Genomic DNA, 107,002 nt, shown 5'->3' with positions numbered 1-107,002 from the left:
ACCATGGTAAGTTGTAAGGGAATAACATCATCATTTCACTATTTGCATATTCATAATGACTTTTCCAGAACTCTTCCTTGAAATATTAGCAAAACTTCTAAATGTCAGAACTTCCCTATTTTTTGGTATGAGTTTGATCAAATTCTCATTGTTGTGCTCAGAAAATGTTATTCCCTATACATATATATATATATATATATATATATATATATATATATATATATATATATATATATATATATATATATATATATATATATATATTATATATATATATACATATATATATATATATATATATATATATATACAGTATATATATATATAGATATATATATATATATAATTATATATATATATATATATATATATATATATATATATATATATATATATATATATATACATACAAAATGTCAAATGTTCAGGAGAGCCAAAAAACAGCGGAAAAAGCACTATAGCGAATGGGATAACCTCTCCTTGGACATGCCGTGGTGGCTTCATTTTTGGGGTAAGACAATTAGGATTTGGACAGGACATCACTTAATTGATTATTTGACCATTAATTTAAAAGAAAAGTCATTTTCACCAAAATTGCAGATACAAGGTCTTGTCATCCAAGCGACGATATATATATATATATATATATATATATATATCATATATTTTATTTTATTTTTTTTAACCTGAATTTTTACTTTGTTGTAAAGGAAAATTCTGCTATACAGTACGTACATGTAACTGTGTTTGTTAAAATGTGAATGCACTGTATGTACAGTGTACCTCCAATCAAACTCCAGCCATATCTTCAGGACAGATATAGAGGGAGCCCTTCCTCTGTCCGCAAATCAGCATCAACCGCAGCAACACTTTGAATCCCAAAACTGAAACAGTGACAAATTTTTGCAAGAGTACACTTAATGGTAAATTAAAGTTCCAATAGGCTTACACTAAATTGCAGCACTCTGAGACACCAGATCCACAGTTAACACATCGAGGAGGTTACCTTACATAGTAAACATCAGCTTTTATTACAAAATTGTTTAGGTCATATATATACATTGTACTATACAAATGTTATGGATACTTTATTTTCAATGTAAGAAATTATTTCTATAGAAGTACCTTGGTATTGAAAACTTGAACTGAAATTTTGAGCACGCTTTCCAAAATATATATGCACCATATATTTAGCGAGTCTAATTTTTGTGTGTGTGAATCAAGACTTCTCGACAATTTTTGCAAGTGGTTAAAGGACGAGTTCACCTTCATAGACATGTGGGTTTTGTGAATGCAGCAATATTAGAACACATCAGTGAGAGTTTGAGGAAAATCGGACAATCTGTTCAAAAGTTACGATTTTTTGAAGTTTCTGCTCAGTCACTGCTGGATGAGAAGACTTCTGTACTATATCTTGTGATGTCACATGTGTACAACGATCAAAAGAATAAAGAAAATTCAAGACATTTTCACTTTTCTCGCATAACAATAGAACACTTTACATCTCTCTTTCAGAAAACAGGGGGAATAATATTACCCCTAACATATGTCAGTAAAAAGCTGAAGAAATGTGCACTTTATTCAAAAAGTAATGTTTTGTGAAATTCTCTTTTTATTTCCCTCATATCGTTGTATGCATGTGACATCATACACTGTAGTAGTCTTCTCATCCAGCAGTGACTGTGCAGATACTTAAAAAATTAATAACTTTTGAACGGATTGTCCGATTTTCCCGAACTTTCACTGATATGTTCTACCAATATTCTACCAATTCACTCAATCCACATGTATATGAAGGTGGACTTGTCCTTTAAATTCGCGATTGTGGAGAACAGTACTGAACAAAGAAACGTATGTGTGTAAGTCACATTCATGTTGGGATCAGTGTTTATATTTTTGCATATTTTTAAATTCGCAAATACCACCCAACTTGTGAATTTGTGAAAATAAAAACCTCACGAAATATTTGGTGTATGCAGTACCAAAAACAGTTCCAATGAATATAACATAACATACATAACATGAATTTAAATCAACTAGAAATGTCCCTATGACTGATATGCCTTTGATGTGTTGCATTATTCTCCCAACAGATCCACAATACATACATGCATAATATAATGCTGAGAGTTATATGTATAATTCCTCAAACCAGATTTCATTAAATAACAAATTTCAAATATACATGTATATACATTACAGGACAGGGGACAGGTACAATCTTTTGCACTATATTAATTAGATACAGAGACAGATAGATACTGGTATACAGAATGAAGTGATCTGGTGGACTCATCTAAACTAAAAAGAAATGATATCACTTTATAAAGGAAGAACTCAACATGTCCACTATCTCAGGCTGAAAGTCTGGAATTCAGAGAATGTTAAAAAAAAAGAGAAAATTAAATGTGTTGTTACATGGTTTTTCTTGACATTTTCACCAGCATGTTTAATTATATCCCGTCCTGTATACCATGGCAACATACAGACTTTGAAATGATGTCTTACAAAAAACACTTCTCTTAAAGTGCCGAAGTGCTTGAAAGGTTGCGAAAAATGAACATACATGTCTAGCATTCATTTTTTATATATATTTTGAGTTACATTTGTATTCCCTAACAAAAATGAAATAAAATGTAATGTAATATAAGCAGCTTTCTTACCCAGCTTTTTATCTTACTTTCATTACTTAGACACATAGTAATGAAGCCTTCATGTTTAAATTAACTGTTCTAAGAAATAATCATGATGTTCATCTTGTCATGTCAGTAGTATTCTTGACTGTGCCATACACCAGAAAAAGAAAATTAAAGGGATGATACAGAATTGGTGGAGATGAGAATTGGGCTTTTAGCTTTTTGCGAGATACCAAGAAAACACTTATGATATACATGAAGTACAGAGCATACCATCTTAGAGGAATTCAAAGTTTATTTGATGAAAATTGGGTTTGGACTGACTGAAACATCCAAAAACAAAGTAAAACAAAGCGATTGTAATAAAGTGTGGGTCCCACACTTTATTAGAATCGCTCTTTTTAGGATATCTCAGCCATTTCAAAACCAATTTTCATCAAATAAACGTTGAATTCCTCATAGAATTACATGCTCTTTCATATTTCATCACAGGTTTCTCATTATCTCACAAAAAAATGTTAGAAACCTTAAATTAAGTCTCAGCCTAAACTATACGATCCCTTTAACAAAGTCCTATATAACTAAACATCACAGACACTCTCTGAAAGAATTGCGGGGAGCCCCCCCCCCCCCCCCACACACACACACACACACACACACTCACACACAAAATTTCCTTGCTGCTTAAAATGGGTTAGAGCCAAAAGCAGGGTGGAACTCTATAATTTCCTCTTCTTCTTTTTTTGTACGCAAGAAATGTGAGGTGTGAGTTTTTTTTTTTTTTTTTCAATTTGTATCCCCCTACAAATAAAATTTGTAAGATCGCAACTGCTAATCTATAATTTCAACAAACACATAAAAAAAACAGGAACCAGTGTGAATCGAACCTGTCATCTGCTGCTTTCTTGACAGTGACTCTACTACCAGGCTATCAGGCTATCCCTGGTTGCCAGCAGGGACAGGATGAGAAAGACAAATTAAAGAAAACTCACAGCTCAACCTTAACCCCTCTGCGTAATCTCTTGCTTTCATGAGAAATCTAGTTTTGTTTCCATGACTTCTCTACAAGTGTTCTGTGTAGCCTCTATAGAGTTGGGACTGCATCAGGAAGAGAAGACTGTTTCCATAGCGATCGGTCCACGGCTAGCTGTGCACTTCATCCTCTGAACTCTTTCAAGACTTCCTGTGACACAAAGATAGGACATCAAAAATCTTTAATTTCAACAGTGCCCCACTAATCTGACAACTGCAAAGCATACAAATACAACAATATAATGTGAAGGGCCTTAAATGGCACAATTAGCTCATCAGAATGACTTTGTTTATTGCTATGACATGAGCTTCACTTCAAATTCCACCATCTCATTACACATGTACATGACACAAACTGGTCCTTGATATTGAGCTCTGCTGGCAGTACTGTAAATGAATATGAATTGTAAGAAAATTTATTCACTATCATACACAATTCACATCATCAGCACATTTTTCCTTGTATCTTTTCAGAACAGGTGACTCTGGTTAAAATGAAGTCCTCAGGACTGGCAGTTTTCTTTCATTATATCAACAGGTGAAAAAATGAAATATATACAGACAGATAATAAATTTGAGACCGGAATTTTTGTATGTGGAATCAATTTTGTTGTATCCGTGTTCATTCAAACAGGAGTGCATTGTTCTGTAATTGTGAAAATTTCCCTCCTTTGATTTTACATGCTCCTGTCAAGGGAGGAACTTCAAGAAATTTGTATGTATGTATGTTTTTTGAATTCCACTGACTGTCAGCGTGTTTCAGGTAATGTGGGGAAGACAAAATATGGTAAGCGAAGTACATGTACTCACTAATTTATATATTTCACTTTGGTATCACATTGAGCAAAATGTGGGTAAAAAAACAAAAACAAAACAATCATGGAATGTTCTTCATGCTCTCGGGTTGCTAGTGTATCAATTGTTGTGGGAAATTGAGACGACAAACCTTGGCGACCCTCTGTATGTGGATTGGAGTCACGGCATTCTCTCTGTTCTCTTGGGCTGCCAGATTAGCCTTGATGGCTAACCGACGCAGGAACATCATGTAATTCAGGAAAATCTGTTAGGTATGCACACATATGCAAACACACAGAGAGGATAAAACAGATATCTATGTTGATATCAAACATTCTCAGATCTAGTAACATAACACAGAGGATCTACATCTACTAACACTGAACTGAATAGGTGCATATGGCAATAACAGTACAGTGTACTCCTATTATAACAAACACGATTATAACAAAATTCCGGTTAAAACGAAGTAAAAATTCAGGCTGCAACGTTATCCACTCCATGCTCTTTTATTGTTTATTTGTTCGGTTTTAACGAAATTTTGATATAACGAATGAAAACTGCCGGTCCCAAGGACTTCGTTATAACAGGAGTCCACTGTATAGTCATAAACAATACTCATTGGTGCGTTACACTACAATGTACAACAATGTCATGGCTGCACACTAACCCATATTTCTACTGGTCCGACAGACAGGTCAGACCAGTACATTGTAGACCTGCAAAGTTTTTCCACTTTTTACCGGTTCATTCCTGAAAAAGTTACTGGTCCGACAGTGATTTTTACAAGTCAGGGACCATTGGACCAGTACAAGTGTCAGGGGCGGATCCAGGAATTCCGTAAAGGGAAGGCGCCTTTGCAAAATTAAAGGGGGGGGGCGCGCATGTGCCCCCCACTTTTTTTCTTTTTTCTCTCTTTTGTTTTAACCAAAAATAAAGAGGGGGCGCACACTCGGTGCCCTCCCCCCCCCCCCCCCCCCCCTTCTGGATCCGGCACTGAGTGTGCAGCGTTGACTAGATGTATATTCCATACATGTCTAATTTACAAAAAAAAAAAAGCCCACGGTATTTTGATCCTTAACCAGGCCCCAAGGGCGGGTTCACCCCCATACAATTTCTTAATTATTTGATGTATCATTGCCATATTTGGCACATGGGTAGAGCAGCTCAAACTCTACATGACTCTATCTTTGAACTTTCTCAAGGTCACCCATTGGGGGTGAATATAAAGAAATACATAGACACAAATATGCTAGAATCATGTTTTAAAAACTATGTCTTTATTAAAAGACCAATAACTGTACTTTCATATTTGCCACAAAGGAAAAGCAATTCAAACATCACTACAAATGCCTTTGTTAATGTTACAGCTGAAATTTCTCAAGGACACCACATGAGGGTGCTATTCATTACAATATAAAGACAAATTATTATGTCTTCATATTGTAATGAATTTTATTATAAGAGACCTACCATATGATGTACTGTTTGGGGCAGGTACATGTACATGTATAGAATTGTATAGGCTCTACGTATGTACATTTTGTATATTGCATTTCATAGGGTGTATGTCATTAATATTGAAAATCTTGAGATTGCAGATTGATAATGTATGATAAACTGAATGCAAAACTTGTCTAACAGCTTAAAAAATGATACAAAATGTAAGGGAAGTCTTTGAAAAACATTTTTGTTTTGATACCTTTTTGGCACACAAAAAATAAAGGAAAGAAGTTAAAAAAAAAATCAGGGTCATACTTTGGTCCTTCAACAAATTATAGCCAAGAAAACCCCATTTCAGCCACTATCACATTGTCAACTAAAACTGGAACAAAAAACCAAGCAGAATCTGACTGACATGGTTATCAGTTTATGGTTGACATGGCAACCAGTATTACTGGACATACGTAGCTAGTTTAGAAACATTAAAGTGTCCACAATAAAATTTTCGGAAAAGTCACAAAAATTTGGTTGAAATTGAGTATTGGGGTGTAGGCGTGGCAAATGAAAATATGGTGGGGAGCACAATAATGCCCCCTTGAGCTTTAAAAGGGTTAATCCTCAGGACAATAAAAAAATAGCTGACTGATAAATAAATTAATATTCGGCACAATGTCAATATTGCTGCCTCAGACCCTTGGCTTCCTGAGCATCCACTAACACTGCTTTAATAGAGAAGAGAAAAGCTAACGCAATGCTGCACACTGGCAACTGGTCTAACAGTCTCTGACCAGTAAAAATCACTGTCAGACCAGTAACTTTAATTCAGGGATGGACCAGTCAAATATGGAAAACCTCGACCCTGTATCATTACCTACTGGTCCGACAGACGGGTCAACGGACCAATAGAAAAAAAAAAAAAAAAATGGGTAATTGTGCAGCCCTGATATAATTATTGTATATATGCAGACATGGTATTACCGCACACCTTGGTAATTCTAAAAACGTATCTCTGCATAGTAATGTCAGATGACATCCATACGCACGGAACTACGCAGACCTACGTGTATCTCACTGACTGAGAGTAGTATGGGCCAAAATCACCAAAATGCAACACAAATATGTACAAATGCTAAGTAATTCACATTTTACCTCAGATTTAGAAGAAAATTTAATACACCACTTAAATTGTTCAAAATGTTCATGTTTGACCTTTTACAGCACAATACATCTTCTTTTTCTTCCATGTTCATACTGTCCAACACCCCTATTATTAGTAAAGAAGGGGCCAACCAGATGGGATACGCTGGTGTTTATTGCATGGACAGAGACAGTGGAAGTTTAGAAACTAGTTGCTTTGCTCTTGGATATATACAGAATTTGAGCCTCATTTGCCATTAACTCTCTCCTCCACTCGGTACTAGATGGGCCAGGGATGGTGTACCAGTGAATTGTGGGTACACTATAAATGCATAGTGATTTTTATGCATTACCGGTACTAAGATGTGAAAGACATCTATTCCATTCCCTGACCTTAGTTTCATGAATCTTCACTTCTTTCTCCCATCTCCATGATTTTCCAACCTTCAGCTCCTCCTCGCACCCCCCCCCCCCCTTCCATTTCATCTTTCTCCTCCCAACGATGTCCGAACCCTTTATATTTCTAACGTTACTGATTATCTGATTTTCACTCTATTCTTTATTACGACACTCTCTGGATGGACTCTAGCCCATAGACTCGTGTCTATAAAAATATTGCCTGGGCTACTACATTACATTTAGTATTTACAAGCAATAGACATAACGTCAGGCCTATTGTATGTCGCTTCCCGGGTATTCCCTCCTGCCGCTCCTCAACTCTCCTCTTTCGAGGCTCTTCTTTTGCCAAGCAAGGATCCCTAAAAGGACTTTTTACGTACAAATGGTGTTACCGCGGTATTACTGCAAACTTTTCCTTCTCAAAGTCAAATGTAACGTTAGTTGATTTGCCGCAGCTGCTGCACATGCTGCACTATATGCCGATGCGTGATGTGGCCCTATTACACAGTACTTACAAAATAATCAATGAATGGGACTAAGCAATATCGCACTTTCAACTCAGCAGTGTTTATAACCATGCAACACATCAGCGTTCGATCAGAATTTCTTTATGCAAACAAACCAGTATGTCGGTGTTCTTTCCAAGCCTCAGTTGACTGTGGCGGTTCTTTATAACTGCTCGAATCTTCGAACGAGGGAATTTTCGCTTCATAGTTTACCAGGTTACGCTAAATAATTTTCGAAAAGCCCTCAGTTTTCGACGACAGCGCGCCCCCAACGTTCCATAACCATCTCAACACAAAGGTACCGTGGGTACACTGTGGTTGCTCAGGGCGAAAAAAGGGGTGATCGCTGCATTTTATAGTACAAAATATTTAATGTCCTATTTGGCACACATGTTCCTCGGTACAATTGGAATTTGTTCATCTAAAGAGACAATCTGTATTCATGCAAATAAGCCTTAATTTGCATAATTTATGCAAAAAAAACATATAAAAATTATTGAAAAATATATGTGCATCCAACAGAAATACCTAATCTGGTAGAAGTATTCTATGTGGAAACAATTACTGCAAAAATTTATTTCATACCTATGTAAATAAACATAAAATTTGCATAATTATGTGAATTTCCATAATTATGTGAGTTATGCAAATTGATTTATGAATAATGAAGCCCCCTTAAATCTCATCCTAGATAGATATAACCCGTTAGAAACTCTCTATGAAACAAAATGAGGAAAGAATTTGAATAATTGAATCAGCATTACCAGCCAATTTACATAACGTCTGTTGAGAATGAGAAGGGCGTTAAGTTGTCTCGAACAGTTTATGGGTTTTGTGACAACTTAATTACTAAAGAAAGTAAAGTAAAAACATTATTTTCAAAGTTTTTCTTCAGTCTAAGAACTGCGTTTTATGATGAAAACTACCAAAGTAGTATGCATATCCTATAGTCAAAAGGAAATGGTTTGTAATATCAAAACACTATTTCGCTATGCAAATACCACCTAATTAGCATATTGTGCATAATTATCAGTACCCGAATGTATTAGAAATCAATGGTCAAGGTCGACTTTAGCATAAGAAATTGTATCAGTTTACGTGATAACTCAAGACTGGATTTTAATTTTTACCGAACCTGGTCCAAGGATGACGTGTGATGGGGCAATTAGGCAGTTTTTATGTGAAATCGGCAAGAGGTCAAAGGTCAAAAAGTTCAAGGTCAATGCTAAAATTTCATCATTTCCCCCATATCTATGCAATGTCTGAAGGTATTTTCTTCAACTTAGTGACTGCATACAATGTACTACCAAAATAAGATCCTCCAGAGAGTTTCAGATCAAGAGGTCAAAGGTCAAAGGTCAGGTGAAAATGTTACAATTTCACTTTTTTTTTCTGTATCTCGCAAATGGTTCAAGGTGTCTTCATGGAACTTGGTACTGGCAGGGATTTTCTAGGGAATTTAGGAGTCATTTGTCAAAGGTCAGGGGTCAAAGATCAAGGTCAATTGGGCCCTCAAAATTTCACTATTTCCCTCATATTTTTGCAATGCTTGTAGGATTTTTCTCGAAACTTAATATACATGTATTACCTAATAATGGATATTCTCTGGGGAATTTCCTGCCTTTTTCTTCCATATCTTGAATGTGAATCAAGGTATCATGAAACTTTATACATATTTTTGCATGTTCTACCTGACAGTGATACCCTTGTTGATTATCGAAAAAATGTTAATCCCTCCCCTCTCAAGTGTTTTTGTTTCCTCTTGATAAGTAGGAAAGGACATGGAATTCAGTGACATGGTATAGTCATCACCGTCATTACATTTAATGTGTGGGTTGCGTGGAAGTTAATTGTGATACACACATGTACAGTTTAACCTCTGACATTCTTACCTTTTACATTTTTACCTGTGCATCTTTTTATTTTAACCACTGACATCTTTACACAAAACCAGTTAACATAATAATTATTTTTTTTTTGAAAAAGCTTCAAGATCATGTAGGTTATGATCATCTATACAGTTATTAGCTGATATGTGGTGGAATATAACATTCTTTGGACCGCCAGGGAGTTACATTATCCCAAGGGAAAACAATCACAACCAGGGAGAGTATGACATTTACGATCCTCGTAAACAGTAGTATGTGACGAACTGTTGACAAATCACATCCTAGTAATCGTAAAGGCCATCTGATTTACACTTTTGTAATTATGAACATATTATTTTTGATTTGATTTATGGTTGAAATTGACTGATTTTAAGTCAGAGACTAAGGTTATTTGACTTAAAGTATATATTTCCTACATTGTTCACATGACAATTTTTGCATATTATTGCCTTATCAAAATGTTATTGTGTATAAATTTCCTAGCATAGTTTCCATGCCAAAGCAGCTCATAGTATACTGAGGGAACGTTGTTGGGTTTTTTTTTTTTTCCAGAAACAGACTTTGTTTCTAACTCAAGCTTGTACGTTCTTAATGTGTGCAGATACCCTTGCATCCACATAATTTGCACACGTTTATAATCAGTTTGTTGTGAAGCCTCTTATTCGCTTGGTTGCCTACAAAATACAATGAAAATCAGAATTCACACTATGGTAGTGTTTTTTGTAACGATTTTCTAACCATGACCTCAGTTGTGTACTGTTTGCAAGGGAAAAACAATCCTTTTGTAAGCATTATTGTTCCGATTTGCATCTGTTCATATATATAGGCCCTACTGTTATATTTGCATAATCATATTTAAAGAGTGTCACTATCGGTTATTTTTCCCACCCTGCAAAGCATTTATGTAATGAGGGAAAATCGATAGCAAAAATTATTTCAAAGATCAATATGTTTCGAAATTTCACGTCTTGTATACTTATTTACATAATTTATGCATAAGATGCATAAGTTAATTAGATAATATGGAAACAATTTAAGCAACTGAAAAGTGTTGTTGTGAGAATATTGTCTTATTCTATGAGCTTTTTGGCTATTAAGTTCAAAGCGATTTAAGACGTGAGATTTGTGAGAAAGTGAGATTTATGCTTGTATATTGTGGAAAAAACGAATAAATTTGAACTTGAACTTGAACTTGAACATTGTCACATATTTTTTTTTTTGTGTGTGGTTTGTTCTGATTATCTATGTGTAGGCATTGATATGCATATTATGCAAATAACAGGTTGTTTGCATAGAGACAGTGTTATACAGTTTGTCTCTTTAGATGAATCAGTTGCTTTTGACCCAAGGAACATCCATGCCAGGTTCAAACTTTGTACTACAAGATCCAGTGCTTAATAGATTAGAAATTCTTTTAAAAATGCAGATTTTTACACATAACTTGCGTAATTAAGCAAATTTTATGTTTATTTACATAGGTATGAAATCAATTTTTGCAGGAATTGTTTCCACTTACTCTATAGAATACTTCTACCAAATTAGGTATTTCTGCTGGATGCACATATATTTTTAAATAATTTTTATATGTATTTCTGCATAAATTATGCAAATTAAGGCTTATTTGCATAGATACAGAGTGTCTCTTTAGATGAAAAATTTTTCAATTGCCCTAGGGAACATCTGTGCCAAGTAGGATATTTGTACTAAAAAATGCAGCGTTTACCCCCTTAGCAAGTCTACTAATAGGCCTGCTATTCAAAATCATTTATCTCAGCACACACCGCAGTGGAGTCAGCAGGAAAAAGATAATTATTTGAAACTTATTCAACATGATTTTTAAGCCCATCTTGTTTTGACACCTAAACAACAGGAGAAAGACTCTGAATACCCTGTGTTAGAAGCTGAGATCATACAGAAGAATTTCGGACCAGTTGATGTTGCCCTCTTAAGAAAAGGTACAATTTTACAAGCACACCAGGGAAATTTGGATGTAAATCTCTTAAGAATGAGAAAAATTCTAAAATGGTTCAGATTGTGTAATTTTCAGAAAACAATTCTTGACCACTTATTATGAATATGCAAATAGTCAGTTGATAATGCCATTTTGAAATTCTCTGGACTGTAAAATAAATTTTTAAAAAAATCTCTTACTGTATTCTTGATTTTTTTTTCTGTTTAAGTCCTACTGAGACAGACTTTCTAATTCATCCAAAATAAACTTAAATGTCATCATCTCCAGAAGAATTTGCGCTGAACTAGTTTCTTTATAATCCTTTTCCAATTCCTCAACAGGTTGCACGCATTATACAGTCATGTCATGTTGCTGTGCTTTTGCTTTTTGTTTCTCCTACGTTTTGTTTTTTTTTTCTGTCCTGTCCCCATGTCTCTCAAATCTTGAATTACATTTTTTTTAAGTTTTGAGCTGTATGTTTGTACACAGTATATGCATTAAAAACTCGGACTTTAAGTGTTTCCTCTATTGTTTTTGTTTTTCTTTCCTCAAAGCATGATTGTGTAACGAGTTTGTGTTGAAGCTAGTATACATGTTTTTGATTTGGTGATTACATTTGATTTTCATCGTTAACTCAACTCTTGTCTTGTCAAGATCATTTTCCTCTATAGCACTATATTACCAGCTACTACGGCGTTCGAGGGACGACTTTGGAGTGGTCTAGAGATTACCTTACTGATAGAAGGCAATACTTTTACACGAGTCTACTCTGAAATCGATTTCTTTTGGTTTCCCCATGGTCCTTTGGCGCGCTATTCGTTTTGTACAATTATACATAAACGACCTCGGTCACAGATCCTACCGTTCATTACGTTTTGCTGATGACACATTTTTTCACATTCTAACAGGCTAATAATAATCATCATTATATATAATGTAGGCCTATATGTTAACTCTTTAAAGCCCAAGGGGGGGGGGCACATTGTGCCCCTATCATATTTTCGTTTGCCACTCCTACACCCTTTACCCGATTTCAATCAAATTTGGTGGCTTATCCTAAAACCTTATTGCGAACATTTTGATGTATAATTTAGCTATGTACAATATTGGTGGTTGCCATGGCAACCGTAAACTGACAACCATGTTCGTCAGATTTTGCATGATTTTCTGTTCGAATTTGAGTTAACAATATAATTATGCATGAAATGGGGGTTTTCTTGGCTGTAAAGGAATTTGCTGAAGTAACAAAAGGTATAGTAATAATGGTTGTGAAATACCCTGAAATGGTCTTCTTTTTATTTCTTTTATTTCTTTATATGACCTAGGCATCAAACAATAGATATGATAGAACTAATCGAAAATACACGTACAGCATTTTCCAAAGACTACCCTTTCATTTTTTTTTTTATCTTCACACAAGCTTTGCCTGTAATATCATTTGTTTATCATATTATCAATCTGCAAACTAAAAATTTCAGTAATTTTGAAATATCAAATATAACATCAATAAATGTATCCATATCTAAGCAATACATCATAGGTTTCATATATTTCTTTATATTGTAATGAATAGCGCCCCCATATGTTGGCCTTGAGAAATTTCAACCATAACAAAATCTCTAGTGAAGGTTGACTTGCTTTTCCTTTGTGGTAAATATGAAATGATTGATATGAAATCAAAACATACTGAAGATAAAGAAATGAAAAGAAAAAAACATAATTTTTGCTTATTTCCTATGTATTTCTTTATGTTTTGGTAAATAGCGCCCTCAGTGGATGACCTTGAGAAATTTCAAATATTATGTCATGTAGAGGATGAGTTGCTCTACCCATATGCCAATTATGACGGTCATACATCATGTAATAAAGAAGTTATATGGGGGGGGGGGGCACAATGTGCCCCACCCCCTGGGCCTGGAAGGGTCAAAATAGCTTGGGCTTTATAGGGTTAAACAACGAACTGAAACTTGTTCAGTCCTGGATCTACGCCAATAAGTTATCACTAAACATTGACAAAACACACTGCTGTATAGCAACTCTTTGCAATCTATTCCTGATCATGTCAAAGTCAATGTTATCAATTTATTCAACCCGGGTCGGCAGTACCAAGTATCTATACCACTTCATGCTAATGGAGATTTATCCTGGAAAAAAATCTCATCAACTCTTAATTCTCTCCAGGCATGCCAGGAACACAGGAATTCCAAACAAGCTGAAATGTTATTCCCCTCTTATGCACTGTAAATCATAAGATAATGTATTCAAATTATTCAATTATGATTATACCTTAAGTATGGAATTCCAGCATGGAGTAACTTGTCCAAAGTTTTTACTTGATTTACTTTTAGTTCATTCAAGAAAGTTGTCATTGTTATGCTTACTTCATTGCGACAGGCTGGTAGATCATTCTTAATATTGTTGGTATATCTTTCTTTTTTTTTCTTTTTTTCGTAAAACTTTCCAATCCCATCGTCTCTTCTGAGGATCCAAATGTACAATTTTCTAATTGGCCAATGATCCCATTATTACACTATGCTGTCGACATTGCTGTAGAGCTGTAAAAACAACTGTTAGTCTGCAACACAAGGTTCATTTGTTCTCCTAATCTATATGGGAAGATTTTGCCATGTCCCCGAATAATCTTTTTTCCCCTTTTGTCTTCTCTATTTTGGTTACATTGTATCCGTTCTCCTTATCTTGATTTTTTTATTTTTTTTTTAATCGGTTTCAATACGTGTACTGGGACGTACGCCCAACAAACTTGCTTTCAAATATACCATCGTGTTTCTTAGTAAGTATTTAAACTTGGATTCAAACTTTCATAGAATGGCCATCATGTTCTATATTTTGGAATTATCTATTGTGCATCTTACCTGGATGGCAATATCATTTCATTTTGCTATACTTGAGGCATTTGTCATTGAGAAATATGAAAACAGGGGCCCGTTTCATAAAACTTGTCATTAGTGACAAATTGTCGTAGATGTGACAAGCTACTGAAATCCTTGCATCTGATTGGCTGAGAGCAAATTTGTCATAGAAATGCAGCAGTTGTCACTGATGACAAGTTTTATGAAACGGGCCCCAGAATTGACATGAAATTAAATGAAATTTGTGATTTCCATAATTTGTATACCTTATGTTCTAGTACGAAAAGAATATGAAATAGATTGAATTAAACTGTATTGAACTGAACCGAATTACCTCACAACTTGAATACTATATTTGTACATAAACTCTTGAAAAATACATCAGTTTTTATGTTTAAATACAATTATGCTCCTTCTCAAATCCTGATATTTTATCTGAGTGATTATCATTTTGAAGTTATTCAGCCACGACGGTCGTATAACACTGTATATCTCTTACATGGCAGAGCTAAGAATCTCATCGAGTTTTCTAGGTTTTTTAACGCAATCAATGGAAAATTGTGACGCAATCGTCGTCTTGACATCCAGTCGCAAACCTAAAGCTCCCTGATATCATGAGAGAGTGAAATGACTAACGCGCATATACTCGTGTTTAATGCACAATGAGTGGAAAATTGAAAATTACATTGTCACATTGCTGTAGTATAACCTACACAAAAACTGGCCAAAGCATCTCCGCTCGCCCGATATCTGAGGGGATTCTTACTAGCTCCCTTTAATCTTTTATGTCAGGATAATCCTTCTTCGTCGGATAATCTATACCAGCAACTATATGTTAGCCCACTGTACAAAAAAAAAAAAAAAAAAAAAAAAAAAAAAAAGAGGAGAGAATCCTCCAACCCACGCTGGTCGTACTTCCGCCATACGCAGATATAGTCCTTTTGTTTTCCCTTTCGTATCCATATACGACTGCTATAATACCGCTGTTGTTACTGCTGCTGCTGCTACAACCTATACTACTACTATTATGTACTTGCAAATGTACACGTTATAAGAATAACGTTTCGATGATAAAAGAGACAAAATGTTATTGCATGGTATAATAATCCTTGTAACTCACTAATGTGTTTGTTTCTTTGCTTTTTGAACACAAAGTGGAAATGCAATCAACCCGATCAAATCACTATACTAGTCTGTCATGCATGAACTAAACTTAACCATTCTGCCCCGGAACACGTGACTAAAAATTTCATCGCATGGTGGCAATTTGTGAGTTTGCACATGTCGCGCGGGACTACAAACTGCAAGTAATTTGTCCATTTCCTAAAAAATGAATTCTTCAAAGTTCTTCTGAACACATTCCAAGGGCATGTGCCTTTGCTCATATACACCGAGGATAAAAAATGAATGTGTTCCATAGCTATAGGATTTTGACAATGAAAAAAAAAATAGTTGTATTTAGAAAACAATGCTAATTTATGTAACATGCATGCAGATGAGAGCGATTACCCATATTGAAAACTTTCGCCCTAATTCACGCAGAAAATCCGAGGTAGCAGACGCTGGCGAAAGTGAGTGTGTGTGGGGCGCGTGGCTAGTCGACACGTTAATGGGGGTGGCCTGCAGCACCGTGCGCGGAGGGACATCATGTTCACATAATTTCACGCGTAGTGTGTTGTGTGTGTGTAGGCGACAGAAATCGGGTTAAATCTACAATTGTAGTCTATGACCTTATCATTCCTTTACAACATTATTTCAGTTAATTACCTGTGTACAACACGTGAATACAAGCGCCCGATTGCAGACAGCAGGTGGCAAGCGACCGTTGCAACTACTTACATTATTACCACCTCCGAAGGAAATGCACCAGTCCGACTAGAGCCATCATCGAAAAATGAGACGGAATGTGGAATGTATTTGGTTGTTTTTGCTCCCAAACTTAACAGTTATGTTGTCAATAAGGCTGCTACGTATCTAGATAATGTCTCACATACAACTGTATCTGGATATTGCGTTGAAAATGATATTTGGCGAGAAACAGAAGCTTGAAATCACAGGAATTCACACTGCTGACAACGGCAGACAGTGAAGGTCAACGGCTCAAATTTTCGTTGGTAGTCTCGTCACGTGATAGTTCTGTATGGATTGTACACGTTCCCTATGACAGCAATTGTGAATGGGTAGTCTAGCTTTACTGCAAATTTGCGTCAGGACTGCTCAACCAGTGGACAAGATTTTTATGTCACAAAAATGGGCAGAATCTCTACTTTCTAAAACCGTGCGCCCCAAGTTTGTGCGACCTTCCGTTCTCGAGATATCCCGTCTGGAAGAATTGCAAGACGGCAAAATATGCTCAAATTCGTCAAATTTGGACTGTTCGCCATATACAATTCTACTCATAAGGTACTCTTCTGATCAAATTTGCGTCGCTGCTACAAATGTTACAATAAAGATATATACACATAAATAATCCCTAAAGTGTCCACTTTCAGAATCCGGGCGCCCCAAGTTTGCTCCTTAAATAGTTTAAAAGTTATGGCAGATTTTGTGGAAAAATGCGTCGATTTTTGACCCGTTTTACGTGTTGTAGCGTTCGCGCGGAAGCGCGGCTTCGCAGATGACCGAAAGTTTTCATTATGATACATAATGGCTATGAATAATTACGTGATATTTGAGCTCTAAACAACATTAATAGCAAGATAATTAATCGATTTTTTTTTGAAAATATCTGATATGAATGATCCTCCCAAAACCATTGTTTGTTTTATGTATTTGTTTAGAAGTGTCGGGTTGCCATGTTCTTTCGATTTCGATTTTTACAATAATAAGATAAATAGATATTGTACAAGACAGGCGGAGGATTATAGATTACCCAATTTTAAGTATGGGTTTTCACGATCCACAACAAAATATTTCGGGCCTAAGATGTGGAATAGTCTTCCAATTATCAAGCAGTGTGCTTCTATGTCTTCCTTCAAGACAAAACATAAAGAATGTATTGTAAAATCATATATATATATATGCGATAGTGCCTTCCTGCAATAGACCTGTTATTGGTTAAAATTTCATTTTGTCACGATCAGTTGCGTGTTCTTGATGAGACTTTCGCCTATGCGCATACAGCAGGCGAAAGTCTCATCAAGAACACGTAATTTGTGGAAGTTGTGGACATAAAATGAAAGGAAATGAAATGAAATAATTGCAAAGGTTGGTGATGTTTTTGTAATCATCTTCAGTTTTGTCATCATACACACCCACACCCCCCCCCCACACACACACACCCACACGCTGGATATTATAGAAGGCAATATGAAGTTTCTCTGACATCACGTCTCTGTTATACTCATGTCATTGCTCATCACGACTGACTAGTACTCGTAATATTCTCAGTCAGTATAAAACAAAACATTTTGTTGGTTGTGGTTAGGATTAGGTTAGGTTTTCTATTTTTCTTAGATTCGACAAAGACCACCATCGACCCTTCCATTTTGTCTCAAGGGAAAGATAAGCAGGCTACTACCACGACCACCGGAGGAGGAAGCGGAACAGGGAAGTGCCCAGGTCGGTGATGGAGGTCGATGACGTCAGGGAAGAGGGTAATCGAAATCGTGTGTGTCGCATACACACGTAATTCTACCAGTGAGACTTTGAGAAAATGAATTTCTGATAATTATATCTGTTGAGTAATACTATGCATGTATTCATGTTTCTTGCTCAAAAGAGACGCAAAAAATCCCAGGCTGTACACGTACAATATTAGGGAGTTTTCGATTGGGTGAACGAGAAGGACGTGCCGCCGAGCGCAACCGTACGTCAAGGCGTCACGTCTGTACGTTGACCCGCTGCTAAAACACGTTTCGATTTCGGGCGCCGGCGTCACGTCTCGTGGCGTGTGCAGGAGGCAACCAGGCCCTGTGCCTTGCGTGCATATAAGCGGAATTTGTGACTCGTTTCTGTACTTGTCATATTTATTTTGTCTTTGACTAGATGCGTATCCTGGGAGGAATGATGTGGATTTTAAAACATGATGCATGGTAAGACTACTAGGCAAATGCACTGCTGCACTAGCTAGGCCAAGCACCAAAATCTGTTTGCGTAAAGCATTACGTGTAAATGCATGTGTGGGACTACGGTAGGCAGTTGCAAAGTGCGAAACAGTGAAAACGGGCAAATAAAGTAGGTACCAGAGGCTGTAGTTTGTATGTCAGCGCTGCTGCTGTGACGTATCAAGATCATAAGCTTTCATGCAATTAGAATATAAATATTCTCTCGAAAGAAAAAGGAAAACAGGTGAACTGAGCACGGATTTCCCGAGAGTCATCGTGCCCTTCGCACGATACCCGAGAGGAGTGTGACGTCATAGCAAGGGTGGGTTGAGCGCGGCGCAACCGATTTGGGTGGACGGTGATAACCGGGGTTAACGCGTTCGAAATTTGTGCGATGAGCCGAGGGTCGACACTCGCGCATGCGCAGTACGTAAAAACTACGTCATAACAGGGTGACGCCTGGCTCAACGTGCAAATCGAAAAGTCCCTATTCTCGGCGGAAATTCATTCAAGTATTATACCTGAGCCTCGGTATCAGGTCACGCTACTGATGAAACCCATATCTGATGGCGACAGGCGGCGGAAATGATAATTGATTTTGCAGTGATCTGGTAGGTTGCACATATTAGGTCATGTCGAAGTGTAATACTACTATGAACATTTCTTTAATCTACATTAACATTTGCCTTTGTTTCATCTCTATGTTCCCTTGGACTTTACATGGAAGTTACATATAGGCCTGTACTTAAAGGTCCAGTTTACCTTTCGGAGCAGTGATTTTAAAAATGTTCAAGATATCACATTTGATGCATATGTGTAGGTCTGTTGTATCACAAAACAACCTACCATATAAGATTTTGGCAATAAAGCCTAAAATATAAGGGGATATCAGTATTTTTCTCAATAAACCGTAACTGTAGACGGTTTAATCTGGAAGTATTTTTATTATAACTATTGTTCACAATTTGTGTATCTAACAATACTTCACATCGATTATACAGATTCAGTTTTTGTTTGTTTGTTTGTTTTTTTTTTTGTTTTTTTTTACAGTGGTTGTTTATATCCCTAACTCGCATTTTAGAACTAGTTTAAAGCACTAATGCTGGGTTTTTGTTTCATCTGCAAATGGTAAACTATGCCTTTAAAAAAGGACAGCACGTTGCGACGAGAACCCAAAAATTTTATCATCTATAGATTCTCGGTATACCATCTGTTATGATTTCCTTTCTATGTGTTCAAAGGGACAAAAAATGTGCCAGGGCCATGGGAACTGCCACCGATTGAAGCATTGGAGTGACAATAGACCTATATTCTACAGGCATATCTCTTTATTGCTCATAAGACATTGGCACTGTAGAACGAATAAGCGACCGTCTGCTTGAGAGAATACAGGTGTACAGGAGGCATGGTGACCTGAGTTGAACCTGTCCGATGAAAACACGCCAGCAAGCGTTTTCACTCAAGTTCTCACTCAGACTCTGGTAAAGCGCAAGTTTGATCCCACACTTTTGTTTGAGCGTCGCTGTCATTATTATTGTTCTCTGCTGTTTGCTGGAGGTAAACTGGGCATGCGTGGAACAAGTCCTTCCTGTTAGCCCGCTTTTATTTCATTGGAAGCGATTGATCACGTTAATCTCATCGTCAAACAAATCTCTGCTTCTGCATCGCCGATTATGAGAGACGAGTGACTTCTCGTAGAGTTTACACCGCTCTTAGGTGTAATGGAATACTCCATTTTTGTGGCCTGACGTGCAATTCGCAAAGAAGTCCCCTAAACTGCAACATTACCGAGGTGGATCGAACAATTGCCCGTTTGAGACTTTCCCTGAAGTCGGAGTTCTAGAGCGAGAGGCAAGGGGTCAGGGCAAATACACCATCAGGTTTCTCGCATCTCTTCAAAAGGAGAGAGAGAAAAAAAGAAAAGCTACACGTTACTCGTATAGCGTTTTCTGCCGAGAAATAAGAGTAATAGGAAACTGCCTGTATCAGAGACCAGTCAAAGACACTTTTCTGGTTGATTTTCTGTTGGTATAGGGATTGCATTTTTAAGCGTTTCAAGGTCTCCATTTCTTGAAGAGAGAGAAGTATGGATTCTGGAGGTAGTGAAAAAACTTTTGCGGCGTGGGACTACGTTGTGTTTTCGCTCACACTACTAGTATCTACTGGAATCGGCGTCTACCATGCCTTCAGCGGGGGGAAGCAGAGAACGACGTCGGAGTTCCTGCTAGCCAACCAAGGCATGTCGCCGTTCCCCGTGTCGATGTCCCTCGTAGCCAGCTTCATCTCGGCCATCACGTTCCTGGGCACTCCGGCCGAGAACTACATCCACGGCACGCTGTTCTGGTGGTTCGTCTTGGCTTACGTGTTCACGGGAATCTTGACCTATCGATGTTTCTTACCTCTCTTCTTTAAACTGGGGTGCACGAGTGCGAACGAGGTGAGCTCTTATGTGATCATCATCCCTTGATAGATAATCATTGAGTGATTTTTTTATATTTTTTTTTTTGGGGGGGTGCATTGAGTTGTTCAATTGATATGCTCAGAGAGAGTGAGAGGTGATGTGCAGATGGATGCATCCACGGATTGAATGATTGCTAGATCTATTCATATATTCATCGAGTGCATGGATATGTATAATTATTATTAGGTAAACTTACCAGAAATGAATGAATGGATGAATGAATGAATGTATAACCAATTGAATTATTGCGCTGTTGCTTCATGCCAAATACGCGTCCAGGTTTTCGATATGTTATCCCTGTCCTGCTTCACTGAATGTAAAATATACAGAATCAAGAAAAGATTTCCACAGTACAACGTTCGTCACCCAAATGATATTCAAAATTCAGATGTAGCATATGAAAAACGCAAAATGCAAGACTATCGATCACAAGCCAGAAAGTATTCTGAACGTGACGTCAGAGGGTCACGTGGTACTACAACCTCGTTTGGGAGTTTCTGTTTGCTTTGCATGATTTGGGCAGAGATAAATTCAATATGTATGATTTATAGGTTATGACTTCAATCATTCTTCCACTTTTTTACTTTGGTTGGTGTTTTTTTTGATAGAAAATTAGTCTTGAAGGACATTCGTCTATTGCATTAAAGTCAATTCTAACAGTATTTCATGGGACCTTTAAATGTCCAAGAAAAGACAATGACTGACAGCTGCTCCCTCAGATGTTGGCGTTAACATCTAGCCCGTTGCTATATAGTATATGCAATCTTTATTAGTTACGACATCTTCATCTCAGGCAATGGCCAAACCCAATCTCAGAATCACTCTTGTGACCGGCGTTGATCCAATCTCTCATCTGGAAGGCATAAACCACGACAATAGACAACACGCCCTTTATGCGTAGACATGCACCTGTTAATTGAAGTACACACACAAAGTGTGTTTATTAACACCTTTTTTGTCACTTTGTCCATTGAGCTACTACACCATGTCTCTTCCCACAAGTATTAGAGCGAATACAATGTAAGTACCAGCACTTTGTGCTAACAAAGATGTGTGAGTTCTTACTTATTATCAGATCTATACACATAATAAAGTTACATACCATAGGGTGTATACGCTTATCCCCATATTTTCTGAGTAGCCTAAGCCTCTGAGTCAAGAATACCTAACGGAAACTCGCCATCATGGTGTTCATCTATGGTTCAAACCATTAATCCGTTTGAACTATCCAAGATATGGTACTTTCCAATAGCCTTTTGATCAAAAAAATGATGCTTCTCGTTCTCTCAAGCGTTGGGTTAACACTATATCGACACCATGCAGCAAGTATTTCCATCCCCGATACCTTAGACGGTGACACCACATTTATGTTCCTGCGACAATTGCTCTGGTCTTATTCACTCCAAGGAATAACCAGAGTTAGGGTTACGGTTGTGATAAGGTTTGAGGTTTAGTTTGATGTGACGATTAGGTTTAGGGTTAGGTTTGTTTATGGGTAGCAATTTATGTTTGGTTTAGCGTGCAGATATTTCATGAGAGCAATTGTAGCAGGAGCAAATGTCATGGAATCCTCCAGACTGCCACAAATTTGTATCCACTTGTGGAGAGGAGCATTAAGGATGGCGGAGCAGACAAATAATGAACTATCATTTCAAGAATACACTGTTAGTCTGTTCGATGTGACTTGATATAGAACAGCTATCCAGCTTAGCAAAGACATTGAGTGGAATATATTCCGTATCATATGAATATGATAGAAATAGGACCATGAGCACAGTGGAAACGAGAGTATTGATTTGCCTTACACAACATCATCCGACCATCACTGGAAGTACGGTGATTATTGATGTCATCTTTGAGATGATGACGATGATGATCAGGATGATGATGACGACTATGAAAATGATGACAGTAATGAGGATGATGATCTTGATGATAGATAACGATGATGTCAAGACAACGCATTAGCAGCATCAGTATCATCGTATTTGTCATTAGAAATGTTACACTATTGTAACTAACAAATCCTTATCAGCATCACTACCGTTTCCATGGTAACAATTACAAAAACCATGTCCGCTCAGGGAATGAAATCACTAAATGATATTGTAGAGGAATGCGATTTTGACTGCGGAATTGCGATAGAGATCTTGGTTATTAGCAGTGACAGAATCAGCTGCGGTTATGTCAGTACGAGCTTGAAGACGAACATTAGTGCACACAGTAATGACAAATCATCAAATTGACTTTGATTTACAAAGTTTATTTATACCGAAACGGAAAAATATCTTTTACAAACAGATACTGCGTCAAAATGGGATGTAAGTTGAGTAAGATATGGAATCTCAAAGCGTCACAATGAATTTACCGCATAATGGTAGTGGCTGAAACTATAAACACAAACTTGAGTTGGTGATTCTGCTGCCACGAAACAACTCTCCAAAACTGGTTTGTACACAGATTTATAAACGTTGTTCGTCGATCATTTTCATATACCACGACAATCCCTGCAGGTAATTGTTGCTTATACAGGTTACTACAAAATTACAATGGAATTGGTGTGAAGGATAAAGTTTATTCTTGCTTATTCCATGTGTTCACCCACACCCACCCCACATAGTAAATAATAATGTAGATGTCAATGAGAGACATGTTTGTTGACTACCATTTCACTTCCTGCAATTTGCATTATCAAATTGTGGTAGCAAATTATGATTATGTCTGTTTCTTGAGAAAATGTAAAAATCTAAAATTCTCTAACTTTTCTTTTTTAGATTACAGAATTAACTGTATCTTGAATTCATCTTCGGCTTTTTTTTTCTATTTGGTGTGGCTTTACTCTAAACCTAACTTTAAAGTAGAATATAAAATCTACGGCCAACAACGGAAGCTAGCGTGACAAGCATATAACAGGGCTCGACATTAGAGGTGGCCCGGTGGCCCCAAGGCCCTGTGGCCTGCGGCCACTTAAAGAAAAGAAGAACATGGCATACATCAGTTAATGGGCGGGTAACGTGATTTGCTTTACATACATCAATACATGGACTGGAGGGATATTCATCTATGGGAAATAAGTGAGTTTTCAGAAGTGACTTGAATGATTCTAGGATGGGTCTTCTTGTATATAAATGGGTACTTGATTGGGTAGCAAGTGAGCAAATGAGCGTTCTTACTAGTGTGTTTTGGTGCGAGGTCCGGGAAGCAGTTGAAGATGGACAGTGGCGTGGGAGCGTAGACGTCGAGAAGCAGAAGAAGTTGATGAGGATTAGAGGGAGATTAGGTTCTGTAGGTATGAGGGGGCTTCACTCTGAATAGCTTTGAAGACAAGGGAGACAACGCATTTCTGCATTGGCAACCAATGAAGCGACTGGATGATAAGGGTAATGTGTTCACTTTTTTTTTTTTTTTTTTTTTTGGTATACGTGTGACTAGTCTGGCGGAAGTGTTCTGGATACGTAGAAGGGATGCAATATGGGATTGAGGTTGTCTTGCTACGAGACTATTACAATAATCGAGGTGAGATGACATTAATGCCTCGATAAGCTTTTCTGTGATGGCAGGAACGTCAAGGTATTTGCCGACCCTATAACCAATCCTAGCCTTCCAACACGATGCTAGTTAAAGCATGGAGCTACAAACGAAGTTTCCGAACTGAACGTATATTCACAACTCATTTCCACGTAAACACTTCACATTTTGCACAATGCACCGCTGCACTTTTTTTCTTTTCTCTCCCCCTCATTCCCCCCCCCTCTCTTTATCGCCCCTCAGTGAGTGGTGACTTGTCTGTATTATATTCTTACAATGTCGTATATTGTTTAGACAATCATTTCTGAGGCCATTGTCCTCGTCAAGCGTTTGCTGACGATGGTCTCCTGTATTTCTGTACATCAAGAGCTGCTTAATTTGTCTTTGTCAGATAAACGGGATCCTATGTTCGCATAGATATATGCATAAAATAATGCCTGTTTGTTTTAATTTTGCATTGTGTTAGAAAAAAAAATGTTGGATATTTGAATTAACCATTTATCTGTCAGATTCAAATTATACTGTGCTCAATATTAGTACGTTTAATTGACTTTGTGTTTCATTTATGTATGAAAAATAGATTAAGAAATAAAATCAAAATCAAAATCAAATCAGTCCTGCTTTTGCTCCAGTCGACACTCAAAGCACACAAATGATTAAGATAATCGTTTATTTTATCAAAATGACACAGGATATAATAATCATCATGCGCAATGCCAAACCACATTATACTTTCTTAAACGGAACGAAATTAATCAAACAGAAAGGCAGATGTTTCATCAAAACTGGACACAATTATAGCTGATGTTATAAATGCGCTGTGGAACTTATGAAGCTGACAAACCCATAATTGTCTTATTCTACAATGATATATCTTTTATTCTCTTTTATTTGACTTTTATACTTTTAAAACCAGAGTTGCATTGCGCTTTCAACAACGCAACATCAATCATATCTAAAGTGCATATTTAAATTGGCAAAAACCTAAAACCTAAAACTAGATTGGGATTTTGCTTGATCATGATCGCAACGTTTTATGATAAAGCAAGAAGAGGGCATCTTGCATGGCTCATTGTCACCCCCCCCCCCCCTTGGAAATTGCCTAACAAATCAATGTTGTCCAGTCTCGAGTTCTTTGGCAGCAGTCCAGCGACGAGCAAATCGACACGTACAAACCATAATCATTCACACATCACACTTCTGATACATTTTCTCGAGTCGCTGCGGAAGTTTGTCTAATCATCTACCACTTAGGATACGCCCCGCTGTTTACACATTATTGAAGTGTTTGCGATGTAAAAGACGCGGTAGCGGATTCTGCCCCCATTGCCCATCTCTGGAGATGTTGCCATGGATACGCGAGAGACGGCGGATGCGTCAGAAGGAGATGATGTGCACATTCAAAGATTCAGCAAGAAGGAGGAGGTCCTTTGGGTCTCACTCCATAAGGTGGTTAAAATGTTAGGGCGCCATGATAAAGAAGATCATCGTCTTGGCAACAGGATGGTTATGCAACTTTGAGCGGGAATCAACTCGAATACTGGGGTTTATCGGCTGCCCCAGCAAAAATCAGAGATATTTTACGCGGAAGACTTATGTTTGACGCAGACTTCCAAAAAGAACGCTGGATTGGTTTCACTGTTTTACTTTCGAACTTCTTAGAGCAGTAAAGCCCTACACTGACGTAAGAGCAGATCACCCTTATTAGCGTTAGTTGATAGTCAGATCCTTTACAAAAGAGCAGAGCCATTGTAAACAGAAAAACACTGATAAAAAACAAAAAGATCAGACTATATAGTCCGCCTCACTCTGCTGGTAAGATGGATAACTCTTTCTCCGCGAAGTTTTTGATGTGGGACTATCTGGTCTTTGTTGGACTGCTGCTGGTCTCCGCAATCATCGGGGTTTACCATGGATGCTGCGGCGGGAAGCAACAGACGACCGCCGAGTTCCTGCTCGCTGACGGTCGCATGAGCGCTTTCCCCGTAGCGATGTCGCTGGTGGCGAGCTTTATCTCTGCCGTCACGTTTCTGGGGGCTCCGGTGGAGAGCTACGAGCACGGGACGGTGTACGGATGGTTTTGCCTGGCCTACGTCCTGTCGGGTGTCGTCACCGTTCGCTGTTTCGTCCCCTTCTTCTACACGATGGGATCAACGAGTGCGTACGAGGTGAGATGAATTCTGAGGACCAGGGAAATCTTTGGTGTCTGATTGATCACATTGAAACTGGATATTTATGCTCGCGTGTTTGATAATTATGATGAATAGCTGTATGGACCAATGGCTCACTCATTTTGTGCTAAATGTACTATTGGCATAATGATCTTAGCTTTGCCAGGGTAGTCTTTTCAGTATCAATACGTTGTACTGTTCTTTCAGATGGCCCTGCCATCATTAGCCCAGCATTGTCAGGTATACCCATTTCTACACCTGGGTCGAGAGGGACATTGTGGGTAAAAGTTTCTTGTCCAATTGGGACGTAATCACCTTGTAGGACTCAAACTCGGGCCCTCCGTTTCAAAAGCAACAGTCTCATCCATTATACCACAGTGCCCATAACAAAAACGTCAAGGCTACCACCAAGAGCGGTGAAAATGTTTGACCGCGTGGTATAGTGCAGGGTGGTGATGGGAGGAAGGAGGAAGGGTAAGATCCAAGAACAGGGGTTGGGGATCTGAAATAAATGTCGAAGTCCAGAAAATCTTAGATTTAGGTGTTTTTCATTAGTTGGTTTTATTTTCTTGTGTTTTTCTTTTTTAAGGATAAAACCTAAAATACATTTACTAAAAACTCTTCAGCTGGAACCACGTATATCTTGTACAGTAATGTAAGCGATGTAATTCACTCGTGTATCACAAGCGAGACAATCTAGACGTAGAATCAAAGTTTGCAAGCCTGCAAATAGATAGCAATCTGGAAGAATTTGATTACAGTGTACAATCTTAGAATTCAGAATGGTCACTTGCTGTGTGGCATTACGCTGTTCACTCGTTTAGCTCATCTTTATCTACCCATCTATCTATTCAGGGTCCATGATCTATACAGTCAGAAAAAAAAAAGTGAACATTTTTTCAAGTTCATATTTCTCATTGAATATTGGGCTAATACATTATGTATCATACACCGTAATAAAGCTGGTAGGTCAATAAAAAGTGGACTTTTACGCATGAGTAAACACTTTCGTTTTTCTCTCCCAAGGCACAATTAAATTAAAATTGCAAAAATTAACAAAAAAGTTGTCATTCACAACTCTTCTACGAAATCCAAATTCAAATGATATAGAGAAAAAAGCAATATCAACAAAAATAGTAGAAAAGTTACTTCAAATTAGGGAAATTGAAAACAATATTTGGTTTTTGAATTTGTCTCATTAATTCCACAATTCATAAGTTAAAATAATGAAATGATAAAATTCTGTCCATTTAATTACCTTTTTGGCTTTACTCCCTATGTCATTGATATTGCCAGAAAATTCTTGTTTTACTTAAATTGTTTTGTTTTATTTTAGGCTACAAAGAGATACGAGAAAACGAAAACTTATTTTTGCCATTTAATTCATGTCCCTCATTGTGTCAAATTGGTAATTTGTTATCATTGTTATCCCGAAGGACATTTGTACATGAATGACATGTCTATTTTTGCAATTTTTTGCTTTTCTACCATGGAGGACAAAAACGAATGTGTTCACTCATGCCTAAATTTTCCCTTTGTAACGGCCCAACAGTTTGATTGCCAATAAAATTGCCTCAAAATGGTATATTATAATATATTTATTTTCATCAAAATCTTATATGAAAGATATGAAAGGAAATTGTGTTCACTTTCTTTTCTTCTTGTTTTTGCTGAGTATAATTATGATAGAATAATAGAACCAAATTCAAGAAATGTATCATGTTGTCGATACCAACAGTTTAGATTTGAAGAACCCCCCATTTTTTTTTTTTGGACTTCCTGCCTTTGCCAAGTAATTCTTTTTTGTGTGTCAAGTGACAAAAAACAAAAATGTTTATATTGACAACATGATACATTTCTTGAGCTCTGTTCTACTTTTGATATCATTGCACTATCACGTGGCCTACGAATTACTTTGTAATATATATATATATATATATATATATATATATACATATATAATACGTGTGTGTGTGTGTGTGCGTGTATTTGTGTGTGTGTCTTAAATATCTTTGCAATGTAATTCACCCTCCATTAGATTATCCTCACTTCACTAGCTGAGGATAACAGTGGCAAGAATCGCTCAACAGATCTTAGGGCTCTACGAATTCTGTGTTCTGAAAGAACTTCCACCCCAGACGTGTTGATGTCTTCGTAGAATGAAACAGAATAATATTCCAAAATGATAATCATATTGTTTGACACTCTGAAATATAGAATTAAGCAAAAGTTTGCCCTTTTTCACGATTCATTCTCGGTATCCAATCTTAAGTAATCTACAACTCTATTTCATATAACAATTTCATCATACTCTAATTGCTATAAATGACAATCATTATAGCCCAAACTTCTTTCATATTTAAGCGTAATTTTTCTTTTAATCGAACAAACATTAACAGATTTTGATTATTAAATGTCATTTATTCTCATCATATTGTTTGACACTCTGGACAATTTATTGCTGGAATATAGAATTAAGCAAAAGTTTGCCCCTATTCACGATTCATTCTCGGTATCCATTAAGCTTAAAGGGATGGTACAGTATTGGTGGAGATGAGAATTGGGCTTTTAACTTTTGGCGAGATACCAAGAAAACACTTATGATATAGTACAGAACATACCATTTTAAGAGGAATTCAAAAATTACTTGATGAAAATCGGGTTTGGAATGACTGAAACATCCAAAAACAAAGTAAAACAAAGCGATCATAATAAAGTGTGGGTCCCACACTTTGTGAAAATCGCTCTTGTTTGGATATCTCAGCCATTTCAAAACCAATTTTCATCAAATAAATGTTGAATTCCTGAAAGAATTACATGCTCTTTCATATTTCGTAAGAGTTTCTCATTATCTCACCAAAAATGTTAGAATACTGAAATTAGGTCTCAACCAAATCTATACGATCCCTTTAAAGGGATGGTACAGTATTGGTGGAGATGAGAATTGGGCTTTTAACTTTTTGAAAGATACCAAGAAAACACTTATGATATAGTACAGAGCATACCATTTTAAGAGGACTTCAAAGTTTATTCGATGAGAATCGGGTTTGGAATCACTGAAACATCCAAAAAACAAAGTAAAACAAATCGATAGTAATAAAGTGTGGGTCCCACACCTTATTAGAATTGCTTCTTTTTTTTTTTTTTGATATCTCAGCCATTAATTTTCATAAAATAAATGTTGAATTCCTTATAGAATTACATGCTCTTTCATATTTCATACGAGGTATCTCATTATCTCTCCACAAAATGTTAGAAACCTGAAATTACGTCTCAACCAAAACTATACGACCCCTTTAAGTAATCTGCAACTCTATTTCATATAACAATATAAACATCCTCTATTGCTGTAAATGACAATCATTTTGGCCCCAACTTCTTTCATGTTTAAGGGTAATTTTTCTTTTAATCGAACAAACATTAACATATTTATTAAATGTCATTTATTCTCATCTTTCAACACACACAGAGAAGCATTATATACATAATGATTATTCAATTCATTTCATTTATTTCATTCTCATTTTCTTCCAACAAAACATAACAGAAGGCAAATCAGAAAATCCATCATAAGCATATATACAGTACAAAGTGCGAAGGATAAACGATAGTCAACAAACTAATAGAAATAAATTATGTCTACAGACAGGAAAATACTAAGTTATATTTTGAGGAGAAAAAAAAAAAGAGAACTGAGAGGTCCACTAAAAAGCAGTGTGCTTGTAGATTGTGGACTACTCAATATCTATAGTTTCGAAATATGAAGTTATGTATTTTCCGTAATACAATATAAATTATATCTATGTATCACTCTCTCCGCCACAAGGGTGATGAAACATTATTTAATTTTTTATGTTATCAGCAGAAGGGCATAGTACCACCAAATATCTTTATAACGAGCCAAAGTTTCAATTCTCTTGCCGATTGTCTGCCATTATAGTTTCTTCTCCTTGATATCCTCAAATCTTTATAGGATAAAATGTCCCCGAACGACGTGATATTTTTTGAGTGCAAATTCTGACCGTGCCATCTGCCACAAGAGGCTTGAAACAGACTCGAGCAAGAATCGTCATCGGCGAGAATGCAAAATTGTAACCCCAAATCGGTGATGATTAACGCGTTTTACTCCGAGAAACGACTTCAGAGCGTCCTCGACTGCTCTTCAACTCACAATGATTCATGGCCAATGCGTCGTTTCCCTATACCAAACGCTTTTAAAGAGACTTGGCAGTGCACAATGATATGGATATAGATATAGATATAGATATAGATAAAGACATATATATAGATATAGATATAGATATAGATATAGATATAGATATAGATAGATGTAGATATAGATATAGATAAAGATAGATGTAGATGTAGATGTAGATGTAGATATAGATATAGATATAGATATAGATATAGATATAGATATAGATATAGATATAGATGTAGACATGGACATAGATATAGATGTAGACATAGACATAGATAATAGATATACATATATAGATATAGATACAGGTATAGAAATGTATTTATCACTGTAATAAATATATACATACATACATAATGGCTGACATTACAAATGTAACTTTTATCCTTCGTTCCGTTTGTTTTATTACAGCCCCTCCCCCTCCCCTCCCCCCCCCCCCCACTAAAGATAACCAGTAACCTGCATCATCCCTATCATTTTAACTTCGTCAATACTTAGTCAACGCGATGTATCATTGTGGAGGAGAGAACATGGAAGATGAACAAGATTTAATTCTAATCTCCAATTAAAAAAAAAAACCAACAACAACAAATAAAATAAAACAAAACAAAACCCCTCATGTTATTCATGACATAGACAGACTCTTATATACTAACAATTGCTATGTACTCAAAGCGAACCCTAGCTCCGATACTGAAACAGTTTACAGAAAGAATCGCTTTTTGGACATTATTGTATAGGTACTTTTATCAATATTCATGTTTTCATCACTACCAACCAAAGCACTTTCGTCTTCCTGTCTCATCAGCGTTAACTTCCTCCCTATAGTGCAATGGGATTAAAATCACCTTTTGAATGTACAATGAGACCTTCACTTCACGACGGAATCCACGTGTCTACCCAGCGCCATAATTCGATATGACCGATAACGACTGATCACAGTTGTTTGAGGGCGCCCTTTTCTTATCACCACACAATCAACTGTTACACGTTGATGTGACACGAGACAGATGATTCATGTAGAATATTATATAGATGATGACTGGCGGGGGAGGGAACATACCGAATGTTCCACCCGAAGGGTTAGAAATGCTATTGAGGGAGATTCGTCGAGGGACTTACAGCCTCCCTCAATAGCATTTCAAACCCTGAGGATGGAACGTTTGATACATGTTCCCGACAACAAAAGTCATCATCTGTTAGGCCTATGTTATACTATGGGTTAGTCAAGTACGTCGAATACGTCAACGTCAACCACCAGTACAACGTACTCGATTGCTCGCGCAGAGCCAAATTCACTGTGCGCGGGTCCTTCTGTCATTTGTTACCTGAAAATGTTTTCCCATGGGAGAACATTACAAAAATGCTCTCCCATGGGCGAACATAACCAATGTTCCTCCATCACGTGACTGTGTTTAGCCAATCACTAACGGTATTTGACTAACCCATTTAATATGATATATTCATACATACAACATACATGTAGGCCTACATTTTTAACATTCAAATACAATATATCATACATACAAATTTCATATCAAGATAGATGGGATGATTGACAGGCGGAAATACAGAAAGATGAAATAAAATTATACAGCGGAACAGATATACATCTAGACAAAGAGATTGATAGATGATTAAATATATATGACTGGGTGGAATTTAGATGGGTGGTTAAAATAGTAGGCCACTATTTCAGAAATATCTGTAGATAGGCCAGAGAGATATGATATCACTTTATGAGATAGATGGACTGTCAGAGAGATGAAAAAAAGGATAGTAGATGAGGAGATGAACAACCATGATAAATGGAGATGTTGTTAAAGTATGTGAAACATTAAACACTACTGCCCTACTTTGGCAGAAGGAAGCAAGTGGCATACCATCCGAATTTGAGTTATTGATATTTTCATAATTCACATAATGAGCTCTTCTTCCAGGCCAAATTTCATGCAGAAACACTCATCCTACTAAGTGATATGTTAGATAAGACATCATGATAGTCCATTGACTTCAGTGTAAATGACAGACACATTTTGCTCTTTTACGAGAAATGTCACTTTTGTCACTTGCTTCCTTTAGCAAAAGTAGGGCAGAATACTGAATAAATCGTAGCGACAAATGACTTAGCTATGGGTACACATAAAGATACGAAAAGAGAAAGATCGATAAGAGGGTACATTATAGGCATAAAAGTGGATAATAACACGATAGATGAAGAGAGGAGTAAATTGGTAATAGTACTTCAGGAATAGTTGGATCGATAGACAGCCAGATAAACTGATAGATTGATGAATATATTGTTAAGGAAGAGTTTCATCGAACAACCGATTAGGCACCATCATTTAACAGTTTAAAGTAAAGTCCAAAATCAGATCGAGCAAAGCAAAACCTTCGTAGTGATACCTTGCGTGATACATATCAAGGAATATCTTCAGAGTTATAATTATTTTCTCTGCTTTTTGTCACCTTCAATCACAAATATCTCAAATTAACAAATGTGGAATTACTTCGTTTTGCGATTAAACTCGTCATGACGGATAAATAGATCGATAGACATAGATGGATTCACATAATTATATGTAGATAAATAGATAGGTAGATAGATAGATAGTTAGATAGATGAATCATAGATGACAATAGGTCACGAGATAGAGGGACTACAACACAATTTGTACAGTGGAGATGTTCTGATTGACGCAAGAATTGACAGTTAAACAACAAGGGAGGAGGAATCTTACCCTTTTCTATGGGTTACGAAGCTGACTTAACAGCGGTCACGGTCAACCGCTGATAGGTGCTCTGTACATCTCTCCTGGCTTGTCAGCCCAGCAGAGACCGCCACCAGCTGTTTGTGGTCAGATTTCATCGAAGCGATTCCAGAATACGTCATGTAGAGGAGCGGCGTAAACAACATGTAATCATGACAAAAACGAGTAGGTAATGATATACTATTGAACCTCCAGTGAATATTTTGAACAGTGGTTCTCCAGGGGGACTCTAAGTTCGCTTTTGTTGGTTTGTTTGCTTTGCATGCTGTTTAATTATCATGAAAATCCGTGAAACGCCTAATGACTTTCAGTTCAGGATCACTTGAGCATTCTGCGTCTACTAATCTGAAAGACGACGGATGATCTATATAGCCTATTATCAATAGACAGGCCGAAGATTTTTGGCCTGAGGTTACAGCCTCCTGTGAAAGATTCTACCGATTGGATTGTCAAACGCCCTCTATTGTGTTGAGAAATTTGAGTCTTTGGTGCTGGTGTGTGTTTACCCCATGCGACCACCTGCCAAGTTTAGTCATTTAATGACACGCACGAGCACAAGACATACTCAAAACGTATATACACGCACTTGCACAAACACATACATTCAACTCTGTTCTTCTGTAAATGACGTCGTAGTACGCTTGACCCTAGTTTGCAGGCACAAACCCTTGTTGGTCGTATAGGAGTCTGCATGCGCCAAGACTAATACACGCGCCACTACACTGCAGCCTCTCCCAACTTGTTGGGAGAAGCTTCAACACAGGGCCTATGGGACAGTGCCAAAGTGGTGCAAGTAGTAGTCTTGGCGCAGACTCCTTTACGACCAACAAGGGTTTGTGCCTGCAAACTAGCTTGACCCTTCTAATTGACTATTGACCTTGTAAATGCCGGTCAGTTAATAATCCAGTTCGGGGAAGTTATATGGTTGTCATGGCTACGAAAGTTATTAGGAATTAGGGGCTGATTTCTCCCTTCCTGACACGTCACTTGAATGTACGCCACCTGTTGCTTATTGTTCAAGAGATCCGACCTTCGTTACCTCAATGCAAGGAGGTACCTCCTTTGTTGCCAGAGCTCCTCCATATAGGCTTAAGAAGAAGAAGACAACGTTCAAACAGACAACTTCTTTTTTTCGTGGTATTTTGCTGTCACTGTGAATTTTATCATGAATGAATTCAGTGTATTACAATAGCATGCTCATCAACCTTATATTATAAAAGTCGATTGTTGTTGTTAAAACATGGCGTACAGTGTACCGCATATTCGGTCACTAATAAATTTCATTTTCTTACTTTTCCACGGCTTCATTAATAACCACGAGGAGTACTCGTGCCATGCAGCTCAGATTTTGTCAGATTGGAAACAGGGTAACATAACTTTATGACGGCAATCGCCGCTGTTGCTATGTATACGCTGCCTTTCACTGACACAACACAGATTAGACATAATCATCATTATCATTTCAAAACTTGCCAAAGAAGTCGCGCCAGCAGTTATTGGCTGCGATCCAAATGCACAATCCAATTACCAATGTTTGCACGGGATGCTGGTGCCATTTCAAAGAAGCAATGCTGACTCACAAAGGATGAAAAATATAACGTCTCATCGCACTCTCAACTCAGTTCACGTCTCACGGTCGTGATTATCGATGAAATTACAAAACGCAACCACTCATGTAAAACCATCGATTTCGATAAAATCATTCGTGTAGCAGCAGGATTAATCAGCGATCAGGTGGACAGAAAGGAGGACATAGTTAATTTGATTTCATTTCAACTTTATTTTCATATTTCTCAGTAAAAGCTACATCAGATACAGCAACAACAAAAAAAAAAATGATACTTGATATCCAGTTATGATGCACCAATATGGCCGTCAATCTATAATAGTTGGAGTCTAAGTAGGCCTATATATGCTAAAGATATACGACAACGAAATACTATTAGTGAATGATAATGATGTAATGATAATAAATCAATAAATACCAAAGAAATAACGAAATGGTATGGATACTATAGTACAATGTACTGGTAAAGAGAGAAGAAGTGGTATGAGCGACTGGAAATCAGTGATGCATTGTAGATTATAGGATGTCTTTCTCTCACCATCCTGGTATAATTAATAATTATGTGCTGTAGATATAGTGACTCCTTGGTATAACAAACAAACAAACAAACAAACAAACACACACACACACACACACACACACACAAACGTACACGAAGAAAAAACCTGTCGTGGCATGGTTGCAACAGTGTGTACAACAAAGATGCTTTAGTATAAGAGTAATAATATTGATAATAATATTAAAGCTTATTTACGTATATGGCGCTCTATCTAATGGTAACAAACAGGGGACAATGCACGACAAACAAACAATATAAAACAAACAAACTACTAATATATTTAGTTTAAAGATATGTCATTTTAATTTCACTTTAAATGCAACAATATTGTAAGTTTCCAGAATATCTGGTGGCAATTTATTCCAAAGTGATGAACCCGCATGAACAAAATAATGACCGATCCCCATTTGGTATGAACTTTTGGTACAACATAATATGAAATTGAGTCAGATGACCGCAGTTGCCTAGCTTTGTTGATTCGTATTCATATTCTTGTTTGATAAACAGGTGGTTCTGATTCGGCTACGCATATTTCAGAACATAAGTGTAAACGTATAACCGTGACGTATCTCTGTCGCAGCCTGTAACAACACACACGTTTACACTGAACAGGGAGGTGATGAGACGAGAAAGTGGATCTCACCCTCCCCGGCTGAACTTCGCTCAAATCCAGTGACTCGTGTGTTGAGTAGAAGGGAAGCGTGGCATCAGATAAACCAGGCCGATTGGTCTTCCAGATGTTTTCAAGCAGCTGCTTCATGCGGTCTTTTCGTTTCTCTCTCTTCTTCCTCTTGTAAATATCAGAGGCTGCACATTTCTTATATATTATGACCGGACCAAGGGGGCACAAGGCGAGCAGGAAGTTTTTCCCTTTCAGAAGAAAATGAATAGACATCGAAAGCTGAGGAGTAATTTTTTCCCCTTAGGGCCTACTTTGTGTGACGTAGGAAGGTCTTGACCTCGGCGTTGAGGGCAGATGAAAACTGGGTCACCCGGCGACTCTCTATTTTTTTTTTTCGACGTACTGTACCAATGCAATGACCCCACACTGTTTGTATACTGCATGTATTTCTCGTTCCAACCCAGAGGAATCCGATCTCCTGGCTAGTTGATCATCTGTCCACTGATCGACCAATATTCTACCTGTAACAAAGACTTGAACGCGTGCTACTGAACTGCTGTGCCACTCTTATACGAAATACTAAGCCTACCAACTTTACTTCGGTTGCTCGGTTTTGTCCGAAGATAACGGACCGCTCGATCAATAATCTCCTTTATTCTTTCTCCATCGACCGCTTTTCAGAGGTGTATAAGCTTGTCCTCAAGACAGTTTTCTCTCTTTATGTCCGCACAACAAACTATATGGTCGAGATTTCAGGGTCCGTGTTCTCTCCCCCCTCTACTTTTTTGATTACTTTCTTTTTTCCCCCCTTGTGTATCTCTATTCTCTTTTCCCGTGACTACCAGAGTAAAGTTGGTCTTTGGCAAATGCCCTTTTACAAAATGTTAGCGCCGACGACTGCGGAGCGACGTTGAGTTCGTTAGTTCTTGACTTACAATAAAGAGGGAGAGGGCCTTTAACAAAGGCTAAAGTAAAGTAGCAAGATTAAACATATTAAAGGGAAGGGGAGAAGAGAGTGGAGGCCGTGAGGAGTTGTAGTCTTATTTTTAGACTAATATCGATTGATTCCTCACGTATCTAGGTCATTCGATCAAATCATGAAGCACCCCAGACATTAAACGAGAAACAACTATACATTTATTCATGCTGATTTGGTAACTTTTGAAATTAGGTATAGTATGTCAAAAGTTAATCAGGAGTTGTGTATGTCAATAGAAACAAAGGACCCATAGATTAGACTATACTAATTGATGTTATTGTTAGGTGCAACGCTACCTGCAATGGTGAAGGGAAGCCATACACATCCCGTTTTGTATGTGTTTATGTTTGAGATCTCTCCCACTACAAGATTCATTTTTTTTTTAACTCACAGAGCAAGGAGGTTGTAAGAAACCCTCGGAGTATTAGCTACCTGCTTGTCTATCGGTACGCTGTTCTTTAAAATCGACTGCTCTTCACGGTGTGAAGTTATTGGCAGCCCTCCAACACATCGCGCGATGAGTTGAGGGAAAAATCGCTGTGTTTAGTCAACATCTGGATATGATTCAAAATCTTTGATGGTTAAAGCTGCTTCCGCTCTCATCGTGTAAAGCAAGTACTGTTGTCATCACCTATGAAATTGATGTATATCTGTGAGTTATACGTCGACTTGGAGGGAAGTGCAAATGAATTGTGTACCATTGCTCGTGGATATGTACTTCGCGTTGTAGCCTTAGCGAATGCTTGTTGTATTTGTCTGAGTGCTGCAATATGATTGGTCACTAGCGTAATATGTGACTTTATCCTGACCTTTGTGTCACCGGTAAGCCAAACGTTTCGGTTCGCTCGAAACAAAAAAACCCAAGCGAAGCAGGTTAGTGACTCGCCGGTGTTCACGGCGTAGTAAGAGTATCCCAAACCGACTCTGCATCGCGCTGCAACTCTCTCCGGAAAAAGTTTTCGAAGCTCTTTTCCCACAAACTGCATTTGTAACAGACAACCATATCTGAGTGATCTGCAGAGAAACATCTGCATGCAAGCACCGAACAAACTTTGAAAGCTCGTCACGCGTTGGCAACCCCAGACTCTACAGAAAACAGATAGAACTTGTATCTGTGGCAAAGCGTCAGCTGTATCTTGCCAGACTTCGCCAGAGCCCTGCCCTGCCCTGCCCTGCCCCTGATCGTCCTCTGCTCTGGCGGATTCCACTCCCACTGATTCGGATTATCATTAATCTCTCTGAATATTCCATCGAGCTTCGGTGCCTTGTTCATTTATCACAATGGCTGACGACACCGTTAAAACTTTCTCCGCCGCCGACTATGTCATCTTCGCCGGTATGCTGATCATCTCAGCCAGCATCGGTGTCTATCACGCCCTGACCGGCGGCCGGCAGCGGACCACGCAAGAGTTCCTAATGGCGGATCGGAAGATGAATCCCATTCCGGTCGCTTTCTCGCTCGTAGCCAGCTTTATCTCCGCAATCACGTTCTTGGGCACACCGGCGGAGAACTACGTCCATGGATGCATGTACTGGATGTTCGGCTTTGCTTACATCGGCGTTGGGCTGGCCACGGCCTTTTTCTACCTGCCGATGTTCTATCGTCTCAACCTTACGAGCGCGAACGAGGTAGGGGAATTTACGAGAGGGCAAAAGATATTTTGCCCATTACTCGATCCGGTCACGGCAGTCCGGTGCTGGAGTCACCATAAAAAACAAGTGGCCTCATTTTGATTCAAAATCAGTAAATGAAAGGTTTAATGTAAAAGCTCTCAATTTACAAATCACCGGTAGGGATGTAAACATGTACAGAATCCTTTGATTAATGCTACATCAGTGATGAGTGTTTTATGATGTTAAATGCATTACCCCTCTCTTCCCATTGTTTATGGTGGTGTCACGTCATGAGATGTTACGTGAAATATCAGAGAAAATGGATAAAAAAAAGAAATTCACACGAGAGTGGCGAGCGTCACACGCCCTCCTAATGGGGTAAGGGAAAGAACTACTCAATGCTATGAGTTCAAGATACCAAGCCGTTGGGAGAGTGTCCGTTGGGAGAGTTTGCTATATTCCTTTACAGATACTGGAACCATGTGAGAACATAATTACATTTGATATAGAAGGCGTGAATGCATTTTCAGTCTCGGCATTTTCCCTAAACGGCTAGTTTGACCAAGGAGCTACGGTTTGACATGTGAGGGATAGCCTCTGCAATAATATTTAATGGGCCGTGTCGATAAGTATACTTCTCGTATTGCAGCTAAAAACGATTGAAATCCGACAGCTTCTGTAGGAATCTAACAAAGTAGGCCTATATTATGTTGACGCCCCCAAACTCCGACAACTTTTTCGAACGGACAAGAAAACGAAGTCAGACCATGTATTGAGGTCTCAGGTGGTAGCAAAGCCTTTCAATGCAGTCCTTCCAGGGAGGTGGGACTCTCCCACCTCCCTTTAGCTCCATTCTGAGGTCCAATCCCCACTCAAAGTTACTGTAATTTTCCAAGGGGTTATCAGACTCTAACTTCTTGATTTTTTTTTTAACATTTAGCAAACCTGTAAGGGCCTATATAACACCATGCACTCCTGCAAGGTGAGCAACATATATATATATATATATATATATATATATATATATATATATATATATAGATATAGATATATGTTGTTGCTTGTGAGCTTTCTCAACACAAGCTGCAAAAAGAAGAAAAAAAAAGAGGCGTACATTATATTTGCACAAGCCTAAAGTTGTCACTTTATGTACCCATGCATTTATCCTAAATTTTAGTGCAAACACATTCACTCACTGAGTCAGAGCAAGGAGGTGAAAAGATCACTCTTCGTTTCACCTCCCTGGTTTACATTCTAGCCTGGGCCACTTGAATCCCTTGAATTAGGCCCGAATCTGTGGTTGCAGTGTTGAAACTGCAGGTCAGAGAGGAACTCGAATTTTTGCATCCAATAGGTTCGTCAGGTGAATTTTTTAGCAGAGTCTTCAGGCCACTTATGCGAAGTGACAAGAAATTTAGAAATCGTGGAGTAAGTCCATCATGGACGCTATAAAAAGTACCTATACTGGTTCGGGTATATGGGGCATACGAGGAAAAGCAATTAAGTTGAAGTCCTTCAGCAACTCAACAGTATTTCACACACTTGTACTGCTTCTTCTTTCCTGCTTGGGGCAGTACAAAGCGTAATATGTCTTTACGATGTGTCTTCAAAACCATTATCGACACACACGTGTCACTGTCCAGGGTTTGGTGCGAAGGGTTGACATTATGATTATTGTATCACCAGTGAGATAACAGCCGTTTTACCTTTTTGGTATCACTAAAGTAAATTTGCTCAGTGTTTACCCTCTACTCCAGCGCGGACATAAGGTCAGTCTTCAGGAGATGTCTACCATTTTGTTTGTTTCCGAACTTTATATCCAAAGGCGCATACAGTAATCAAATAAATGGTATTATCGCAAAAGTCATGTATATCTACAGCTGCCTGACCAGAGAGATGGGAAAGAGACACATGCTAGCTGAGGCCTGTTTTTTTTTTTTTTTTTTTATTATTAATTGGGGGGAGGGGGAGGTGAGGGGGTAATCGGAGCAACGAAACAGGTGGTTAAAAAATCGCCCACGTCCTTTTAGCCTTGCTGACGCTGCGTGCCCCTTTTTAAACAATTTTTGTTTATTTAGATCCTGATCAATAATGTTAATTTAATTGGGAGTTAATTAGAGTCACTGAATTGTTGAACCAAAATATCATAAGTATTTCAAATACATTCTGTGTACTGTATTAACATTGCGCCTCGTTCATTTTGTATTTATTTGAGCCATATCACTGCTTCTTGGAAAGACAATAGCAACAAAGCAATGGCGTCTTTCTTGTTTTGTTCGCTCATAGAGTAAATTTCACCGTTATTTCTGTTAGGTTTTTCTTTCTATAGCTAAGCCAAACTGGACACCGAATAGAGGTTCCCTTTAAGCTTCAAGTTCATTCAGCTAATTGTGATGGCGAGTTGTGATGTTCCGTCTTCAGTCGCTGTGTTACCACCTGTCTTCGTTTATTGCGACTATTTCCCATTCTGATGTTGGTTCCAATTGACTAATAAACTGCGCGCCTGTTCCTTGGTCAGCTTCCGTAGTGAATCATTGAGGAACATCATGGGGAGGTGGACTTCCAAAGTTCTTTTAAGTTGAGGACCAATACAAGGCATGAAAACTCTTCATGATATTATACACCTTTGTAGCACGATGCCCCCTATACCTGTACTTTATCAGGCCGTAACATTTTCTGTATTTTTTCCTCTCCACTCGTCTCTTCCGGTGGTAGAAATGATCGGGGATTTCCAAAAAGGGATTTCATATAATTATGCTTTGTTCATCTCGCGACTCAATAGAGCTTGAAGGTTATGTACCATTTCCTGAACCTAAGATGCAACAATTAAGCAAGTGCACAAACGTAAACAAACCCTGAAAACCCGCACAAGTACATGCAAATCAGCTAATTGTGTATCATCATAAGATCATACAACTGTAGCTGCTACTTCACCAGGGCAATTCTCTACGTGCTGAGAGAATTGATGCTTACGCGGAAATCTGCGGCCTCGTTTGTTCATGTTATTTTTGCTTTCCTTTCTACCCAAGTATAGGTCGGAATCGACTCAGAAGAGTCAAACAGAGTGATATGTTTCATCAAAATCGAACCTGATGAGACAGTTACGTTATGGAATTGTAAGTTTCACATGCCTTCAACAAAACAGTGATGTTGGTGGCTAACCAGTTGGTGCTAATGCACATTAGCAGAAATGATGGCCTCACCATTGCACTCTGCCAATGTTCTGTGCACAAACTTTCATTGTGTTTGTTTAAACCTTTCTCTGCCAGGAGCTTTGGACAGTGTTTAGAATGCTATCGAGTTTTCTGTGCGAATCGGCACTGGAGGAACACAAAGGGTTATATGTGAAGACAACTTCCTTGAATATGATGTGGAATGGTGCTGTAATAATGCCTTCTTCGTTTGTTCTTTCAGGGTTACTGTTGACAGCGGCCAACAGGCCTTCCTCTTATTCTTTGGAATTATTCTGAGTCTCATGTCCTCGCTTGTTTAAGATTCTGTGGGGGTTCAAGGGAGTGCCTAACTCTCTCCTTGTCACCATTTCCATTCCATTGCAGTTTCCACGGAATTGTATAGGTAGACAGTTTTGTTTAACTCGTCACATAAGCCTACACATATTTCGCCATCAATACTGAGCGATCCTGTGAACCGGATAGTAATGGTAGTGGGGCGTCTCGGCTTTGGCCATGCTGGCGAAGTCTTGGCATTGACACATTTGTTGGGTTATGATGCGTGGTGTATAGGCCTATTCCTACCGCAAAACTTCGAAAGTGAAATACATATGCTCTTCCTTCTAAACGTTTGTCGTATGTATGAGGAATACACTCTTTAACTTCCCGTCGTCAGAATATCGTTTGCATTCGAGAGTAGAATTTTGTAATGTATTTTATACAATTTCATCTTTTTAAATAAAGGTGTAATGTAACGCTTAAAGGTCTTGTTTACCTTTGAGAGCAGTGATTTAAACAAATGTTTGAAATATCACTTTTGATGCATATATGTAGGTCAGCTGTATCACAAAATATCCTACCATATAAATTATATCGGGAGATAGAAATATAGGGAGATATCACTATTTTCTTATCAAACCATAAGTGTACGATTTAGTCTGGAAACATTTCTGTTATAACTATTGTTCACATTTTGTATATTTAACAATACCTAACATCCATTATACTGGTTCAAAATTTTTGCATTGGTTGTTTTTATCCCTAACTCACATTTCAGAACTATTTTGAAGCATTAATGCATTGCTGGATTTTTGTTTCCTCTGCAAATGGTAAATTATGCCTTTAACATCCCAGCGGGAATTATATTTTTCTCAAGAGAATAGAAAAGTATCCTCGAAGCGCACAGGGAAGGAAAATGTAACGGTCAAGGGGACCATCAATGATGCTATACAACAACGACAGACAAGACAATATTTGTTACATTATTATAGTCTATACATAAATATACGGACATCATTTCATTGTATCCCCTATAGGCAGCCAGTCAAAGTCCGGAATTATAAGACCTGACGTGACGTCACTACTGCAATAAAACAATTTTGCTCCTCCCTGCATTGATCATGTGATTGCATTATGACCAATCACCGACTAGTATTTATGGAGACCATTTATTATAGACCTTCTAAGATGCATATATGCTTACTTGGTGTGTCGTCAGTGCAAAGAGTACACTAATCTTTCATATCTATGGCTTCAATCAAATTTTATCAAAAAATGTTCTTTTAAAAGTGTTCTTTTAAAACTAGCATTGCTGTTGTTTTTTGCATTTGCATTTTTTTTTCATTCATGTTGATCACGTTCCTACTTCCTTTGAGTGCCCTTGATACAACCATGTGATAGGACTTTGAGAGAGTCACCTACATCTAGTTTACAGAGGCGATACCACTGAATAATATTCTCCCATTATAATTGCAAAGTTTCTGACGTATATTTTATAATGTACACGAATGACTCATTCTCCGAATGTCAATAGCGGAAACGGCATGATAATAGCAGTAACCCGAAGACTTGAAGGTCTGAGAGTGCAAGAAACCCAGTTCATTGCCATTCATTGTTTTCTTATTTGTCATTCCTATACACACACAATGTATGTCCCCGCACCCTCATTTAATACAATTGTGTTTTGAGTATTAGGCTGCATGAATTTCCACACCCTTATTAATTAAATTGTATTTTGAGTACATTGGACTCCCGTTACAACGAATTCCTCGGGACCGGCAGTTTTCTTTCGTTATATCGAAATTTCGTTATAACCGAATGAATAAACAATAAAGATACATAGAGTCGATTATGTTGCGGCCCTAAATTTTACTTCGTTGTAACCGGAATTTCGTTATAACCGTGTTCGTTATAACGGGAGTAACACTGTATATCATACTGCATGGATCTACAATAGAACAAGAGCTTGGTATAGTCAACAAAGAAATATTACCATAAACTAATTATTGTTTATGCATTTGGTTCACTTCCAGCTACATCGGCGTTTTATGAACCTTGATTTGCGGTCTCACGTAGAACACGTTACCCTAAATCATGACAAGAGTTGCGTGTGCAGTGAGATGAAAGTGAATTTAATGTTTTCTGCACTATTCGACTGCCTTAAGAAATTTTGATGATTTTAGTGTCAGGCATCTTAGTTTTTTTTTTTTCTTGGGACGGTATAGGTGTATGGAATTGAATGGCGCGAAGCCATGTACAGTATAATAATTCGTAAAAGTCATGTGCAGTATACACGTACATAGAACATCACCTATTACTGTATCTATCATATGTTTTTCTTTATTCGGACAACCTGTTGTCAATGCATTCATCTTTTACAGACGTTGTTATCAGGACATAGAACAACTATAATGATAAAATGACAAAAAATATAGGATGTTAAGTTATGGCTGGATTATATTGGGACATGTCATTGGTCCATGAATTTCAGTCCAGAGTGCAGATAATGGAAAAGATTAAATGCATCTGTTTCTTCAACTCTCGAGGCAAATTTGAAAGTTCGTTCGGCACCAGTCCATAACCTTGTTATTTTCCGTCCTGTGTGACCTATCAAGTGCTTCAGTCTGTGTCGCAAACCCACAACAAAGAGTTTTTCTTTTAGAATGATGTGGTAAGTTGATGCCACATTAATTCATGTTTACCTCGTCACTGTTATTCCTCTTGTTGAAGGCCCTGCTAAAATATAACATTGCCAAGCACCCCTGATTTACAGTACGTCAGTAGTCCTTATATTTTGCCCATACCTTTGTGAAATGAGACACTACATGGGCATGGTAACACCTTTACCATTTGCATATGAAACAAAAAAAAAACTCAGCTTTAGTGCTTCAAAATAGTTCTAAAATGTGAGTTAGGGAAAGAAACAACCAAAGGCAATGTAAAGATGTTAATCGGTATGATCAACGTTAAGTATTGTTGAATATACAAAATGTGGACAATATGTTACAACAAAATTGTTTGTAGAATAAACCGTCTACAGTTATGGTTTATTTAGAAAAATAGTGATATCTCCTTATATTTTAGGCTTTATTGTGAATTTGTTTATATGGTAGGATGTTTTGTGATTCAACTGACCTACACCGTATGCATCACATGTGATAACTCGAACATTTTTTTTTTTATTCAAATCACTGCTCCCAATGGTAAACAATACCTTTAATTGACCAAGGCTGTAAGGTTCGAGCATGATTCAAGTCCATAATGAGCCTGAGCCTCCGATCCTGGCAATTTACACAGGTTATAGACCAAAACATAACATGACAGACTTTGTGATCTGTTCCATATCATACAACCATGCATTGTACAGCTCTTATGTTAAAATGGGCGTGGCGTTTGCACCGTTCACCGTTATGTTGAGGAGAGTTGTGCTGGGACTTCGCTCCTTTGTAGTTTATGCGAAGCTTGTCTCGCTTAACTCTCGCTTCAAAAGTGACTTTTTTTTTAAAGGTACTCTTTACCATTGGGAGCAGTGATTTAAGAAACGTTTGAGTTATCGCATTTGATGCATATATGTAAGTCAGTTGTATCACAAAACATCCTACCGTATAAAAGTTTTGCAATAAAGCCTAAAATATAGGGAAATATTACTATTTTTCTCACTAAACCATAACGGTAGACGGTTTAGTCTAGAAGCAATCTTATTATAACTATTGTTCACATTTTGTACATTTAACAATACTTAACATTGATTATACTGATTAACTTTTTTACACTGGTTGTTTTTATCCCTAACTCAGATTTCAGAACTATTTTGAAGCACTAAACCTGAGTTTTTGTTTCGTCTGCAAATGGTAAACAATGCCTTTAATACTTTGTAAAATGATGACTAGCAATGTGTTTATAAGGGTACACATACACACACGAGGAACGAATCTGATCAAAGGAACTACCTCTCATATCCATATCGCTATCAGGAGAATCGAGGAGAATGTAGATTTAACTTAAAGACATGTCACCACTTTCGAGAGCTGCCCACTATGCGTCATGTTGCCGCGGGAAATGACCAGCTTTCCCGTGAATGTGACCGGGAGAAGACATGAAAGACATGAAAGGTGCATCATCTCTTCTTCATGATTTAGAAGTTTAGGGCCATATCCCGCAAAGTCTGTGTGATGTGTTTGGGTACCAAACAAATGCATCTGATATGTTGCACGAGCTGCCCAACACAGCCACAGGACTTCAGCAGTGAAAAATGTCTACGTCTCAAAAATATCCCTTCATTCGGTAAATGCTTTACATTACTCTAGGGTGGGGTTTTCTCCCATGAACATTACACAGTTGTTTATATAAATCATTGAAAGTTCACATAAAATATATTTCTTTTTCTCTTTGTCTCGAAAAATCATGCCGAAGCTGCATAGTGTGATTAGTGACTTGGCCCCGCATATTTCAATTTGACCCTCTCAAGTGTTCATGATTATACACTATTTTGTAATTACAAAACGAGGGACGATCATCTTCTGCATCCCATTATTCTTTCGTGAGAATTATGTGTTTTTACGAGGAGGGGATATAGATGCTTGTTAACTGACAAGAAGGTAATTCATATCATCATTGTTCATTAAGACGAGCAAATGATTATTGAAGCATTTCTTTACTATTCTCGACGAAAAAAAAAAAAGAGGCACTGTGACACCGCAACCTCTAACAAGTGGTCAGGTCGAAGTACACTTTAGACCCAGTTTATCCGGTCTGATGGTTACGTAAGATATTGTTATATGATTTCAATCGCTCCCTTCTTGGTAATGTTTGTGCTCTTAGAATTCCGCCTGGATACTTAACTTGCCATAATGTTCTCGAAGCAATCTAGGTGAGATGATTGTGGTGTGGTGGTGTGACGGGCGCACACCACGAGTCCGACACCCACAAGCCATACAACCCACGAGTTATACAGTCCACAAGCTCGACACTAGGAAATAAGGCCCATAAGTGCGACATTAGATAAAAAGGGCCCATGAGACCGACACTATGGGTAAAGAAGGTCCACGAATCCGACACTCCGTATCGTTGGTCTCGTGGACCTGTTTTTTGCCTAGTGTCAGACTTCATGGGCCGTGTTTTCCTGGTGTCGGACTCATGGGCATTTTTTTTTTTGTTGCTTTTTTGCGTAGTGTCGAGCTCATAGGCTGTATGACTTGTGGGCTTTATGAATCATGGTCATGCGTTTCATACGTATCATATTTATGTATACGATATTTATACATGTTTTTAACCCTTATTTTAATTTAAGCTACTTTTTGGTTTCTGCATGAGTTTTCCCCTCTGGGCTTCCGGAAGCCAAGCTCCTGTGAGGGGTATACCTGCACATTTATGTTCAGTTTATGAATGTGACTATCTGTGTCTCGATTGTGTAGTATGCCGTTAAGTGGGGGGGGGGGGGGGGAGGGAGATATGATATTCTATAAGCTTGAATATCATATGATATCAGATGTGTGTGTGTTTTCTTCGTTAAAGGATGTCAGGTCATGTGCACTGACATGTAAGGGAATATTATGATAGTGGTATTTTTTTTTTGTTGCTATTGTTGTTGGCATTATGATGGTTGCCCTGGAATATCTCCAATATCTTTTCGATAGAAATACAAACTTTTTACAGAAAATAAAGAAATCATTTGAAAATTAGACCTGTTACACACTGATCTAGGTCTGATATTCTTATGTATAATCATATCAGTGATAGATATTAACGGACACAGTGGTAGGCCCTAGTTTAGAATATCTTAGCCGTCAATTGACAATAAGCTGTACCGAACACTGTATATTTGCAATGAAATACATGTACTGTAAAAGTGGAAATTTTTTTTTCTCGGTGTTGAAAAAAGCACGCGAATATTTTTGCTTGCCATATGTGCCTGGTAGTTGACGTCTTGATTCCGCGGAATTAAAAACATGCGAAACTCTTCTTACCCTGCCGAGCGCGAAAAATTAGTCGCGCGAAAATATCCACTTTTACAGTACTAATTTTAGTAGTAGCCATGATAAAAGAAATCATGGGCGTACGAACGTCGATGTAGGGCAATTTGTCAATCAGTTGCATGAAAACATCTGGAATACTAATTTGTAAGTTTCAACAATAACTAATTCATAACAGTTACTAATTTAGAAAGTCCAAGGTGAGCTAGTGGAGATTAATTTATGAGTCATTCATTCTAAATAATAGTAATCATTGCTGTAGCAGAAAAAGATCGAAAGTCCGTTAGTCTATAGAGGTTTGGAAATGGACAGAATTCTCCTCGGACATTTTAACAGTTCTAAAGTTGAAATCAAGAGACTGTTATGATAGTTAGTTGTGAGAGAGAGACCATCGTCCTTGATCGACGATGTACCTCTCTGGGTTTAGAACAAGAAGAATACGACAGAAATACGACCTTTTCGTCTTCTGACACAGTAATTTATGCATTTCTGTATCAAACGTGAAATCATGTCACTTAAATATTCACGTATGTACCCTTATACTGTGTTTTTTCCCCCGTGTATTGAATTTAATGTGATGTATCATCCGCAGATTTCATACGCTACGACTTTTTGTCAAATTATGGAGCAGGCCCGGCACTTATCACGTCACCTAGGGAAAATAGGAAACAGAGATTCTTACCAAAATAAGCATCTTACATAATTGTTCCAAGGTCTTACGCATTCTATTTACACTCCAGCATTGTGAAAATGGGGTAGTTGAATATCAAAACAAAATCAGTCCAATTCCCTGTAGGAAATTGGACACAGGCTGGTCTATTCAATACCATAGTCTAAGGGAGAAGGAATTTTTCATTGTTTATGGTCACCAGGAAAGTTGGTATACCGAACTAGATGCTTCATGATGTTTTTGTTGATCACGTGGATTGCATCTTTACGCCACAGCGAATTTATTTTTGGTCGAGAGAAGTTAGAACACAAGCGTTACTATCAAATGCCGCGACCTCAAGCAGTAGTTTGCAAGATATCTTTTTTTTTTTTTTTGCATTCGACAGTTCCTCTTTCACTTTTTTTTTTTTAAATTAAATGTACGTGATCTCAAAACTATGGTGGCCCTGAAGTACGCTCGACAACAAATCATGTGCGCCGTGAATTTTGCGACCAGGTCGCAAAATTCGCGATTTGGGACGCCAAGTTCGTGACTCGGGACGCGAATTTCATGACCCGGGACACGAACTTAACGACCGGAGACGCAAAATTCGCGTCCTGTGGTCGCAAACTTCGCGACCCAAAGTCGCGAATTTCGTGACCATAGGACGCGAATTTTGCGTCCCCGGTCGCCAAATTCGTGTCCCCGGTCGCCAAGTTCGTGTCCCCGGTCGCCAAGTTTGTGTCCCGGGTCACGAAATTTGCGTTCCGGGTCACGAACTTGGCATCCCAAATCGCGAATTTCGCGACCTGGTCGCAAAATTCACGGCGCACATGACCTGTCGTCGAGCGTACTTCAGGGCCACCATACAAAACCTACTAAAACAACCACATTTAGGCGAACATTATGTCGGGTTACGCTAAACTTCCTGGTATGAATGAACATCACGTGACAGTGCAATAACATGCTCCCGGCGCCATATTGAATGTGAATGAACATCGCACCTTGGCAGACAGCCAGGAAGGTGTCCTATTCAGTCACATTCCAAGACGTTCCAAAGGTTGGTAGGCCCAAACATGCTGCTTTGTGAGACGTACACCCTTTTGCTTCTGTGCTTCTCACGGTTATGTTTGTTGTCGCCATTGGAAACGGATCTAATGTTGTAACCTGGTTCGGGTTCAACGTGCGGTCGGTACGTTGAATAACGTTTGTAAAACAAACGGGGGAGGGGGGGGGGGGGAACAACAACAGCAGTAGCAGCAGCAGCAGCAGCAGCAACAACAACAACAACAACAAAACCATACAAAAAACAGCCAGTTCACTTTCAAATTGGTAAGAACCCTTCATCAATAAACAGTGATGTGAATATTAGGATGGTTTGTTTGTGTGTTTGTTTCATTTTCCCTCTGAGAAGATAGCTGGATAGCCCATCATATTCAGCTGCATTATAATAGCTGGTCTTCCATGGCTTCCAGTTGGATGTGAGGGTGTATGTATGACGACGCTCTTAGAGGAAAGAACTTCGTATAATTATAAACACACATTCATACACAATAAACATCCACACATCCACACATGTTTTCATAATTATTATGCCTCCTATGAACAGTGTTGGAATTATTCATTTGCATAAATTACTTGTATTTCCGTCAGATCGTACTTTCGAGTAAGTGACCACTCAGTAATCTTTTGCTGTGACTGAGGATACACTCAACCAGTCATAACAATACCGCTGATGCACGGTACAAGCATAGCTGTATAGGGATATACCCTCATTTATGAATCCTAGACGTCAACGCACTCCTGGAGCCAACGATCAATGAATCCCCATTGAGCCGCCTCCCTGGTGCGGTGAATTCATTGTACCTTTACATTCACCATTCTATATGAGGATGAAAATCGAGAGATATGAGAAATTGTATGTCGAAGGCCTTTCAGCCCTTTCCCCTTAGCTGCTAAAGGACCAAAGAGATCTTTGACAGCACTGTTATACAAGACTGAAGTGATCCGTGATTATCCATTGACAAAATGTTCTTCCAACCGCTTCGAACACGCCTCATTGTCACGATTGTTTCCCCCAACCCGGTACCCATAGAGAGTGATCATTCGGAGAGGCACCGCCTTGGTTCTATGCAGTCACGATGTCTGTACGACTATTAGTCGAGCCCATAAATGGAAATATCTGCAGGATTTAAATCCTTTTGTCCACGTCGAAAAGTTCTTGTCACTCGGCTGTCGTGGGTTGGGGGGGGGGGGGGAGGGAGTTGGTGAGTTGGTGGTGATTGGGGAGGGGCGTAAATCTGAACAATATATTGGCTTCAACATATCTCGTACTGCCAGACAGCAAGATAATACGGTAATCCAAAGCAAGGGCTATTTCATTGAGGCATCTTTGTTCATAATATTTTCATGGTACGATCTGTATGTGCGGGCATGTCAACAGTTATAAAACACTCATAATCATAGACGGGGTTTTTTCTAAAGCCAAGTCTGTGTTTGTTGCGCAGGTGGCTTCAGAGGCACGCTACCAGTCTCACATTCATCGAGAAAAACGGAAGAACAAACAAATAACCCCAAAACTTCCACTCATTTATCATGATTTAATTTAGGTTACCTATAGTAGAGTGGATATTCACAAATGGCAATGCTATAGCTGGTACGTATATAGTTACACCAGTTAAGAATGAAAATCCAGCCTATCATAGGCGTGCGTTTATAATATCAACGTCCTCACGTACTACAGCGCAATAATTAAATGTCACACATTTTTAAAGAGGTCAGACAAGTATCCTTTCATTATGCTAGATAAGTGAAAATATGTCGAATTTTCTTTACATCGTTGCCCATGCGTGTCGACACAAAATGATGTATAGGTGTCTTATCTAGGGATGGCGCTGTGGCATAGTGGATAAGACTCCCGACTCCCGATCGGAGGGCCCGAGTTCGAATCCCGCCCAGTGCTTACGTCCTTGGACAAGATGTTTTTACCCACTGTGTCCCTCTCGACCCAGGTGTATAAATGGGTACCTGGCAACGCTAGGGTAATAATGATAGCAGGGCCCTCTGGTAGAGCAGTGGCAACACTGAAGAGGCTACCCTGGGTAAATAAGACCTTATTATTATTATTATTATTATTATTATTATTATTATTATTATTATTATTATTATTATTATTATTATCGACAATTTTTAGTGGATTGTAGAATTTTCTGCTGTTCCCTGCAAGTTTCCTACACTTCTCAATCCACACAAACACACACTCATGTACAGATCTACCAACCCTCATATCTCATAATCTAACCCTCATAATAATCATTATGAATACATGTCTGAATCTGGTAGTTTTTATTATTATTATTTTTTAATTGTGTTCTTTAGGGGTGATTGAATGCATTGTGTCTGCAACATTAAAATATGTGTGAAGCAGACGGCATGTTGGTAAGTCAAAGGAAGCTCGGTGGAACTCTTCAGATCTTTGTCTCACTCGTGTGAACTGCCACCGCAAATCACGATTTTACATGAAGTTGCTGCACATTCTATGTGATTTCTAGACTTGCTTTTAACATGATGGGATAGGAGGTAGCGACCTTTCTTCTCAGTGGGCCTACTCCATCGGTAATGGTAGCTTCAAAGTAGGGGGGGGGGATGGTGAAATAACAACATTAATACATCTTGGCAGCGACGCTCATATTTTTACCAGGTTGTAAAGAACATCATGCCCCTAGCACACCTGTCCATGATGTTCGCTACAGAATGTTTTCTGCATCGCATTCTGACATCAGCTTTAAATAGGCTTAACATCCAGGCGTTCGTTCGCGCATGGTGGAAAACAATGGATGATGCTATATCATTGCGTTAAAGTCTGTACTATAGCTCTCCGACATAATGTTCTCCAGTCTTTAGGTAGACTAGAAGCCCTCTGCTCTATCTCGCCATGTGGTACTCCGTGTATTTTCTCCCCTGAATACAACATTCAAGATCACATCAGACGTGCTCTTTTACACCTGTATTATATTCATCGGCCCTGGTCTTGGAACACAAAGCTTGTTTTCCCTCTTCAAACTTGTGTTCTTATCGAATCGGACAAAAGGCAGTTTGTGACGAAGGTGAAAAAGTAGGATTAGTGCATGAACTGCTTCAAATAAAAATGACGTAAAAAGAAACAGAAAGAAGAAGACGAGGAGGCTCTGAGAAAAGCAAACCCTTCAAAGCCATTATAATTTTTATGTGAGAGCCATCATGAACTTTCTGATTATCTATGACAAAATCGAAGAATGCTGACGTGACCGAGTCCATACAAGTGAGACTGTGTTCTGTCCTTTTGATATTTTGTTTCAATATTTCCACTTCGTAGTGTGTTAGTCCTTCCTTCTACTGATGACGGCAATATAATTATATTGTTTTCCATGCGAATTCAGTGTTACAGCAATGAAAATCATGATGAAATGACCCCAAACCTCATTGTGCTGAACCTAAAGGTAGAGCAAGGATGTATAGGTACTAGATTACTACGTCTTTAAGTAGACGGTATAGAGTTACAGAAGTTCGTGCGCCTGTATATGTCATGGATGGTATAGTGGAAAAGGGAAATTCTTAAAGAATAGGTCCTGCTTTAACCGTTATCATAATCTTAAACCGTCTGGCAACCTGTTCTTTTATTGGTGAGAGGAAGCACTGAGGTATATATAGGCCTTGATGTGGAGAACATTCTGGACTCCCGAAATGGACTGTAGTTCCTAACTCGTATAGAATGATTCTTTTATTCTTTTATAGACAGGTGGTCTGATCCACGATGTTCCTCCTTGCTGGAGTCTTAATTGGGTACCTGGTACTACTTTAATGATTAGGAGGACCTAATTTGCATAAAAAAGTTCATTACAAAAGATATTTTGGAGTACCAGCAATTCTGTCTTTACTAGCCACTTCTTAACTTTCTGACTTAGGAAGAAACTTAGGAAGAGCAATAATACTAATGTCGAGCCCCCTTATAATTGCAAATCCTTTTTCTTTATTATTTAGTTTTATTATTCCCTTCTGACTCTGATCTTATTTCTGAATTTCTTTTTCATACATAAATGAAATACAAAGTCAATTGAACAAGCAAATTGAGCACAGTATAAATTGAATCTGACAGTTAAAACAAATAAATGATTAATTCAAATACTCAACTTTTTCCCCCTGACACAATGCAAAAGGAAAATAAACTATTTTGTGCATACACTTATGCAAACATAAGTTACAGTATATCTCTTGCTCAAAGACAAATTAGGCAATTTTTGATGTACAGAAATTCAGGAGACCATCATCATTAAAGCAAGCGCTTGACGAGGACAATGGCTTTTCCTTTCCTTTCCTTCCTTCCTTTTCTCTTTTCTTTCGTCTTTTTATCATCTTTTCGTTCTGTCTGTCCCCTTTTTCAGTTCTATTTTCTTGCTTGTGTTCCTCCTCCACCTCTAAGTATGATATCATCATTTTAAATATAATGGTTTTTGCGACAAAATTTTTCATCTTTTCATCTTATCAGTGTCAGTATCATCACATTTGTGATTTACGTGAAGAATCAGAGGAAAAAATAAGCCCTTCATCGTGAGGGACACAACGCCAAGCTGTATTCTGACCTCGGGACGAAATATCTTTCTCCAGACGATCTTTTGTGAGGATGAAACGCTTCTTTAGGACTTTTGTCACATTGATATTTGACTTATCAATCATCCGTGGAGCACTGTCGGAGAAAGGTGAACACCTAAAGGGAACGAAGAGTGTTTTTGTCTGGAAAACGAGCACTCAGTGACAATGCAATCGAACTTTTCACCTCTGTAGGACTTGCCATACAAAGTATGTATTTTGATGCAGTATTTGAAGAGTTTAATCGCAAAAGGAGTTAACTCCGTTCATATTGATTTGAGATATTTGCGATAAAAGCTCCTGAAAACAAAGAAAAAAATAAGATGATTTCCTCATTACGTCAAGAAGAACCCTTAGTATGTAAGAAGCGAGGTACCATGGAAAGGTTTTATTTTCCTCTATCTGATGATGGACTTACTTTAAAAAAAAATAAATGTAGCTCTTAATCCGTTTTGCGACCAAACTCTAATTTTTTCTTTGGTGTATTTAATTGTGACGCAAAAGAAGCTATATATACAATCAAGTGATTCTATGTAAATTATTTTCTCACGGTTGGAGGACAGAAGGCAAGGTGCCAAGATCTATGGATTTTGTCGACAGCCTGGATATGAGACTACAAAGACCATGAAGAAGTGGCTTCTTTTTTCAATGGAGTTTACATGATCTTTCTTTACTCCACTCTGCATGCACTCATTCGAAAACCGTTGGAACACAGTTGATAATTAAATACTTCCTCGTAAAAGAACCATGATTATGGAGAAATATTTGAATAATGTAATGTTCTAAAGGAGCGTCCATCCATGGCGTTGTATAACAGAGTCTGGATGGGATACGGTCCTTAAAATGTTTACTCAGACATAGAACGCTGCGTACGAATTATGCGAATGTGGGAAATATTAAAGGGAAACTGCAGACCAGTTAAAAAAAAAAGGCTGAACAGTGAAAAGTTAATCAACATTGGATGAAGATGTGAAGTTTTGGGAATATTTGCAAAAACAGTTCTCGAACAGATGACACATGAATGTACTTTATGAGGAAGCTGATGATGTCATCAACTCGCAGGTTTCCATTGATTGTGAAAAAAAAAAGAACTGATGAAAATTCCATTTTTTCTGTTGTGTAAGACATATCCTTGGAAGAATAACTTAAGAAAAATAATCAGTCAGATATATTGGGATTTGAGATTGGGGCATAGATGCGTTTGAACAACTGAGAATTTCAAAATTTTGTATGCAAACTGTATGGCAAGTTCAGGATGACATCATTAACTCACTCATTTGCACAGTGATTTTGACTTCGAGAAGCTTTTTGCGAAAATCATCACAATCTCATTACTTCCTTAATTTTAACCGATTTAGATCAAATTCTCACTGCATGCTGTGCTTATAGAATTGTACATTTTCCTATCAGACTAGTTTTTTAAGACTAGAGTTTTTAAGGCTATTTGTGCCTCTCCCTTGTTTACAGCAAAACAAACTGTATGAAGTGCAGCAAACACGATTGGAGCATGCGCACTCAGAAATAACAGGAATATCATGGAATACCTTGAAAAAAATAACTTCAGAAAATAATGAGTCAGATATATTAGGATTATCATTAGGTTACATGGATTCCGCGCACCAGGTGTTCTGTGTTGAATTTCTGCCCAATGCGTTTATCCGTTACAGCGAACTGTTTTATACTCTAGGTCCCTCCTTGTTCAAGGGGAACAAGTGGGTATATATACCTGGGTCAATAATTAAGCAGGTCCCTTTAGAAATCTCAATCCTTATGATGACGATGATGATAAAATGATAGATGGAGATAATGTTTATGATAATCAGTTACACGCAGCATTATCATTATTGCTGGTTACCACCACCACCACCACCACCACCACCAGATCATCACCATTACTATGTCACTGATGTAACCACCATCACCATTATCAAGTGGGGAGCTCTCCTGCTTCTGAGTTTTAGTGCTTTTAATGATTTTTTTTTAAACAGCTGCCCCTGTTTACCTCTTCGGTATTGTGCACATACTATTGACAAATTCACTGAAGTCTGCAGAGCTACCGTCTGAGTCGGGAGTGGGAGGCAGAGGCCTTCATAATTTGTTTACACATGAAGTTCAGAAAGTTAAAATGGTATAGTTCCTTTAGCCCCTGTCGCAATCAGTAACATTGTCAATTTCTTAATTTTCATCGTTTAGACAGTTGCGTGATTAAATCTTGAAAGAACTGAATGACAATGAGTAAAGTCAAGGAGAGGTCTACCAGCACAGCACAATGAAAAAAGGGGGGTATCTCCATGCATAAACGGATATTGTGTATTCGACAGGGGCCTGTATTACCGCCAGACAGGTCTCAAAATTACAGATCAAGAAGTTGTTGTTGTTGTTGTTGTTGTTATTGTTGCTGCTGTTTTCGACAGGGGGCAAAGGGTTGTCGCTGTGATGTTGCCAACATACAAAATGACGCCCTCAGTCGATAGAGGAAGGTCAAGGGGTGAAGGGCAGGTAGTGCTCATGGGCGAAAATTCTGCATTTTTAACGTCTCGATTTAAATGTATTCAACTTCTGTGTGTTCCGTTTCATTGCGCGCGAGTGCCATTAGCGTCGTCTGTGTTGCTTTAAAAGCGTAGCTTCACCTACATGACCTAGACTTGATTAAACATAATTATCAAGAACATCGAGTGTCTGCACCGGGAAAATGTTATATTATATGTCGTCTGCGAATTGAAGTTGGAATAAAGCATGAAATTTCTCAGAATAATACCCGAACCAGCTCTAATGGGTCCTGATTCGTTTGTCTTCTTCCTTCCGTTATTCCCATTGTGTTTGCTCTCTTTTTTCTTTCTTGGCAAAATCCTGTTATTTCGTAGTGCGCATGCTCCAATCGTGTTTGCTGCACTTCATACAGTTTGTCTTTGTTTTGCAGTAAACAAGGGAGAGGCACAAATAGCCTTAAAAACTCTAGTCTTAAAAAACTAGTCTGATAGGAAAATGTACAATTCTATAAGCACAGCACGCAGTGAGAATTCGATCCAAATCGGTTAAAATTAAGGAAGTAATGAGATTGTGAAGATTTGATGATTTTCGCAAAAAGCTTCTCGAAGTCAAAATCACTGTGCAAATGAGTGAGTTAATGATGTCATCCTGAACTTGCCATACAGTTTGCATACAAAATTTTGAAATTCTCAGTTGTTCAAACGCATTTATGCCCCAATCTCAAATCCTGATATATCTGACTGATTATTTTTCTTAAGTTATTTTTCCAAATGTTTTTGACGATTGTCGGTCCCTCATGATATGACTTGATTTCATGTCTTGGTGGCAGAATCACTATCATTCAAAACCCAATGTGATTAGAAGTAAGCCTTAACAAGTCTTTTGTGTAAATGTAAGGGCTTGTAGAACAGTAGAATGCAAATTTCGATGTAAATAAAAATCCAAAAAGGAAAGAAATGGGATAACATAGTAAGACTTGTGCGTAATCGTCTTAGATGTCAGGAAATTGGTTTCCCAGGAATATTGGCAAATATTTGACCTTTCAATAGATTGTAAACAGTGAGTTGTTGCATTGTATACCACAATAGGACGAGAAGTTAATGTAGTATACTGCCCTATCAGTCCCCGTGAGAGTCACAGCGTTAGTGTTTTTGATTCCTTGACCCAATTCCGGTAAAACCAACAATGGTCGGATTTATGTCACGAAAGAAAGAAAGAAAGAAAGAAAGTGTAAGGCGAATGAGTTAAAGCCAACTTGAACGCATATACAGGTCAGTTTGAGAGGGCTTGTTGGAGATTTGTCTGAAGTAACATTTGTTTCATTTTGGAGTGTGGGAGTGTTGACCATTTTTTTAAGGTTTAATCTCTAATTGCTCGGGCAGAAAGAAGACCCCTCTCTGTGGCCATAGTTAAAATAGTAATAGCAGTAATCTAGATCAGAGTACTGGAATGAATTATGGAAATGATGTCAATAGTGCCATATCGATGATGATAATTGTAAGAGTGGTGATGACATAATCCCAATACTACCTACTACTACTACTACTACTACTACTACTACTACTACTACTACTACTACCACTACTGCTACTACTGCTACTACTACTCACTACTACTACTACTACTACTACTACTACTACTACTACTACTACTACTACTACTACTGCTACTACTACCACTACTACTACTACTACTACTACTACTACTACTACTACTACTACTACTACTTATACTATTACTACTACCTCTACACTACTACTTCTACTTCCAATGATGATGATGATGATAGTTATGATGATGATAATGATAAAAAAGTTATAATGATAATGGAAATAATGTGTACAAGTAGGAATGAAATAATAACAATCATGATTTTTTAATGACTGTTCCAATAGTTGCTGTTCTAGGAAATGGTACTGTTATATATGGGTGTTTTGTCACTTCAGATACATCTAATATACCGAAAAAGCGATGTAGCAACATGTACAGATAACAGAGCAATCACAGTCACAATCGTTGTGACAATTCTGCTGTTCGGTATACACGTATAGGGCCCACACCTGTAAATAAAATGGAATGTCCCAGACCCCTTCACAAATTCGTACCAAAGATGCCAAAATAAATGAAGAAAAAATAATAATAAAAAATCAATGATGCAGTTTGGCAAAAAAAAAATGAATAGCTGTAGATATTGAGTATGAATTCCCCTACAAACTGCATTTTGGTTGGAAGATGAAAGCTTTTTTCATGAAATTTGAGGGGACTATATTTCATTGGGTGCATGTACAGAAAATAGGTGATTTTTTGAGTGAAAAGAACTCGTAGTCTGGCTTGTCGGACCCTTGGACAGAGTTTGAGCTGAAGAACCCCCTTGGAAATTTGATGGATGAAAGGGTATATCTCACTTATCCAGGTTAGTGAAGATGAAACACCTCATTTCTCCCAGCTATTTTACAGAATTTTTATTTTTTTTTTAATTTTCAATTTTAACACACGTCTCTATCATGTCTATGGGGAATTATTTACCCGTGTGAGCCCTATATCTTCTGGAAAAATTCAATGCTTTTGGAACTTGGTTCAAAAAGAGGTTATGTTTACATTGTGTGAACCGAAATCGAGATGTATCCGAGAATATAACGGTGTGTGGAGGAAGTGCCAAGGAGGAGGCGGGGGAAGGGGGGCACGTTTGGCTACGAGATGGGTAAAGTGACACACTTTCCTCCTCTTTTGATACGGAATGTTGTTTTATCTTCAGTGACATTTATGGGCAGTCGGAAAAAATATACGATTCCACTCGTCTTGTAAGTAGAACGAAAATAATACACGACATCATGTGTATCCACGCGCGCGTCGTTTAGGCGAGCTATGTCATAAATCCTCCTTGCAAAGAAGGGCATTTTCTCCCCTCACGTACTCGGTAGGCATGTCGTGATCAAAGTAAATTGCAGAAATTGTACATTTTCAATGACGTCATGATTTACTTCTGTCACGGCATACCAGCATCATCTTTCTGCTGACGAGAGGAAGGTATGTCTTGGGATGTTCAAATCACTTCATAGTCTCTCTTTCAGACATTTTGTATTGTTCATTCGATTTAAAATGAAAAACTTTGGGCTATCAATGGGTTCTGTGGGTAGCTAGTCTTCCTCAGACACTGAACATCAGTGGTTCAATCCTCACAAAGATCTGATTGATAACAATTTTGACTCAAGAGCATCAATTCCCATCTGTACAGAGTTGAAGCGCAAATGAATTATCACAGGAGGACTGTGTAATTCCAAAGCACAAATTGTAAACTCTGAAGAAAAAAGATGTGTCGAAGAAAATCACACCTATGACAATTTGAGGGAATTAGACTTATAAAAAAGATACGTAAGTTATAATGCTTGTAAGTTGATGTAAATCACCCGACAATACTTAAAGGGACATTCCAGACGATTTTCATAATTTCACATCATGTAGTACATAAATCGACAACTCCATGTATAGATTTGTGGAATTTATTGTGGTTCTTGGGCAGAGAAACAATACTTTGAAGAAATCTTAAACAAATTACACTGAACAAGGATGATGACATAGGAGGTTCACATATTTCAGAAATGTAGCAGTGTAATTCCATTACAATACCGCTTGCTTGCGAGTTCACCTGTGTATAATCTATGCATGCCTTCTTCTTTTGTTCTGGTTCCTTGAGCCCCAACTCATGCATTCTTATGGTGACTCTGCCATGTCATCATCCTTGTTCATTGCAATTTGTTCTGGATTTTGAAAATATTCTTATTCTTCATCCCAATTATCACAAATTCTGAAACTCTGTCCTCAGTATAACTAATTTATAGTTGTTTAAACGTAAAAATCTGAAAATCATCCGGAGGTCTCCTTTAAGGGCGATCAACGTGTATCTCGAAATGACTATTCAATTGGTGTAATACACACATGTAGTCCTCGTTCGTTGTTGTACATGACATGTATGTGATACAACCTTGACAATAATACTGAAATGTTGTTTTGAGGTAGACAATCCAATTCTTCTAAGTGGAATGTGCACCTTTTAGGGTGCCGCAATCCATTCTTTATCAATCGAATTCCGTCCTTTGATTCGTACATTCAATACTTATAGCGCTATAGAAGATAATAGACGTGGAAAAGGATACCGATTCGTCACTCTCAGTAGAATAATTTGTGTTGGCGCCTTACCACCAATGCCTCGTTCTGCCAAAAACGAGCCTCGTTACAAACAACGACAACAATCCTACCCCAAAAACGCACCCCCCCCCAAAAAAAAAAAAATAATAATAATAAATCCAAAAACAAAAAACGAAGCAGAAATCGTATGCAAGTAGACCAGTGAGGGCGCTAAAATTATCTCGCCGGCTAGCCTCGTCTGACGAATCTTTTGCAAGACGGCCACGTAAAGGTGGGTTTAAAAATAATTACCCTTCTCTCTCTCTGTCTCTCTCTGTCTTTTTTTTTTTTTATTCGGGGGTGAGGGAGGGGAATAGTGCACTTCTAATACTTACCATCACTCATCAAGGGAGTAAGAGAAGTGTTCTATATGGCTCGAAATTCCGCTAAACGGGACGTAGGCCTAAATACACGTACATTCCTTGGATTCCTTGTGGTATTATAAAACTTTGAAATTATTTTCTCTTTTTTTACTTGTGTCTTGCAATTCTAATTTTATTCTGTTGTTTGGGTCTGAGTATACTTACCCCCCAAAAAAGTATATTGCGTTATATTCATGACTTCAATATGAATATGAAATCAAGTAGTTCTCTTTACCTGGTGTGTACGAAGGTCCTTTCTTCCTTTCATTTAACATACTTGTAGTCGGTATAGAAATCTCCTTTTGGTTGAGATGAATGGTATGTTGTAAAATTGAATGTGTTCTAATAATGATCACGTGCAGATATTATAACTGCAATGGCAATGTTGTCTTCAGCAGGGATGACAGTAAGGCCATTTCTTTTCGACACGTACAAACGAGGAGGTATACCAGTGGTAAACTCCTTGGTACATTATGTGCGGTGGAACGGTATGGATACCACTTCCTTTGGATACAAAGCGTGTTTTTTGTTTTGTTTTTGTTTTGTTTTTGTTTTTTTAAATGTTTCTTTACTGTTGTTTCTTTTCTTGCACAAAATGTTAGTCGGATGTGGTTAACCATCCAGGAGTAAAAAAAAAAAAAAAAATGAAATACAAGTAATAATAAAGCAAAAAGCAACAGATAGCAGGAGTCTCGAAATCATGTGCTCTCACAAACTACTATGACGGAAATGGGTTGCAGGACAATGCACTTTGACAATGCACTTTATATTCAGTAAAAAAAAAAATCTTATTTTCTCCACGTGTTTCCGCTTTAAAAAAAAACTTTTTAGTCATATGTTTTATTGAATTGAAAGAAATTTCAGCATATTAGAAAGGGTCTACAAGTAATTAGCATGATAACGATGATTGGGTGTAAAAAAAAAACGACAAAAGAGAAAAAAAAAAAACCTTTCTTCTTTGTATGCCCACCTTTGTAAACTGAAAGTTGAATTTGTGACACTTGCGGGAGTGGTATCCTGAAAATTCGCACATGCGCGAGGCCCGCAGATGACAGACGATGCTTAAGTAAACTACACAAGCTGTACGATGTACTTTCGTATTCGCATTTTATGAGATTTTTTTTTTTTTTTAAGTGCAGTGCCCTATAGCTCTCACAGTTTAAAAGACTCACAAAGTTTCCTTCAACCGAAAGGTTTGTCGAATCTTGATCCGGAGGTAACTTGTGGTATGCACACTATAGCTAACAGAACATTTGGTGCTTCTTTATAGGTATTCGTGTTTTGTCCGTGATATCATTTTGTCTGGGTGATATATGTCATCGCTCGGGATTGATTAAAGTTTATTTTGCAGGTTAAGTAGACCTATATAATGTTATCATCTGAACTGTGCGGACACATATTATATACACACAAAATAAATTGTGCTAAAGTTGTGATACGGGAGGATTTGGAATGATTCTTATCACTAATAAAAATAAACGCAAACAGAAAAACTGACCAGAAATGAACAGTATTTATTAGTGGAAAATTGAGCAAAGAAAATGGGATTCCATCGGGATTCTCAATGCTTGAGCATTGAGAATCTAGGGTTTCTGGGACGAACACTGAACTATAGGGCTTTCTATAGCTCAGACGGTAGAGCACCGGGCTAACAATCCGGAGGTCTCGGGTTCGAATCCCGATGGAATCCCATTTGCTTTGCTCAATTTTCCACTAACTAATAAAAATAAGCGTGTTTTTTTTTCTCAGTATAATTATGCAAGTGTCGGTTTGTTTGTCTTTGGCGATTTCTATGAAAAGTATCTTTCTCTAGGAAAGATTAGAAGTGCAACTGGGAAGTGCCATCTATTCTGTTGGTACAGTTATTGATTTGAAACATATCAAAATGTATTGATACGAGCACATGAGATTCCAAAATATATACATGGTGCATGCAAACGTATCGCTGGCATTTCGTGAACTGAATATATTTTGTGCATTGCACTTGAAGTAACATTTAACTATTCCTTTAAGATTACATCGGTCATTACTCACTGTTCGTTTCTGTACGTCTACCATCCTGACCTGATTATTTCCCATGAGGTTCATGCAACGCTCAGGTCATGAAATTCAGACCGGAAGGTTGCCTCAACATCGCGTGCCAAGTCCCGGTAGAGTGGGGTCTGCACGACACTGTGCCAGCATGATACGACACAATGTCTCGCTTCTTGTTGTCGCTATGTTCCACATGGAGACATTAAGGCGGACATTACTGCGTGAAAAGCGATGAGCTTACTCACTGCGCCCGGATTGAAAAACAATCCTCTGCAGCTACCCCAGCTAAGTGGGTCGGTTACCACCTGCACATGACCCCACCCCAGAGACTGAAAAGGATGCTCGCCACATTCTGACTAGAATAAAAAAGAATAGCCATGTGAGGGGGAAATGAGTGAAAACGTAGAGCCAAAGTGCTTCCATTCACAAACACACTTCACAATCTGGTCAATATATTATGTTTTATCGATTAAACATTAGTTAGTCTCGATTTCAGGATTACAACATTCTTCCCACGAAAACTTTATTAGCTCCTCTCGAGATGTAGTTACGTGTACTTAGTAGTATCATGTTATGTAAAACATAAAAACGCGAAAATATACGGGGGGAGGGGAGGGGTGGGGAGAGTGTGGAGGAAACTTCTCGCGCTCTCCCTCTTCCCACCTCCCTTCTCCCTCTAAGCACTTGAAACGCTCTCCTATCCATCATCCAGGGGCGGATCCAGGAATTCCGTAAAGGGGGGTGGGGGCGCATGAACCAAATTAAAGGGGGCGCACGCACCCCTTCCAATTTTCTTTTTATTTCTTTTGTTTTAACACCTGGATTTGCCACTGTCATCGATCATTTTAGCTGTGTATAATGTAGAAAGAGGAATGCGTTGTGGGCCAGAGGTACAAGCCAATCGCTAAGTGTAAGTTCATATTGGACAACCACAGTGTATTCCAGTGGCAGAATGGGAAATTTTCAACGATCGATATAGCATGATTATCGTTCCGATTCTCTTATTAAGACGTTCTGGCTGTTTTAAAGACTGAAAGAAAAAAAAAACCACAAGAACAACAACAAGAACAACAAACAAACAAACAAACAAACAAACAAACAAACAAACACATTTGCATTAATTATTTTAAAGGCTAATGCTGAATCTTAGCGATTTTCCATGTCTTAGCCTTAGGCACTCTTTAGTTATGTGATATATAATTTACATATTGTTATATCTCCAGCATTGAATTTTGACGAAGAGCCAAGCAGACCTGACTGTGCCTCCGCTGAGTTCCTTTATTACAAACGATGATTAGATAAGCTTTAACTTCCAAGTAAAATAGACAAAGCTGTTACATCTATTCCACTGTTTGTGTCTATTGTACCTATATTTTCATGGGTGATTTTCTCAGGTTTTAATTTTGAACGACTACGTAGAGACCGTTCAGTAAATTGATTGAAAGAGGAGTGTATTAACTTTTTGATAGTTATTCAGGGAAGGCCAGTATCTGCAGAAACTAACGATGCAAAAATGAAAAAAACAACAACTAAATCATTGATTATGACTTTTGTAGTAGGCCTACCAATTCAGCTTTGCAACGTGATTGGGATCGCGATTATGACGACCATGGATGATCATGAAAATATGTGTCAGGCTGTATACATGATGCTATGAGTGGTCAGTAAAAATAACATGCTTCTACACCTCCTAAAAGAATATATATATATATATATATATTTTTTTTTTTTTGGGGGGGGGGGGGGGTAAGGACCCGGCATCTCTCAAATCCGGACACAGTGAATCCGGGCTTCGTACAATTCCCGCCGAGCAATCCAGACTGGACCTGTTTACTTCCTTAATAGTATGGCATTTATATATAGGGCGGTCAAGGCAGATATTCACTCACAGGGATTTTTGCAAAATCAGATCAAAAGATATTGGGTTTGTTTGTATGTTTATTTGTATGCTTGTTTGTTGTATGATATCTTTTTATACTCTTTTGATTAAAAAAATGTCAGGGCTTGCATGTGTTGATGTTTAGCACTCCATAAATGTTGAATTGCTCCAACTTGTCTTCAGTATTTTGTGTCAAAGTTTAGTCTTTTGTCTCGGGAGTAGTATTGATTCTTTCCTGTGACTGTGAGCACATCATGTTTTTAGTGTCAAACAGAATTACACGTTGAATTAGCTTGAGAGGACGTGGTACTGAAACTCTTACTGATATTTACTCACCATTCCTTAGCAGATACATGTTTACCGCGGTGCCCCCACATAGTGAATTGTATTTTGATGATATGAAGAACACAGCGTGCATAACAAGTCGAATTAATTCCAGCACGAAAAAAAAAAAAAAAAACTGTTTGCAAAGTGTCGCATGCAGCTATAGGCCTTAATAGAGAAATCTCTTAATGGTTTTCCGACACGAAATTTTCCTGTCAGTGGTCTTTCACTAAAACGCTGTTCTTGATATCTTTCCTAGCAAGTGAAAAAAGGTAACTTTCTTCCCCCACAAGCTGTTAAGAATCGAGAAAGTTGAAATGTAGATTATCCATCTACTATTACTATATTAAGACTGCAAGATCAGCAGACGACGTTTCCGCGCGAGGTCACGTGGGTTCACATGCAAGGGTGGCGTGTTAGTTCATTTGACCCTACATTGTATGTGCACTGATGAGAAACATGCTTGAAATTTCTGGATGAGGTGCTTGCACAGGGCACATTTATATGGCGACCGAACATTAACTGTGACGATGGCAGTAACCTCGGTCATTACCACTGCTAACTTTACCTCACGAGAGTGCAGTTGTAGGTGTATAAATAACGGTGTTTATTGAACTTCCTACGTAGCTGATAGCCGGCAGAGTCCGGTCCAATCGAATTGTACTTTCAAGTTATTTGCTTGGGTGGTGGAGAAGGCATTTAGGCTATTCGCGCAAGAGTTTTATGATAATAATGTGTGTGATGATTTTGGAATACTTAGATCCTTCTCAGTAGATAAGAAAATAATGGGAACCAACAGCATCAAAAGCGGCAGAGGCAATAACAACAACTAAATAGGATCTGCTGAAATAACCCACAACATCAATAACAACACCACCACCACCACCAACAACAACAGCCCAAAACAACCTGATTTGAATGAATGCAAGAAAGAAAGAAAAAAAAAAAGAACATTGTCCACTGATCAAGACACTGGAGAGCTGCTGGATCTGGTATTCTTGCAATCAGCTATTTCTTTTTTTTTTTCAGCAATCTTGATGTCCAATTCAATTCAATTCAATTCAATTCAATTCAATTCAATTCAATTCAATTCAATTCAATTCAATTCAATTCAATTCAATTCAATTCAATTCAATTCAATTCAATTCAATCTTTATTTCCGATCAGTATATAGATATAAAATGCATGTGAATATGAGCAAATTGTACAAACGTGTAGATATAAGGCAATTAAAAAAAATTGACAAAACAAGGAAAGATTATGAAAAAGAAGAAAAAAAAACATGGGGAAAACAGCATAGGTACATAAAAACACAAGCTCGTTAACATTGTTTGTGCAGTTATATGATCGAGGAGGACATAAAAACAATATACGCTTATAGTGTGACTATGAGAATAATCCCCACAATCACACATATAATTCATATTATAGTAATTCAAGATATCGGAGTAAAAGAGTTATCGAAGGTTGTGTGAAGAGGTTGCGTAATGGATCGCAGACTTTAAATTATGAGCTGCTATACCAACCCAAGAAGGTCAATGAACTCGCGTTTTATTAGTCAATCCGTATCACGAACCGAATATTTCTTGATATTTGGTCAATAATCAATTTTCTATAAGTTAAGGCATTAGCAAATCATTTGTCGGGTGTTATATAGTATATAGTATAATATTTTTTTTTTTTCATTTCTTGCAGTATCTGGAGAAGCGATTCAGTCGAGCAGTTCGAATCTGTGGAATGCTGACATTCTGCGCACAGACGGTAAGGAGTCTCAGATTGATTGGCATAATGTATGATGTGTACTGTCCCATTTAACTACTACTAAAAGTGTAAAAGTCTTTTTATCAATATCATCATTGGTAGAATTATATATTGATATATTCTATTATTATATATTAATATGTATTGCCTCGACATCTTTATCAGTCATTTTCCTTCAAATTTGTCATCAAACTCCGCAACCATCGGTACTGCCGATATACAGTATATATTCTTTAATTTCTTAATATCGACTGTTCATCGACGTAACTATTACAACGACTGTAACTGCTTATGTGCTCTATTTGCTTTAGGTAATTATCATACATGAGCAGGCAAATTAACGTAATATTTTTTAACGTAATATTTATAATTTGTTGGTGAAATATCTTATTGTTTATGAAACAGAGCTCCATGTAAGAGCTGCCTGCAACACGTCATGAAATAGATTAAAAAGCACACAAGAACTATAGAGCTGGTGTCAAGATTTCCCCATATATCTCAACAACAACAGGCAGCTCTCATTAATACTGTACTTTTATATACTACTTCTACTACTACTACTACTACTACTACTACTACTACTACTACTACTACTACTTCTATTACTACTACTTACTCCTACTACTACTATTACTGTTTATCCTTATTACCTCTATTTCTCCAACTGTTATTATTCATTCAGCTATTTTTTTTTTCTTTCTCCACTCTGACCAGGTCATCTACATGGGAATTGTCATCTACGCCCCTGCCCTGGCCTTGAGTGCTGGTAAATAATGTTTTGTGTAGTTAGATATATTACTTTATACCTTATTACGTGTGATAATGCACTTCAACCAGAGTGTCACGTATTTTCTCAGTGAAATCAGTCACTGGTTTACTTGTGACGAGAAGAAAAATACATCTAAACTCCCTGATTTCGCCATCATTTATGCCACGACTGAATTATCGGTTTAGTAAGTGTAGATGAGCTTAGCAAGATTATTAGAGAGGTAACGGAATGACGGGAACTGCATTTTATTTTGAAGAAGTAAAGTACTCGTTTTTACATTTGGTTGATACGAATCTTGAAGGTTTACCATTCTGTGCTGATGTCGTCTTCAAGAAAAGAAAGTCTTGACATACAGGCACAATAATTATGTTCGTCTATTACTTGCAATACTGCCTGAGATCAACCGGAGAAAGACTTGCAGCACAAGAGACTCTTGCGGCAAAATTTGTGGTTGGGAGTCAACTTGCGTGGGAGCGCGGGGGTATTAGGATAATCAGGATGGTGGGCGTGTACAGCCGCAGAGTGAGGCGATATGTAATTGGATAATGATAGTGGGCGTATCCACACTGTGCAGCCCCATCGGTTGATAATTATGGGCGTCTCTGCATCACGCCTCCTGATTGGCTAATAGGGATGTTCGTGTGAAGGCAGCGCCTTTCTATTTTTTGCACACGAGCAAACGGTGGTCTTTTATAGCGATAATTATGTGCAGCAAGTGGCCGTTTATAAATGTGTTGTTAATGTTACGAGATGAGTGTCAACAGATTTTCTTTTTCTTTTTGGATGGAACAGTTACTGCTTTGTTGAGTGCCCAATCGGCAAGGCAGTGATTTTATGGAACTAAGCATACGGATTAGGTCTTGCATTGTATCTACAGATATTTCAAAGTTACGGACACTGGAAAGAAAGCGGACGCAATGATGAATTTTTCTTTTCTTTTCTCTTTTATGCTAAATTCGCTCGGAGCCAAAGTTTACAATCGTGGATTTGTTGTTTTATCAATGTTTTCTTTTCGATAAAATGCAGAAAAGTATTACTCTGGAGTTAAAAGAAATGATGAAAGGAAGAATGCTATATTACATCGATCTTAGTGTCCCTGCTATGTAAAATGGAGTAACTTTGTTTATCTCAGTGTAGAGCATAATGCTGTGTTGTGATAAAGGGTATCTCTCTGTTACTTAATTCTTTGATAAATATATCCGTCATATTATTTGCTGAGGAATTTGAATAGCTTGTATCGCTTGAAAACCATTAAACGATGGATATTTATCACTTCACAGTCACTGGACTCAACTTATGGGGATCGGTTCTCGCTATCGGTATCGTCTGTACCTTCTACACAACCATCGTAAGCAATCTCTCACAATATTCTCTGCCCGCTCAATTGCCCTGGCAAATTCCTTGACTTCAGACAATGCCAGCAATTTTCTTCGACCGGATATTTAGCATATATTATATTTTATATAAATACCATCACGAGCAAGTTCATGAACCCTTGTTACTTGTTTGGTTTTAAGGAAATTTCATTCGAATTAAAAAAACAAAACAACGTTTTCATTCCAATTTCATATAATTTATGGATTAGATGTTATGATCAACTTGAATTCAATAATGCTGACAATAAGGAAGTAGGTAAACAAAATAATGGAAAGCTTTATGACAGGGCCCCTTTCTTCTCTGTATTTGGGGTAACTCAACCTATAGTATGTAATGACAAAAAAAAAAAACCAACACGTTACAATGAATAAACTTGGTCAACTCAAAGACAACATCACTCAGACTAGTGATTGAAAGTAATAGCGGACTAATATTGCTGTAGTTACGATATGGGTATTTTTGAAATCAAAGTTGGTAGACTTCGTCTTGTTTTATAGTTTTAACTTTTTCACTTACCAGGCTTTATCTGTAATTTGAGTTCGGTCAGCAATTACAAAAAAAAAAGAGAAAAGAATAAGAGAACAAAACTAACCGTCATAAGAGACCAATTTCATTTTAAAGTCCAAATCAAATCTCTTGATCGATGTAGTAACCGTGATCGTGTTCGTGTTCGTACCATGGTAGGGCGGGATGAAGGCGGTGCTGTGGACCGATGTCTTCCAGGTGACGGTGATGATGATCGGCTTCCTTGCCATCATCATCGAGACCTCCATCCGTCTCGGCGGGATAGGCAATGCCTGGCGCATCGCCGACGAGGGAGGCAGGATCGACTTCATCGAGTAAGATTGTTTTCTCTCGAATGCATATTGTTATATAGTGGGATATTTATTAAGCCTATACATACTGTTCAATCTCTATCTCTCTCTGTCTTTAGCTACGGCATTCCTAACTTTTCCTAACGTTTACCACCATCAACTACACAAAGATATATTCTCCCCCGAATCATATCTTCCGCAGCTTGCACTCGGCCGGTGAGTAATCCTACTTTACGTTTAAAGGGATGGACTATTTGAGATGGGGCTTCAGGTTTCCAACTGTTTTGATAATTTTTTTTTTTTTTTTGATAATGAGAAACCTCTTATGAAAGTGTATGAATGAGCATACAGGGGAATCCATATTTATTTGATGAAAATTGGTTTTGAAATGGCGGAGATATCCAAAACAAAGCAATCCCGATGAAAGGTGGGACTCACCTTTTATTAGGGTAGCTTTGTATTACTTTGTTTTTGGATATCTCAGCTTTTTCAAAACTGATTTCCGTCAAATAAACGTTGAATTCCTCTTAGAATTGTATGCTCTTTAACATTTCATAAAGCATGGTTTCTAAGTATCTCGCAAAAAAAGTCAAAAGCTGAATCATCACCTCAACCAACACTATACCATCCCTTTAATGTGATAAACAGCGAACATAATTCTGATCGCATGTGATCCTCGCAATGTAACCGGCTGCAGCCGACATGCCGATTTTGCTGTCGATGCACTATTCCTCTCCCTGGGGCGCGTTCCCGCTGTCTTCCAGTAACATTGTCAACAGAATGTGAAACAGTTGGCGTCTAGCCAGCATTTATATAATAATGTGCATCACAACTATTAAACACTAATTTCTGGGCGTGCTCAGACCAGACCTTTGTGACAACCTGTAAAATAGATGTTTGAAAACATTATCATAGAGAGAGACTGAGACAGCGTGTATGTGTGTGTGTGTGTGTGTGTGTGTGTGTGTGTGTGCCAGAGAGAGAGAGAGAGAGAGAGAGGGGGGGGGGTGGGAGAGAAGGAGATGGATTGAGAGCAAGATGGACGCACGAACAGTAAAGATATAAGTTGTATATTCTGTCATTTATTGCTCCAGCCGGTTAAAGGCATAATTTACCATTTGCAGATGAGACAAAATCCCAGCATTAATGTTTTAGAATAGTTCTAAAATATGAGTTCGGGTTAGAAATAACTACTGTAAAAATTTGAATTGGTAAAATCGATGACTAAGTATTGTTTAGTATACAAAATGTGAACAATAGTTATAATAAAAATGTTTCTAGACTAAACCGTCTACAGTTACGGTTTATTGAGAAAAACACAATTATCTCCTTATACTTTAGGCTTTATCGCGAAAATTTTACATGATAAGAGGTTTTGTGGTACAACAGACCTACACATATGCATTAAATGGTATATCTTGAAATTTTTTAAAATCACTGTTTCCAAAGGTAAACTGGACCTTTAAGAGTGCGAGACCGGCGATATTGATTCGTCAATCACCCGGAAACCTCTTCTCCATCCGGGGACGAGATGGAATGTCGGGGATGCAGAAGCCGTTTTGTGACGTCATATGTTCCGATGTCGTGAGGTCACGTCCCGGCGCTCTGTAGGGGGCGCGTTTTATGAATACATGTACTGTCTGGAAGGTTGGAATAGTGTATTCCGCGGTAGAGTATAATAGTGAAAAGCCATGGATCAACTGAACATAGCGACGCATTAATTTTGATACCCATATCGTATTTTATGAGATGCATTTTCATAATTCGATTCACCCTACCACTTTGTCTGTTTTCTGAACTCTTATTACGCCTCTTGTCTGAAGCATTGTGAAAACATTCGATTCACCATTTCCGCATGCGTATGCGTGTGTGCATGTGCGTACATCCCCCCCCCCCCCCCCCCGTAAACGTTGCTGGTTGGTGTTTGTAATAGATTTCTAACATCCAGACAGTTAGATGTACAATATAATTATACCCTTTTATTTTTATTTTTTTAATGTGCTAACGGAGTGATTTTCTAAACGCGCTTCAGAAATATAAGCCAATTAGTTCAGGTCCGCGAATAAGTTGACTAATAACCAGACAATCACCCCGTGCTGCATAGAAGGAAAATTGCCGTTGTGTAAACTACTGCATTATAATTTCTATAGGCCTATAGTTCTGTCGGGATTGAAGCACATGAAAACGAATGACATGCACCATGCTATTGATTTCAGAAAGACACATGTGCTCGCGTATGTGTCGCCAGGTGCAGATATTCGCATAGTCCATGCGCTGCGATGATAAGAAACTTCCGGGATATCATTGTACAATGCTTTCACTACGTGGAATTCTGACTTTCATTGTACAATATTTTGATTTTAAGGACTTTTCTCTTTAGGTGGTAATCTCGTGTATAAGTGTTTTCCAATCAGATCACTATTCAACTTTGTCCGATAGTGTAGGCCCTAATAGATTTCTGTTTTATCACAAGGGAATGAACAGGCCTGGAACACACAGTAAATGAACGACAACAGTGCGCCGTTTGAAGAAATGAGTGATATTTAGATAGATAATGATATCTAAATATATTATAGTGTGACATACAACGTATATCGTATTATTCAGCATCTCAAGCATTTGGGATCACGTGAGTGATATGAACTGTAATATCAGTGATTGTAATATATTATAATATCACAATATAAATAGTAAGCCTACTTCAATTATCATCGCGATGAGGCCTTTTATATACTTATATAAAATCATGTCATTTACATGATTATTCCATATTTCACAAAAAGCATCTTGCAGGACCCTGTTGCATAAAAGTTGACATCAAGCATATTAAAGTCAGAAAATCGAACATAAGTCTCTGAATACTCAATTCTGATTGGCTGATACCGCATTTGTGTTTGATTTTCTGACTTAATTTGATTGCATTTGTTCATGCAACATCAAGGTTCAGAGGAGCTATAGTGATTTTTGTAGACCACTGGATAAGACCACACGATCTCACCAAATGTTTAACGTTGTTTGTTATGATTGTTTTTGATATCCGACAGTTTCAACCCCGACCCTACCGTCCGGCACACTTTCTGGTCAGTGGTCATTGGCGGGACGTTCACCTGGACTGCCGTCTATGGGGTCAATCAAAGCCAGGTCCAGCGATACCTCACGTGTGGGGACGTCAAGGTGGCCAAGCTGTGAGTAGAGATAAACATGGGTCAGGTCGGGGTAACGAAAGGGATTTAGTTGAAATCTGACCTAAAGAAGAAGTAGACCTACAATTTTCACACGATATATTTCCCCATCGACATTTTCATCTTTCCCTCTCTACTCTTTTTTTCTTTTCTTTTTTGCAGAAATATATGTCTGTGTATCTATCTGCATGTATGTGTGTAGGCCTATATACGTACGTGTAATGCACTATAGACTACTGTTATGTTTATGTGTGCATCTACGTTAGAGAATGCCCAAATGTTTGTTTCTTACACTGTTATATAAACTACGAATTATTTCCGTGTTCTCTAGCTGCAGCTGACGAATACATTTATTTGCACATTCTCTTTTTGATACCTTTCCGGAAAAAACAAACAAACAAACAAACAAACAAAAACATAAGAGTTGACTGTCATTATCATTATGCCAACCAGTGCAATTCTAGATACCAGGAATATTCGTAAGCATGACTTGGCTGGATTTCTAATTTATTCGTGTGTGAGGAGATGGAGAGATTCAGATGTAACCTGGTAATCCATTTCTGTTATCATATTTTGACAGGTAAGATTAGTAGGGACATATGCATTATGAAACATTCATTATAAAAAATCTGATATTGCACCAAAGCCTGCTCGAGGAGGCCAACAATGCGATACTAGTACTGTCATCCACTACTATAAAACGGACATTTCGTTGTATACATTAGAGATAAATCTGCTATACAGCAGGGGCTGCTGTCTAGATGCGCTCATCACCTTAATGACATGTCACCCTGATGTCATTACAGAGCCGTGCTGTATGCCACCATCGGTATGGTGATCGTCGTGTGCTTCGCTTGTCTCTCCGGCATCGTGATGTACGCCTTCTACGCCGACTGCGACCCGTATACCTTGGGCAAGGTTAGCCAGACCGATCAGCTGGTGCCTTACCTCGTCATGGACATCTTTGGTAACCGGCCAGGACTTCCTGGACTTTTGGTGTCGGCTGCTTTCAGTGCTGCTCTCAGGTATGCTTGCCCTTATAACAGGTTGGTGATTTCAAGTTCGTGTTTGTGCTTGTGTTAGTGTTGTGAGATAGCACTAACACCAGAACCTAGCACCGAACTTTTCAAATCACCCATTGTAATTGTATGGCAATAAGCCTCTCATGCTCAGCAGATGAACTTCGTGCGCAGTCTCAAGAACAGTCACTTGAATGTTACGAGTAGCAGTGAAGTTCACCGCCAAATTCTGCACCTGCTAGTCACGTGGTACCGCCAGTGCTAATCTATGAACAGGTGCACGTTGCACTATTACCTTGCTCTCGAGGTAGTATCCACTGCTGTTCTGGAAGGATAGGTCAAAGTCATTGAAATCCAGCATGCGGGGTCATTTTTGAAATGACCCCGCAACTCACACGGCTTCCTCAGTCTGCCAGGTCTCGGGAAGCGGCATAGACCAACACCACGCTGTGCTTCGGGAATGAGAACCTCGATCAGCCTATTGACCAGGCAGACATGCAGCCCATAAACATAAACAAAACGATAATTTTATTCCAGAAACTAACTCTATAAAACTATGTTTTCCTCAATGAGGAAAATGATTTGATTAGGTAATTGTTGCCTCAAAGGTCAAGGGTCGAGGCTCAAGAGTACTAAACGTGATCTTAATCTATGTCAGTTAATTAACGGAGCACATTAATTTTTATTGAGTACACTGTATACACATTATTGATCTAACATTTTTCTCCTGTGTTTTCTTTAGTACTGTGTCATCCGGCCTTAACTCCCTGGCAGCCGTGACAGGAGAAGATATCGTTAAGAGCATTTGGCCCAACATGTCCGAGGCCAAGTACACCAAAGTCACCAAAATGTTTGGTAAGCAATACTGTCTGTCAATGTGCTGAAGAAATTTAGCATCTCATTTCATTGATTGTTTAGAATTCATCATATTGCACGGTGGCGCAATATGACTATGAATACATGCATGGGATATAAATGTTACGAATTTTTTTATTACTACAACAAGCATTTTAAACTACTATGCATGTGGCCTTGGTATGATAAGACTGCACACACACTCAAAATAAGCAAACTACCTGTAGTATAACACATGCAGTCAATACACCAGTACCTAGATCATGTAGATATACGCTCTTCACAACGAACATGACGAATTTCTTCAATAGTAGGCAACCGTGTTTTTTTTTTCTTGACCATTTCCTGTTACATGCAACCATTCTCTTTCATCATCACTCTGCTTTCGATCGAATGGAAATGCTCTGCTCTGATAGTCAAAGGCTTCTTACAATGTTTTCGGCTCTTTTCAGTTTCTTGCTTTGTCTTGCTTGGATAACCAAGATAGCAAGTGCAATGACCTCATGCATTGATCATTGAACTATCACAGGTCGTTACTCCTTCAAAATCCGACAGCACGCACGTATACCCATGACGAATTTCATTGTTGCTTTGTTATAAAGACACTGCATGAAGAATCGTAAATTCATTTTGTTTCTATACTTCTCTCTCCTTTCTTTCTTTCTTTCTTTCTTTCTTTCTTTCTTTCTTTCTCTCTCTCTCTCTCTCACCTATAACTTTGTTTTCATTTTCAGCGGCCATGTATGGAATTCTGTGCATCGCTATGGCGTTCTTAGCCTCTGTAATGGGCAGCATTTTGCAGGTTTGTTTTTTAAAAGTCATGTCACATACTTCATAGAACATAGTATATATAATTAACTCTTATTTTTGTAAACAAAGGCACTGAAAAGAAATATTGCACTCACATTTGATTTACCTAAAAAGTTGCAATATAGTGTGGAATTATCACTTTCTTTGTGGATTGGCCTATATACAGTAGTTACTACTTAGTTGCTGAAAAGATCCAATTGAGCTCTAGGTAGAAATGAATGGATATGAGGATCAAAGGCCTTACTTGGATTTACTACAGTTTTTATCACAGTTGCCGGTGATCCGGTGATATTAAGTTCTACTGATTCAGGTGGAAAGACCAATTCGTAATTAGAGGTTGATTGATGTTGGAGAACCAGTGAAGATCAGATATTATGACAGTTACATCTGTACCAGTTACAGGGTGTTGGGTGGGGGTTGGAGGCTGTGGGCCAATGGGGCGGGGGGGGGGGGGGATGGGTGTCAAGGATCAATAAACAATGCAACAGTTCCTCATTAGGCCAAGGAGCTACTACACGTAGTAGCTGCTTGATTAGGCAGGCCCCGGGACAAAACTACATTCGTAATGCATGACATTACCGTACCATGTGTGGAATGACGTTTTGCTCCCCTGAGTGACGTCATTCTTTCGTCATCTCTTTCAGACCGCTCTGAGTATATTTGGTATGATTGGAGGCCCACTGCTTGGTCTCTTCAGCTCTGGTATGTTCTTCCCCTGGACCAACTCAATTGTAAGTATGAATTTTTTATACCTCCAGCAAGCTGTCAGTTGATTGAGTTCATCATTAATTTTCATTCATCCGAATGAGCCATAATAAAATCAAAGCTCTTGGACATTAGAGATATAAAAAGCGATTTCGAAAGATCCATATGCACTATCCCTTCACCTTATACTTGTCGGCTAAAACGATTTGCGTCGCACATTGTATGGATTCATAGAAAGTAGGCCTAATGCATCCAATGACCTGATGGGTAATGATAGTCTGCAAAGCGCATCGAGATACTTAACAAGTGTTAAATGCGCTGTATAAAACTAGCTGTCATTATTATTATTATTATTATTATTATTATTATTATTATTATTATTATTATTATTATCATTATTATTATTATTATTGTCAACATATTCTGCATGCCTTTAACAACATCATGTGTTCCATTCAGTGAGTGTTGACGTTTATTGACGTCACGGATGTTCACTATAGCATAGCCATCCAATGTTCTCAGCTGCTTGATATAATCTTCGATGTTTGGTAAAGATGTCATTCAATCCCATACTTGGTCGCATTTGCAGGGGGCGATGTCAGGGCTCTTCACCGGGCTTGTATTCACCTTCTGGGTCAAGATCGGCTCCCAGATCTACCCTCCACCCTCAGACAAGCCGCCCCTCTCCATCGCCGGCTGCCCCGTTGACAACTCCACCATGTTCAACAGCACTGAATTCATGGAAACTACCGTAGAGGCTGTGACATATTCCATGATTAATGCAACGGCCCCAATGATGGAGGAGGCTGGCAGGTAAGAAATCAGTCATCGAGAAGGAGTACTACTTGTAATGGCTTCATTAGCGATGAATGACGTCATAATTGAACATGAATGGATACAATGACAGGTGGATTGTGTGAACTCATTAGCGGAATGGATGGATGAATGAATCAAATGACTTGAATGATTGATTGATTGATTGATTGATTGATTGAATGAATGGATGGATGAATAAATGAATAAATGAATGAATGAGTCAAGGAGTTAATGAATGAATGGAATATTTATGAAAGACTGAAGGAAGAACAAGTGGAGGTCTATAGGAAATAGTGACATTGAGAGGGATGAAGAGTCCGCCAAAAACTTTTAAAGAGACTATCTGTAACTTCTGAAGCTTGTTTTCAGACGCAGGGATGTATAGAAGAAAAACCTCCTTATCTGTAATCACTTCTTTCTTGAAATATACTGTACTATCCTATATGTTTACCACAAATTGAAGAAAGCATAAATGAATGATAAATATTTTACTGTCCATCCGTTGTCATTTCAGGCCTGCCATTGCCCAGCTGTATGCTCTGTCGTACTCGTGGTACAGCGCCGCCGCTTGGCTTGTCACAGTGTTTGTCGCCCTCGTCGTTAGCTTCATTACAGGTCAGACATTGGGTGCTTTTTCAAACCGAAATCCTGGATGACAACCGTTACAAAAGTAACTTGAAAATCAGAAGAAAAAAAAAACCGCATACCCTAAAACCATATCGACGTAGATTTTGATTCATCTGGGCAGTATGATAAAAACGTGTAAATAAATCTGTTCGACTGGACTTACTTGTGAAAATCACGGAGAGAACAGTTTCATGACTCGTCCGAGTCACTTCTTCATCTCTGTCTGGCTGGCGAGCATTCACCCGTGGAGGGTGAATGGACGATGTTAAGTGTCTTTGTCGTTTGGATGTCGAGGAATTTTCCGGATCACCGACTTGTATGTCGGTGAAAGGTTGTGTCGGAGTCCCCCTTCCCTGTTCAGGGAAGACAAGTCGACATCATTGACAAGGAAACCAGATGATTAGAAAGAGGAGTCCGGGAAAAAGGTGTATGCGAAAGCGGAAAATCCTTCCAGTAACATCGCCCATTCACCTATCAGCCAGCCAGCCAGTCAGAGCTGAAGAAGTAATTTGGACGAGTCGCGAAACTGTTCTCTCTATGATTTTCCTATAACATAAGTAAATCCAGTCGAGCAAATTTATTTACGCGATTTTATACCTATAAAACCGCATCAAAGGCGACAATAATAGATTGAAATGTTAATTGCAACTAATCCTGCTGAGCTTTCGTTGTATTTTTGCCATGTCTTGGTACCGCAAAAACATCTATGTTGTTGTTTAAACTTTGTGTTATGATTGACAGTAGGGTCTAAACCCGACACAAGCGGATATTTTTCGTTTTTGCATTCTTTTTTAAAGACCTATAAAGTCCTGGTTTGTTTTGCTCAAATTGCACCTTCATTCCACATTTTCTGTCGGTCCAGGACCAACGAAGCCCGCAGACCTGGACCCACGACTCTTCTGTAGCGTGGTGGACACGATGTACTGCTGTCTTCCCGAGCGAGTTAAGCGGATCTTCAGATGCGGAGTCGAGAATTACGAAGACGTACCAACCGAGGTATGTAGGCGAGCCCTGATGGGACAGTGTCCCCATGTTGGGATTTCTGTTACAGGAAAACACTGAATTTGATAATAAGAATATTAAAGCGTTGATGATGATGGTACAGTCAAGAATACAAATCATGGTTTTAATAATGATAGTAAGAAGACGAAAGAAGGAGAAAAACAATAATGATTATAAAAGTGATGAAAGTAGTCCCCAATCAGGTAATAAGGCAGTGATATAAAGTATGCAATCATTGCAAAAGTACTAAATTGATGTAAAAATGCCTAATTATGGTGAAGTCATAGTGCATTGATGAGTTAGGCCTATCACAAACTCACTAGCTTCAATATCAGCTGTTTGCGATGAACTGCATTCTACGTAAGCCTCGGTCACACTAGCAAAACTTCTCCAAGTTAAAGTTCTCAAAGTTTGACCATTTTGAACGCAAACTATACCCAATAACTTTTCGCGGAACTTCTCGCGAAACTTTCAACTAAGTCTACAGATATTTCCCGAACCCCATAAATTTCTCAGTTTGTGCAGACTGAACGCACACAGATGAAACTTCGCGGAGTTTGTCACGTGATGAGTCCCGCGGTACGGTCAGCTGTCAGACGGTGGCACACTTTGTTCTTGTTGCGCATGCGCACCAGTGACCCAAACTTCGAGAATTTACTAGTACACAGTATAGGCCTGCATCAAATACTAGTATCAAGAACTGAAACTTTAAGAAGTTTGGCCAACAGTGTGAACGGACGAGCAAACTGGAGTTCGCATAGTAGAAACTTCTCGTAATTTTGCCACTGTGACCTCGGCATGAATAATTCTATATAATCTTGAATGAGTTTTGTCAGTCTAACGAAATAATGCACACTAATGCCATAAGCAAATCTTCCAGAAACACCACCCCCTTCCCCATTAAACATGTTTTAACAACAACAACCTTCAACTTGTTGTACGTACTTATGCAGGACGTTGAGAAAGACGGTGAGGAAAAGGTCCCACAGACCGGCGACAACGAACTCCGCATCGAGGCCGAAGTGCCGACCCAGAACGGGAAGTCTCCGTCTGAAGAAAACACGAAGTTTTAACCGCGCCTTCTTCTGCAAATACCTTTACCACACGTATTTGCACATCAATTTCTTTAAGATGGCTTCCGATAGCCATGCCGCACCAGCTGTGACTGGATGTGACGCATGCGCAGTTCTGCTCTACCTCGTCAAGCGACAAGCGTGACATTACAATAAACTCGAAGATGTGCTGACTGATAGTCATACATGTATTAAAATATCATCCATTGTTATGTGCAACCAAGGACAGCTTGAGGCTTTAAATGCCCTTACTAACGTTCAGAAGAAATATTCGCTATTTCGCCTTGCTATAAGAAGGTTCAATGACATTGTTCTTGTACAAGTTGGTAAGCCTGCCGAATTGTTTTATCTTGTCTCGATCAGTCATTCAGCAGAAGAAAACCGCGCTACACGTGAAATTATTCGAGGCTCTTTTTACGTTTTCAGTTGAACCGTACTGATTACATTAAGTGTGGGGTTAATTAAGGCTGTCGATGTTGTGCGTGTCGTGATGCGAGAGTTGGCTGTGTAGTAATTTGATTGCGTTTTTCATCTTATTGTTTCGCTTTGCAGAAATAAAAAGAAATGTGTGAATTAAGATCTCTTGCAAGTATCCATGATTTTTGAGACCTCGAACGCCATGGAATAGTGAAGAAACGTTCAGTGCATTTCGGTGTCGGTGATAGTGTGATCAGTGACGAGTGATGTTTTCAGGCATGTGATTGTCAATGAGCCCGTTTCATTGTATTCAAATTTATGAATAATTTTCCCTAAGGATTGAGTTATGATATCATAACGAGTTTTTGAAATGATTCGTTCCTATACAAATAATAAGGGATTAGGAACTGCCTACATTCATTGTTGACATCTCGGGCAAGCCTCAGGGAACCCTTCTGGTTGTCAGGAATATGATATATCGCTTTAATGAAATTACGTATAAAATTGAATATGTGACCACAGCAGGTGTCATTATATTGTTAGATTGTACATGCCTCAATTGTTGATAACATTATCTCGTCAAAATGTATAGTTCTGCCGCTGTCGCTACGTACTGATCTTCGCACAAATCAAAGTGTATGTACACAGTCACTTTTAAGCTGGTATCTCACTGAGCGGCGAACGTTTGCGAACGTAGCGAATTTGAGATTCGCCAACTTTTCTGACGAATGTTTGCGAAAAATCAAAGTTCGCTTCTGCCATTAGCGACAGTTAGCGACTTTTAGCGATGTTTAGCGACAATTAGCAACACTTTAGCGAATGTTTGCGAAAGTGTTTGCGAACACAGGTGGCGACTATTAGCGAATGTTAGCAAATGTTAGCGACAATTTTGCAAATGTTAGCGACAGTTTTGCAAATATTAGCAACTGTTTGCAAATCCTTTGCGACAATTTTGCGAATGCTCTTGGACCTAGAAGAGTACCAGGCGATTGTGTATAGTAAGACCAATAAAACGACATAAAACCTTCCACTGAATTCAGATCTCTTGTGACAACCGTTCAAGATGGATTTCCAGGATATGGAAATAAATTTCTGCCAAGAAGAGGCTCAAGGTGTTGCTATCCTTGAAGAGCTGCTTTGTCAGGCTGCTGCTACAGCTATTCTCTCTAAAAAAGAAAGAGTGAAAATGTTCACTCTTGAAGAAGTGAATAACAGAAAAGAGTGAGTTTCAGGTGAAATTAGAGTGATTTTGGACTGAAAATGTTCATTTTCACTCATTTTGGAGTGACTTCAGGGATCACTCCAAGATTTTCGAGTGATCCCTGAGGTCACTCCAAAATGAGTGAAAATAGATATTTTCACACAAAATTCACTCCAATTTCACTCAAAACTCACTCTTTTCTGTAATTCACTCCTTCAAGAGTGAACATTTTCACTCTTTCTTTTTTAGAGAGTTGTGCAGCATAAGAGAAATAAAAATAAAGAAAAACAAGAAAGGAAGAAGAAAAGAAAGAGAGTCAGAGAGTGCGTGTTGCAGAGGACAGACTTTAGTCAATATGAAAAGCTTTTGAAACAATTACAATCATGATGGAGATGTCAAGAGCTTCAAGAACTTTCTTAGAGAGGAACCTTGTCTGTTTCAGAAGCTTTTATATAGGAACCATGTGGTTACTTGTTCGCTAGCAGTGGCGAATCATATAAAAACGTTAGCGACACCGTATTACGACCGTTTGCGAATTCTTACGAGTGTTTTGCGAATGTTTGCGAATGTTTGCAACTGTTAGCGAAAATACAAATTCGCAAAGGTTCGCAAAGAAATTTTGAACATGTCCAAAATTTCTTTGCGACAAGAAAAACTGTTTGCGACAATAAAAACCGTTTGCGAACTTTCTTGCGAATGTAAACGAACCTTTTGCAACCGTTTACGAACCCTGGCGAATTCCCAAATTCGCTACGTTCGCAAACGTTCGCCGCTCAGTGAGATACCCCCTTTATCGCTCAACGCACAAAATCGACTACATAATATGCGCCCTCATGAGTGCAACTGTATTTACTTTCTGTTTACGCAGTAACCTCAAACTATCGTAAATTGATAATGTACTCAGTAGACGTCGCTTGTGTGTTGATGTTCATTACTCAAGGGAATGTTGACAGGGTTTATTGTGTGTTTAATTATACAAGTCTTTTAGTAATCACGATATTCAATTTGATGTCTGATATTGTAGTTGCAGTCGCGCATACATGAATGTGGATGAAGTAATGAGTGTACGGTTTGCCATGACTAATATAATTATTCGCTTCTTTTAGCTTACCTTGGTGTTGTTGATATAGCTCGACGAATTCTGCACTATATGTCTCTGTAACTTTCCTCTCTGCGTCTTAACCTTTTTTTTTTGAGTGCCAAATTTGATACTTTACTCAAGATTGGACTAGCAAGAGTGGATTTCAATTACATCCAATGAATCCTAAATCATATATTGTTCTCCAATTATTACGGTTGCTTGTCGTGTAGGACTCACTTTATGTCAAACGTTACTCGAATCAATCTTGATTGAGCTGTGAGAACAGAAGTGAAACGAACAAAAAAATATTATGAAGAAAATGACGATGTTTCAGAAGAAAAAGACGAAAACGTAAAAAAGTAGATGTAATCATACAGGTAATTGCCCGATATTAATCACATGTTCTTCTTTCTTCATTATGGTTGCTTTTCGTTGGACTAACGAACAATGTCAAACATTAGGCACCTACTCATGGCGAATGAGTATTGATAAACCGTGAGAACAGAACTAAAAAAAAATAAAGATTATGAAGACGATGACGATATTTCAGAAGAAAAAAGAAGAAAACATAAAAAAGGATGATGTAACTGTGAATTTTACTACACTAAGTACCTGCGCGATATTTTCCATTCTTCAGAATGCATTTTTCATTCTTTAAATCTTAAAGACCAGATAGCATGGGGATACCGTGAGATGAGAAGGCTGGACGGACTCGGATGTAATCGGAAATCCCCGTGACGAATTATGTGCAGCTTTGTCATTTATCGCTATACATATTCAAGTACACACGAGCCGAAGAATCTCAAGTGTAGTCGAACGTTGCCGATGAGCGTTAAATCGATTTAGTCTGGCCAACCGTCTCTCCCCACGTTATCGGGTCTTAAGTTTTCTCCCTTTTTGTCCGATAGGTCTACATGACATGTTGTATCCCACAGCCATCGCCTCTGTATGTGGCGTAAGTGTGACGTTTATTTGATAAGAAATCGATTAATACTAACGAACAGAACACTATATGAAATTATTGTCTTTTTTTTAAAAAGGTCGTTGTCATCATATAAAATGTAATTTTGAGATGTTATAAATCTTATTACCAAATATGAAATTTAGATCGATTTCAATAGTTTTTCTTTTTCTCGACCACGCGAAGTATAAGTTTATAATAATGTATTACGTGCTGTTACAAAGGCAGTTTGAAAACTTAGATTGCATTTCGGCTTGCAAGTTTGATTTAGCAAAAGGAGTGATAATATGAGACTACATGTATTTTGCCTCCTAATTTAGTGGGATTCCATTCTAGTAGATTTGTAATATGAATTATTCACGTTACGCACAAACTTTAAGTAGATGATTTTTATGAGAGCACAAACGAACAAACAAAAAGTGCAATCCAAGTGAGGATTCAGGGGAAAAATCTTAGTTTATATTATTTGAGCCGATTTTAGATTCAGACTTTTATTTCTATAGAGAAAGTTCAATCGGTTTTCAAGATTCCATCCAGATTACGTCTTCGTACGTTGCTTTTTTATGATGTAAAATATCGCATCGCTGACAGAAGTATACAGAAATAAGATATTCCTGAAAAGAGTTAGCGGGAAAATTCTGAAAGATTACTCATCGTTGATGTCAGTATTGCTAGTTCATGCTTACTTTACTATGGAACTCTGCTTATTCCCAAAATGTTGAAGGGTTTATGAAATATGAGAATAAACGACCATTAAGATAATGTACAGTGGTATTTTAAACTTCATTCGTGCTCTGGAATGATGGGTTAGATTAGTTTCATTTCATTTCTTGAAGGTGACGGTTTAATTCATGGTGTGGTGGAGTCAGTAAGCTGACATTTTGAACACCGGATTCATGCGCATATTACTATACATAGGAACATTATTCAGTATGATACGGATATCACTGCCGAGAACTGGCCTTTTTTGCCATATTTTTTGCCATATTTTTGGCGATTATGTTGAAATTATTGGCCGTCCCTTTGCGCACAATCAATAAGATTTATGCAGTGGATACAAGTTACTTTGAAGTAAAGTGTGAGTATTGGTAATGTTCAGGATGTGACACTCGTATTGATAAAGCTGTATTATTAAATTTGACAGTTTTGTACGACATCATGAATTAATTGAAAACCACTAACAAAGGTTACCGTTGTAAAATGATTGTGCATGTGCTGAAGATTTCTTTAATTATCTGGTGAGAAATATTCCAGAACAAGCGCTAAGTATATAGATTTTTAAGACGTAACTTTTTACAAAATTTTACCCAGCAAGCTGAACGGCAACAGTGTTGCCAAGAGATGTAAATAAGTAATGTGTAAATATAACAGCTGACTAAGTGTATAGTTAAAATGTTGTTCTCGAGTACACATTGTGTTTTCACTATCTTCGGGATTTTTGTAATTGAAATGTGATCGTTTGTTAAGTGTTGGTTTTTTTTTCCAAAGTATATATCGGGAATACCTATTTTTCTTACTTTTTAGCATCATAATTATGTAATCAAGTCTCTGTAATGTTTGTGCTGTGCTGTGACCAGTGTATAATCACGGAATTATTTCATCACAGACTGAGATTGATTGTTTTGTGCCCGCCTGCATTGGTCCCCTACTTTTGTATGTATTTTCGTATTTTTTATTGTCTGCATCTTTTATTTTTGTGATCGAAATTTGTCGGTTTTTCAAGATTTTCTGGAAAGAGAACAGCAGTTTTCACGCACTCGATGCGTTTAATTTGAGCTCTTGTACGAGTCTGGGCTTTCCTTTTTTTTATTTACACATTCGACGTGATTGTCCTTCCAGAAAAGAGTGGTATAATGGCAAAATAATAAAGATGTCAAAGCATTTGTTTTGTCGTCGGATGTAGCGTGATGAAATTCTCTTTGAATCCATAAAGGGGAATGAGGCGCATTTTCAGGATATAATACCAAAGGGAATAAAAAAAAAAATGGAACACCGTTTCATCTTACGTGATAACTTTCTGTGGCGAGACATACCGTGGAAAATCATGAGGACGTAATGATTTTGAGATCAGCTGAATTATGATGATTACTCGTCACCACGATACGGGGCAGATTCCGTAGTTTAGAAGATAATTTGTGAGACATCTGACTGTAATAATCATGTTCGGTCGCTTCCAATGATCATACGCTCAGTGTAAAAGACGTTACGCATTATTATTAGGATTGTCATCGTACAGCCTGTTAATGACCACTTGAAGAGTTTGTTCGCAAAAACCGATACGTCCATATTTGCCAAATGGAGATATTTGCGATTAAAGGTAAAGAAAAATAAAGATAATAATAAGAATATTTTTGCTTCTTTTGACCATAACTTCAAAAATGTACCTTTATATGTAGTGACCAATATATCGTTTAAAAGGTATTATTTTGTACTTTATGACAGATACCGTACTTCAAAATCTTCAAAATTGGACTTATCGGTTTTTGCGAACAAACTCTTCACTTGTAAATTCTCTTTGCTTTATCATGTTTAACTGCGCAAAGTTCCTATCGTCCAACTCACCTGGGGGATTACATCTGTGTGTCACAGATTGGAAGAGAATAAAGTGTCTATATATACATTGTGTTGAAACCGAGAATTTTAAATCTTGATCTTTATTTATGTCACGCATTACCTCCTTTCTTGTGTGTGTTTTGACAATCTATTGCTGATCTTCACAAATCTCACACCTGAGGGGAAAACCAAGAGAAATCACATATACAAAATAATCTGCTTTGATACATATCAATGCACAATATCAGAGTTTGACATTTCTGTGTCCGTCGCTGCACCACACAAGGAATATACAGTAATATTGATTAATTCCACCTCTTTAGAATTTTACTTAGTAATAGTTGACTGTAGTAGACTAGTGAGAAATACTGGACTTCGAGAAAAAATGCAAAAGCTCCACTATCATTATTTTTATTTATTTTTTTTAAAAGAGCGGTCACATGATAGCTTCCAGTGTTGAAGTGACGATCTCATCCATTTTCTTTTTAAAAGAATACATGTATCGATCTAGATATAATCATCATACTCGCCTTATATTACAAGAACTAAACATAGTCACACTGTAAAATTTCAGTGGTAACTACACCTACACTATAAGTGAGCCATAATATAGGCCTAACTATTGCACACCCATTCAACGATTGGGTGGGGTCCACAGAGTCCATTGTGTACTATAGTAATCTGGGATTGGTCCACGTCCTAAAGCTCAAAATTTACAAAATGTACTTTAGCATTCACATGCAGTTGGACACCGAGATTATACACACACACACACACACACACACACTCACAGTGCATTCCTTCACTTCAGTCTCGAGCTGTTTGTAGCACAATTATGCATGGAAACTAGTGGGCCTACACACAAGATGTTGCTGTGCTTTTGATTGATAAAATCTCGACAAAAGTGTTATGTTCATATACATAACAAGGGCAAATATTCACGAAAGAGTGTATGAAATGATATTCTAGTCCTTAGTATTTTGAATGTCTTGTGTCATCACAAGATTTCAATGTGGGTAGGACAGAGATTATCAAATGAAAACCCATGATCACATACAGTCATTCTGCACTGCAACAGTATTCACAACTATCCACGCTAGTGTATAGATTGAGCATCAACTTGACATCACATTTTCACAATCAAACACACACATCACCCCCTCTCCTCTGATGTATTATGAAAAAAAGAAACAGCAGTCATTTCTCTCTGAAACTTGATTGACTTTATAAATATAGAACAATAAACCAAAATGATACACATCAACCAAATTTCAATAATTTGCCACCACTTGCAGGCTGTTTCTCTTGTGACCGAAAGATAGCAGTACCATAGTAGCATTATAAAGGAAGAAAGTTGGTAAATGATTGCCTGATGAAAGGCAATAAATACATTTAAATAATGACCATATTCCTTACTGCCTGGCCACCAAAACCCTGTAAAACAGATCGATTATTCCAAGCTTGTCAACATCTAAAAAAAAAAACCACCAATAAAATTGTTTTAAATAATAGAAAAGGGTGTGCCCCCTCCATAGCATCAGAACAAGGGAAGTGTTCATTGTATTCAAAGAAGGGTAAGCAATCTTATGAATCTTGTACGTGCCTCCTCATTTCATATGACCAAGTGCTCTACTGGCACAAAAACAAAAGAACGTCCAAGTGAAAAAGAGCTAAACACCACTTTGTACTTTTGATTGATCATTTCATAGCTCTTTACACACAATAAATTCTTCCCTGCAGATAAGATTTATGGTTTGTCTATCAGGGATACATCCGTGGGAAATAAATGACAATCAGTATTGTACCTTTTCCTCTAAATTACTTTATGGCGGTAACTTCTTTCAAAGCATATGAATACATGTACAATATGTACCAGGGCCCTGTTTCATAAAGCTGTTTGTAAAGTTACGAACAAGTTACGAGCGACTGGTGATCAGTTCCTGTGCTGAATTATTGAAATTCTGATAAGTATAGGTTAGCACATCAGAACTGATCACCAGTCACTTGCTTGTAAATTGTTCGTAACTTTACGAATAGCTTTATGAGACACCACCAGCTAGGTATACGTGTGTTAGATTCAGTGCATGTCACAAAATAGAATGTAGGTATTTCTCAAACACAATCAGCAACCATCAATAAAGACTGAAGGCTACTGGCACGTTCGTCGTCATATCACTTACTACAAATAATTTGTCTTCCTTTTTTTCCCCATTAATAATTCAGGTTATGAAGCCAAATTGCAACATTTTGTTTTGACATGTGGTTATGTATATATATATATATATATATATATATATATACATACATACACACACACACACACACACACACACATATATATATATATATATATATATATATATATAGAGAGAGAGAGAGAGAGAGAGAGAGTTGATCGTACCACTGGACGCTTTTTTTTTCGTAGCTCTGAATTCCCTACTCAGAGGATGAAATTTCGGCCAAAAATAGCACCAGTTATTCACAAAGTCCTGAAAATTACGAATTCGGCAAAATTACGAAAATTATTCACTCCAAGTTTTGGAAAATAGACTTCAAATCTACCTCTCTCCAAAAAGTTATCTTTTTGGGCGGTGTAAAATCGCATTATAAATCCGGACATGATTTTCTTAATGGAATAATCGACGTCTTTCGCACCTTGTCCATGCATCAAAATCAAAATTCATACCCACGATTCACGGTACACATTCTTACCGGGCGGACGACATAGAAAAAAACCAAAACAACAACAACCGGCAAATGAGGCTCAAATTTCGTATTTTACGTTAAAAGTTTAACTTGAACATTTCGAACAGATAACGCAAAAAAAAATATTTTAATAAATCGACATCTTCTTCTAAATCTGACGTAAAATGTGAATTTCTTCGCGTTTTTACATTTTTGTGTCGCTTTTTTTTTTTGCGATTGCGGTCCATACAACGCTCTGTGAGGCTAGTCGACGAAGTCTCGCGCGTATTCAGTGTCGTTAGTACGCAAAAATGTGCAGGTCCGGAATTACCATGCTATATCCGGTAATACCATATCTGTATGTATGGAATATCCATAGTTGTCCACGTGTTGGCGTGATATTAAGATTTAAAAAAAAAATGGAACAAAGTTCATGCTGTATTCACCAACAGTTATTATTGCACACAAATCTTCGAGCAATTCGCTCTTTTTTTAAGCGTTGCTCAACACTTGAGAAAGAGCGAATCGCTTGAAAATTTGTGTGCAGAAATAAACTGTTGGTAAATATGTGGAATATATATATATATATATATATATATATATATTGTAACCACCCAATAGTAGGTTATAGGGAGCGAGACTAGTTTCTCTTGGAACTTATTGTGACTTACTTGAAATATTTTCTGGAACTTAGCAATTATCGTTATCGTTATGCAACTTTACCAGTGTTTACAGAATAGTCGATGCATCCAGTTGTGGTTATTGTCGTTATGAAGAATAGGCTAGCTCTATAGGCTCCATTAGATTTCACGTTGCTACTTTGATCATGTTGATGAACATTGTTATAGATTTAGAAATTCGTTATGAGGATTATCAGGAAATTCCCTTCATGAAAAATTCATATGTTTAACGGTTCGACATTTCTTTACAATAGTGAAGCCGCTAGAAAAATACGTATTTCTCCTTCGGAAGGAGCCTGACTGAACTGCACGCAGGTTCCTTAGCTGCTCACTTAGGAACAACGAAGACGTTGAAAAGTGTTCAACGGAGATACTACTGGGTAGGGATGAAGGCCGATGTGAGGTCGTTCATACGGAAATGCTCGGCGCGTGCCCGACGCAAATGCCCAAGTAAGAAGAGAAGAGCACCCCTTCAGCAAAGGCTTAGTGGAAGCCCTATGGAGCGAATTGCGCTTGATATTCTCGGACCGCTTACAGAAACTGACGAAGGAAATAGATATGTGTTAGTCATATGAGACTACTATACCAAATTTGTCGAAACATATGCAATGCCTGATGAAACTGCAAGTACAGTTGAACAGATACTGGTCGAAGAGTTCATCTATCGATACGGAATCCCAAAGTAGATACACACTGATAAAGGAAGGCAGTTCGAATCTAAGTTGCTCACGGAAGTTTGCAAGTTGTTAGGAAAAAGGAAGATAAGGACCACGCCATTTAATCCCAAGTCTGATGGAATGGTTGAAAGATTCAACAGAACCTTGTTGAACATGTTAGTCACGATGTTGGAGCCTGAAAAGCACCAGCGCGACTGGGACAGGCATATCCCCTTTGCGGCAGCAGACTATCGAAGTACAGAGCACGAAACAACGAATGAAAGTCCAAACATGATGATGTTCGGCAGAATGGTAGTTCATCCCCCGGATATCTTGTTTGAATCGCCTAACTACGACGAGGAGACAGATTACGTCAAAGGATTAAGAAGTAGAATGGAGAATATCTAGAGTGATAACAAAGCAAACGAAATCTCAGACGACAGAAGCGGAATTATGACAAGAAGACAGCTGGGTCGTCATATATACCAGCTAGGATGCTTCATGTGGTTGAAAAAAGGTTTAACGAAGGAAAGGTGTAAGTCCGAAGTTACCCTTTAGATGGGACGGACCTTTCAAAATCATGACCAAACTGTCAGTCGTCGGATAAAGGATTCAAGCTTCACCACGCTCTGAACCAAAGATTGTAGATTTTGACAGACTGAAGCCGTTTATGAGCTACACCGGATGAATGGTCCAACGACGTAAACTCGAAAGATGACCATGAAGTCGCAAACGCAGCTCTGACCCGGGAAGCGCCAGATCAACAATGTACACCGGAAACGGAAGAACCAACCCAAGAAAAATAACAAGAAGAAGTTCTTAGAGACTCCGGTTCAGGGCGATAGGATAAGAGAAAAAGGAAACCTCCCAACTATTTCTGGAAGATCGTGGAAAGAGCACTAACGTATGGGCCGCTTCGAACGAAAACTAATGACGATCAGTCGGAGGCACCCAGCCTACAGGTGTCGGTACTGCAACAATGTGTCAACCATCAGTGAGATGGTAAAGGCTCACGAAAGCTCAACACACAAACAGGACAGGGCGCCTCTCACCAAAGTTATTCTCCCACGAAGACGCCTTCAAGTTCTGACTCGGTGCCCCTCCGGAATCAAGGAGGAGATTAACCACCCCAGACCTTACGGCAAGGAAGCCAACTAGACGGGCGATGCCGTACCAGAAGGCTAGGAAACTAAAGTCCCCCACCCCCGTGCCATCACCAATACACCAAGCACCGCAAGAGGCAGATATCCCCACTGTCGAGCAACAAGACCCACCCACGGCTTAAGCGGCCATGTCCATCTTGAGCCTCAGCGAAGATGAGTGGACTGAGCTTGACCTTGATGTGGATGAGTCAACACAGACAACGTTCGACACCGCAGATGCGGGAACCCAGACGGAAGATGTGACGAGGTCCTTCTTTGTTGAATGCAACACGGCGCTCACTACGCATTCGTCGTCAACACAGTCGTTTGTGTTAAAGTCTGATCATGACCGTCGTGCTGGAACCTACACTGTGGAAACGATCACTCTGCCGGAGAAGGGCATCATACATACACCCGGCACACGTACCACGGCGAGCAGTAGAGTCTGCGATATCAATTGATGCACTTATGACATGCTTTCTCCTTCCTTCTTTCACTTTCTGATCTTTTCCTTTGAAGAACTGTAACGGAAATCTTGTGGAATTACTCATCAAAATGCTTAAATGTCTTTAGTAGACAACTACTAGTATTCGACAAGATGGATGCGCACGAAACAAGTCATTGCTGATAGCAACATTTCAGTTCAGCCGCGCAAAAAAAAAAAAACACACACACAAAACAAACAAACAAACAAACAAAACACTCAGAAAAAAAGGGTGCTGCCACGTACAAGAGCAAATTTTCTTCTGAATGGACGAAGACAGCTGACTCTTGTATTGTAAAAGGAGACGATGTTCATTCATTCCGTTGCACGATATGCAATAGCACAGTATCATGTGGAAATATATGGGTTTTTGGCCGACGTGCAAAGGCATGTTAAGCTGGACATGCACACCCAGAATGCTGCTGCCATGAGGAGACAACCGACACTGCAGCACTTTCGCCGAACAGACCCCCTGACAGAGAACGTATGTTAACAAGAAAATAATAATAGTAAATTTAATGATTTATTATCTTAAAAGTCTGATATTTGCAGGGACCGTGGAATGATTTTTGAAAGTTGCTTTTATTTGTGTGACGACACCCCTTTCTTACACGCCTCGCGAAAGTGACGGCAGTGGTGTTAATCATTCCTCACTCGAATGGTCAGGAAGAACGTGTCTTTTCGTTACACAAAAAAAGAGAGAAGAAAGTAAGACGGCATTCAGACCAAAGCTTGATCCAAAAGGAACGCTCTCCAGCATCCTCACCGTCAAGCTGGCCTATTATGGAGCTCAAGCCCACACCTTTGAGCTCACTGGGACAGAGGAGCAAGTTGCCGTATTGATTTCACTGTGGAGAGAAGACGCCGTGTTCGAACAGATCGCCAGCACTGCAACTCGAGGAAAGAAGATTTATGAAAATCTGAGTAAACAGCTTGCAGCTTGTGGCATAATAAAGACAGGTCAACAAGTTAAGAGTAAGAAAAAAAAACACCTTAAAACAGAGTATAAAAAAAAGAAAAGGACTACTTGAACAGGAGTGGACGCGACAGAAAGCCTACTGGGAAGTACAATGAAGAACTATGACATCTCCTCATCCCTGCGGTTACGTGATCCCTTTCAACACATGCCTGCGCTCTCCGCTTGCCCAACTGACCATCATACTCTGTATGTTCCAGCTGGTCGAACACCCCGTGTTATCGTACTGCCAGGTTTTTTTTTTTTGTGTGTGTGTGTGTGTGTGTGTGTTGTGTGATTGGTTGATATCACACAGTTTTAAGGTTATGTACCCCTGTGATAAATCAAATTGAGTTGCTAATAGTATAAATGTTTTAATGTTTATTTTAAGTATTTCAGATACTGATTTGATTATTGAATATATAGCGTTGTGCGATTTTAGGTGATTGTTAGTTTAATTCGCTCGTTATTTCATTTGCTCTTCAATTGTGCTGGATTGTGATAAACCTTTTTAAAATCTAATTTATGATGGCTGAAGCTGAACAGAGATACAGTGATACAGATGTTAGTCCACCTTCTCCCATGCCCCTACCGTACCAAAGAAAGTTGAGGAAACCATGGTCACGCATGTGTCTTCATCAACATCACAACGCCGAAGACTACGGCTTTTCTCTGGGAGGGCACCTGTACCTAATGGTGAGTTTGACTTTGACAGTTGGAAGCGCCCAGCCCAACAGCTTATTGAGGACGCTTGTTTAAAAATGTCACAATCCGAGAAACTCAACCGTGTAATTAAGTCCCTCTTCCCTCCGGCCATTAACATCATAAAGGCACTAGAAAAAAGATGCAACTGCAGAAGACTGTGCGCATGGTTTGGAGAAGGCGTAGGGTTCCACAACATATGGAGATGAACTATATTTGAAGTTCAGTGAGTGCTTCCAGCTGGAGTCAGAATCCGCCGCAGAGTACCTGCTGCGCTTACAAGGTCTCCTCCTGAAGGTTCAGGATGCAGGCGGAGTTGAGTCACCTGTCAACAATGTACTAGTGCACCAATTCAGGAGAGGCTGCCTCTACAACGTCTCACTCCTGGTATCCTTGGACTTAAAAAGACGGCCGTCACCGCCTGATTTTATATCCTTGCTACAATAGGTACGGCAGAGAAGGCAGAGAGGAGAAAGGGAGAGCAGAAGGGGAAAAAGAAGGTAGCTGTACTCGATCCAGTTGTTGACCCATCCACGCATGAGCAGATGGCGACGCTGCAAAAAAAAGGTTACCACCTTCAACAACAGCTAGCAGCGCAGTCACTTCTGAGAGGCAGTGAGAGAAATTCTGGTCCAGCCCGGCCAAGATGACCCAGGCGCCCTCTCGTTTGTTTCAACTGTGGCGAAGACGGCTACAGGATGGAGCAGTGTGAAGGAGAGACAAACACTGTCCTCGTCCAGAAGAAGATGGCAGCTAGAAGCAAGCCATCGGGAAACGACGGCGGCCACCAGTAGTGGGACAACAGGTGGCCAGAAAGAGAAGACGTCCCATAGGGCGAGTTGCGACGTTCCAAGAACAATCTCATCACTCTTCTACTAAAGTAGGATCTCAAATTCTACCTCCCTCGCTTGTGGGTGACCAATCCATTGTCGTGGTGGAGGTTGATTGGATCTCTTGTGACTGCATTATGGATACCGGGTCTCAGGTAACATGCGTATCTGAGGTGTTTTACAACAAACATCTGAAGCATCGCCCCCTGGAGCCCCTCGACGACTTACTTGTGGTTGGTGATAGTGGTACCAAAGTACCCTACATCGGGTACATTGAGACCCACTTGCACTTCCCAGCAGATAAATGGTGTTGAGGTAGAGACGACCACCTTAGCACTGGTCACCCCTTCGTAGGGATGGCAGCGAGAGAGCATCCCTCCTCATGGGTACCAACACCTATGTAATACAAAGGATGCTCGATGGTTGCGGGAAGAAAATGGGCGTCAATTTCCTCCAAACGGTCAAGATTAGATAGCGCCCTCATCTCAAGCATGCACAGAAATGTCTGAGAAGCCAGAGACCCAACTGTATATTTACCATGCTTTGCAATTACGAAAAATAACCACGTGTTTGTTTACGTTTGCGCCCGATATTGTACGACATAACTCTCTACTTCGCACAGCGTAAGAGCATAACGCGTCACTAGATCTAGACCTTTATGATTTTAGAGTCTCGTCGATCAGTGTGTCTGCAACCCGTACGATGGATGACGGCGGCGGATACGAGGAACCTGAAAACAGGGAGAAAACGAGTGGAAAAAGGTCGGGAAGATCTGCGGGAGAACGGTGTATGGTGATGCACTGTGGCTCCACTCACAAAACTGCATCTACAATGCACAAGATGCCTGGCCCCTTCCCTGTCGCCGCAGGAAAACGATTCACCCAAGTACAAATGGAGTGGATTAATTTTGTGAACCAAAAACGCATGTTTGATCACAACAAATTCAAAAATGTCGTCGTCTGAGTTACATTTCGACGAGTCCCAATAGGACACGACCCGGGTGCGCATGCATTGTATGGGACTGAGAAAATTGCCTCCAAGACTTCTAAGCTCCCAAATGCCATTCCCCACATCGACGCACCAGACGTACTTGAAGCTCTAGTGCCTCCGTCACAGGGACCATCCACGGCATCAGAAACGCCTGGCCCATCATATGCAACCGACTCCGACTCCGATGTAGGCCTACTCGGCGTCGAGCCCTCATCACCCCCTACTACCACTAGCCCTACAGCGAGCTTCATTGCGGGGACAAGGAAGCGGTCTCGGCCTCGATCTTCGCATTTCAGGAAGAAGGTAGGATGTTCATTGTTACAAACACAAACACATTCAATTTTGATAGACGGTCTATAGTATAGGGTTTCAATTCTACGGTAGTTCAGGACTAGAGTTCCTAAACCATATCGGCAAATCCACGGACAGTCCAGATGAGAATCATATGAACAGCTAACCTTGGGAAGGTTGGCTTGAAAAACATAGAAAGGAGGATGTCCCAAAGCGGGAGGTATCGGTGTGAGAGCTCAGAATTATCATTATCAGTGTCAGAGGTGTTTCCGGCCACCCCAGTTAACGCGATATTGTGGACAAATCGGGATTAAAGAATTGGTTTGATGATGAAAAGATTATTTAGTACTGCTAAAGTTTTGTAGACTAATACAACTTGAATTGTCTATGAAGAGACTGACATACTTAGTGTTTTGTGCTCTTTGAATGTCTACTTTAAGAAATACTCTTCTCATGCTCTCATCTCACCGATCGTGAATCATCCCACACAGACGTCTTCACATCCCTGCGGTTACGTGATCCCTCTGTCCCGTGCCCCACCCTTCAACCCAGGCCTGCTCTCTGTCTGCCTTACTGACCATCATATTCTGTATCTTCCAGCTGGTCGAACACCCCGTGAATATTATTTAGACGTTTAGTTATCCCAGTTATCCCAGCGATCATTTGATCTGCGTCTCATGGTCTGAGGGATAAGTAGTTTTTTTTTTGTAACCGTTTGTATAAACCTATCCTGTCATATCTATACCTTTGTATTGAATGATTGTGAAAGATTGAAAGATTTCCGGAACGCCCAATTAGTCTCGTCTCAAGACTAATATTTAACTGATTTAAACTATAATTTGAGTTACTATGTTGTTTTCTTTCTTTCTTTCTTTCTTTTTTTTTTTGGTACAAAATCTCCTGTTGGTGATAAATAAACCCGAACTGGGCCAGGTTAAAAAACAACCTGTGACACATGGTTGGCCAAAATGAACAAATGATCATATTTACTCGAGAACTTAACGTCTATAGATGTCATAATCTGAGTTTAAGGTTTGTCATGTTTGGGTATTGATCTCATTTACGATGAACAAGTCAGTTGTTAACAAAATCAGAAAGAGGATATTTAGTAACAGTTATAGTAATTGGAATAGGTAGATCAACCATTATTTCATACTAACCTAATCGAGCGTGATTTTACTATCAATTGATTCCGAACCCTGCAATGATAGCTGTTGGTGTCATGCTATTGAAGGCACATTTATTTCCTGTAAAAGTTATTCTCTCTTTTTTCTCGGTACAAAAACCAACAACAACCCCCCCCCCCCCAAAAAAAAAAAAAAAAAAAAAAAAAATCTCACAGTATATTGCAAATGTGTACCGATCTTGTAGAATGTAACTTGAAGCGTAATGGACACGTATTCAATTCAACTCTTATCAAATCACCCAAATGAAAATCGGTCAAGTAAGATGTATATTATTAATGTAGATGTCAGGGTCTGTTAATCATTTTGCATGGATTGTGACTTTCGAAGAGGAAGAGCACCCTCTGCCTTTACGCCGCATATACAGAAAGTGTCAATCCTCAAGAAAAAGGGGGTGTCAGGCGACACTGATCATCAAAGAAGTTGAACTTTTTACAGACTACAAGGTTTGTTCTACGGGGAGCGGCAAAAATTTGATTTATCATTTTTAATTCAAATCAAATAATTTTGATTTGACCCCTTCCCATTCCGATGCGTAGCACATTTAGATTGAAAAGGTGTACCATAGAAGAACTGTGTCAAGTAAGCTGTATAATTACTGTAGATGTCAGGGTCTGTTAATCATTTTGCATGGATTGTGACTTTCAAGACTTTTCAAGAAAAAGATGGTGTCAGGCGACACTGATCATCAAAGAAGTTGAACTTTTTACAGACTACAAGGTTTGTTCTAGGGGGAGAACTGTGAACCCCCCCCCCCCATCTTAATGGTGCAACCTCCCCCTTGAGTTATCCATCTACCACTTGGTAATCCCTCCCATAAGTACATGTAAATTGACCCAGAGACAGCTGCCATCTACCAGAGTGACTGCCACGTCACTTTGTCACAGCCATTGAATCAAGCCACAAGTTCCCAATTGTCCTCATCCCCGAGGTTACTGACCATTTGGCATATCTTCTGCCTTCTTTTTGTTAGCGGAACATTTGTGAAATAAAATGGGCCTTACATCCAACAGGGCTGTGTAACGAAAGTTAATGCTTCAAGCTATCATTGATTTGCGTACCCTTACATTAGGTAGTACGAATGGGGTACAGCTTTTCAATCTAAACTGAGAATTTTGTTGGCTTGATTCAGGAGTGAATTCTTGTAGAATACAACACAAAAGAGGGTAGGAAGATGGCCACTGTGGGAGTTGCATAAGAAGCTAGAAAAACTGACAACAGAGCTGAGGAGCAGGGAGGTATACTTTCCACCAAAGGAGAAAAAAAAATCAGGCGATTCAACGATTCAGACGGGACATCAGTGAGGGACATTGTTGAAGACATACGAGCTGGTATTAAGCTGAGGAGACTTCAGAAGCACACCATCCACTACGTCAACGCTTATCTACAGGGGGTGGCAATGCAGGAGGTGAGACATCAACCAGCTAAGGATAAGAAGGATGCAGAAGCGATTCTTGATGTCCTGGAGGACACATTTGGAGATCGGCTTAGGAGCGGCTATCTGTTTTGACAAATTTATGGCAGGACCCAGAGGAGTGACGAGTCCGTCGCTTAGTATGCCTAGCCATGCTTGCCATTAGTGACCCTCTGGAAGAGAAAGAGGGTGCTCCTGACGTAAATAGAGCCATCAAGGAGCAATTTCAGGAAGGACTACGTGACCCTGTCCTGAGGAGGGAGGTCAAGCATCTGTTGAAGGAAAAGCCCAGCTTGATCTTTCTTGAGGTCAGGGACTGGGCAGTGGAGATGGAGGAAGAAGACCGAAGCCTCCCTTCCCAAAACCAACCAGGAGTATCCCAGATGGCATGGGAATGCCATGGGGTATCACAACAAAAATGGGAATGGAAAAGACCATCCCATCCTCAGGTGGATGTAGAAAATGAAGACGTACATGAAAGCCATGCAAGTAATAATGAACTTAAGTAATAATGAGTTATCAGGAGGCTGATAATGCCAACAGCAAAGCATAAACGTTCATCCATATAAGCATGTTTCTCATGAGTAATCTACTAGTGAGCCAAAAATACAAACTCGCCCACAAAGTGGGAGGGAAACACCAGTTAGTAAGAATAATGGTGGGTAAATATGTGCCAGGAATGCACAATACCCAATGCGTACTCGAACACGCTCGAAATACTTAGAAGATTATTGTTTTTAACAACATGGTGTTATTATGTTGCTACCCCTAGATCTGACAATGGCTGACCATCGGGACAAAACCTGTAGACATTGCGGGGAAACTTTCGTGACCATGGTAGACTTAAATTTCCACCTGAGGGATGAGCATAATATTCATCGGGGGCACATCTACAAATGCAGAGACTGTGAGTCTATACTCACAGGTCGTACAATCTTAAACGACATGCAGACCTTATGCACAATGGAAAGGACAGGACTGTCTGCCATAGGAAGGGTATGCTATCACCATCACCAGATGGAGCCCCTCCTGACAACCAAGCCCCCGCCAGGAACCTACCATGCAACTCATTAACACCCTGCGATTCCTCTACTCCCCAACCAGCAAGTCGGAAGATCCCATACACTCAAGGGACTGCCTCCACCAGCCCTGTACTCTCCCTCGCCCCATCACCCAACAAGGAGTTTGGGATCACACCTCCATCCCACCCAAGTGGAAAGCCATTGGCTTTCCTCCTGCAAAACATGGCCAGCCAGTCAGCAAGTGCCAGTGACACCGACGATACACCTACATCCATGACCCCGACCATGCCCACCACTATCCTTGCCAATGCTGTCGAGAAAAAAAATATTAAAACAATATGCTATTTTTTCAATGGTCACGTTATCCGTCAAGTGGACTCAACTGTCACATACTCCATCGAAGTAATAATGGACTGGGACCACAGCGTTGAATGTAATCATGCCCTGCCAAAGAAAGAGTAATACAATGTAGTTATGGTTTTGTTCTTTTTTTTATACATGCATGTACTGAGGTAATATGGCCATTTCTTTTCTTTAGCTGTTTATAACCTTACCTATTCTCTTCCTCTATCTCTTGCTTGTGTGCTCTCTCTCTCTCTTGCTTTACTTTTCCTGTTTCTGGTTGTATTCATGGATAAGTTTGATATGTTGTAAACATTGTAAATATAGTAAGCTAGCATTTGAGAACATTTCTGCTTTGTTAAGTAATGCTATCGTTACGCCCTGTTTTGCCACAGGGTCAAATACCACTTTACGGATGTAGTAAAATTTATGTTCATATGAATCGTTTCAGAGATATGGCTTTGCAAAAATGATAGATTATCAACTATCCTGTCGATTGCAATTATTTTGAGGACATTGTATTTAGTGTTCTTTCTGACCTTTGAATCACTTGTTTGGTACAATGGTCATTTGGTTCTGACGATACTGGATATTTTTATTTTTATTTTATTTTATTTTATTTTTTTGTAAGTCATATGAATGATGTGTTCACAAAGAAGAAAAAGTCTTGCCGATCATTTGAGTTTGTGTATACATCTATGAAGTATGACAAACCAAAATTATTGCAAATTATAGCTGCATTAACGGTGTTATATTTTGTGTTCACACTGAAGTATAGTTTTATACAGACTTTCATTCCACCTTTGAACTATGTGTTCATGTATTAATGTACACATAAAGGTACACCTTTTGTCTGTTGGGTTGAATATAGAGCTTATGTCAAAGCTGTAAGAGGTGTATAGCGCCACCTCTGGAGAGAGACATTACAGTGAATAAATCAACAGTTGTACTCTTAGACCCGATGTGAAATGTCTTCAATCAGTATGATTCCCCACCATTGATAGTGAACCCGAGTCGTTGTAAGGTAGCTGAGAGATCCAGCATACAACAACAATGATACATGGTGTCAGGAGAGGAGCTAAAATTTGTTGCCGGTCGGAAATTGTGCCGACTGCCGGGATGATCGCGCTCCTAGCGGCAACACAGTACATCGAATGATATGAGTGGGGCTGGTTGGAAGTGAACATTGAACAGTGGGCCAGTGCATTGCGACGGTGAGTTTGCAACCCCGATTCGGAGATATGAATATATCGTGCAGAAATGCAAGTTATCATTATGAAGGGACAACTGTAATGAACTGAGTGATTGGCGTGAATTGAGAAAATTTTCACGCTTTGCAGAGAAGGGTGCTGAAAGCTGTGTGACCGGATATACCAGCGAGGAAAAGTGCCATTGGTATAACACGTGCTCGTGACCGGATATACCGACCAGATTTTTTCAGATTTGAAATTTCATCATGGAGCAGTTGAAACCCCCAAAAGAGTTAGATTTTGAAGCGAGCAACCTTCCAAAAGAATGGAAGCAGTGGAGGGAAGAATTCTCTTTGTTTGTCGCCTTAGCAATGACTGCAAAACCGGATGAAGTCAAAGTGCAGATGCTCAAATACTTGATTGGACCTAGAGGTCGCGAGATCTACAAAACTGTCCAGCCAGAGGTGGAAACGCTACAGAATGCATTGGATGCCTTGGGCAAGCACTGTGACCCACCCAAGAATGAGACTGTGAATCGCTATCGTTTCTTTACCAGGAAGCAAGAGCATGGAGAAGGTTTTGACTCCTTCCTCACAGAATTGAAACTGCTTGCAGAACAATGCAATTTTGGTGACCTTCGAGATTCCCTCATCAGGGACCGCATCATCTGCAGCATTCAGGACAATGCGATGCGGGAAAGGCTCCTGAGAGAATCGACATTGACTTTTGATAAATGTGTCCAAGCTTGCAGAGCAGCAGAGTTGAGCAAAAGAGATGCCGGAGTTCTTGCTCAACAGCAGATTGATGCTGAAGTACACGCAGTACAAAAGACTGGCCGACCACAGAAGAAAGGCAAGTTCCCCGTCAGTCACCCTCAGACTGGCCAACCGCAGAAGAAAGGCAAGTCTACCGGCAATCATCCTCAGTGGTGTCACTTTTGTGGGACAAAGCATGTCCTGAAAAAAGAACGCTGTCCTGCTTACGGAAAGAAATGCACTCGTTGTGACAAAATGAACCATTTCCACTCGGTTTGCAAATCCACTATGTTGTCCTCAAAAGTGCATGAAATGACTGAGCAAACTGAGGAATCTGATTCTGAGCAAGAGTTGAAAACAGTGACAGAACTCGTCGATGACATCAAGTCAGTTAAGGTAGCACCTTCAACAAGTCTACATGCAACAATGTTGGTAGAAGGCCAACAAATCAGATTTCAGCTCGACTCTGGCGCAACATGTAATGTGCTTCCACGACACAAGATAGCTCTTGATGACAGACGCTTAAGACCGACAAGCAACGTACTATCAATGTACAATAAGACAATTGTCAAGCCTGCTGGCAGATGTACCTTTGATGTCATCAATCCTAGGAATACAGAACAGTTCCAGGTTGATTTCTTGATTGTTGACCTGCCAGATGTGACGCCTATTTTGGGTAGCAAGACTGTGCAAGAAATGGGCTTGATCCAAATCAACAGTGAGAAGATTCTAAAGGTGACCACAACTGAAGCGACCATTGAAAATGTACAACAGCTCGCAGATGAGTATCCAGAGGTGTTCGAAGGAACAGGACAGCTTGGAGGTCTGTACCATCTGGAATTGGACAGTACAGCGAAGCCGGTGGTCCATCCCCCACGACGAGTCCCTGTTGCCCTGAAAGCTAAGCTAAAAACTGAGTTGGATAGTCTGACCGACAAGCTGATAATAGCACCTGTTGATGTCCCTACCCCATGGGTTTCCAGTATGGTCTGCGTTGAGAAAAAGAATGGGCAATTACGGGTGTGTCTGGACCCAAAAGATCTCAATGCAGGTCTGCAGAGAAGTCACCACCCAATGAAAACAATAGAGGATATTGTAGTGGATTTGAAGGATGCCAAAGTTTTCAGCACATTTGATGCCAAGAATGGGTTTTGGCATGTGATGCTAGATGAAGAGAGCTCTTACCTAACTACCTTCAACACACCACATGGACGGTATCGTTGGTTACGAATGCCATTTGGGTTGAATACAGCCCCAGAGGAGTTCCAGAGGAGACAGGACCAGGTGCTGGAAGGTCTAAAGGGTGTCAGATCAGTCGCTGATGATATACTGGTGTTCGGTGAAGGCAAGACCATCGAAGAGGCAGAGAGAGACCATGACCAGAATGTAAGAAATCTCATGGAGAGATGTCGCGTTGTCAATTTGAAGCTCAACAAACAAAAGACCAATCTGAAAGTAACAGAAATTCCATTCATTGGTCATCTGGTCACATCGCAAGGTCTCAAACCAGATCCTACCAAGGTGAAAGCGGTTCTGGACATGCCAAACCCCACAGATGTCAAGGGAGTCCAAAGATTCATTGGCTTTGTCAACTATCTGAGCAAGTTCCTACCAGGACTCAGTGACAAGTGTGAACCACTCAGAAAACTAACACAGAAGGATGTTGAGTGGTGGTGGTCTGATATCCATGAGGCAGCAGTGGCGGAAATCAAGAAATTGGTGACTGCTGAACCTGTCTTGAGATATTATGACCCCGGGAAGGAGCTTACCCTGCAAGCAGATGCTTCGGAAGTAGGACTTGGTGCGGCATTGCTGCAGAATGGGCAGCCCCTAGCTTACGCAAGTCGGGCCCTCACGGATGCTGAAACGAGGTATGCCCAAATAGAGAAAGAGCTCTTAGCAGTTGTATATGGATTAGAGAAGTTCCACATCTATACATATGGCAGGAGGGTGAATGTCCAATCTGACCATAAACCGCTTGAAATCATCAGCACCAAGCCGTTACATAGAGCTCCTAAACGTCTACAGAGGATGTTAGTGCGGATGCAAACATATGACGCGAAGATTATCTACAGACCAGGACCAGAGATGTATCTGGCTGATACACTCAGCAGAGCGTACCTGACAGACAGCAATGATCAACCTGCCACAGGGATGGAAACAGTGAATATGGCTAGACATGTCCCAATATCCCAACCGCTTATGGAGGAGTTGACTGAAGCAGTAAATCAGGATGAGACGATGACAAAGCTAAAGGAAGTAATCAGGTCAGGATGGCCAGAAAGACAACATGATCTTGACCCAGTGTTGCGACCATACTTCCATGTGCGAGACGAACTCAGCCTAGATGATAATCTAGTGTACAGAGGGGAAAGAGTCGTGATTCCCAAGTCGAAGCGGAGAGTAATGATGCAGAAAGTTCACTCTTCCCACCTCGGGATAGAAGGATGTCTACGAAGAGCCAGAGAATGCATCTACTGGCCTAATATGAACTCAGAGTTGACAGACTTCATCCAAAAGTGTGATACCTGCAGATCCCTGGGACGGAACCAACAGAAAGAAACGCTGCATTCCCATGATGTACCCCAGAATCCCTGGAGGAAAGTTGGAGCTGATATTTTTCAGTTCTCAGACAAGATGTATCTTGTGACAGTCGATTACTATTCTGGATTCTGGGAGATCGACTATCTGGAAAATACGAAATCATCCACTGTCATCAGGAAGATGAAAGCACAGTTTGCAAGATATGGCATACCTCTGGTGCTGATCACGGACAATGGCCCACAGTTTACAGCAGAGAATTTTCAGAAGTTCTGTAACGACTGGGAGTTTGAGCATAGAACGTCGTCCCCATACTACCCACAGAGTAATGGGAAAGCCGAGAATGCTGTGAAAGTAGCGAAAACCATTATGACAAAGGCGAAAGCATCGCACTCAGATCCATATCTGAGTATCTTGGCATACAGAAATACGCCTACTAATGGTATGACCAGCAGCCCTGTACAGAGACTCATGAGCAGAAGGACCAGGACTGTACTTCCAGCTACAGAGAGACTGATGAAACCAAAGGTACAAAAGGCTGCAAAAGAACTGAGAGCTGCAAAGAACAGACAGGCATTTTACTACAATAAGAATGCCAAGGATCTAAAACCTCTACAACCTGGTGATGTCATTCGGATGAAGCCTACAACTGGACAGCAGAAGGTCTGGCAGAAAGCTGTTGTGGTCCAGGCGACAGGAGAGCCGAGATCATACATGGTAAAGACAGCAGATGGTGCTCTCTATCGACGAAATCGACGCCACTTGGTTTGTACAGACGAACCAGCCATGTCTACCTCAGTTGAGATAGATATTCCAGAGGATCAACCGGTGAACCCCAAGCAGGCAGCCCAACCGCAACACCGCAATGGAAGGCTGCTTGTAACCACAAGATCAGGACGGATAGTTCATCCCCCCAAGCGTTTTGCCGATTACGTGTCAAAGTGAATAACCAATAACTAGAAAAAGGTTTGAATATAGACCAAGACTTAAGTCCCATAAATTGTTTTTTTTTTTGTTGTTTTTTTCCCCCTTTTCTTGCTTCAGTGAACTATATTTTGCAATGGACGCTTTCTGGTGATTTTCTGGACGACAATTTTCTCAACTGGACGCTCTGGAGAAATAATTTAAAATTACATTTTGAAACGGACGCTTTTGGTGATTATTTGGACAGACATTTTTTTTTTTTAATGGACGCTCAGCGGTACTTCTTTTGTGAAACATTCATAGATCATGTAGTTTAGTTTATCAAAATCCAGTCTTTATCACTGCAGAGTGAGGTGTAATTGTTATCTACTCTGTCATATGTTTGATTTTTTTTTTAGAGGATTGTTTCAGTTTTAAGTATTGTTTTTGAACTCTGTGGTGTTAAAAAAAAAAAAAAGAAAAAAAGATCAACAATAACATTAAAAAAATATCAATAAACAAATACATTGTTTAATAATTTCAGCAAAATGAAAGTTAAGACCTAATTGCTTATGTTTTTGTATTTTCTTCAGAACTGCACCACACACAAAACAATGGAATGTATGAGCAATATGCCCATATGACTTTGATTTGTAGGGATTTTTTTTACATACAATTCTTAATGGCTTCACAGCAGCCATTTTTGGCGAACATTTGTTTTGCACACGAGATGAATCATTGTTTGTTTGTTTGTTTGTTTGTTTTTCCTTTACAGTTATTTTTGAAAATGCGTGTGTATTGGTTATGTCAGTATGCAAATTTATTTGTTTCTGTACCCAAGTAGCAAGGAGCTACACATACTGTATATACTTAGGATTGGTGCATAATGTTTTGCACTTTCTTCAAATCGGTATCTGGTGATATATATACATTTATATATACATTTTTTTTTTTTTTGCTCTCAAGTGTCCGCATGCAAACCAAAATTAGTTGTAAGGATGAGATATGACAAGGATGGTATTGGTGCTTAGCACACAGTGTTGTGATGTCATATGGTATTGCTAGT

At 38.9% G+C, this 107,002-nt stretch overlaps 2 protein-coding genes, 1 non-coding gene and 2 pseudogenes across 3 annotated transcripts; 4 read left to right on the top strand and 1 right to left on the bottom strand.

Moving 5' to 3' along the window:
• Positions 1 to 3,305: 3,305 nt before the first annotated feature.
• On the bottom strand, positions 3,306 to 8,199 carry LOC140234485 (centromere protein W-like). The gene is made up of 3 exons (XM_072314529.1): positions 8,065 to 8,199; positions 4,615 to 4,728; positions 3,306 to 3,819 (listed from the first exon to the last, which is right to left on the bottom strand). Exons 1-3 carry the CDS (start codon positions 8,152 to 8,154, stop codon positions 3,793 to 3,795), a joined length of 231 nt encoding a protein of 76 aa, XP_072170630.1. The 5' UTR covers positions 8,155 to 8,199; the 3' UTR covers positions 3,306 to 3,792.
• An 18,314-nt stretch (positions 8,200 to 26,513) lies between these two features.
• Positions 26,514 to 26,870, top strand: LOC140233824 (sodium-coupled monocarboxylate transporter 1 pseudogene; annotated as a pseudogene).
• Positions 26,871 to 38,844: 11,974 nt separating this feature from the next.
• LOC140233823 (sodium-coupled monocarboxylate transporter 1-like) lies at positions 38,845 to 80,957 on the top strand. Its single transcript, XM_072313915.1, has 14 exons — positions 38,845 to 39,192; positions 67,842 to 67,907; positions 68,622 to 68,673; positions 69,957 to 70,024; positions 70,738 to 70,892; positions 73,913 to 74,053; positions 74,857 to 75,075; positions 75,812 to 75,924; positions 76,659 to 76,726; positions 77,379 to 77,465; positions 78,029 to 78,252; positions 78,770 to 78,870; positions 79,745 to 79,878; positions 80,838 to 80,957. Exons 1-14 carry the CDS (start codon positions 38,845 to 38,847, stop codon positions 80,955 to 80,957), a joined length of 1,896 nt encoding a protein of 631 aa, XP_072170016.1.
• Trnav-aac (transfer RNA valine (anticodon AAC)) lies at positions 63,525 to 63,599 on the top strand. The gene has a single exon. It is a non-coding gene; the product is annotated as a tRNA-Val (tRNA).
• A 12,263-nt stretch (positions 80,958 to 93,220) lies between the features above and the next one.
• On the top strand, positions 93,221 to 95,400 carry LOC140233822 (paraneoplastic antigen Ma3 homolog; annotated as a pseudogene).
• Positions 95,401 to 107,002: the final 11,602 nt, after the last annotated feature.

Source organism: Diadema setosum, chromosome 10 (genome assembly GCF_964275005.1).
Source record: "Diadema setosum chromosome 10, eeDiaSeto1, whole genome shotgun sequence".
Taxonomy (NCBI): Eukaryota; Metazoa; Echinodermata; class Echinoidea; order Diadematoida; family Diadematidae; genus Diadema; species Diadema setosum.
The sequence above is the reverse complement of the archived record's forward strand: the minus strand, read 5'-3'. Positions and strand labels throughout refer to the sequence as shown.

Coding starts and splice junctions, on each gene's coding strand:
- LOC140234485 (XM_072314529.1), bottom strand. CDS start 8,154: ATGAAGCGAAAATTCCCTCGTTCGAAGATTCGAGCAGTTATAAAGAAC. Junction 4,729..8,064: donor GAAAGAACACCGACATACTG/GTTTGTTTGCAT, acceptor CATACCTAACAG/ATTTTCCTGAATTACATGAT. Junction 3,820..4,614: donor ACATACAGAGGGTCGCCAAG/GTTTGTCGTCTC, acceptor TTTGTGTCACAG/GAAGTCTTGAAAGAGTTCAG.
- LOC140233823 (XM_072313915.1), top strand. CDS start 38,845: ATGGCTGACGACACCGTTAAAACTTTCTCCGCCGCCGACTATGTCATC. Junction 70,025..70,737: donor GTACCTTCTACACAACCATC/GTAAGCAATCTC, acceptor GTACCATGGTAG/GGCGGGATGAAGGCGGTGCT. Junction 77,466..78,028: donor TCCCCTGGACCAACTCAATT/GTAAGTATGAAT, acceptor TCGCATTTGCAG/GGGGCGATGTCAGGGCTCTT.